Source organism: Citrus sinensis, chromosome 6 (genome assembly GCF_022201045.2).
Source record: "Citrus sinensis cultivar Valencia sweet orange chromosome 6, DVS_A1.0, whole genome shotgun sequence".
In the NCBI taxonomy this organism is placed as follows: Eukaryota; Viridiplantae; Streptophyta; class Magnoliopsida; order Sapindales; family Rutaceae; genus Citrus; species Citrus sinensis.
This window is the reverse complement of record NC_068561.1, coordinates 14,599,034-14,739,012: the sequence shown is the minus strand read 5'-3', so window position 1 is coordinate 14,739,012 and position 139,979 is coordinate 14,599,034. Positions and strand designations below refer to the sequence as shown.

The 139,979-nt window shown below is 33.1% G+C and overlaps 21 protein-coding genes across 29 annotated transcripts in view; 15 read left to right on the top strand and 6 right to left on the bottom strand.

The window, feature by feature from the left end:
* Positions 1–204, bottom strand: part of LOC127903110 (uncharacterized) — a 2,316-nt gene extending 2,112 nt beyond the window's left edge. Inside the window, exon 1 of the mRNA XM_052443776.1 lies at positions 41–204. The gene's annotated coding sequence lies outside the window, so the exon portion shown is untranslated. The remainder of the gene's footprint in view (positions 1–40) is intronic.
* Positions 205–1,496: 1,292 nt separating this feature from the next.
* On the bottom strand, positions 1,497–2,384 carry LOC102613969 (tropinone reductase homolog At2g29330-like). Its single transcript, XM_025100080.2, has 3 exons — positions 2,008–2,384; positions 1,798–1,910; positions 1,497–1,696 (listed from the first exon to the last, which is right to left on the bottom strand). Exons 1-3 carry the CDS (start codon positions 2,165–2,167, stop codon positions 1,502–1,504), a joined length of 468 nt encoding a protein of 155 aa, XP_024955848.2. The 5' UTR covers positions 2,168–2,384; the 3' UTR covers positions 1,497–1,501.
* Positions 2,385–3,526: 1,142 nt separating this feature from the next.
* LOC102629304 (tropinone reductase homolog) lies at positions 3,527–5,267 on the bottom strand. 2 transcript variants are annotated; one of them, XM_006480792.4, is made up of 6 exons: positions 5,101–5,267; positions 4,855–4,939; positions 4,547–4,754; positions 4,140–4,356; positions 3,946–4,052; positions 3,527–3,845 (listed from the first exon to the last, which is right to left on the bottom strand). In XM_006480792.4, the coding sequence occupies exons 2-6, from the start codon at positions 4,890–4,892 to the stop codon at positions 3,669–3,671; spliced, it is 747 nt and encodes a 248-aa protein (XP_006480855.1). In that variant the 5' UTR covers positions 4,893–4,939; positions 5,101–5,267; the 3' UTR covers positions 3,527–3,668. The 2 variants fall into 2 exon arrangements, with proteins under 2 accessions (XP_006480855.1, XP_006480854.1); XM_006480791.4 differs by lacking the exon at positions 5,101–5,267 and having other exon boundaries at positions 4,855–5,091.
* A 13,520-nt stretch (positions 5,268–18,787) lies between these two features.
* LOC102614265 (zinc finger protein 10) lies at positions 18,788–20,204 on the top strand. The gene has a single exon (XM_006480823.4). It carries the CDS (start codon positions 19,112–19,114, stop codon positions 20,030–20,032), a length of 921 nt encoding a protein of 306 aa, XP_006480886.1. The 5' UTR covers positions 18,788–19,111; the 3' UTR covers positions 20,033–20,204.
* Positions 20,205–27,869: 7,665 nt separating this feature from the next.
* On the top strand, positions 27,870–28,667 carry LOC102614556 (transcriptional regulator TAC1). Its single transcript, XM_006480824.3, has one exon. It carries the CDS (start codon positions 27,947–27,949, stop codon positions 28,436–28,438), a length of 492 nt encoding a protein of 163 aa, XP_006480887.1. The 5' UTR covers positions 27,870–27,946; the 3' UTR covers positions 28,439–28,667.
* An 11,137-nt stretch (positions 28,668–39,804) lies between these two features.
* On the top strand, positions 39,805–42,340 carry LOC102629768 (uncharacterized). The gene is made up of 3 exons (XM_006480793.4): positions 39,805–40,979; positions 41,071–41,622; positions 41,990–42,340. Exons 1-3 carry the CDS (start codon positions 40,098–40,100, stop codon positions 42,098–42,100), a joined length of 1,545 nt encoding a protein of 514 aa, XP_006480856.1. The 5' UTR covers positions 39,805–40,097; the 3' UTR covers positions 42,101–42,340.
* Positions 42,341–49,348: 7,008 nt separating this feature from the next.
* LOC107177408 (uncharacterized) lies at positions 49,349–55,185 on the top strand. Its single transcript, XM_025100081.2, has 3 exons — positions 49,349–50,725; positions 54,852–54,968; positions 55,087–55,185. Exons 1-3 carry the CDS (start codon positions 49,349–49,351, stop codon positions 55,183–55,185), a joined length of 1,593 nt encoding a protein of 530 aa, XP_024955849.2.
* A 4,028-nt stretch (positions 55,186–59,213) lies between these two features.
* On the top strand, positions 59,214–62,298 carry LOC102630057 (ribulose bisphosphate carboxylase/oxygenase activase 2, chloroplastic). The gene is made up of 7 exons (XM_006480794.4): positions 59,214–59,399; positions 59,858–60,174; positions 60,294–60,399; positions 60,500–60,585; positions 60,841–61,313; positions 61,630–61,911; positions 62,028–62,298. Exons 1-7 carry the CDS (start codon positions 59,352–59,354, stop codon positions 62,141–62,143), a joined length of 1,428 nt encoding a protein of 475 aa, XP_006480857.1. The 5' UTR covers positions 59,214–59,351; the 3' UTR covers positions 62,144–62,298.
* A 2,030-nt stretch (positions 62,299–64,328) lies between these two features.
* On the top strand, positions 64,329–67,096 carry LOC102630356 (L-type lectin-domain containing receptor kinase S.4-like). Its single transcript, XM_006480795.4, has one exon. The coding sequence runs from the start codon at positions 64,884–64,886 to the stop codon at positions 66,921–66,923; it is 2,040 nt and encodes a 679-aa protein (XP_006480858.1). The 5' UTR covers positions 64,329–64,883; the 3' UTR covers positions 66,924–67,096.
* Positions 67,097–69,095: 1,999 nt separating this feature from the next.
* LOC102630666 (subtilisin inhibitor CLSI-I-like) lies at positions 69,096–70,354 on the bottom strand. 2 transcript variants are annotated; one of them, XM_015531159.3, is made up of 3 exons: positions 70,190–70,354; positions 69,971–70,109; positions 69,096–69,548 (listed from the first exon to the last, which is right to left on the bottom strand). In XM_015531159.3, the coding sequence occupies exons 1-3, from the start codon at positions 70,315–70,317 to the stop codon at positions 69,528–69,530; spliced, it is 288 nt and encodes a 95-aa protein (XP_015386645.1). In that variant the 5' UTR covers positions 70,318–70,354; the 3' UTR covers positions 69,096–69,527. The 2 variants fall into 2 exon arrangements, with proteins under 2 accessions (XP_015386645.1, XP_006480859.1); XM_006480796.4 differs by lacking the exon at positions 70,190–70,354 and having other exon boundaries at positions 69,971–70,183.
* Positions 70,355–75,210: 4,856 nt separating this feature from the next.
* LOC102631167 (L-type lectin-domain containing receptor kinase IV.1) lies at positions 75,211–77,693 on the top strand. The gene has a single exon (XM_006480797.4). The coding sequence runs from the start codon at positions 75,491–75,493 to the stop codon at positions 77,540–77,542; it is 2,052 nt and encodes a 683-aa protein (XP_006480860.1). The 5' UTR covers positions 75,211–75,490; the 3' UTR covers positions 77,543–77,693.
* A 1,289-nt stretch (positions 77,694–78,982) lies between these two features.
* On the top strand, positions 78,983–82,383 carry LOC102631477 (uncharacterized). Its single transcript, XM_006480798.4, has 8 exons — positions 78,983–79,142; positions 79,320–79,375; positions 79,827–79,970; positions 80,641–80,714; positions 80,913–80,967; positions 81,075–81,137; positions 81,458–81,585; positions 81,950–82,383. The coding sequence occupies exons 1-8, from the start codon at positions 79,097–79,099 to the stop codon at positions 82,026–82,028; spliced, it is 645 nt and encodes a 214-aa protein (XP_006480861.1). The 5' UTR covers positions 78,983–79,096; the 3' UTR covers positions 82,029–82,383.
* A 190-nt stretch (positions 82,384–82,573) lies between these two features.
* Positions 82,574–85,153, top strand: LOC102614843 (putative cyclin-D7-1). The gene is given in 6 exon segments (XM_006480825.3): positions 82,574–83,563; positions 83,665–83,751; positions 83,842–83,940; positions 84,034–84,238; positions 84,484–84,614; positions 84,899–85,153. Coding segments are annotated over 6 exon segments (1,065 nt in total). The 5' UTR covers positions 82,574–83,275.
* A 2,783-nt stretch (positions 85,154–87,936) lies between these two features.
* LOC102606882 (light-harvesting complex-like protein OHP1, chloroplastic) lies at positions 87,937–88,801 on the top strand. Its single transcript, XM_006480799.4, has 3 exons — positions 87,937–88,212; positions 88,310–88,432; positions 88,522–88,801. The coding sequence occupies exons 1-3, from the start codon at positions 87,991–87,993 to the stop codon at positions 88,588–88,590; spliced, it is 414 nt and encodes a 137-aa protein (XP_006480862.1). The 5' UTR covers positions 87,937–87,990; the 3' UTR covers positions 88,591–88,801.
* A 184-nt stretch (positions 88,802–88,985) lies between these two features.
* Positions 88,986–92,672, bottom strand: LOC102607159 (uncharacterized). Of its 3 annotated transcripts, none has more exons than XM_006480800.4 (12): positions 92,308–92,672; positions 92,089–92,215; positions 91,918–91,991; positions 91,763–91,809; positions 91,521–91,668; positions 91,361–91,405; positions 91,082–91,286; positions 90,929–90,990; positions 90,702–90,802; positions 90,015–90,069; positions 89,875–89,922; positions 88,986–89,494 (listed from the first exon to the last, which is right to left on the bottom strand). In XM_006480800.4, the coding sequence occupies exons 1-12, from the start codon at positions 92,540–92,542 to the stop codon at positions 89,316–89,318; spliced, it is 1,326 nt and encodes a 441-aa protein (XP_006480863.1). In that variant the 5' UTR covers positions 92,543–92,672; the 3' UTR covers positions 88,986–89,315. The 3 variants fall into 3 exon arrangements, with proteins under 3 accessions (XP_006480863.1, XP_052299541.1, XP_006480864.1); XM_052443581.1 differs by having other exon boundaries at positions 92,089–92,198; positions 92,308–92,486; XM_006480801.4 differs by having other exon boundaries at positions 92,313–92,486.
* A 6,164-nt stretch (positions 92,673–98,836) lies between these two features.
* Positions 98,837–102,386, top strand: LOC107177407 (zinc finger BED domain-containing protein RICESLEEPER 2-like). Its single transcript, XM_052443587.1, has 3 exons — positions 98,837–99,433; positions 100,024–102,090; positions 102,181–102,386. Exon 2 carries the CDS (start codon positions 100,586–100,588, stop codon positions 101,975–101,977), a length of 1,392 nt encoding a protein of 463 aa, XP_052299547.1. The 5' UTR covers positions 98,837–99,433; positions 100,024–100,585; the 3' UTR covers positions 101,978–102,090; positions 102,181–102,386.
* An 8,990-nt stretch (positions 102,387–111,376) lies between these two features.
* On the top strand, positions 111,377–112,547 carry LOC102608336 (thaumatin-like protein). Its single transcript, XM_006480803.4, has 2 exons — positions 111,377–111,570; positions 111,670–112,547. The coding sequence occupies exons 1-2, from the start codon at positions 111,507–111,509 to the stop codon at positions 112,341–112,343; spliced, it is 738 nt and encodes a 245-aa protein (XP_006480866.1). The 5' UTR covers positions 111,377–111,506; the 3' UTR covers positions 112,344–112,547.
* Positions 112,548–113,189: 642 nt separating this feature from the next.
* On the top strand, positions 113,190–113,802 carry LOC107177410 (protein SRG1-like). The gene is made up of 2 exons (XM_025100082.1): positions 113,190–113,465; positions 113,551–113,802. Exons 1-2 carry the CDS (start codon positions 113,190–113,192, stop codon positions 113,800–113,802), a joined length of 528 nt encoding a protein of 175 aa, XP_024955850.1.
* Positions 113,803–113,827: 25 nt separating this feature from the next.
* LOC102615148 (protein SRG1-like) lies at positions 113,828–118,245 on the top strand. Of its 2 annotated transcripts, none has more exons than XM_052443085.1 (2): positions 113,828–114,190; positions 117,885–118,245. In XM_052443085.1, the coding sequence occupies exons 1-2, from the start codon at positions 113,942–113,944 to the stop codon at positions 118,059–118,061; spliced, it is 426 nt and encodes a 141-aa protein (XP_052299045.1). In that variant the 5' UTR covers positions 113,828–113,941; the 3' UTR covers positions 118,062–118,245. The 2 variants fall into 2 exon arrangements, with proteins under 2 accessions (XP_052299045.1, XP_015386641.1); XM_015531155.3 differs by lacking the exon at positions 117,885–118,245 and adding an exon at positions 114,275–114,766.
* Positions 118,246–119,140: 895 nt separating this feature from the next.
* On the bottom strand, positions 119,141–121,725 carry LOC102608627 (hsp70 nucleotide exchange factor fes1). The gene is made up of 6 exons (XM_006480804.4): positions 121,423–121,725; positions 121,195–121,337; positions 121,047–121,097; positions 120,170–120,391; positions 119,981–120,083; positions 119,141–119,861 (listed from the first exon to the last, which is right to left on the bottom strand). The coding sequence occupies exons 1-6, from the start codon at positions 121,506–121,508 to the stop codon at positions 119,282–119,284; spliced, it is 1,185 nt and encodes a 394-aa protein (XP_006480867.1). The 5' UTR covers positions 121,509–121,725; the 3' UTR covers positions 119,141–119,281.
* A 3,391-nt stretch (positions 121,726–125,116) lies between these two features.
* Positions 125,117–136,921, top strand: LOC102608919 (probable disease resistance protein At4g27220). 4 transcript variants are annotated; one of them, XM_006480805.4, is made up of 6 exons: positions 125,120–128,018; positions 128,960–129,049; positions 129,650–130,093; positions 130,429–132,706; positions 132,804–132,850; positions 134,330–134,731. In XM_006480805.4, exons 1-5 carry the CDS (start codon positions 125,622–125,624, stop codon positions 132,806–132,808), a joined length of 5,214 nt encoding a protein of 1,737 aa, XP_006480868.2. In that variant the 5' UTR covers positions 125,120–125,621; the 3' UTR covers positions 132,809–132,850; positions 134,330–134,731. The 4 variants fall into 4 exon arrangements, with proteins under 4 accessions (XP_052299188.1, XP_052299189.1, XP_006480868.2 ...); XM_052443227.1 differs by lacking the exon at positions 134,330–134,731 and having other exon boundaries at positions 125,121–125,425; positions 125,582–128,018; positions 132,804–133,134; XM_052443228.1 differs by lacking the exons at positions 132,804–132,850; positions 134,330–134,731 and adding an exon at positions 136,905–136,921 and having other exon boundaries at positions 125,117–128,018.
* Positions 136,922–139,979: the final 3,058 nt, after the last annotated feature.

Sequence of the window (139,979 nt, the reverse complement as noted above, 5' to 3'; positions counted from 1 at the left end):
TATCTACAACTATCCGAGACCAAGGAGATAGAAGAAATACCTGAAGTAATGGTTCAGTCGGTGAAAGTCAGAGATGGAGGCCTTTTATGCCGGAACTTCTTTGCCGGAGAGACAGAGACGGAGACGGAGTGAATGATGAATATGCCGTTCGAGAGGATTTGGTTTTCCTAAAGAGGACGGACTCTTGGGTTGCCAGCATTTAACGGCGCCAAATCCCGAGGGTCTCATAACCGTCGGTTTGAAATTCAAATTGAGGGGGGGATTTCTGCCACGTCACCTCGTCCGCAATTAAATGCGACATAACTCTTGGCAGCCTTTTCCAATCCCACGCGAGCGAGTACTAACGAGTTTCTACTGCTGGTCCACTACATTACCCAACACCAGAAACTGGGGGACCGGTGTTTGGGAGAAATACGTCGACAAGACCAGGCATGGTGAGCAGATATCTGATGGCAGAGTTCTGCGAACCGGTATGTCCCGTAAAAGCCTGGTGCGCGGGGGAACAGGAGCAGAAATATCCTGCTCATCCACGAGCACGTCATCCGCGAGGCCAATTTCCTGTAAGAGGCATAAGGCCATTCCGGCTAGAGGTCGAGAGGCGAGAAGACCCGGTCGACGGCAGTTGGCAAGACAGGCTCCCCAGTCCGAGAATCTAGGCACGACAGCCACGCTTTCCCCAGAACCGTGGCGTAACACGCAAGATCTCACAGAACCACGACAGCCACGCTTTCCCCAGAACCGTGGCGTAACACGCAAGATCTCACAGAACCACGACAGCCACGCTTTCCCCAGAACCGTGGCGTAACACGCAAGATCCCGCGTTTGCCCATAACGCAGCAGTCAGAGTCTCATACCGTCTCGAAAAAAGCGGAAGACTGGGATTCAGGGGAAGCCTATAAAAAGGTAGCCAACGAAGGTAAAAGGGTTAGCATTTTTGAGATTAAAAAAGAAAATTCAAAAGAAGAGAAAACGACGAAAAAGCCATAAGATCTGTGGCGAGCGTTCCCCGAACCTTCATATCTGACTTGAGCGTCGGAGGGTTTGCGCCGGGAAAACAACCGGCGTACTCTGACTTGTCTGTGTGCGCAGGAACCTCTGGAGAAGAAGCCTCACGAGAAGACCTTCTGGTCGTGAAGAAGTTGATCGGGCAGAAATCCTGGTCGTAGAACGAGGAGAACCGGAATCCCGCATCAACACTCTATTCTCTATTATAAGTTAACTTAAGGAAAATATATTTTATTTCCATTATAATTGTTATTTAATTTTTTTTTAAGTTAACTTAAGGAAGTGGGTTTTATTTATTATAAATAAAGAGACCTTGTCATTATTTTAAGAATTTTTCAAACTCAATTATTCAATAAACTTTTTATTGAGAAACTTATTTTCTCTATCTTTACAATTCTGCTTCGTCACCAACAGTTAAAAAAAAATGAGGTTTCTTTATTACTTATAACATTTAAGGAAAGATAGAAGTGCCTACCAGAATACAAAGAGATTGTTGCTAGTTCTGAGTTGGGTTAAATCCATTCACAGTCATTCCTCCATCCACCACACAAATAACTTGCCCTGTGATATATGAAGCAGCTGGGAAACAAAGGAATGCTACCAACGAGGAAACCTCGTCAGGCTCTCCAGGACGGCAGATTGGTGTGTGAGATACTAAGCCTTCCACAATTTTGTTTTTAGCAGGATCATGCTGAGAAAATAGAGAGTTAATCAGTATAGTCAGCCGATATTGAAGTGGAAATATGAAAGAGATAACATCATTAAAGTTTCACAGAACATAGAGATTTATACCCGTATAGCATCGCTCAAAGAGGTTCTGATAACCCCTGGGGCAATCGAATTAGCACGAATATTGTCCTTTGCCCGCTCACATTCCAAGTTCTTCGTAAGTTGATTCATGGCTCCTGTAAAGACAAATGTACGTAGAAAGTGTTTATATGCATATGTACAATTTCATATTTGTTCGAGTAATAGAAAACTTCCAGGTAGAATGATTCGTACCATTGTATGGACCATACAGAGGAGTAAGAGGAGCAGCTGTAACTCCTGCAACTAAGGAGATAAATACAATAATTCCATTTCCCGATGCTTTTAACAGAGGATGTGCAAGTTTAGATAGATGAAAAACGGACTCAAAATTTGTGCTTCTTAGAGTTGACATGTCCTCGGCTGTAGTGTTTAGTGCTTCTTTTGGCACAGCTACCGCAGCGTTGTTAACCTGAACAAAATTTTCACGTTATATACCAAAACCTGATCTGTTAAAAATTCAAAGCACTGGCATCTGAGGCCCGCTTTCGCGTGCAAAAACATGCAACCTCTTTATCGAAACTGAATCAGATTGCATATTAAGAGTTACATTATTAAGCTCTTAAAGAGGCTACACATCAAGTAAGTTAAGCTTCCCCTGGAAGATGGAGGAGACAGTCTCCATTAGCTTCTCACGCTGCTCGCGGGATGACAGGTCACATACTGAACCTGTCACTTTGAAACCTTTGAGTTGCCATTCCTGTAAACATTCGTTAAGCTCAGTTTGGTTACGTGAATATGTGTGGATAATTGCTCCAAATCCTGCTAATTCTTCGACAATGGCATGCCTAATTGCAATCAATCAATTTCCAGCAAATAAGCTCAAACTAAATATGCTGATAATAACCAAATAGAAAGAAAGAAATAAAAACATCATCAGAGTTACCCTATGACTCGTGTCCTCCGGTGACTAAAGCAGCCATTCCATCGAGAGACCATCTTTTAATTCTGCTAATGAACTTGTGCTCCCCCATGATTTTCTTCACGGTTTACTGAAAGCTTCAACTAAAGAAGTTTAAATGCAAAAAGCTTTTGACAGCAGCTAGCTAGGCTTCTTTAACTCTTGATCGATTTGATTCTTCAATTACTTTCTGGAAAAGGATAAAAGATTTTTAATTTTCTGCAATAGCGGTAAGAGCTGGAATTTTTTGAGAACCACAGATCCCAAGTAATCAAACTTACTGAAATAATTTTGTTCACTCGACCACCACACATAACTGGTACACCACACGAATGATGGAACATGGCATTAGTTTTGAAGAGATTATCTTTTACCTATACATTCTCTTTGGCAGTTGGTACTGATTATAGTTGACTAACACTTCTGGAAATGCTTGAGGTTACCTTAATTACTGGTTAGATGATCAACAGTAGGTGCCATTTTTTGTCTCTGCGGCTCAACTCTTCTTCTCCCATGTGTTGTGTCCATTATTTATTCAAGTCCTTAACCCAACTAATTCTGTCCTCAATGCACTCTTCATTAACATCCAATGATAGAAATTTAGATATCCACTTCATTATAATGAGAATCATGAAGCTTAATAGCTTATCTTATCCAAAAGCATAGAAACACAACGGTTCAATATTTCATAGCCACACGAATAAATTGGGAGTCATTTAAAAAATGTCTTTGTTTTTGTCTTTGCATGTACAGAAGCGGCGCCCCTTATGAATTTTACATTATGATTTTAATTATCAGCTGACAAAACGAAAATAAACTCAGAAAGTTCAAGATTTCTTATTAAACAATCATATTGTGACAATTTAGCTTAAAATGTTACAGCACCTGAAACAACATATTGCATAGAATATGTGTTCCCTCCCCTTAACATATGACAAATAAGTTAATTCTTAGCTCAATTGCCAGCTGTATACCCCCCATCAATCGAAATAACCTGCCCGGTGATGTATGAAGCGGCAGGCAAGCAGAGAAATGCCACCAGAGGCGAAATCTCGTTAGGTTCTGCACTGCGTGCGATAGGAGTTTTTGCTATTAGCTTTACATATTCCTGAACAAGAAGATCATTCAAATCCTGAAACAAAGAGTAGCTCAAAATGTAACCGTGCAACTTCCAAAATTTTCAGTATATGTACAGAATTATTTAACATATTGAAATTATGGGAGAATAGTACAGGTGGTGAAATCTGAGTATTGACAGCCCAAGGGGAAACAGCATTTACACGAATGCTGTCAGTTGCCCATTCGCATGCCAAGTTCTTTGTAAGTTGGTTGATTGCTCCTGAAACAGAATCGCACAGCAATAAAATTATTGATTTGTGAGTGAGCATTGGCATTCAAAGCTCAAAATTCATGACACGTTACGTACCTTTGGATGCAGCGTAGGCGGATAATCTTGGTATACTTATCGCGCCAGCAACTGAAGACATGAAAACAATACTTGCATTTCCTGATGCTTTCAAAAGGGGATGTGCAAGTTGACAGAGATGATAAGAAGACTCGACATTCGTGCTCATTACACTTGAGTACTCTTCCAGAGTATACTCTGTAGCCCCTTTCATCACAACTAGTGCAGCATTGTTCACCTGAAGAAACATAACCAGCCGCAGAAATCCCATCAAAGGTTTCGAAAAGAAAGAACCAATATAATTCATAGCTTGTAATCCAAGTCGGACTAATTTTTACTCCAATCTTGCAATTTCTTTAATTATGTAGGAACCGTACATATCGGTCTAAAACAGAAATACTAGTAAGGTCCTGAAGCTAGACGCTTACAAGGATGTTAAGCTTGCCATCAAAAACAGAAGAGACAGTCTCAATAAGCTTCTCCCTCTGGTCACCAAATGAAAGGTCACATACAGAGCCAGTTACTTTAAACCCTTTGCTTTCCCACTCTTGTATCCTCTTATTGATCATGTTCTGATCGCGGCCACATGTATGCACCAATGCTCCAAATCGTGCCAGTTCTTCAACAATTGCATATCTGATACAAAGTTAACATAATCAATCAATCCAAATAACGCAGAAAATAACTAAAGATTGAAACAGAACTTGTGAGTTTGGAGAAAGTTACTATTACTAACCCAATGCCTCTGGTACCGCCGGTGACCAGTGCGGTCATGCCCCTCAGTGACCATTTTTTGTCTCCGAAAACGGGCTCTGCAGTTTCTGCCATGATTGTTTCAATGTTGTTAAATTACCAGTAGTCTAATTACTTCAGCTCGAAGTTTGGCTAAAAGGCTTTAAACACATTCAATTTACTTGATAAAAATATTTTGATATAATTGTCAAGGTCGTATAAGAGAATGCAAATAAAACAAATCAGAAACCTCGAAAAGAATCAAAAGACCGGCCTTCCAGAGAAATCCTAGCGTAAGAATTTGTCTTTTCCAGTTCCTTCAATTTTTTTCCTTTTTATTTTACTCCCCGACTGTAGCAAGACTTGAAACTTTTTTCTACCAACCAGCTCGACTGAAAAATTATTAACTAGTTTCCATGATCACATTTTAAACTTTGGAAGCGGGACAACGCATTAATAAAACTTTTACATAAAATCTTAAGTGGGACAATCATGTTTCGTGTCATTAACGTGATTGAGAATTTGATGCCGCCCAAAAGCCAGGCCTTCATGTCATTACCACCATCGCCATCAATTGATGGTAACAGAAAATGATATTTTGAGGAGTCAATTTCTAAGATGGCGTGCAGCCTGGCTGGTGGATATGGACTTTGGATTTATACAAATCTCGGTGTCATTTATGGATGAAAAGATGAGTTTTATTTTATTAATTTATCTAGTAATTACATTGAAAGTACACTGACTACTTATAAATTATAATTGAGGGATAATGACACCCTATATTTGCTTCATTGTACACTTAAATTTTTATTTTTATTTTTATAATAATAATAATAATAACAACAACAATAATACTCTTCAATTATAGGAATCCCATAAATGTGACTTTAAAGGATAAATAATAGCATACAAATATAATAATATAATAAAATAAAATAATTTACATTCTCTAAAATATGTTGAATATTAAAGGAAATAATTTAAAAAATTTAATATACTAGACATATTTTATTTGTATTAGATTTGTTTACCCAAAGATTGATTTTAAATTTTTTTATTAATAAAAATAAAATTTTAAAATAAATACAATAAATAAAAGAATTTAGTTCTGCAAATTAATTATTTTATATTATGTAAAATCTTAAAATTAATCTTTTAGTTAGTATAATCAAAGGGTATAATAGTCAATGTAGGGGTCTGCATGATGATTTATGGATCTACATATACATTGAGCAAAATCTCGAACGTCTAGATATCCTTTTCTCCATGAATAACTAGAGTCACAAGCACTTGTGCATAGCAAGATATGATTGATTGATAGGAATATCAAAATTTAAAAACAAACCATGCGAGTCCCGTCACATTTTTAAGTCAAGCTATTTACCAAGATGTAGCGATGTAGCGAAATCAGAAAATGAGAGACATAGTTCCTGTTTGTTTGTTTGTTTTATTTTATTTTTAAACCATGCACCTTACCCCATCTCACCTTAGATTAAATGTAAATCCTTGGACCTGTTTGTTTTTTGACTGAAGACGAAATATGGTTCAATTTCGATTAATAAATTGTATTAGATGTTCTTTTAAATTTAAGACTAAAAAGTCGTTACTAAATGAAATTATTTTTTTTTATTCATCACTAAGATCAAAATGCATTTCAAATTGCTTCCATTACCTTTCCTTACCAATACTATTTCAAGTATGTATAAATTTGTTTTAGATATTCCATTCAAATGCCATAAAAATAAAACAAACATATGATTTCAATTTTTACTTGTAATCCTATCTAAATTTTAATCAAATCCAATTATATTTACATTTCAGATGAAAAACAAATGCTATCACATTTTTTTTCACTCATCATCACACGTTTAAATATAGAGAAAGAGTATTCTCTCACAACGCAAAAAGAATCAGAGAAAGTCCTTAACTTCAACAACTGATTAATCTTTGTTAATAATAAATTTCGTTTAAAAGAAAAAAAAATGATATGCAAAATTGGACTACATGTACTTGGGACCGTTAATTTGAATTGCATTTTTTTTTTTGGGATGGATTATTGGCACCGTTTGAAAATCTCTTATAATCTCTTTGAGTATTTTACAATTTTGTACTTTATCGAAATTATATTGAAGGACAAAAAAAATCAAATTAAACCCACGTAAAAACACAAACTATTCCCCATTTCTCTTGTTTGAGATAAAGTCAAAGTCAAAAACCAACACCTGGTAATTTATGTAAGTCGTTAGCCTATAACGAAAGATGCTTACAACTAAGTTAGAATTTTTATTGATTTTAGGGAGATAGTCAGTTCGCTAGTTCTTCAATAATTTTATTAGAGAGCAATAGCTCATTTCTTGTTCCCCACTTTAGTATCTTTGAGATTCCAATCATTGCACATTATTATTTATGGGGTGCATTACATAGTCGTGTGATGTCAATATGTTAAGCAATGTTTGATAATTGAAAAATAAGAAAAAACGATAAAGAATTCCGTTTCATTTGGAATAATTTTGATGGAGGTTACTTTTGCCATTCATGGTGGTGTTATTTGATATTTATAATATTTTAGAAATTATATTATGATAAAATCAGAAAAGAAGTTTTGAAAGTTTATTGGAAGTAAGGGTGTTAATTAGAGGTGATAAAATGGGTCGATACAATTTTTTATATGCTTGTTAACAAATATTGATATGAGTATTAAATGGATTAACACAATAAAATACAATAAATAATCATGTCATATTTATGTTAAAGCACTTCAAATTATATGTTTATGGCACAAATATTAATTAGTATGTATTAATATTATTGAAAAAATAACTAATATAAATGTGTGTGCACACGCACACACGCACACACAACATTAAATTAATTATTACTGTCATATCCATATCATATTTATGTCATGTTAATTTATTTATATCCTATTTTTAAGAATAATATTGACATAGTTGTTATTTTTTAAATTAAATTTTTTGTTGCATTAATACATGATTAATAAACGAGTCATATCCACATTTGATGTTTCGACACGGTTAATAAATGGGTCATATCCGTACTTATTTAAATTTAACATAACACATATTAGACATGACATAACTACACAAATTGACACCCATATATTTATTAGTTTAAATCCAACGGATTTTATCAAATTCAAGTCCAATTCATTATATATTTGATTTTACATTTTGATTCCAATTTGATCCAATCACTTATTGGAATTCAATATAATCCAAACCAATAAAAAGTCGAGTCTAATTCATCCAATCTTGTTAGCCTGACTAATTAAAATAAAATTTACAAATAAAAATCATCAAACGTTGTCCAGAATTTTAATTAGTAATAATTTAAAAATAAAATATAACTCCTCTAATATTTCATGATTCATTTGCTTTATTATTTTATGGTTGAAAAAAAATTGAAATTTGAATATTGAAAGAAAGTTTTGGTTGTAGTTTGTACTTTGTACTCTATATTATTATTGTATATTTATAGTTATACAGAATTAAGTTTATTAATTCTAGAAAAATTAATTTTTTTAACAAGTTAAATATAAAAGCGCCACGTAACCTTTTTAAAAAATAGAGAAAGAAAATGAGAATCAGTTGGTTAGAATAGTTTATATTAGATTTTAACACATAGATCCATTTACCAATATAATAACATTAGATTTTCTATTTTGTAATCTAATCTATTCTAATCTAATCTAATCTAATTAAAAAGTCAGTCCGATAAAATCAGATTAATTTAAATTGGATTAATTGATTTGATTGAGTTGAATTCAATTGTATATATCTTGTATACCCCAAATTGGAAGGGTGTCAGTAGTCTAACCCTCTGCTTTTTTTCAAAGGATTTGGAATATTGGATGGCATATGATTTGCCCGAACTTCTACAGAGTTGGACCTAACAAATATCTTCGACCATTTGAGGCTCATTGAGGAACCCAATTGGCCCATTAGGGAGCCCAATTATTTGAATCTACGTTGATTATGCAAATAATTCAATGCGAGATTTCTCTTTAATAAAGTTTGGCAAGTTCCCAGTGCTTAAACATTGCTACCGTTGTATCGAGTGGAGGGAGAAACAAAGAAATCTACTCATAACTTTTTTAGTTAATAAGTTAATGTTTATATAATAAGTGTGAAATAGCACTTACAAATAATGGTTTTATTGACTTGGCAATCACCCGCCATTAGTAAGGTAATACATTCTCTTTTGTGTATATGTTATTAAAACTTCCTTCGAAGTATTAGAGACAAAATCTTATTGCGTTAAAAAAACAATTATCAAGACAAAACCACAACAAATTTCAGACTATAAATATTAGTAATTTTTTAGTGAAATCTTAACTCTACAAGGGAAGTTTATTAAAGTAAAGTGGAAAAAAAACATTTAAATAAGAGGAGTATGTAATGATCCTAATTACCTTGTAGAGAGAGAGAGAGAGAGAGATAAAAGTAGCATATAAAAATGCAAACAATACAAACAGAAAAAACTAAGAGGTAAAACAACGCAAAACGAAGAATTTTACAAAAGTTATTGTTGGGGTGAAAATGCACCGTCTAACTTTAGCAATATCAAAATAAAATAAAATAAAATAAACTTTCTTATTCTTTATGGTTGTGAATGACAACCACAAAGCAGAAAGTATACTCCCCAGAGTCACATAGCACAAGCACTCTCCCAAAATCACCCAAACCACCACACCACAGCCATTGTCACTGCCACTGCCTACAGCCATCACGCGACAAACACGGCCACTTACAAAGCGGCACCCCAAAATCAACCATTGCCACTGCTACTTTTTCTTTCACATCCCAACCTGAGGCTTAGAAACTTTTTCTTTCACATCTTCATTGTTATCAAATTCGGTCTCCTCGAATTACTCAATATTTTCTTATAAATCAGACTCGTCTAATGCCTCCAATTCCTCCAATTCTTTGACTTGATCCACTTGTTCCAAATTCTCCATTACTACATCAATTTTTTTTCAAATCATATTTAAAATAACTACTGCAAAATAACAACATAAAAGTATGCAATTTCTTGGTTTTATTAATTAATTATCCCAATTATTTTATGAGCACAAGAAACTTCTCTTGAACTCCCATGAGATTTCTTATGCTAATAACACTCTGAATTAGTCTATAATAAATTCAATCATAAAATTCCAGAAAATATTTAAAATCCCAAGTTCAACTTACACGAGTAGCAGTGGCTAGAACAGCTAGGCACAGACATTTTAAACGTCGTGGCTTGAATATGACTGCTCGCAGTGGTACAGTGGGATTCGTGGCTTGGCCACGGTTGGTTACTCGCAGCAGTATATTGAGTTTTGTTGCTTTTGAATGGTGTTGAGGAAAATGAGTTTTTGTTTTTTTTAATTTCTATAAAGATCCAAACTAAAATTGTGTTGTAATTTTTATAAAAAAATGTGTCATTCGCTAATGTTCGGGGTTTGACTTAGGGTATGTGTCAGCACCCTTGTTGGGAAGGCTGCAAAAGGGTGTTACTTAAGTTAAAGAAGCGCAAATAAGACTGACATTAGCCATCTAATACATAATACATTTATTTTCCAAAAATAATTTTGTTAAAAATATTGGTGGAATTTTTTTTTTTTTTTTTTTTGCTCCGAAATCTCAATAGGAGGAGGGAAAATTGTAAAACTTGTCAAGAGGTCATAGTAAGTCTCTTACTCATCAAAAGAAACATATGATCAGACTATCAAAGTATAAACTAGAATATTATTAGATTGTAATTTAATATGTTAAAAAATAAAAATACAAATGGTCTGCAACAAAAAGTAGCTGTAACTTAGAAGTAACCTAAGTGTGTGAGCAGGAGCGGAGCTGCCGCAAAACTACTAGGTGCCATGGCACCTGCTGCTGGTCTTAGAAAAAAAAAAAAAAACTTAGTTTACATATATGATAAATTTAGAAATTTAACTTTTAAAAGAGAGATTTTTTTATAATTTAACCGATGCAAGTTTAATATTTCAACAGTTTAACCCAATAATTAAGTCCATTTTTTTAACTCTTTAAAATTTTGTGATATAGAATTGTGTCCCTAAAATTTTAATGTGGGCTCCGCTCCCGTGTGAACGTCTCCCATTTGCATGAAGACTATTCCGTGATTAACACATGCCATATATAGTTTGTATCTAGAAACCGACCAGCCCAAAATTAAGTCATCAGGGATGAAGAGTTTGAATGTTAAATAATAATATTTAAAGAAAATAAAATAAAATTTCTGTGCCGTATTAGTTACCCTCGGACGGAAAGAATTAATACCTGCTTTTCAAATTATCAAATATCAGACACAGCTTTTCTCCATGACTCAAGACTCTGATAATGTTGCCCCTCCAGTAAATTATATTTATAATAACTTGATTGTGATATCTAACCAAATTCCTGAAACATATTTTGTTTCTTTCTTTTGGGTTAATGGTCTTCTGTTTTAGGCTTAAAATTTGAGTTGAAAATTCTTTGCCAGTCAAAGTATGAACCGAAGTCTTGCTAAAAATACTAGGGTAATGAACTTAATTGGTCCAAAAATAATAATAATAAAAAAGAAAAAATAAAATAAAAGTGTCATCGTTCGTGTATAATTGCATGGACGCTGAGCAAAGTGTTTGATGGGAAAGATTTATCATTTAACAATCAACGACCAACAACGAATGTAACTTCAAAAAATTATTGTTAATACATCGCACGCGTCCTTAATTTATATACCTTCAAACAAAAATTATACAATTATATAACTCTCAATCAATATACCTAAACCAAATCTGGACCACCACAAAACAGAAGAAGGCAAAATAAACTTCGCATCTTTAGTTAGCTTGAAAAAGGAAAGCTAAAGAAAGGGGAGGGGGGGGGGGGGGATTCTAAGTTTAAATTAAGAACTAACTGACCATAATCCCCCACTTGGCTTAACAGGAAAAAATTAACTAAATAAGAAAAATTTTAGTTGAAATTTCGAATATTCAACTTAAAAAATTAATCTACATATCTGTTTATTAATCAGTAGTGAAGAATTGATCTTGCTTTTATCATTTATACTCTGCTAGTTCACTCTTTTACAATAATATGAAGATTTATTACTCTTATCAATTAGGATCTTAGAATAGAAACTAAAAATTTAATAAATAAAAAAATTTAATAAATATATCAAGTAGTGTATCCATCTTTAGACCTCTGTTTTAGAGTCATTTGAGTCAACAACTCTTTGGATAGTATTAACAAGCAGTGTGAAATATCTTGCGATTATTATAACAATGAAAGATACATGTATATGAAAGTTGTAATAAATTATCAGTACCACTGGCAACAAATATTTGTCCTTATTTTGCTTAAAAACTCATTTAAGTTACTAAGACAATGACCTTACCGACAACTTCTTCCCCAACATATAATAATTAATAATTATATTATTATACAAATCCGAAAAGTACTTGACAATTATCAATAACTCAATGCCACAGGTGGGAAAAAAAAAATAAATAAACAAATGAAAACCGAATTCAATTATGGAGGAGTGATAGTTATCCCAATGAACTCTCACTTCAAAAATGATAGAAGGATATATTTAAATTCTTATAATGTTGAATTTAAAATAAATTTTAAAAGGTATAAATGGAAATGAAAAACTTCACTCACTAAAATTAAATACCAATATTTATTATTATTATTATTGTTACTAGAACTCAACTGATCGTAAGTGCAAAGCGCCTGCACAACTAATTAAGATTTGTTCAAGGGCACAAAATAAAGGAAAAAAAAATTATATAAGACAGTCCCACCATTTTAACATGCTGTGATAATAAGATGGTCTAATAAAACTCTGGTAAGTAATAAAGCCGGTATAATCTATTGTTGGTCCTATTTTAAGACCTGTTATTCAGTCACACCACAAAACAAATACTGGACCATCTCATCGCCTTAACATGGCCCCCCGCAAGTTTCTCTCCAAAATAAAAGGAAGGTTGCAAATGGTATAGAACTTCTTTGCTTGTAATGAAAAGTGGGAGTTATCAATTTGCTACTATTTCCAGGTCACCCAGTGTCAAGTCAGTAGTCACAACCAATATTATCAACCCGCGGTCCCAATTTTGAATTTTGAACTCCTTGTCGTCTACGTCAATAAGATTATATAAGCTGAGAATAGTGACATTTTATTTGGAATCTTCGAGGATAAAATAATCTTACTGGGTATTTTACTGATACCCAGAGTCCTCATTACATTTTTCTAATATTAAGGACGGTTGTAGGTCCTTTCTCTTTTTGTCTAGTTTTTTAGAATTAATTGATAATTATATTCTTAATTACGAGAGTTTCTTTAATCCATTTTTATACTTATAAATTAAATTTAAGAGTGTGATTAATAACATTTTTAATTACATCACCAAATTAATTTAAATAACTACTAATTTCATCATCTAATATGTGAGTTACACATAATATTAAGATTCAAATTAAAACTTAAATGTTGAGATCCCTTGTAAATATTGATAAACCCTTATGTTTGCTTATTTTATTTCACATATTTAATTATAATAAATAAGAAGTTCCAAATAAGTTATTGTTTAATTGATCATACTCAAAATTAATTCCAGCCTCAATAATTGGGCCATATGGCAATCATAAAATACACTAATTTATTCCAAAACTTTATTCTTGGAAGAAACAACTCTTAAAATTGAATAATTGACGCCCTAAATCAAGCAGAAAGGGGAAGAGGGCAAGCAATAGCAGGGCCCTCTGCGGAGTACACGACAGTCAGATGGACAAAACGTACGTAATGGTTTAAGCGAAAAGACTTGGACCCAATCTTGGGCAAATTGTTGGCAATAATTTATATAGAAAATAGTAAATTTTGGTTAAGTGTTCATTCTCTTTAAATTATTTGTTAAAATTTTAAATTAATTTATTTTTATTTAAAAGGTAAGAGAAAATAGATTAATGAAAATTTTTAACAATAATAAGAATAAAAATAATTTAAAATCATTAATTTACGAGGAGTTAAATCTAAAAAAAAAAATACAATCTCTGATTTTTTCCAGAAGTGAAATTCGTTACCATTGGCTACTAATTCTATCGAGATGCATGGATCCCAAATTGAAGACCTTTTCACAAACTCCAAGGACATTAAGTAGAGAGAAATTTTATATTAATTGAAAGGTTCAGTGGATAAGCAACCTTTATTTATTTATTTATTTATTTATTTATTTATTACACTCCCCAAATCCTTCGTGGGTATTAGGAGAATGATTGAAAGCTTCACATGAAAACTTGCAATCCCGGTCAAATTTGTGGGGTACATATTGCAATTGTCTCTTTACGACTAAAATGTAATTAGTTCTCTCTTCAAGCAGGATTCATGTGAATATGTGACAATCAGTGGAGCCAAATCTTTCAATGTACTATATTTTGTCGTGCCAAATGTTCTAGAGCATATAATTAAAATTATTGCATTTTTTTTAATATAATAAAATTCAATTGATCTATTTATAATTAGAATTTAATCGAGATTTACTTACATTAATATTATTATAAAATAACAACATAGAATTTAACTCCCATAAATTTAGAGAGATTAATAGTCCTTCTAATAAAGGGAGAGAAATCAACTCCCATCCAAATATATATAATTTAAAAGAGAAGGAAAATCCTGACTTAAGGGTGTGACTCGAACCCAAATTCCCAAATTAAATTTTGGGAGCTTGGAACCAATGAGGTCTAGTGTCAATTAAAAGTTGTACATGTTGAATACGTTAATTTGCATATTTCACAAGAGATACTAAGATGTATGCAATACGTGATTTATGTAAAGCTTTATAATATGCAATACAGCTAATGAGTTCTCTTTTTTGATTAAGTCAATTAAAGATCTCATTAGTTGCAATTGGCGCATTACCATTAATCATGTTTACAGGAAGGCTAATTTTGCAGTGGACTTCTTAGCAAACCATGCCCTATCTTTTCCTTTGTTCCCAAACCCTCCTCCTGGCATCATTGCTTATCTTTAACATGACATGTGTGGGGTAGCTCACCCACGTTTTGTTTTCCCTTAGCTCTTTTTAGAGCCCTTTTGTATATAAAAAAAAAAAAAGTTTATAAAAATGAGGCTATTTACACTCTCTAATATTTAAGAACACTCTATTTTAGTAAAATTGTATATTATTAAAATAACATAATATAATTTACCAATTATGGAAAAGTTGATAAAACTAAATAAAATATTATTATTTTGGGGACTCAACGAACATTTGCACAATACACCCTCCTCATATTTTAATTTTTTTTTTATGTCAACTGATCTGAAAAAAAGACATCAAAACACAATCTCTTAGACTTAGGTAGAATAAGGTGGTTGTTAAGTTACATAATCATGTAACTTACATCAACCTAACACTTGCTACCACTAACACACATTTAGTTTTTGTTGTTTATGTTTTTATTTTAGTGGTAGCAAGTGTTGGGTTAATGTAAATTACATGATATGTAACTTAACAAGCACTGTAGAATAAATATTGAAAGGAAAACAGTGAATTGCACCAGTAAATTAAGAAAAAAATTGATTTGGCCCTCTTAACTTTCTTTGAATCCTGCGATCCCCACTCATCCAAAATCCATGGATAATTATTGATTGGGAAAATAGGCACATGCGCACATTCTGTAAAGCTTTATAATATTCACGTTTTTTAAATTAAATACAAAAAGAATAAAAAAACGATGAGGAGAAAAACGCAGGAGAAAATTTAGGGAAAATGAGAAAAGAATGTAAGTTTCTAAATGAGTTCGACTGATTTTTTTTTTTATGTAAGTTTCTAAATGAGTTCGACTGATTTTTTTTTTTTAAGGTTTGATTAATATTATATGGTTGTAAAGAAAGAAATATACAATTTTGGTATTTGAAAGAAAGTGTAGAGTAAAAAATAATTATTAATATTTGTCATATGAGTGTACAAAATAAAAGAGTCTTTTGAATAAATTTTATAGTACAAATAACCCCATCCTTTTTATAATACTCTGCTAGCCATGATGTCAAAGTTGCATATAAAACTCATTCCATGCCAAAATAAAGTATTTTTTTCCTTTTATTAAAATTTTGATTTTAATAATGGGTTAATAGGATATTATGAAAATTAAAAAGGATAAGTGGTAAAGATATAAAACTACAAGGAAAAAATGTCATCCTTCTTAAAACTAATTAATTTGTTTGTAGAAGGATCACATTTATCTTTTAACCGTATATATATTTTTTCTGTTATTTTTTTTACTACCAAGGATTGAATGAGATATAAAAATTGATCAGTGGCCCAAGTGACAGAATAATTTCTAAGGGGGATCAAAGTACAATTTTGCAACAAAAGAAAAAAAAAACTTAGTTGTAATTTACATTAGATTTTAATTAATGAGTAGTAAAATAAAAAGAAAATCAGATTAAAAAAGTCAAGAAAATACAGTATGATGTGGTATACATATGACATGATACAAATAATTAAATTAATGTATCATATCAAGTTGATCCCTAAAGAATCACTCAGAACACAGCCAGAGAACACATAGGACATGGGTGAACCTAACTCTTTTAGGACAGATTTAAGCAGCACAACATGCTTTCTTTCTCTACGTAAATGTATTTAACAACATTAATTATTGATGATAAATATATATAAGATGAATTTAAAAAGTGGTAATTGTACATTTAAAAAATTTTCAAGAGTTGTCTCTTTGTCGTGTCCTTAATGATCATGAAAATGATGAACACTCCCTCCATTATTTCTCTTTCCACTTAATTGTTTTAATACGTCTCTTGGAAGGTACAAGAGCTACACTCCACCGAGATTCTTTGGAGTCTTTACTTCCATATATCATTAGTAGACTTCATCATCAACTTCTAGTCGTACGTTAAGACACAAATTAAGCAACATAATCAATTAAGTAATACAATGGGCATTGAACACGGTGTATATTTCAAGGTTAAAGGTCTTATTAATTCGTCAGAGAAAAAGATTTTAAAAAATAAAAAATTTAATTTGAATTTTCCTAACAAAGCAAATATTCCTTAAGAACGGACCTACGCATTTAATTAAACTTTAGCTCATGCGTTCCCATTTTTCCTCCATAAGTTGGAGGCTCATTTTGTTGTCGTCTTGTAAGAAAATGTACACCACTTGCTTCATATTCCTTTATTTTGCTAAATTATAGCCTTCATTGGAATTGGTCATAGTGACATATAAAGTACATTAATCGGGTACAATTAATCTGTAGGGATGGCAATTTAATTTTTCTTTTTCGTTTGCTTTTGCAGATATCGTAAGATTAATTGACAACTTTGAGACCATTCTGCGGCCAATAGCACTTCTAAAATATGGCCTTTGGATTCTCAGATCCGATCATCCGAATGTTAATTTCTTTGATCATCGCTGCATCAAAAAGGAAAAATACAAACCTTTCAAAATTTACAATTAGCAGGAAAATTGGAGAATATATGTACTAATGCATGCCCATTTGCACGTGTCTCATATATATTAAGCTAATTATTTAACAAAAATGTACAAGTATGTGACTTCTGGGCCATGTGCTATGCTAAATGGCGTGCTTTTGTTTACAAGTGAGCAAGTGTCTTTGCTGTCAGTTCACAAGCTACTTAACACTATTAGCACATTTACAGAAAAATCTCTCTTCAAAAGATTCGAAATCAAAATCGAAAAAGAAAAAAAAAAAAATCAGTTCGCGTTATCTAACTGAATCGGCTTATTGGCCATGACGAGTAACGCCAGTATTTGGTAACGTATTATTTATATACATCATTCCATATTTATATTCTCCGTGGTTTATAATTTGAAATGATGAATATAATCATCCTTACTATGTTATTCTAAGTTAATGTAGTAAGCATATTAACGTGCTAATTTTCAAAGAAAATTCTGTATACCAATCTTCTTGTTCATTTATATAACTGATTTTGATTGTCAAGGTCTAAAAATATGGCAGTCTTTTTTCTTTTTTTTTCAATATTCGGATGAAGATGACAAACAGCACCCACTAAACACCAATCTTTTCTTACATTCACACCAGTTGAGCTAGTCCAAAGATTAAATATGACATAATAAGATATTATATTACTAATTTGTGTAATAATAGCTTGTTATTAATTACATACGTACGTAACGACAGTAAAGTAATAATTTAATTTAAAATGTTAATTTAGTTTAATGCAGGGCAGATTATGAGCAATGTAAATGAATAGAAGAATTTATAACAAAACATGATGCAACAAAATAATCCGGAGTTCCATTTTATTGAAGAAAATTGCTGGAGAGCCCACTAATAAGTTCCATTTTGCACTTTTCACGAATAAGTAGTATCCCAACTCGACGTTACAATTTCAAGTGACAATGTAGTGTATATTTATGTTGAATGGTAGATGGAGTATTAAATAAATTTTCAAGTAATGAAATTGGTTATTCAACAGATGAGTGGTATGTACGTAGCATGTGCTTAGAAATATTAGGATATAACTTAGAAAAACTAGTAGTTAATTATTCGAAGTAAATTCTTCGAAGTGTAGGGACTATGGAGGGAGTTCACAATTGCCATAGAGTCAGGGTTTAAGAATGAACTTACCATTTTGAAATAGTGAAGGCAAATGGGTCATATATAAGACAAAACAAAATGAAAACTAATTAAAGTCTACAGATTGACATATTGTAGAAATGGAGAAGGTATAAATCCTAATGTCACATATTAAGGATGAAATGTGTAAATTTAAATCATTATGTCACATGAACTGAAAAATCTTTCTTAGGAGATTTCAGTCAGATTATCACAGTTTGTCTGTAAGCCGCTACACTACAGCGATGCACTCTCCTATGGACCCACAGTTGTAATTTTCTATACCATATGCTAGCTAGCTAGCTTTCTCCTCTCAATCTCAAAGAAAATGAGAAAAATTAAAGAACTATTGATTAAAAGCATTAATCACAGTTGCTAATTTTAAGCTGAAAACCAGATATATACAACAGTACTTTGGTAGACAAGGTAGAGTACCCACCAACACAGCTTCCTTAACCAAGCAATCAATATTTCCTAACCCTTTTTATTATTCTTTACAATTTCCACATCAAGTCTCCGACTTATAGACTCTCGCTATGATTAATTTCCATCTCAATTCTTGTTATCTTCCCACTTCGAGCCTTTGTTAAATGCCCTTTTTCATATAGAAGAAGAACTCATCAGCTTAGTGTAATGGAGCAAGCAGGGTATTGCTGGATGTGGAATAAGCGAAAACATGATTTGAATTCTCATTTTCCATCGACAAATTCATACGATGATTCATGGGAAGAACAAGCTTTTGCTGAAGATGCAGCAGGGCCTCTAGGTGGGTGCATATGGCCTCCAAGATCTTATTCTTGCAGCTTTTGTAGGAGGGAATTCAGGTCAGCTCAAGCTCTTGGTGGTCATATGAACGTCCATAGGAGGGATAGAGCAAGACTAAAGCAGTCTTCCTCTTCAAATCCCCAAAATGAAATTCATCATCATGATCATCAGTTTCAAAATAACAACGATCATCACCTTCAAAATAATAATCATCCTTTTGCATCTTTGGGGTTTCATCAATACCCATCTCAGCAGCTTTGTAACTTTGTTTATAACCCTAGCCCTAATTCCGATCCTGTTGTTATTGCATCATCATCTTCACCTTCTAGGGTGGTTTCAGCTCATCCATCTACTCAAAAGACTCGTCCAGACAAGACCTTTGTTATTCCTTCTTTATCTTCTCCAATTGCGCAAGAGCAACAACACAAGAGATCCCCTATTTCTTCCCCTAAATCTTGTTCAAATTCGGTGGCTGACAAGAATAATTCCACAATTGTAAAATCAGCGTGTAGGGTTAAGGCAGATTATGTTAAAACAGATTTGTCTGTGAGCTTGAATTTGGTTGTTCGACGAACACGCCCAACTTTATCTACTGGCAAGGAGGCAGCTGTTGGATGCAAGAGAAGGAGAACTGAAGCATCATCACTACCTTTCTTCCTCAAGCCATGTTCATTTGATCATGATAAAGATCATCTTCAATCAGAAGAACACAAAATACTTAACCCTAGCTCAATTGAGGACTTGGATCTTGAGCTCAGGCTTGGTGACCCGCCGCCTAAGGTAAAGTAATATATAGAAATAAGAGTGCCTCATAATAGTTTCCGTTCATTTGTGCTTTCCTTTTCGTATTTCTTCTTTGATCCTGAGGTTACAGAGCCTCATGCTTTCACATATATCAATTTGGTCTCTCCAGTCATGAATTTCAAGCGTGCAAAAATAACACAAAGTTCCTTTTTCAGCCTTTCTTCAAAGAAACACATCACAGTCAACACATCTGAGCATTGTTCTTTAAATTCTCTATATGTAGATAACATAGTAGTTTCCGGTTTCGTCGATATACATTAAAATATTTGAACCATAAGAAATTGTGATTGATAAATCCTATGCATCCTTCTTTTCGTTATGTTAATTTTTGATATTAAGAAATTGTGATTGAAACTGTGTGTTGATTTCATAGAAGCAAAATAGCATGTACGCTCACGATACAGAAAGTCGCTATGTCCAATTTTATCTCTTTGTCAAGCATGCTCTTATTGTCAAGGGCATGATCCCACACCGGCTGACAATAGATTTGGACAACCTAAACTCATGAGCAGGATTTTGAGTATGAGTTAGCTGCACAATCTTTTATACAGAATTGATTTTTATGCTTGTGTAGTCAGAGAGATTTAAGAGTTTTTGGGTGATTATGTAATTAGGATATTTGTGTAGAATTAGTTGTTTGTGCATGTGTAGCAGAGAGCGATTTAAGAGTTTTTGGTTGATTATGTAATTAGGGTATTTGAGTTGTGGGAAGTGAAGGGCGAAGAAACTGACTAAAAACTGCATGGAATAGCGTGAGCTAGCCGTCTTCCCCATTCAGTACTTCACTGACACTAATTCTATATCAGACACAAGTAAACTAAACCCACAACACACAGATATGGATTTTTTCAAGACATATAAGCCAGATACATCAAAACATTGATTCCCTTTTTTTTCTTGTGTATATTATTATTATCATATTTAGATCTGTTGCAGTTAACACTATCATGTCCTACGTAACTCCATTTGCTCGTGCTCTCTTCTCTCAATTTTGCTGCAAAATCCATCCAAAATAGCACCAACTCCGGAGAACAAGTCCGTTTTAGTATTCCACTGGATACAATAATGCCCAATTTTTTATTCCGAAAGAGAATATTATCACACATCACCATAACAAGCGCTATCTACGCATCTTTTGTTTCTTTCTGTACGTATAATTAGTTATACACACCCTCTCATTAACAAATTCTAAATCCCCAAAAATATGAATAAAGTATAAATCATAAATCTCTCTAAACAAACCCTAATCCTAACCCAAGATCACACACACACACACACGTAGTTAAGTCCGAGACTTTAAGTCATACCCATTACCAAACACAACAACTAATAGCATGTGATAGAGAAATGGAAGTATAAAAGCCTAAAGGGGAAAGTGAGGTTATTTGCATTGGAATTTACGAATGTACTATATATGTGTAAGAGATATTTATTTTGATTGGTTAGGGTTTGTCTGCATTAGGGTTTGTGAGTTGGATAGGTTTGCGTAATAACAGCTAGCGAGGTGTGATTCTGATTTATACTCAGAGGGTTTTGCAGTGAAGTTTTTCGGAGGCAGTGGGCAGAAATGCACATGGGATGATATGTCGCTTTTCTGTTCTTTTATTTTTAATGGAATTGAGTGAGGGGTGATGGCATGTTAGTCTCGGCTCTCGTGCATTTCTAAGTTTAGGGCATTTTGTAATTCCAAATTATTGTTTAAAGAATGAGAATTTTCAGGAATCAATTCCAGAGTAACTGGGTTGGTTGTTTGGACGTAGCTTTGTTTACAATTTTTGTGACAACTAAGAGTATATTTGCATGGGAGCTAGTTCCTCTGTAATTCACGAGCACCCTCTAAGCTCTCTCTTCCATTAAAATATTTGGAGCACAATCAATTAACTCTTACCCCAGAAGCATGCCATTAATATACTAGAAGGTGTTTTCTCAAGCAAATTAATTATGCTCTGGTGCAGTGTACCAAAATCCATATGGATCATTGATATTGTACCATATTAATAGAGACCCGTTTCATAAACAAAGAAGATAATATTTATCCGACTTTTTTATATGAGAATCCAAGCAAAGAATCTCGTGAGCATGATAGTATAATGAATATAAAAGTTTAATGTTATAAGAAGAATAAATAAATTTATGATAACTACAAAAAATAGAATATCTATTCATGCCTCATGTACATTTGACAATTTCAATCTTTTACTCCTCCCAATAAGAAAGATAAATATATTTTACATTATAATTAGTTGCTTGTAGTTTTACTTTAAATGTTAAACCATGTATATGATCTATAAGAAAGTGATTTCGAATTGTGCAAACTTAACCAAATGCATGTACTATATCACATTAATCAGTATCCATTCTTAATCAAAGTTCTCCTACTTTTAAAGATTTTGAATTTGTCTATTAATATTATAGTATGGTCGAGATTTAGCTATTTTTGTATTCTAATCATGATATATCTTATTAACATTGAATTGTATAACCATCATTTGATTCTTATCATATACAAAATATTTTACGTATTTATCTATACATATATAGAGATAGGATGTGGAGTCCTCTTTTTATGACATAATAATGTACACAAAATCTTAACCTTTCAACGCTAATAAAACAACCGATCAAATTAAATGCTGATTCCTATTCATATTAAGAACGAAACTAAAAATTAATTGGGCCTCACGACATATTTTTTATTATTTGTTTCTTTTCTTTCCTCCTATTGTCTCTCCTATATCTTTCATCAACTTTAAATAGCTCTCTTCTAAACAATCTCTTCCTTTTCATCCTTAACATTTAATACATTTTCTGTTTCTCTCTCACTTTACGTATTTTTCTTCATTTTGTAAGTGTTAATTAGCTGGTGAGTATTGAAAAAGGACTTGAGCAATTTTTCTTTGTAACTGCTCGCAAAAAAAAAAAAAAAGGGGGACAAGAAAAAGATTGGTTGTGTATAGTGGATTGAGCAATCCCATTTTTTGCTAGGCAATTGAAAAAAAAGAAATTTAAAACAACATGAACATATCGAAGAAAACGCAACCCACAACATAAGCTTGGCTAAAAAGCGTGAAAATGTTAGTGTTGAATATTTTGAGATTTTATTTTACTTTATGAGAGAAGGGGGATTGTGTTTTACTTATGTACCATTATAGTTGATTAATGAATTTTTCAGTTGTATTTTTTTTTCTAAGTAACCTTTTCTGTTTATAAATTTTTAACGGCTTTGAACGTAAACCAATTTGATAGGGAGGAATGCTATAGAATACGGAATGTTATAGAATACAAATAACTTCGGCTATAGAAAAGTTTACCAAGGAAAGAAACCAATGTTGTTCATTTAACCTTCTCATTTTAGTGATATAGTTCACAAATCATCCTTGAGATTTGGCTTTAATAGCCACAAGATTTGTGTGATAGTACTGCTGTTTTATACCATGGTCATCCATTTATATAGTGCGAATGCCTGGATACATGTGGCCCAATTTTGTATATTAAGGGTTGTCTGTCTTTTGTTTAAAGTCCGAATTTTACTTATTTTAAGACATTTCTTAAGGATGGCAATGGGATGGGATGGGGTGGGCGTGGGGAGGCCTACCTCATTCCCCACCTGATTAAAAATTCCACCAGCATTCCCCACCCCGTCCCCAAATAAATTTAGTAGGGTGGGAATGAAGAATCATGTGTGGGGGATGATTTCTCCATCCCCAACTTATTCCTCATTTACTTATTTTATAACATGTATGGAAATGATTTCAATAAATTAATAATTAGAGACATAAATACAATCATTACTTATTATAAAGTATAATTATTTAAAAAACTCTAAAAGATTGAAACAATATTAAAACTAAAAAATGTTTGAAAAGCACTACCTTGAGAGAGAAGAAAAGAAAACAATGTTTTAGAATTGAATAAGAATTATAATATAGGATTTTCTTTTAATTATAACCTATTTATATTAGGTAAAATAAAATGAAAATTTATTAATCAACATTATTGAACAAAAGTTAAAAATTTATATATAATGGGGATTGGGTGGGAGTGGAGTGGGGAGTACAAAACTAAATCCACCCCATTAAGAATTTAGAATTTATGTTTCCCCCATTTCTCACCTCATTTCCCAAAAATTATTCAAAATTCACTCCATTTTTGATTGGCCCTATGGGGTTTCAAACTCGTGGAGGATTTTAACATCCCTAACATTTTCAGTTTCTAATTCGTTTGTTTTCTATCATTTATAATTTATTATAAGATTATTTAATATTCTTTCTGAATGAAAAAAGTTAAATATTCTGACTTCTATATGAATGGCAAAATATCTGAATGGAACTTTAATATTATTTCTCATTAATCCCCCTATTAAATAAATTTATTTCCTATTATATAAATTATCCTTTTATTATTTTTTACTTATCCCCCTTTTTTTATGTGTGTATTCAATTTTTTTTTTTTTTGGTGAATGAGAATCTTAAACATAATAGAAATTTAGGTGAGTGTGTTTTATAATAGGTCCATCTCTTTTATTTATATTTACAAATTTTTAGTAGATTTTAAATTTTATTTAATACATTAAATTTAATTCAAATGATTAAAGAATTCTTGATTGGCTTATGTAATTAACAAGAAAAAAAATCAACATAATATACTAAAAATAACATTATAAATATCACATATTAATGTAAAAAAAATGTGTTAGATATTTATCTTATTTTTCATGCTTTGTTAAGGGAAACATTATCATTTTTTTTACTAATCAAATAATTTATTTATATTTTATTATGTGTTTAATGAATAAAATTTAAGTATTATTAATATTTTTGAGGTTATATATGTCAAAATATTATCTTTCAAATGTTTTATTGAGGATTTTTTAGTAATTTGTAACAATCTAATTCATTTAGATTTTGATTATAAGGCAAAGTAAACATATTAATGGTAATCCAACTTGTTTTGATTCTGATTACTACAGTTTAATTAAACAATTTATTCTAATTCAAATTCTCTATTTTCATTCTAACTCTTTCTCATTCCTACCAATTTCGATTCCAGGCTATTTTAATTCCAATTTAGTAAACACGCCATGAAGTTATCCATATCTACATGAATTATAAATTTAGATACCCTTTTTTTACATGATTTGATTATAACCTGCTATATTTTAGGATTTCCCAATATGTCCCCCTCTAGTGGCTCCTTAATATTAATGATATAATGTTGTAGCCTACTTTAGTTTTGGTTTTCTTCTTTACGGCCCCTACTGAACCGAAATCTTGCGTACATGCCATATCATTTAGTATTAATATTAGTTTAATAATACTAGTCTACAATAAAAATTGTTTTTGTGTCAATAAAGGTTGTCGGGGCCAAAATTATTTTTGTCGCCTAAAATAATATGTCTTTGTGTCTTAAATATTTTATCTCAAATTTAAGTTAGATGCCTAAGAAATGATATTGAAAATCATTAATTTAGAATTTTAAAATGCAATCAGTGACACTGAATCATATGGCCTTAAATTACATCTAAGGAGACTTATTAAAATTAAAATTTAATTTTCAATACTAATGTTATGTTGCGTACCAAACATCGAAAGCTTTTTGATCTAGTTCTTTAACAAATATGATTATACTTGAAAAAATATCTTTAATTAAGGACAGATGCTAGAGTGTGGTTGGCTAGTTGAAAAAAACCATCAAATTTGTATTTCATATATGTCATCTTAAAGAATCAAGATAAGTACAAGCACTAGATCACTACAGTCTCTACATATTTTTTTTCCCTCAAGTCCTTGTGAGACTTTTGCGGTACATGACAAACTAAAACGTGACTGTACGTACATCTTGATGTCAACTTACAACAGCAATTAGCTTAATGATCTGAAAATTAAGTTGAGCTATAAATTATAGAAATTAAAATATCTTAGCACACTTTTATAAATAAATTAACGTGACTGCCGGTCGGTCCGGCACAACTTTATCCACGTGTCAAAACTCTTTCAAAGATGATGAAACTGTCGGTTACAATATCAATGTAATGGACGTCCTGCAGTCACCGGCGGCCGCATGATCCTTCTAATATATTGTTAAGTCATCAGTTTGGACGGTGATGGAGGCGCTGCATGGATAACAACAGACATCTACCCAGCCACCCTTTTTGAAGTGTCATTATCGAGTGTGGCGTTATGGCATCATGCCCAATGCTTAGTGGGATTAAATGTTGCCACGTCATGGAGCTGTTAGGCCCCACGTAAGCTCCTAACAGAAAGTGATGTCGGACGCAGGTCTTAGAAATCAAAATAAGTAAATGTCAATTCATTCATTGCTCATCTTAAGGTTCATTAATTATAATTTAATTTTGATTTTAAGCTAAAAAAAATTATTTACTTGGCCACCCATCCTTTCTTGAATGAGCTTAATTCGATGCATGTTTCTATTGTTTATAATCAAGCTTTGGACTTGCTTAAATTTAAATAAAATCCATTAAAGAATAAAAGAAATTATAATTATTTTGCATAGTCAAAATGTCCTTGAAGCATGTCAAGATGTATATATAGCATTTGGGTTGAATGAAATGACAATTACACCCTTTGAATTGCACAAAAGGCTAGGAGTTTAGAAGTCAATTGAGTGAGTTGCTATTGAGCCGTCGCAGTTCCTGTTTCGGGAACGCTTCAATTTGCCTGAAGGACAATTCAGTATCAGAAAAGATTAAAAAACGGTTCATTAAAACAAACACGAAACACAATTTGACCTTTTAGCCTTCTCTCTTTGATCCAATAACAATAATTCTTCAACTATGCTACTTGCAAAATAATAATTATGCAACCTTGGTCTGTCACTGAAGTCTGCTAGAATGTCTTAAATAAATTATATGATGGTGTAGTCTAGATATCTGCGCCTAGATTTAGATTAATATTCTTATATATTGAGAATAAATTTAAACTTGTAATGTAAAGTGGAGGATTCAAACACTTGACCTAAAGAATGAGGCGAAGAGATTTTTACAATCATCAAGAACTTTAACTTTTCCCATAGGGTTAAATTTGTGATAAAAGTTTCATAAGGATTCCTACTCTTTTTTTTTTTCCCTCTTAAGTCATAAAGGTAACTCAATTTTCTTCAAATCTATATAAACTTATTCCAAACATGAGACATATTGTACCCATTAATTAAGACCCTGTTTGCATTTGCGGTTGGATAACTGTAACTTTAAAGGTTTAATACTAAAGTTTTTTATAAACACTATCTATTATATCTTGAAAGTTAAGTTGATTTAATTTTACACTTATTTTATGAAAAATATATTATATCTTTAATAATAAAATTATCATTTAAAAATTATATTTATTACATACTTAACTTTAATTTTATAATTATATTTTTTTCGTAACAACTGTAATTTCTCAATACCAAACAAGACCTAAAAAGTACCTTGCCTTTTTACTACACATATAGCTGTTAAAATTCTAGAGTTGCTAGCTATGAGCATAATTAACTTTCCTCCACGGTATAACCAGTTAGCATCACTGCACGCTCTAATATGCCATTGCTTTGCCTATCATTACTGACTGGTTAAAACAAATGTATTATAAACGATTTTTCTTTTTTCTTTTTTTCCTTTTTGAGAAGTATTGTTACTGAGTTTAATAATCAGAACGCGCGCTACAAGCATGAATAATGCGTACATGTACTACTTCAAAATTTTAAATGTTTGACCTTTATAAGGCTATTTCAGTCATTTTACAAACAGGTGACATATAAATTATTTATTCATGCGCATATATAAATGTGGTACTAGAAACCAAAGCAGGCCTGATATATTACAACCGACAAGTTGACTATCTCTACTTTCCCATTTCTCAATCTCTTTCTCCTCTTCAAAAGCAAAAAGGAAACTTGAAAATGGAAACAAACTCCCAAGCATCAAGCATCGAAAAGTCTAGCCAAATATTATGGAGCTCTGATGATTTGGATAGTTCAGATTCAGGCCATGTCAAGTCTTATACTTGTGCCTTCTGCAAGAGAGGCTTCTCAAACGCACAAGCACTTGGAGGTCATATGAACATTCACAGGAAAGATAGGGCCAAACTTAGACAATTTTCTGAGGAAAATCTGCTTTCTTTGGACATTGCAAAGGCAGCAAATCCAAGTATTGAAGCTCCTAATATTGTTTCTGAAGATAGAGGTGCAGTCATATTAGAATCTAGTGTTCAAGAGAAAATTTGCACTCCAAAAAGCAAAGAAGAGAAGATGACGAGGCAGTTGGGTGAGAGTTCATCTTCATCATCTCATATTGACCAGTACTTAGACCTAGAGCTTCGCTTAGGGCCGGAGCCTCGGGAGGCATCAGCCAGCAGGATCACCAAAGATCTTTATCGATCTTCTAGCCACTGAATTTCATGCTAGTTAAGATCCAATAATTAGAGAGGTTTTTCCCCGCTTATCCGACCTCTTCAACTTTCTCCCATTAAGGGTACTATTAATGATCTTGTTAAGGATATATATATCATGCTTTATTAGCTCTCGGCACCTGATTGTTTGCAGAACTAAGGTTGATTTTGTATTTAGTTCATTTTAATTTCTTATAAAAATGTTTTCCATTAAGCTCCCATCATTCCTTTTACATTTTTGGATAGCCTGCAATGATTTAATTATCATTTTTTCAGTAATCCTAGTTGTATTCTTTACTTGAATATTTTAGACATGGATAGCTAAATCAGCAAAAGCGAAGGCACATAAAAAATTCCTTTTTCATCTCCCATGATTGTGCTTCTACAATCTCCAAATTAAATTCTATTACACTATGTAAACCCTATATATCTAACGCATAGTTCTTTTCGGTACAGGTCGTGGATCCTTACTTGGTTTGTGACTGATGCAGATTGATATTAGATATCATTAGATTATTTGACATATCTGACACAATATCTTCTACTAATTTATGAGATAATAGGTTATTATTATTAATGCAGTTACTTTTTGACTCTTGGATTTTGCCATGTTGCTAGCTCTCATTTGCTAAGTTAGTTGTAACTTTTTGTTCTTTTCTCTTTTATGACGTGCTTTTGTTGCTGCTGCAGAAGATTTGAAGGGTAAGGCTCTATTCCCTCACTATGTAGTTGTTGTTTTTTCTTTGTTCTTATTATAAAAATCCCTCGAATACACAGCATATCCTTCTGTCCTTTTTATTCGGTATCCTAGCTATATAATTAGCTATATAAATTGGGCTTTGTAATTTTGCCGGAATGTGTATATATATATAAAAATATATATAGACACTAGGGTTTCTTCTCAACGTGAAGCATGTGTGAATCAGATCATTCTAATAAGCTATGTTTCCATGAAACGTATAAATTTCTTATGCATTTTACTTAGACATCAGTGATGAAGTATTCCTGGAAAAGTAAAATACTTAGACTCAGTCGGCTTGCATTGTTGAATTAATGGTTCTTTTGGTTCAGGTGCATGAGGGCCAGTAGGGCTCTTGAGGAGCCCTACTGGATAACTAGAAGATACTAGTTGGCTCAATTGGTTGAACCTCTTGCAATGGTATAAATGTTTGGAGCTTAAATCGAGCTCCCATAGTTCAGGTTTCATTTCCATGCATTCAAACAGATAGAGGGAGTGAAAACACTGCCATTGTTATAATTCAGTTGAAGGTCATGAAATTTCCAAATTCAAAAGGCTTTTTTCCTGAGAAAGCATTCAATTATTAGCAATTAATGGCCAAGAATCAAGAGAGTTATTGCACACGAGCAAACATGAGGTTTTAAAAACTCAAATTCTGGTAGGGGATCTGCCTTTATGCACAAAGTGCGAATAATAAATTCCTGCAAATTTATGCATGCAGTATGTCCTTGCAACTGCATTATATGCAGAGCAATAAAGAAAGCTCATTAATTTATGACGTCATCATTTATGTTCTCTCTTCTCTCATGGAACCTTCATGAGTAAATTAAATATGCATACTCATTGGCATGAGACTTGTCGACATGGATATAACTTCTCGCTGATAGTACAAGATCTCATAAATTACCATGCGGTTTAAAATATGCCCAACGAATTCCAGTAGATTAGTCAAGTGCATGGATGCAAATTATGTTTTAGATTGAGTGGCGGACACCCCGTCGTCTTACTCTTGAGATTAAGTTTTTGAGTCATTGTATTGTATTTATTAATTTTCTTTTAAGTATTTGAGAGTTGAACTAATCAAACCCCTTTATTACGAAACACCAGTACAATGTAATTTAGAAGAAAAAGAAAAAAAAAAAAAAGAAAGAAAAGAATGGAGCTAAGTGCACCCCGTTTTTATCTTATCAAACCCCTTTGTTACTTTTACATTTCTTATGAAATTAATAAAGTGGATAAGTAATCTTCTCTCATGCACACATCTCTAGCTTATCATGTAAACAACCCAATAGTTTGCTTTAATTTGATAAAATTTTATTTTGAGTTTTTTTTTTTTTTGTTACAGATTTTTTTTGACGATATATGAAATCATAAAATCGAACGAATTACTATAGGAAAAATAAATGAATTTCATCACTTTTCCGGTCTTTGATTAGACCGTTCTTTGACAAGAAAGAACCGAAAAAGTTGAACTTTTTTTTTTGTCTCAATTCACAAAATAAATGACTTAATGCCTACATTAATTCCTCACCCAATTTTTTTAAAAAAATCAACAAATACAAGTATCATTTTGATCTCTCAATAAACTTGTTAGCTTATTTTTTTTTTCTTTACAAACAAAGGCAAAAAATTTATTACAACTCAAATGCATAACAGTATAACATTCACAGTATATTTCGTGCATCATATTGGATTGCAATAAGGTGTATTGCATTGCATTGCATTAAATTGTAATGCAGTATAATGTCTGGTCTATTATAGACTGTATTATATATTCAAATATTTTATGTTATTATTCATACTAATATTTAATATTTTAAATTATTCTTAATTTAAATTTTAACAACAAATATGTTATTATTTTTTAAATAATAAAAGTAATTTTTATATAACAAAAATAAAATACTATAATATTATTTTTATTAATACTTTAACATTTAATTTAAATTAATTGATTGATTTTTATTTTAGTAAATAATAAAATACTAAATTACAAAGCAAAATGATTAAAATAATTTTGTATAATAAAATAAAAGAATTTAATATTATTATTATCAAATAATATTATTTGAGTTTTATTAATACTTAATGTGTAATAATACTATTTGATATAATTTATTATTCTAGTAAATAATAAATTATTAACATATAAGCATTAAAATGATTAAAATAATTTTTATATCATAAACTTATAATCATTAAAAAAATTATTTGACAAAAGTAAAAGAAATAATATTATTTATATGAAATTAATATTATTTAGAGTTACATAAATGTAAATAATTATTACTAAATTTAAAATTTCATATTTCCAAAAATCTAAGGAATGACTTTACCGTCGAAACTTTACCATCAAAGTGTTTACGCTAGTAAAGCTGGCCCTCTGACTTTTTTCTTGTTTTTGTAGGGTATCATCTAATAAAGTCATCCAAGTAAGCTAAGAAAATGGACACCTCCTAAGAGAAAATTGAGAGGACTATTTAGATTAGCACAAAAGGAGAAATTCATCATTGTCTGATCTAATAAATCAAAAGTCCAGTTCTAAGAGGGTCATCATTAGTTAGAATTATTAAGTAAAACCTCTACAGAATAATACTACTAAAGCTAAGAAGAAATATTGTTTTAGTGAAGTTATTTATTTATCGGTAAATAAATAATTTATTAATTTATTGATAAATGAATATTTATTAATTTAAAAGAGATTTCTTATTTTGAGAAGAGTTTTTTTAGTATATGTTCATATTTACATATAAATTGTACTTTCTCAAGTCAATAGTATTTTCTCCAACGGCTATTATACATAATAGTACAGCTTAATTAGGAAACTTGTAATTATATAGTATTTTTTGTTTAATCAGTTTGTGTAATCAAGTACTATATATCACTATTGTGTAAGCCTTTGATATTAAGAAATATAAATACAAAAATATTCTCAAGTTTCATTCAATTATTTTTTTAGTATTTTTGTCTTAAATAATTAGAATTTTCACATCTTTCTCTTTTGAAATGAGTGAGAAAAATCTATATTGACTGATGAGATAAGGAAAACGTTGTGTGAGTATAAAGATGAGTAAAGAATAAATAAACAACTCTAATGCATATTTTACAAAGAATTTAATTTAGATAATTAAAGTTATAAGAAAAAAAGCTCCGTAATGTTATGAATTTTAAATGTTATTTATTATTAATTTTAATATTCTGTTAATTATTAATTTATATCTATATTGGACCCTAAAGGATTCAAAAAAAAAAAAATTATCTTATGCATTTAGTAAATTTATTAATTTATTACACTAGTCAAGTTGGGATCGAATGATTTTATTACTTAATCAAGTTTTTTCATTTATCAAACATTTATTCATTGAGGTTTTATTACACCTAATAAGTTAGGACAAAATTAGCACAAAAAAAATATAAAATAATATTTCAACATAATGTGTTTGATGCAGGCTGTCAAACGTACCCTTGATCCATAAGAGACTATACAGTAATCTATTGCAACAAAAAATAACCATTATAGTTTATTGTCATATGGGGAATAAAAATCATGCACCCTAAGTAACAATAAAAGATACCTCCACTCAACAAATTCAAGCTCCAATCAAATCTAAAAGTAAAAGATCTTTTAGCCTAGAAAAAAGAAAAACAAATCACCTTACATAGGTGGAGAAAACAACTCATAAGTCAATAATCATAGAAACGTTTTGATCTCAGTCTAGAAAGGATAGAAAACTCAATCAACAAATAAATAAATAAATAAATGTAAATTCTATTGAGAGCGCCCTCTCCGCTGAATAGAGAAAGAAAAGAGAGTTGGATTTGCAGAAAGTTGTTTGAAAGAACATCAGAATATTCCAGAGCTAAGCTCGTTATTCATGTGAGTCAGCATGTTTTAATAGTAATTGTTAAATGGAAAAAATGGCTATTACAATTTGTAAACATAAGTTGGTGTAGACATGTTATTATTTGAAATGATTTGTGGCTCTATGTGCTTTCAACATACAACACGTGCCAATGGGATAGCTAGATCGATTGAGCAAAATACTACACTATGCTGCGATCATAAGGTTTACGGCCCAAAGCAACTCCCACTCAACATCGAATTTGGCCCGTAATGGTATGTAGGCCATGCGCCTATACTGTCAATATATATACTCATTACAAAAATTTTAAAATATAGAAAAGTAAAGATGAGTATGCTATCCAAACCTCACTTTTTGTCATCTCAAAATTATTTTTTAAAAAAATATAAACTTAATTTTTGTTGCGGTAAACCCTTGTTAGAAATTTTTTTCTTTTTTTTTTTCGTTTCACACTTTTGTCTGTAAACATACTACTACATGAGGGCAAACAACATAGGATGACTATCCGAACTTAATTTGTTAATATTTAAGTCAATAAAAACTCTACTTATCAGTGGAATATTAATGAAAATCTCCCATCTAAGGGTTTGTAGGTCCCCACCCCTTAGGCCCCAAATTTTTTGCTTGTAGATATACTGAATATTGGTGAGTTTAATCTTTCGTTATGAGTTATGCATATTCACCCCTTGATTAAAAAGAAAAAGTGTTTCATACTAATAACTTTAGAAAGTGAATTGCTAAACAACCGCATGATTTGTGATGTGCGCATCACACTTCTTTAAATATATTGTGAGTTGTGCATCGCACTAATTAATTCATGAGGTGTTTTGCACTAACACCTTAAGATTCAAAAAGTGTGTTGCTAAATACGCAAAGATTAATATGCTTCACTGATTATAAATAGTCATCACTATTTGTAATCAAATAAAATCAAAGATCGGGAAATGAAATAAAGAACGTAAGAAGATCTTCTGGTAATTATTCTCTTATTGGCTTTGCTTGTTATCATTTTGCTTCTTTTAGCTTCATATCATTTATATTATTCCTATGAATAATCCCAATTTGATCCACAACACTTTAATTAATTAAATAGAATATTTTATTAATTGGCCTCTATAGCTTTAACAATTGAAGATAGACTTTATCATGTATTATTTGTAATTTTAGACTTTAACCCCTAGAAATTTATATAGTTAGACCCTTAGTATTTATACTTGTATGAGGAGAAATTTGGTTGATGATATGGGCCAATAACTCAATGATACGTAACAAGAAAAGTCAACTAAGGAAAGTCAATTTATTTGATTGGATGGTAGTATAGCTCATAAAGAAGTAAGGGATAAATTCCTTGATGAAAAGGGCAGTTTCAGTAATATATTCAATATCAATGGGTATTATCGAAATCTAAATAGTTAAGGTCAGCACATGAACATTGCACAACATCATGAGAGAAAACAAAATTTCTTCCTTTTTGTTAAGGATAAGGAGCCAATAAGAGTGAAGATTCTCTAGGCAAGCAATAAGAGAATGTCATATCAATTGTCCTTTACTACCCTTTGAAAAACATAAAGACCATAAGGCTAAAAGTTTGCAATGTGTCTAGTTGTGGAGGCAAAAAGGTGGCTAAAGGTTTTCTTTGCCTCCTAAGCTCATGAGTATCATCATTAGGGGACCACAAGACCTAATTACTAAAATAGCCTCACTTTAGGTAGGTCAGTAATTAAATGACAACACATATCCAAAATGACCAAAGTATCTTGAATAACACTCCTATAAAGCTTAAGGGTTTTTCTGCAAATGAAACTTCTTTATTATTCAAACAAGAGTCTCATGTTCTTCTTCCTAAGAGCAAAAACACCATTGTTAAAGCTTTAAAGTTCCTTGAACCTTGAGGCTGTTAGCCTAAATGGCTACTTATAATGTAATTTTGATGATAACAAACATATTTATTAAGTGATTTAATAGATATTGTATTTCACATTTTCACTAGTTTTTGAAGGGTAATATTTATGCAAGTGAATCAAGTGAAATCATGCTCAAGACACTCAACGGACAAACGGCAAAATCAAGAATAAAGTTTAGAGCTCAACGAATAAATTAGTGCGATAAATTCTTGTAAAGCCGGTATGATTGAATTGATGCATGATTTAGCATTTGAGAAGCTCAAGAGATTAATTTAATTAAATACTTTCATAAACTAAAAGGTTTATTTTTAAAAAGTAAAGTATTTTGTGGATTTGAGTAATTTGGACTTAAATGCTGAGTTTTGAAATCTTTGATTTTAATAAGTATTATTATTAAATTTCGGAGTTGGAGGTTTTTACAAACATTTGAAATGTTTTGGGCTATATTATAATTTATGAATATTTTGGACTAAGGTGAAAGATTTTGAGAACTTTGAAAAATATGAGTATTATGTTGAAAAGGATCTTTTTAAGAAATAATAATATTTTTGAGGTCATATCATAATTTCATAAAGTTTTGGAAAGTCAACTATTCTTAGGAAATTCTGAAATTAGACCTATTTACAAAGTTTTATGACATTTTGGGCCATAGTATAATTATATAAAGTTTTAGGCCAAAGTATAATTTTAGTGAACAATGTTACTGTAGCAAAATTCAAAAATAACGGTAATATTACTATTCCTGAGCGGCTAGCCGGATAAATCAAGCGGCTAACCGCTTGGGCGCGAGAATTTGCCTATAACAGTTAGTTTTCGGGCTTTAACTATAAAAACTCAACTCAAACTATTCTAAGAACTAATGCAAGCAAATATAAGATCATACAACATATATTGAGCTTCCAAAACGCAAATTATCATAGATTGAATCATTGTGAGCTATTATTTGCATATCCACTCTTAAAGAGAGTTTTTGTTGTAATTTTCATTTCTTATCAAATTGTGAGTGTATAAGTGTGAGAAACACTTGGGGTAAAGAGATTGGGGAGATAATCTCTTGATTGTAAAGGTTTATTGACACATTATAAGTCAATTGTAAAAACTTGAAGCCTTGAGAGGCTTGGATATTGAAATCATCGAGCTTGGTTGGCTTGGAGGCGTGGACGTAGGTAGGGATTGCTGAACCACGTAAAAATCCATGTGTTTGTTTTTCTCTTCCCTTGCTCTTTTATTTTTAAGCTTGTTTGAATTTATTGTTTTCTATTTCATTAAGGCGTTAGATTGATTTGTTGAGTGAATTGTATTGCATAATTTTTAAAATCCCAATTCACCCCCCTCTTGGGTTGCGTTACTTGTATTTCAGAGGCCACTGTTTTATTATCCAAAATCTTACTTGAGAGAATGATATATCTCTCTTTTTGTTCTATCCAACTACAAGAGCAAGATTTGATTTCTTAAAAAACTGGTTCATCTTCTTTTGCCTTCATTTTTATACCTCCATGGAAGATCTTAGCCATCTCATCTCTCAAATAAGCTTTTCTAATATTCTTCTATTAGAAAACTCTCTAGTCTCTATAAGACCCACATCTCCCTCATGTTATTATCCACCATAATCAGCCTTTAATAAGGTTTTATTAATATTGTAATGAGAATCATGTAACATTTCACATACATAGTGAATTGGAGATAATTACTCCTCTGGATATAAGCTAAAAGGCTAAACCACTTAAAATATTTTGTGTTCTTTATTTTTTTATTCTTATTCTCTTCTTATTATGATGGTTTTGATGCCTAGTTCACATTTCATATATGACCTCATCGAAGTTCTCCTAGGACCTCTATTGAGGTCCTTAAATTAGCTCCCTGAAGTTATCCTTTAGTTCACCGAAGCTATTCCTTGAGCTCTCTTAAGCTCCCTACATCAACTTTCTAAATTAACTCCTACGAGTTCTATTGAGTTCTCCATAATGTTCAAAACACATATCACCTTAACTCACCTTCCAAATGAATGCAGCTCATTTCCCAAATCACATCAGTTATACCTTCTGCCCTAAATGTCTAAAAAACATATCTCAACCCAAACTTAGCCCATTCTCCCCCTAATTTATAAATTTTATTTGTTTTAATTGGATTTGACTTAGATCTGGTAAGAACAACTACTTAATGGTTCAGATTAGATCCTAGCAAAAATCCGAGTAAAACAATACTCTTGGGCATAGATCAATCAGATATCAAGTACGTTAAATTATTATGTCTCTTTATGTTATGTGAATGATCTTTTTTTTTCTCGATATATATCTTCTTAATGCTAGTTTGATATTATATGTTTACAAGATAATAGGGGAGAGTGAAAATCCCGACTAAGAATTGTGCTAAATTTCTAGTAGAGACCTTATTTTTCTTTATTTTTTACCTATTCTCCTGGCCCTCTTAGTTATAACATAAGTTCACACCTAATCACACACCAATTGGAATACAAATTTTTTATTCTAACTTTGTAAATATCGCAATACTCCAAAAAGTAGCACAAACTATTTTAATTATTGTGAAGAATCATTTTTTACTATCTACGAGTGTCAAATCACATTTAAGATGAATCTTTTAGGATAAGTTATGGATATGCAATTTTATTCTAAAAATAATAATTTTAGACTACTCAGTGTATCTATCCAAACTTGTACATCCTAAATAAATTGACAAAATATTTTAAAGGGGTGTATATTTCTTTAATTGATGTAATTTAAGATTATATGGATATTGATTAGTTCTAACTGGTAAGATTTTGTGGATAGTAAAAAATTTAGAGTTGCCACACTCTCACATAGGTGGAAATAGAACTTAATTTCTAGTCATTTTGGTTGTGATGGTTTACATATCAAGGGGCAAACTTAACATCTTTGTTGCTACAAGTGCGTTTCATGATAGTTCGAATAGCTTTTATGGTAGCTTTGCCAATCCTTTGGGCATTCGTTTTAGTCATTTTACTATGGAGTTTATTTTAAACAAGGGCTAGTTTTCCTTTGGGTTGAGAGTGACTCTTGCAATTTCTTGCATTCGCAATAACTCATAACAACTGCCATGGTAACTTCATTAATTCAAGTTGGATCTCTAGTCATATTAAGATGGCTTCAACAAACATTATCTTTTTTGCATGTTTTTCGTGAGAGAAATATAATGATTGATAAGTTAGCCAATTTTAGTGTAAAGAATACCTACCTATTTTTTTCATGATAAAGATTGAGTGTCTTTCCCTAAGCTTTCTTAGCGTATCCAAATTAAGTTAAGAATATTAGACTCTAATCTCACAAGTCTTCCTTTTTCATGAAGTGCAAAGGAGGGGCAGAATGTTGACATCAGTTGGGAATATACCCCTAACTAAATGTTTAGGTAATAATTCGACTACTAAGGGCCCATTTGGAAATTTTTGGGAGGTTCAAAAGTGATTTTTAAAAAGTTAAAAGTTAATTTTAGTGTTTGGTAAATTTTTTTTAGAAATCATTTTTCGCAAAATCACCTTGTCCTATAGCAGATTTTGAAAGGAGTAACTTCTCAAAATCTGATTTTGAGAATCAATTTTTATACTTAATGCAATTCCATAAATATCCTCTTTTATATTATAAAACTCTAAAATGATCTTATTAATTAGGTAATAAAATTATTGACTTTAAAAATATTATTATTACCATTACCAATTATATTGAGATATCAAAATAAAAAATATTTATATACTTCTTTATAAATATTTAAATAAATTTTATTCAACATTATATTTAATTTAAGTATTTACATTATTACAACAATTTAATAGTAAGATTTACCAAACATAGACTATTACTTTTAAAACTCACAGCACGTTTAGAACTAAATTTTACGAAATATTTAATTGATATTATTCACAGTTGATTATTTTAACAGCACGGCTAATAACAATTAGTTTAAAAGTTACAAGTATTACCAAATTGACTTTAAATCGTATAGGGGCTTGTGAATTTTCTCATTGATTCCATGTTAAAAAAATATGATTTATAGGTATTTTCATGGTAAAAAGTAAATTACAAAATTTTAATTTCTTTCCGAATTTTTCTTGTTTAAACATGTGCTCTAACCTCTAAGTGCATGTGAACCTAAGATAAACGGTAAGTAATAAATGCGATCTTACCACTTATAAATGTGACCATATATATTGAAATTTTGATACTTTCACATATTTATTTTTTCGCAGTAAATTTACATTTATTACTTATGATTTTCTTAATACCAATACAACCCTTTTTCAAATTAAATAATTTCTAGATGATTGGATCATAATAATAGATAAATAATTGGTACAAAAAATAATTTTAAATCAATTAAAGCAACCAGTTCCTTTTAAATTTTTTTCCAAAATTCTTAAATTTTGTTGCATATTACAAAAGTATGGGTATTGGCATGAATAGTAACCTAACTTAAATTTTGATTATAAATTTTTATTTTTATTCGTATACTATGATAATATCTACGCCACAAGAACAAAATCCCACAATAACTATTCCTTCAAGTATCCTTAATAATATCCTCCTAGCTAGCAAAAAATAGATTAAAAAATCTATAAATTCTTTAAATGTCAATATATTTTATTCATTATATACCATATTGGAACCCAAAACGGCCGGAAAGTGGGAACAATGTTATTCTCATTCTTAATAAGGAAACAAATTCAAAAGCAAAGCGAGGTGTAATATTTTATTTTGAATGAAAACATAATGACACGCCATGATGAGTTTGACTTTTCCAGGAAACAAATTGACAACATAATCCCCCACAAATTCAATTTGCCGCATTGTAAGGGAACTTTCCTTCTCCTTTGGTATAAATCATGATAATGAAAGAGAAATTTCATTGAAGGGAAAAAAAAAAAAAATTGTCAGACATTATTTCACGTCTCTCTCCCATGCTTTTAAGAATAAGAAGAAGAAGAAGAAGAAGAAGAAGCGACGTTCAAAGGAGGAACTGGAGAAAATTATGCTGATCGTCAAGTGATCATCAATCTACAACTCTCTAGGGATCAAAATTTGATTTCTATTCAAAAACCAATTCCTCAAAATCCATTTTTCATTTTTCAGAAACGCATTTCTTTCTGGTGGGGTTATTGCGTTATCGTCCTCCTTAAACCTGGCCCACATGTCTCCTTCTTCACGAGAAAATCACGTTCAGAATCCATTCAAAACGTGGAAGCTCCTTGTTTCTCCATTAATAAAACCAATGGACATAGTTTCTCTCTTCATGAAATCTGCCCTTTTCATCTTCACTGTGATTTCAATTTACCTATTGTTCTTCTACGCCTTATCCAACAAATTACATTACAGTACCTCTAATTGCCCTCAATCTCAATGTGACACCAACAGATTATTAAGCAGCCAGAAGAAATTACTCACCCGACAGAACACAACCCTTTACAATGAACCTAAAACAAACGTATCCCACATCGTATTCGGCATTGGTGGGTCCGCCAACACATGGGACGATCGCCGACATTACTGCGAGCTCTGGTGGAAGCCGGGCCTCACGCGTGGCTTCGTTTGGCTGGACGAGAAGCCTAACAAAACATGGCCGGCCACGTCACCGCCGTATAAGGTCTCCCAGGACACGTCTAGGTTTCAGTACACGAGCTGGTACGGTACGAGATCAGCGATACGTATTGCACGCATCATTAAGGAAACGTTTCGGCTAGGGTTAGGTGACGTCCGGTGGTTCGTCCTGGGAGATGATGACACCGTTTTTTTCTTAGAGAATTTGGTTACAGTTTTAGGGAGATACGATCATAACCAGATGTATTACATCGGTGGCAATAGCGAGAGCGTTGAACAAGATGTCATTCATTCTTACACCATGGCTTACGGCGGCGGCGGCTTCGCCATTAGTTACCCTTTAGCCGCCGAGCTCGTTAGGGTTTTAGACGGTTGCATTGACCGATACGCTTCATTTTACGGATCCGATCAGAAAGTCCAAGGTTGCATGGCTGAAATCGGTGTCCCCGTCACCAAAGAACTTGGTTTCCATCAGGTATTGTGATGTTCGAGAAAGAAAACTTTGACAGCATTCGATTAAACTAATTACATTTCATTTGATTAATTCTGGTTAATTATTGATATAGATTGATATACGAGGGGATCCGTATGGGTTACTAGCGGCGCACCCATTGGCACCAATTGTGTCGTTGCATCATCTGGACTACGTGCTGCCGATATTTCCAAATATGTCACAAATCGAATCGCTGAAAAAGCTCATGGGTGCGTATAAAACGGATCCTAATCGGGCCGTGCAGCAGAGTTTCTGTTATGATTTGAGTCGAAACTGGACCGTTTCCGTCTCTTGGGGTTACACCGTACAGTTGTATCCCTCTTTGGAGACGGCTAAGAGGTTGGAAACGGCGTATTTGACGTTCAAGTCTTGGAGGAGTTGGTCGGATGAGCCGTTTACTTTTAACACCCAGTACTTCAGCCCGAACCCGTGTGAAAGACCCATTATTTATTTCTTGGATCGGGTTCAGAAAGTGGGTAAGGGTAAGGACCAAACGTTGACCACGTATGAAAGAGTTAAAAGCGAACATGACAAAGACTGTGACAACAAAGCCTATGCTCCGGCTTTGGCCGTCAAACGTTTCCAAGTCTCAGCTTCCACTTTGGATCCAGACCATTGGAAATTGGTAAGATTAATCTTTCTCTTTTGTCTTCATACGTTTGTTTTCTTTGAAGCGTATCATACGTTATTTGACTCACAGCGCATCATTGCATCCATCGATTTTATGATTCCAAAGTTAGTTAATTTACTAAGAATATGGTCACTTGACCTTAAATTAAAGGGGCCCATTTAGGTAAAATAATGAAAATAGTGTAGCAACGTTAACTGTGAGAGCTAATTGTCACAACTTTATTGGTTAGGGATAGGCCAACTTGCAAAAGGGGTTTCGATTAGTATAAGCAACAATTTACGCGCAATTCGTGCAGGACACGATGAGCTTGAATATCTATGTACATAGAGTCTAACATGTTTGGCGATGATTGAATGTGTAGGCGCCACGTAGGCAGTGTTGTGAGGTGATCAACGGTGGAGGAAGTAGAAACAGTGCGGTCCGGATCAAGATCAGAGAATGCAAGCCCTTTGAGAGTGTGACGCCACCGTAGAGGAAAACAAACGGCAATCTCATAGACTATACTCGTAGAGGTTTCATTGAGAAACAGCGTCAATGATTGTAAAGTTTAACTAATACGAAACCCGTTAATCAGCCGTGCGGCCTTGTTAGGTTGATGAAAGCACCAAGCTGCTTCTTCCTTGTACTTTCGATGCTGCCGTTGCTGGCCATGCGATTTTTTAATTAATTCTATCTTGCCCATGACCGTGAGAGAAGAACATTCAAAATACAATTTTTTTTCTTCTATTGTTATTTAATGGAACTCAACATGCAGACAGTTGGCACTCCTCCAAAATTTTCTTTAAAATCTTTTTTAATTATATTTTATTTAGTACCAAAAATACCCTTCTTTGTAAACCCCCCGAACATACTCCATTTAAAAGTTAATAAAATTACAAACTCTCTTTTCTTTTCTTTTTTTAGAGTTGAACTGTTGGCACTCCTTCATTGATCTTATAAAATCCTTGTTTTATTAAAATTACATTTAAAGACCAATACAAATAAAATTAACCCCACTTATATCTCTTTAATTTTATTTTCTTCTTTTTTAAAATTTCTTTAATTTATTTTGCTAGAACATGAATGATTTTTATTTTTTTTTTTGGGCTCTATCTCTCTTCTCTTTTTCATTATACATGAACAATTTTTCATGGCAATGCAACCCCCACTCCCACAGCCGGATTCATAGATTCATTGGAGAAGAACATCTACTTGTAATTGCTTTTGGACTTCTGGGAAATGTTTCGATTGTTAATGCCCGCAAGCGATTTATATAATAATTTATTCTCATTTCATAGGTACATATCTGTTTCCTTGATTTTTTTTTACAAATGTTATCATCGACACACATATTCATTATTTAGATGACAGATAAATAGAAACAAAATTACAAACGAAAAAGATGATTATTTAGGGAAAAAAGAGGTATTTTCGACATTATGTGGAGTATAATTTGAAAAGGTGTTTCAATAGAATTTTGGAGGGGTACCAGTAGTTGGACTCGTTTTTTAATTGTTCTGAGTTATGATTTGTTTAATGGTTTTATATTTATTTATTTTCATATTTAATCTATTTTTTATTATTAATTTGTGATTCAAAAGCCTATTTAAAAGGCTTCCAGTCTATAAAAAAAAAAAAAAAAAGGAAGAAGAAGAGAACTTCCTCATTTTTGGGAGTTGACCTACTTGTACTCTAAAAATTATTTACACAATTCAATTAACAAATGAAATTTCCTCATCCATGGTGCAGTGTCATGGCTTTTCATTCAATTTCTCACAGATGACGCCAAAGACATTCAATAATCCGAGTACACAAAAGATGAAATTATACCTGCTTGTACTGTTAAAATGAATTTTCTTTCTTGTTTTTGAGTATCTTCACAAACTAGACTTGAAAGTGTACATGTAAATATACTCTAATGCTTTTGTCAGCATATGTTTCATAATTCTATAAATCTAAAATCTGGATTTCTCTTAGTTAGGTGAGAAATTAGTCAAAAAGTCCGTTCTCAATCCTTTTAGCATGTATTTATAGATCAAAAAGAGCGGAATTGATAGGATATTTGATTTCAAAACTAAATCTCTACCATTCATCTTTTTATTTTATTTGACGCTGTTAGATTTGTTAAATATTTTGTCTATATTTGAATTTTCAACTCTTGATCCTATTAATAATTATTTGCTACTTATTGTTGATGTTTCAGATTGCATAAGTGATTTTTTTTTCTTTTAGGCTTAGTATAAGTTCCCATATGGTTCCTATTATTGTCAAGTGTCGTCGTTCCTTAACCCAAACCTGGAGTAACATGAGAATATTTCATCATCTGTTTTTATTTTATTTTCTAGACACTGGCACAGTACAAATGATTATAATTTTAGGCACTAACACTAATATTATTTTCTTCGAGCTTAAAATTGTAGATGCAAAAATGAGGGATTACTTAAATTTTTTAATTTTTTATACTTTTATTTATATTTATCTTAAATGTAATTGTGATAGATGAAATTTTATAAGATTAATGAAGAGGTGCTAATAGTGAAACAATGTTATCTTGATACAACCATCTCAAGTGGTCAATACAAAGAGAATTTTTCTCTATGACAAAGTATCATTAATTAGTCAACACAGATTGTTGAAAGATAATAATTTATGGATTAAACAAATCATTTTGGATACATCCATGAAGTTTGTTAGGAAAGAGGATGTTATGCTAAAGGACATATACGTAAGTTTTGACGTGATAGTGGGAAACGAGGTAACGAACATAATAATAAAGGATATTACTGGTAAAATACACGCAATCTATCTTAAGACTCTCTTCACTTGGAATACATAAATTGAAATGGAAAATGGTGGGTTATTTGTACTTTAAAAATTATTTTGAATACTCTGATTTAATAAAAAAATTATTATAAAAATATCTATCATGTGAATTACTGTTAAGGACAATTTAATATAAGTTACTATTACATCATTACTTTGATGTGTGTTTACTAATTACTAATCGAAATGGGTTTGAATCGGAATATAATAGAATTGGAATGGACTAAAATTGGAATGGAGGATAAGAATCAGAATGAATTGTTTACTTTAGCTATGGAAATTAGAATCAAAATGAGTTGTATTGTCATTGATATGTTTACTTTATCTTGTAATCAGAATGGATTGTTACAACTTACAAGTTATTAAACCGACCTTAGTTGATTATTGTCATTATTATTATTATTGTTATTATTATTATTATTATTATTGTTATTGTTATTATTATTATTATTATTTTAATAACAACAACATTATTATTATTAACAATAATTATGGTTAATAATTATTATTATTATTATCATTATTGTTATTATTAGTATAATTAATACTTATTATTATTTCTACTACTACTACTATTAATAATAATTATTATTATAGTAATTTTATTATTAATATTAATTATAATGATTAATAATTATAATAATATTATGATAAATAATTACAACTATAATAATAATAATAATAATAATAATAAGGAAGGATAAAATGAGAATTTTAAATTTTAAGTGAGAATAATATGGTCATTTTATGGAATGAGATTCTCATTTCCACCTCCCCATAAGAATGAGAACTTTAATAATTATTCCCAAGTTCAGGTGGGGCCCACTACTTTGGCTCTCATTCCACCTTTTATTTAAGTAAACACATCATTCATTTTCATTCCCTCATTCTTATTCTCATTCTCAATTAGTAAACACATTGTGAGTTGATCATATAACACACCCATTATTTAATGTATAAGTCTTATACCTTATGCCTTATACCCTAAAACTTTTATTTTTAAAATCTTAATAAATACCTAGATGGACAACGAAGAAATCATATTTCAAAAAGAATTTGACTACTATGTATGTGGAATACTTACTTTTTTTAAAAGAATGAAATTTTAAAAAAGTACTATGAAACTACCATATATTTTTTGTCTTTTGACCATTCTTTTTCTTCTTGGTCTTCTTCTTCTTCTCCGTCTTTTTCTTCTTCTTTTTCGTAGTATTTACAGAATACTTTCATTATGAGTAATTTCGGATGCAAAATTTAATATTAAACAAAAATTAAATAAAAATTATTAACTAAAATTGTCTTAAATAATTTATTCACAACTTGTTTGATTACATTATTATAAATACATACTAAATTTCTTAAAATTGAGAGTGTTGAATAGTTTTATTAATGTTTTAAATAAATAAAATTAATTAATTTAAATAGTCTGAGTGATGATTAATTTTTTTTAAATTTTAAAGAGTGTACAAAACACAAGTTAATTTTAAAAAAAATTTTAGAGTATAAATAACTCCACCAAAAGAAAAATACAAGGAAACTACAAATATTTTTTAATTTAATTTTTATGTTTTGAAAGGACCATAAGGGAAAGATCAAATTAACTTTTTAGCTACTAAAAATATATTTGAAAATCATTGATCAAAATAATAAAGATGTTTATTTTGTGATTTGCTTGTTTGCAAATAATGCTAGGCATCCCAATATGTTAATCCTACTAGGAGTCATTCATCTATTTGGTGGTTAAGTAATTTTATAAGTTATAAAATCCATCATGTAATAGATAAGTGATGCATAACATTAGAACTCACTCAAATTGCGACTCAAATAATCGATTGTTATTTGCAATAAATGCACATTCTATTGTTATTAATTTTTTTTTTGCTCATAAATTATTAGAATTATTTGTAGAACTAGGTTAGTGTATAATACCAAGAAGTTCTAATCCACTGTCTAATTTATTATGCTCTATATTTCTTTTGATGTTTTCTATTGAATATTAATATTTAAATAAGAAAACTAAACAAAAGAAAGGTGGAATTAACTGTAATACCATATGTTGTTGAAAGAATATATACATAATAATTAAGTAATACTGCAGTTTATTCAATCATCGCTCTGTCGTCGTTTAGTTCTTTTATGTTGTGTTTACTTTTTGGAGTGGGAGTGTGGAGTGTGGATTCCTTCAACTCTAGTATTTACTTACCATTTTTAAGGGGGAGTGGGATTCCCACTCCGTGGGTCCCACCTAATTTTGGAGTGGGGGAGTGGGATTCCCACTCCCATGGGGAGAGGTGGAAGTGGGAATCCACTCCCCCCTCTTCCTTTTTTATCCTCATAATTAAAATAAATAAATAATATTTAATAAAATAAATAATATCATATTTATTAAAAATAATAATTATAAACATATTTATTTTATTAAATTTAATAAAATAAAAATAAATAAATATTATATTTATTTAAATAATAATATTATTTTATTTTATAAATTAAATTCATTAAAAATAATAATATTAAACATTAATTTTAATAAATATTAATTATTTATTTAATTAATAATAATAAATATTTTATTCTAAGAAAATATTAATTTTGTACTATATTATCAATAATAATGTTTCATTTGTGTTGCTATTATTAATAATTTTTATTCACATAATTTAAATTAAAATTAAATAAAAAATTATGATTTACATAATTAAGAAAATTAATAATTATTATTAATTTACAAATATAATAAAATATTTATTTTATTTTTTAAATATATTTTTTATTAATTTTTTAATTACAAATTATAATTATTTAAATAAGGGTAAAATTATAATTTAAAACTATTTACTCTCAATCCAAGACAATGTAAACAAATAAATTGGATTCTAGTTTCAATTCCATTCTCCAATTCCAATGTAAATAAATAACCTACTCACACTCCCACTCCACACTCCCAATCTTAGGATTCCCACTCCTCAAGATTCACACTCCAATCCAAAATGTAAACCCTACCTTAGTATTTTCTCTCCATTGATTGGACTAAGTCTTAAAAGGAAAGAAAATTACGCGAGAACCTTGAAAGATGAGCTTACTGGGCTTTGGCAACCGAGTATTATACGGCATTGCAATGTATCGCAGAAAATATAGCATTCATAAAGCATTTTCTTCAACAAATTTATTTTCTTCCAACTTTTGGGCTGGTCAAAGTCTTCTGGTTGACCCCTATATATCATTATTATTAATCACAACTAGAATTCAGAAACCAATATGCAAATTCAGTCAAATAAACAAATGACAGATTTTACCTGAAAGCGTCACCGATTGAAATTAGATTTCTACGATCTCAATGGGAAAAGATAGAAAATTAAAGAATCAAGAAACACGGATTCATGGCTTAAGAGACTTGACTTATTTTTTTCTTTTTCTTTGTTTTGATAATTGAAAGACTTGACTTAATAGAACCAAACAAGTAACTTCACTATGTTAGGACTTTTATTGGACCAAGTAGAAACCACTGTGAGAAATCAGGACACTTTTTAGTGCTATAGAGACGTGGGTCATAGAGATATGTCTTTTTTTTTTTTTTGTTATACACAGATTGTTACTGATATTACATCAGACATTACAATTATAATATTTACAATCGTACTAAATAACTGGGATCACTGTCATACATTAATCTACCAAAGCACTTGCCCAAACACTTTAAACCCTCTCTAATATTCGAGAGGTGCTTACTCCACTCACATTTCGTAAGGGAGAGATTGTCTCCGCTCAATTAGTTGTAATTGAGGAAGAACTGAAACTAACCTCCATAATGCTCTTATGGAGACTCGAACCCTTGTACTTAACATTGTAAGTACAAGGCTTCTCCCATTGGACCAAATACCCATTGGTCATAGAGATATGTCTTAATCTTGAATCTCGAGGCAATGCACGCTAAACCAATATTTGCACGTTAAAAAAAAAATGAGTCTTCTCGATGAATAATCTTTTAAATGTTTGGTTTATGTCACATACAAGTAAAAAATGAAGTACCTTTGGAACGAGAATTCAACGAAAAATCAAATCAAGATTCCTTCGCTTCGAAAGAAAAAGGTCACATCCAATTATTTCTTATATATGTTCACACAAGACATACTCGATAATTCAAATAATTACAAATGGCCAAAATAATATTTGATCTTGAATGGATGTTCAAGTACAATAATTAAAGAAGTGGTTCTAATTTTTAATCAATGAATCTAACTAGCTAGCCGTTTTAATAATTCCATATTGATAGGATATATACAAATTAAATTTAATAAAAAAATTTACGTACAAACCGATGTCTCTCACACAATTGGCTGTATAAAATTATAGAATTCAATGTAATTACTAAGGAAATGAGCATATGCAAAATCATCTAACCATTAACCATTTGTGTGAAAAATATTGAATGGATGTTCAAGTAGAATAATAATACATCTTGTTTATTTTTAATTATGATTTAATTATTAAGTGATTTTCAAGTATTTAGGGGGACCCCCCTTCTCATTAAATCTTCGACGTGACAATGATTTGAACGGGACGCCCTGTCCTAAAATTCCAAGGGACTGATGTGTGTGCAACAGACACAACACACAAAGCATTCACACCCTAAATTTCCAACTGTCATAACTAGAATAATAATAAAAACTTACGTGGCTGGATTCTAAGTCCGGTTCTATCTCTAATCCAGCCCTCTTCCTACTAATAAAACGCGTCAATTATGAAGAAGAAGAAGCTTGGAAATGTCTGTCCCTCTTTATCTCCACACACCATTTATATACGATCCTATTATTAGAATCAGACCATCTTCTTCATCCAAACCAAATTCTGGATCAGGATACGTCATCGGAGCCCTAACCCCGGCCCGTCACCGCCGCCGATGGTCATGCAAACCACCATGGCTTGGCTCTCCGGTGCAAGCACCAAAACAACCCACATTAACACCCGCAATCTCTTCTGCCTTGACAAGTCCTCCTCCCCCTCTTCTGTAACCCTTGGCATCCTCTCTTTTGAAACGGCCAGAACCATGTCCCGTCTCGTCCATCTTTACAGGTCACTTTCCAGCGAGGAGTTCTCGGAGCTTTGCGAAGGCGCCTTGAAATCTCAAGGCGTCGCGTTCTTGAACTCCAGCGACGAGCGGTTCCTTCTCAGCCTCGCATGCGCCGAGAAGCTCGAAGAACTCAACAGAGCCGTTAACGCCGTCACCCGCTTGGGACGAAAGTGCACGGATGCCAGCTTGAACCGATTCGATCAAACCTACGCCGAAATGTGTCTCGGAGTCCGAGATTTCGGCAAGTTGGAGTACGCGTCGAAGAGCGTCGAGAAACTCGTCGAGAAAATGGATAAATACGTGAAGGCGACGTCCAACTTGCACGCTGCCTTGGAATCTCTCACCGAGTTGGAAATATCGGAGGGGAAAATCAAGAAATGGAAGCAAAATCTCGGCCCGAAGCAAGCCAACAAAGCCAACACCGATTACTTCGACGAGAAGATCGCTTATCAAAGAAAACAAGTGAAGCATTACAGAGACGTTTCGCTGTGGAACCAAACGTTCGATCAGAGCGTCGGTCTTATGACACGTGTAATCACGATCATATACGCAAGAATCTGTCTACTCTTCGGGCAGTACGTCTCAGACCTCCCTCGCCCTTCAAAAATTACAAAACCTACGTCCCAACGCATGCGTGTCCACCCAGATACAAATTTCATGCACTTCACGTCAAAATCGGGTCCGATTGCTAAATCATCACAGAAATTCGGAACAATCCGGATTGCCAAATCGGGCCCTTTACCGAAATCTGAAGACAAAGTGATTGGAAAAAGAATCCCTCTTGATGTTGTCAAGAACAAAAAGGTTATGCAATTAGCAACGGAGTCCACGGTGGGTGGCGCGGGACTCGCACTACGATACGCAAACATAATCATATATGCGGAGAGATACTTATACGCGCCTACGTGCATTAACGACGAGGCGCGTGGGTATCTCTACGAGTTGTTGCCGGAGAATTTGAAGACGACGGTGAGGGGGAAGCTGTGGGGACACTGGTGTACGAGGGCACACGAGGGGAGTGGCGGTTCACACTCGCTGGCCGAAGGTTGGAGGGAAGCGTTGGAGGAGATGATGTCGTGGTTGGCCCCCGTGGCGCATGACACGGTGAAGTGGCAGCAGGAGAGGTACTTAGAGAAGCAAAGGTTTGATGCTAAGCCGACGGTGATGTTGTTTCAGACATTGCATTTTGCGGATTTGGAGAAGACAGAAGTTGCCATTGTAGAGGTTCTGGTCGGGTTGAGTTGTATATATAGGTACGAAAATAAAAGGCTTGGCGGGCGGCCATCTGGGGATGGGTGTCGATGACAAGTATATAATAATTTTCCAGAAATCTTTTAAGTATTATATTACTAAGTAAGTATATATCAATGAAATTAATTAGCATCTTTAAATCAAAGCTTCTATGTTGCAGTACTTCTAGTTTGGTCTTTTCCTAAATGCTTTTGTGGTTTCGGTTGTTTGAATATGGAATTGCATGTTTGAGTTAATGGGTATCTTAAGATTGCAGAGTAAATTTACAAATGATTAAGCTAGGGTTTCATTTGGGTAAACTGGTGAAGCCAGAGAACAATTTTTATAGACTTTTAGTTTGTGATTTTCATGGGAAGAGAGATAGTTAACTTAGGATGAGGCAGGGTGTAGGGTATATACCTATTGGTTTGAGTGAGAAAATGGGTGTAAAGTTACTATAAACAAAAGAAATATATCTGTTATTATCTATGTTTGGTGGATGTTGAAAACCAAGTTATTTTATTGATAGTTTGATTGACAAATTAAATAATTTATAATTCATGTCGATAGAGTTAAATTTATCATTTTCTTGCGAAAGCTAAGCTATGTGAGTGTTCACAAAACACTTTGACACCTAATTTGGGCAACACAATTGTAAAATAATTAAAACAATGAGCTATCGGATTACTAAAATAAATGAAGCCCTCGCTTGTTGGATAAAATTTTCCCCATCTTTAAAAAGAAGATAAGAATTCTGAAAATCATTGAATCAAGTTCGGGCACCTAACTTGTTGAATATTTGACTATTTAGATCTTTATTTTATTATTTTTTTGCGTGTCTCTATTAAAATAATAAATGATTCAAAGTACAAATCACTTTTTAGTCGATATGGACTGTCTCATCATATTATTTTTAAGTTGAGGGTTTAAACCGCACAAATGTACTGTGAGGTTTCTTTTAAATATTAAGAAGTATATTATGTCTGTTCAAAGCCTATATGTCTAGATTGTGCCATCACAAGGTCGATTTAAGAAGTTCTAGTAAATTTCTAATTGCAAGAATCATCAAGCTTGATATAAATAAATTAATTAATTAATTAGAAATTTATTATTGAAATTTGTTATTTATTTCATATTGAGTAATGCTACACATCCCAAATTTTTTATCTTAAAAAATTGTCCCAAATGACGTAGCATTCTTCAATTGGTTAGTGAGAATAATACGATTAATTCATTTGGATCTTGTAATGACTTACCAACCAATAAATGAATGATATATCATTTAAGATGAAATTTGGGATAAAAAATTTGAGGTGTCTATTATTACTCTTTCATATTATCTCCAAAGGATAGCAATATTTCTCTCCCCTTTTTTTTGTATAACCACCCCACTTTTTAATTTTTTTTACATTATAATGCTATCCTTTAGTGAATTAATTAATATAAATAAATAAATAAATAAATTATTATCTTGTTTATTAGATCCTTTCTTAAATTAAGAAAAATTATTTGATATGCATAACATTTGAATTGATGAAGGGAATGAGATATTATTTAATGGAAAGAATTTAAGAAGACAAATAAAGCTAGTTTTATTTAAATTTTATAATTTTTTACAAAAAATAATTTACTCACATTTTTATGTAACGAAAATATGATTAATTGCTCATTCGACAATTGTCAAATATTATACTTATGTACAGAATCCATATATATGAAATGAAAAACTTGATTTTTTCTAATAAATAACTAAATCTGAAAAAAAAAAAAAGAATATTATAAATATTAAATTAATATGATTATTTTTAGGGGTAGGCACCAACCCGCTCAACCCATGAAACCAATCCCACATGATTTTTTACAGTTTGGGTTGGGTCGGTGAAATATACGGATTGGGCTAGGTTGTGAAATTCCCAACCGAATTTTCAACCCAACCCGCCATATGTAAATGTGTGTGTGTGTGTAATTTTGATATTTTATATAAAAATTAGAAAAACAAAATATAAATATAAAAGGATTAGAAAGCCTCTCACAACAGCCACAACTTTCCCAATTGTAGTAACTCTAAAGCAAATTCCTTTGGTTCAAAAAATAGCCACTCACACATAGAACACAACAAAACGTCACAACTTGGAAGCCTTTTTTAATAGCAACCCAACCGCAAAAGGGTTCTTAGTTCTTTGTAATTTACTTATTGAGTTATGTTTTGAAACAAATTGGTCAACTTTTTATTGTTAAGAATCGATTTGGATTATATTATTAGGTGATTTATATTTTTTTTTATGAAACAAATTGATCAATTTGTTGTTCTTAAGTGTCAAGAACGAGCTCAATTGGATTGGCGTAAATATACTAATTATTATTATTATCATCTTTGGGGAAAAAAATAAAAGCTTTTTGACAAACATCAAGTGGGCAATATTCTACATCAAAACTTCTTACTCTAAAAAGTAAAAATGGGCCTTTTTCAAAAGCCCAACCCAATCAATCTAACCCGACCCGACCCAACCCACAGCTTTATAGGTTGGGTTGATCGTGTTGAGATATATTATGCATTAGGTTAGACTGGGTTGATTTCTTTCAATTTGTGCAGGTTGGGTTGGGTTGTATACTATTTGAAGGGTAGATCTACAGAACATATATTGTTTTTAATAATACGACTATTTGAACTTATTAAACTACTTACTCTTTACGAATTGAAGTCGATCGAGCCTTCAGCAGCTTATGGAATTTTTTATATCATTATGAGGTAATTTCGAGATAGTTGACTAGTCAGGCCAATAATAGTTTCTACATTGAGGGCTTGCTTTTACACTTATTTATTGCCTATTATGTCACTAGTTTTCAGTTGTATCAGCTTCCATTCACTTATCTTAGGTGCCCAGTATTTACAAGGTGTCTCAAGATTTTGCATTCTAATGATACGATCTGAAAAGTTCGGGATAAGATCTTAGGTTGGGCCAACCGATTACTTTCTTTCTATGAGAAGCGAATGCTTATTCGATATGTACTATCTTTTATGTCACTGCATCTATTTCATGTTCGTTGCCCACCTACGATTATAGTCTAGCACTTAGAGAGACTCTTTATTTGGTTCTTATGAGTGATTCTGGGACGAGGTAACAAATTCACTGGTGTAAATGCTCAATGGTTTGTTATCTAGTTGACAAATGTGGCTTGGGTATCCGATCTTTTGATAATATGGTTGAGGCTTTTGAGATTAAGTTTGGTGGCGTTTATGGGAGTAGAATTCATTATAGGCTTTCTATATGAAGTATAAGTATGATAGAGCTACACATCCCAGTCTGGATCAATTGAGCTACACATCCCAGTCTGGATCAATTTCGATATCCTGTCTCTTCTCTCTGGGGATTTATTTGCTCAACTCGCTGTGTTGTTAAGCCTCATATGCGTTGGTTGGTTGGTCAATCATGAAGAGTGTAGTTTTTAGAATTATTGTTGGCTGGGCTCTTGTCCCTTGGCCATTTATAATCCTCTAATGACTTCTATGATGCCGGTTTCTTTTTATTGACAGTGTACAGTCTGCGATAAAGGTAAGCTCCAGGATATATTGCCTTTTTTTATTGGTACATAGATCATTTTGGTTCTTCTTTCTAGCGAGGAGTCGTATTTAATTCGGTAGGATCTTGTCCTTGGTGGCGCTTTTTACTTGTGGATAGCTTGGGAGTTTGTGCGATGTGCTAGACCGAGGGATAAAGCTTTTTTGGTTATTTAGTAGCGATATCACTTCTCAGGTTTTGTTTTTCTCTGGCGATTATTGTATGGATTTTTGGCTACTGATGATGCCTTATGTTCGAGAAGATTTTGAATGGTCTTTGGATGTATTTATGGTCCGGCTATTAAGACTTCTCGGTATTTATTTATTAATTGCCCACCGGTTAACCAAGTTTGGGTTCACTTTTGGCAAATTGTAGGTATGCAAGATGTCATTTTTTTTACTCATATGCTTTGTTTCGTTATTGGCGCCGATGTGTCCTTCTCATTGTCATCTTTGAGTCCTTCTTCTTAGCATTATTCTATGATAAGTTTGGAAGGCTCATAATGCTTTCAGGTTTGATTTGTAGTTTTTCTCTATTATATTGATGTAATTATCTATCAGATGGTAGATCTTAGGCTTGCCAGCTTCCCCTTTAGTTTTAAGCCTTCTCAGTTGAGAGAAGTCTTGAGTTCTTGGATTGCAGAGGATTTAGGAGTCATAGCTTCACTCAGGAGGCTGGTTCGATTAATTTTTTAGACGAGGTTACCTCCCTGGGGTTGCGAAGCTGATAGTGGGTGGTTGCTCTAGAGGCAATCCTGAGACAATTGCTTTGAGTGGCATTCTTCGTAATCATCAGGATGCGATTTTGGCTATTTTTGGATCATTTCTTGACCGCCAATTGATACTTTATGCTGAGCTTATGGTTGGTTATGAGGGGTTAGAGCTTGCTATTTAGTTCAGTTACTCAATGCTTGAGGTAGAGTTAGACTTAGCCACTATAGTTTCTTAAATTCATTCATGGGGTCCTATTCGATAGGAATATGCTTATTTGTTGCATCGGGTGTGTGCTTTGACATTTTCCATTTCTATTTTGGTTAGGCATATTTATATTCAAGTAGGGGTTCAGCCTAACCCTCCACCTTCTTGGTGGTTTCTCGAAAAAAAAAATTATTAAAGTACTCGAAAAAAAAAAAATAAATCCACTTTCAAATTTTGAAATTTTAACTTTTACTCAACAAACCCCTTAAATACCCAATATACCCTTACTAACCTAATTTGTATAATAATAGTGTTTTTACTCATTAAATCCATTAAATTCATTTACAACCCTTAATAAATGTTCAGATTTATTAAACAGACAACTAGCATATTTCAAATATTTTTACACCTAAAATAAACAATATTCTCCATTGCCTCTCGAGGCTATCCAGTAACTCAGCCAACTTATTGCTATCTAGAATATCTTCAATGATTGCATTGAATTTCTCATGTAGTTATTCAAATTCTAGAATATAGATCTAAATTTTTCATGTTGATGGAGCAATACCATAATGGAAGAGAAAGCAAAAATGAAAATGTAGAAATATAGAAATATAAAAATATTTTAAAAGTTTCTAATAGTGATTTATGAGTTTAAAATATTTTAGGTTTCATCAGAATGGCATGCCAAAATCAAGGGAATTAAATAAATGTTAGAAAAATAAAAATGCATAAATGTAAAAAATATTTCAAATTTTCTACTATAAATATAAAAATATTTCAAAAGTTTCCACGTTCATTTTAGCTTTCTTCCGAATGGTATGCCAAAGTTACGGCAATAAAATAACAAATAAATATCAGAACAATATTACAGAGTTAATTGTCTAGAATTATTCTATTTGTAGTAGCCACCTTAGGACATAATTTTTCTAAAATGTTGTATTCGAGATGTTTGTAAATAGTGTGATGATATGCACCCCAATTAGGTGTTACAGGTAGAACATAATAACCTAACGGTAAAAGTAGTTGTAAAAGCTTATAATTAATAAACATAAATTAAAATAGAACATAAACTAAATTAATAAAATAATAAGTTATACATCAACAAAATGATTGCTAAATACATAGCCGAGAGCAATAATTCTACGGAGATAGTATATGCACTAGCTTTTATCTAAAAGGTAAAAATGTAAGGAATTGGACAAGTGGGATAAGATAAGGTTATAGCACGATGCTATAAGATGACTCATTTCAGGCATATTCATCTATTGGTAATATGCTAACTAATTCTCATAATGTGAAAGGATGTGAATAAGCTCACTTATAATTTCAGGTCCATATAATTTTCCCTAATCATTTAAGTAAGAGTACAACTCATTCAATAAATCTATCCTCACTTGTACCCGTCCATCCTCACTCAAGCTTATTAAGTCAGCTCTCACTCTAAAACCATGGTTACCATCAGCTGCAACATCTTAATATGACGAATATATGGTTGAAATCCAATTGAAAGTTCATCAATATATGTAAAAAAACCAAAAATAAAATGTAAATGAAAGAAATTAATACCTCTTTGGGATTAAAATTATCGTCAACATTGTTTTGGTCCTCCATAAAATCAATATGAATCACTTTATACATGTTCTAAGATTAATAAAAAAAATATAGAATATCAATTTAGAATTTAAAAAGTACGTTGAATGTTAGGATGGGTTTAAAGATTAAAAGTTCTCCCTTTTTTTTCTTGTTTATCATATTTTAATGTCAATAATTATAATTTAATTTAGGAGAATTTTAATCATTAAAAATTATTTTCCAATGTGGGTTTAATGACCCAAATTTTAATTATTTAAAGGGTGGATTTACCAAATATATTTCCTTCATGATCTATATCTTCATCTTCACATAAATGGAAGAAAGATTATAGGGAAAGGTTCTGACATTAAAGATTTTTATTTTTATTCTACAGGGTAATTTATTAAAAGCTGCGCAAAAAATTCAGTCCAGCGCCGGACCTAATCAGTGTCAATAAGTGGGGTTGCTTTTGGAGGGGGGGAGGGGGGAGGAAATTGGCCGGAAATATTACCACCAATTCCCAAGTTGTTCAGTTATCAGTTTCTGTGGAAACTGATAACCTCTGCAGGCAGAATTGTTTACAGTCAAGCTGTTTAGGCCCTGATGCCTAAAATCACAGTTACATCACAAAGGCCCATAAAGATTTGTTTGTGAATGAGCAAGACAAAATAGAATCCTACAGAGCAGTGTAGACTCCGGAATTACAACTTCACAATTCACAAGCAAACGTTAACTGAAAGCAACGTTTTGCTTGTTCCGGAATTGGCTTTTCATTTTCCTGCAAATGGACCACTCAAAAGGTCAAGGCCAGTAACGGATCACTCCACCAATTGCTCCCAAGACAAGAGGCTGCCAAAATGAGATTTCTTGAACGTCCGACACTCTTTCAAAACATGATATGTAGAAATGCGTCTCCATGGGTTTGCATTTTTAACTCATGCATGGCTATTGGCGATTTAACTTCGAGATTTATAGTCATCAGAAAACGATAGGCCTTCAATGGCGACAATTATTATGACTACACCAGAAGTTTCTGGGTTAGTGTTTTTTCCGCTAGAATGATTCAAATCTTCGACGACCAAATTATCATAGAAAATTTGGTTAAAATCCTTTAATTTATAGTTTGTCGATATTGTTATTCTAATCTTACTTATAAATTTACGTTTTAATATATATTTATATAATTGCTTTATGTATCTGTTTAGTTATACAAGGAATATCAACACATGTTTTTTTGTTTGAATACATGTTCCAAAGATAAGCTTAAAATGGCTTTTGGTAAAGGCAAATATTGTGAATCATGTAGAGAAAGAAGAAGATTGACGCACATATCGAAAAGATATAAAAGATAATAAAGGTTTAGTACTTCGGAGATTTTATGCACAAACCAAGCATTTTAATTATTATTGGAGATTTCTCCGGTGGCCAAGTTGGAATTTTAATTATTTTGATGAGGGTGACTGGAGTTACTGTTCCGTTGATTTTGGTGTTGGAAGAAGTAAAATTTGAATAATATTTCGACAGTCACAAATGAAAGAAACAACAAATTCCACAATAGAGAAATAATAAATTTGAGGGAAGAATAACGTAAAAGCAAAATTAAATTTCAATTGAAACCTTTTCGTTTTTTCTTCAAGACTTATCATAGTTTTATTTAGAGGGAGTAATATAGATCATTGATATGAAATGATTTTTTTTTTTTATTCAGGTTAACATAAATTGACACGATTGTTAAAGTATTGACACAATATGATACGAGTGATAATAATATCGTATTTGTGCTTGATTACCTCAATACATTTACTTGTTTTTGACACAAATATCAAATTATTAACATAAGGTAATTTTATTGAAAAGAACCACTAATATATTTATACTTAACCTAAATATTTATTTTGTACACAAACGTATTCGTGTAGTGTTAGGCTGTCAGCTCATTCATGTCCTATTTAATAATAATATTTACATATTTATCATATTCTAAATTAATGTTTAACTTGTATGATATTTAGTACGTTAAATGAGTTTAACATGACCGAATAAAATGGGTCATATTTATATTTTGATGTAATAATAAATGAGTCATGTTATACATATTAATAGAAAGGAAAAAATTAAAAAAAGAAAAAGAAAAAGAACGGAATTATTCAAATTTTAGTGGTGAAGAAAGAAGCCAAAACCCAAACCTCATGATAGGCAAGTTTCGGGAAGCCTCTAGTTTTTGTTTGCAAGCAATGCGTATGCACGCGCAATGAGCCCATTGAAAGCTTTAAACGTCCACCTCACCAACTAATGCCACGTAATAAATAAGAATAAAAGAGAAAAAAAAAATCTCTCAAATCGTGTGGCCGTTAGCCATTCGTAAGCCAATCCATCGTATTTTCATTTTCCCATACAATTTTTTATAAATCGCTCACTCCATCTGTATAAATAAGTCCACCCGAACTCCTCACTCCCTGTCCAATTGTATTGTCCGTTGTAAAACAGCAACGTTTTACAGAACCGAATTCAGTTCCATTTCGTCTTCTTGTCTTAAAATAGCCCGCTTCATCTCAACCGTTTGTGCAAATGGCTACTGTTGTCTCCACCGTCGGAGCTGTTAACAACGCATTACCGGTATCATGTTTTTCCCGCCCTTTTTTGTATTTCACTAAGATTTCATCTCTTTTTTTTTTCTTCTTCTTCTTTTGGGTCGTAGTTATTGCCAAACTTGCTCTTTTAAGCTTGTTTCTTCATTGTTCTAATCGTCTCACTTAACTTCCTCATTTGTAGGAACACAAGATTGATCTCCCAATCTACTTTTGTAGTTCCCTTTTGTTGTTAGTAAAAAATTGTTACTTGTGTTGTGATGTTTGATATTAAAATTTTTGTGTGCGGATTGGCTTAACTAGAAAACCCCGCTCACATGGGTGGTGAGAGAATTGGGTTGAAAAGAATATTGCATATCGAAGTTGATTTATAGACGTTTCTCAATGTGGGGGTTTGCTTAGGAATTCAGTTGAGATATTGGATCTTTGGTTTCTTTACAATCTTGTAGTTCATTGAGTGTTGAGCAGAAGGTATCTTTGGTGCAGTTGAAAATAAATGGATCTAGTAGGTTTTCTTTGGTGCCGAGCTCAGTATTTTTGGGGAAGAGCTTGAAGAAGGTGAGCTCGAAGGTCAGCCAGCAGAGGATTTTGTCGAAGAGTTTCAAGGTTGTGAGCGAATATGATGAGGAGAAGCAGACTTCTCAAGACAGATGGGCAGGCCTTGCATACGACATATCAGATGACCAACAGGACATTACTAGAGGAAAGGGAATGGTGGACACACTCTTCCAAGCTCCCATGGAGAGCGGAACTCACTATGCGGTCATGAGCTCCTATGATTACATCAGCCAAGGTCTTCGCCAGTAAGTACCTAACTGTAGAAATTGAAAATAATGAAATGGCATTGAGTTTCTACTTTATAGATTGGACTTGAATTTTGAACTTGAATTTTGATCATAGGTTGCTTTTGAATTGCTTTTAGGTACAGCTTGGACAACACTCTGGATGGTTTATATATTGCCCCTGCATTTATGGATAAGGTCGTTGTTCACATCACCAAGAATTTCTTGAATCTCCCAAACGTTAAGGTGGGTTAGCTGAGCTTTTCTTAGAATTTTTTTTTCCAAAAAAATTGGTGCTTATTTAGAGATGAAGAAAATTTTAATGATTCATAAATGATCACGACAGGTTCCTCTCATATTGGGTATTTGGGGAGGCAAAGGTCAAGGAAAGTCATTCCAGTGTGAGCTCGTCTTTGCCAAGATGGGAATCAAGTGAGTTAATTCCATTCCCATAACTTTCTATATATCGCTTCTTTCTTTTGGATAAATGAAATTTTATTAATTAATCAAAAATGGATCACAAGACTGCTCATAGATTAAGTATATGAATGCCAAGTGATGCAATAAAGCTAAATCCCCCAACTATAAACAAATATCTTGATTCAAGAGATTAGCAAGTCAAGAATTCTTTGAAAGCCTGTAGCTCTGTTTTATTCTTGCTCAATCTTTGTGAATCTGAACATGCAGCCCCATTATGATGAGCGCTGGTGAATTGGAAAGTGGAAATGCTGGAGAGCCCGCAAAATTAATTAGGCAAAGGTATCGTGAAGCAGCAGACATCATCAAAAAGGGAAAGATGTGCTGCCTTTTCATCAATGATCTTGATGCAGGAGCCGGTAGGATGGGTGGGACTACCCAATACACAGTCAACAATCAAATGGTGAATGCCACCCTCATGAACATTGCTGACAACCCAACCAACGTCCAGCTCCCTGGTATGTACAACCAGGAAGAGAATCCCCGTGTTCCCATTATAGTCACTGGTAATGACTTCTCCACGTTGTATGCTCCTCTCATCCGTGATGGTCGTATGGAAAAGTTTTACTGGGCCCCTACTCGGGAAGACAGGATTGGTGTCTGCTCTGGTATCTTCCGTACTGACAATGTTCCCAAGGAGGATATTGTCAAGCTTGTTGACACTTTCCCTGGACAATCTATTGGTAAGTTTTATGTTATAAATCTCCAATAGGAATTCTAAAATTATGTTCAACTGCAGTTTGGTAACAAGTCTGCAACATACGTATGAAATTGATAACTGAAAGCAGTTGTTGGCTCACCGAGAAACAAACTGAACAAGAAACTGAATGAATTACATCACATGGATATGTAGATAAGAGAATACAAGCAACTTGGATTTTGAAACCTACTTTTTGGTGTGCAAAACAGTGCATAACCAGTATAATGTGGAATAAGGGACATGAAGTGATACAAAATCAATTATAAAGAACATACTAATTGTCAATATTTCTGTTGCAGACTTCTTTGGTGCCCTCAGGGCAAGAGTGTACGATGATGAGGTGAGGAAGTGGATATCAGAAGTTGGAATAGAAAGAATTGGCAAGAGGCTTGTGAACTCAAAAGAGGGACCCCCAACTTTTGAGCAACCAAAAATGACTCTTGACAAGCTCCTTGAGTACGGAAGAATGCTTGTCCAAGAGCAGGAGAATGTGAAGAGAGTCCAACTGGCTGACAAGTACTTGAGCGAGGCAGCCCTTGGTGATGCTAATGATGATGCTATCAAGAATGGAAGTTTTTATGGTTAGGCCTCAGCCCTAAAGGCCTTGATGGAGTTTTGCATCTGGATTTAGGATTCTGATGGAACAATAAATGGTGCCAATTTACTCAAAAAATTTTTATCATTTGTTTTGATACAGGTAAAGCAGCACAACAGGTTAAAGTTCCTGTCCCTGAAGGCTGTACCGATCCAGCTGCAGCAAACTATGATCCAACTGCTAGGAGCGACGATGGCAGCTGCAATTACCAATTTTAGTTTGTATTAGCCATTTAGGTATATTACAAAGGAAAACCCTGCCTAATCTTGCAATTGTGTAAATAATGTATACTTTTTCATCTTTGTTTCTTGGTCCTGGAAGATGCTTTGTTTCAATCATTCTTTGCAGTTGCAAAACTTCATTTTGTTGTGTTTATAGTTTTGTAATTATACAATGGCAACATCAGTCCACCTAAACAGACTCAAAGTCTGTTTGAGAGCTTAGATAAGCTGTGGGATTGGATTGGATTTAGGGACTAAAATAATAATTTAATCTAAAATATGTTTAGTTATGCCAACTAATGAAGAAAACTAAAATTTAGTTAAAAATTAATAGGATTATTAATCCGTAGTTTTATATGGGTTTAAGTTGGATAAATTTAAAAAAAAAATTAATGTTCTTTTTTATCCTTTTTTTTTCATTTAACCTAATATTTTAATAAAATTTAAACATAGAAGTTCATTTCATAATTTTTTAACCTATAATTTTATATTATATAGAATTTCAAAATTTTATTCAATAATTTATTTTAAATTATATTTCATTTAAGATTAAATATCAAAATTTTATTCTTTGATTTATCTAAACTAGCATTGAATATTAAAGAGAAAAATAATCAATTATTTTTTAAAAAATAATATTGAATATTAGATATTAAAATCAGTAGTTATCAATATAATTTAAACAATATAATATTATTTAAATAGTTATTTAGCTCTATTAAATTGACTTAACATACTCATATTTGACATCTTACCAACCAAAAGAGAATACTATATATAATTTAATATAATTTAATTTAATCCAATCCTGCATTCTAAACGAAACCAAAATGTTGTCAAATCAAGAGTTTAGTATTTCGTCCACTCACTCCTAACTCAGGACTCAGCCCACAGATTTCTATATTTTTAATGTTTTGCTCCAACAACTTTAAACAAAGTTCTAATGATAATGCGTCATTGGTTTATTCTATAGTTAACATTATTATCACCAAAGCTTTAACTAATCTCCACCGGTTCTGAAGAAAATCACATGGCGATTTCCAATAGGGTCAGAATGGTCCAACGAGTATTCGTACTCAAGTGCGTCAGCCTGATCACCACTTTCAATACTTTAGAATTTTTTAAGAAACCCTAACAGCAGCATTCTGTGGCCCTATGCAACAAGCCAACAGCATGTCCAGCCAAGCTACAATATATTTTGGTGACTGTTTTTGACTACTTGGTTTTAGCAAGCAATTAAAATGCTTCGAGATTCTCAAAGTCCAAGATTGTTTTAGGTTTGAAAGCTGGAACCTCTGATACCAATCATTCCAGTCCCCAGGGATTTTAGTTTTCAAATAAAAGGAATCACAAAGTAGTTAGGCATTTTCATACAAGTTAATCATGGTGGCGTGTGCGTGACTTAATGGCCGCTGCAAATGCATCATTACTAGTGACATTAGTTTAATCCCTAAAGATAAGCACTGCCTGGAGTGTAATATTATTGCATAGCCTGGAGTTTAGGCCCCAAGTCAAGTTGCATGCTGCGCACGTTTCGATTTTGAATGGAAGTGGTGGGTATCGACTTTGAACTTTGACAGTGAGCCCCTTATCTAAAATCAATTTTCAAAGAGTCAGTTAACAGAGGTGGAAAGTGATGCAATAGATTGCAACTGAAGACCATTTCATATTAAAATTTTCTCTTAACTTGTTCCTGATGACAAGTCGAGGAACAGTTTGGGATATCTCAATCTTGGACAAACCAGCATTCCATTCCCATTAGCAATTAGCTAAAAGCTAATAGGAAAAGAACAACTTGGCTTTATTATGACAGCCATTTCATCAACTAGTATCCTTTAATTATTTTTTGTTTTTAGGCACATTCTGCTTTCCATAATCATTGCATCACAAAGGAGAAAAGAGAACAAATGAGTCCTTTCCTTTTGAATTTTGGTTGCTGGTAAGATTTTGTAACAAGATTATTCACAAGTCAATTTGGTGAGACCTAGAGTCTTGAAGATAACTCTACTTAGCCAACGAGCCACATTATTTAAAATTATGGATCTTTTTACTCATTTCTTTTTTTTTTCGAAAGATTACTCATTTGAATTTCGTAGGCCACATTTTCAATTAAAAAAAAAAAGGAGCCTGCATGCACCAAAAGGTAGGTTAGATTCATACCAGGAAAAAAACCTTTTAAGCCTTGTGATTAGCCTTTGATGGAGGCAGGTGAGCTTCAGCACTGAGATATTGATAAATTTTTTAAACCGAAAAGCAAGCCAATAGTGTAACTTGGGCGGCTCCACTATTGTTTCACAAGCCAGTCTCTGTTGAATTGTTTGACAAGTTAGTGCCCCCGAAAGTGGATTAAAAGAAGAGCAAGTGTCATTTTCAGATTCACGTATACATCAGATATTCTTCTTCTTCACCATGTAATTAAACAGAGCTGTTTATAGACTTTCAATGGTGGTGGCTTTGCTAGTTGGAAAGTTCATATAAGGATTCATTATACTGCATTGATTTTTTTTTTGTTTTAACTCTTTGGTCTGTCTTTCACTGTATGCTTACCTTTTAGCCCCATGTGAAAAATAGATGCTTTCTGTCCTTGCTTAGAAACCCACTAGCCACCTGCTTTAACAGATCTGCTTACAATTTCTCTCATGTACAAATTCCAACCTCACCAACCTACCAACCCATTCAAAATCTAAGCCAATTTTGATTCAAACCCCTTCGTTTTATTTTCCCTTTTGCGTCTAGCATGGCCAGTTTCCTCAGAATTTTCTCTGCTCTAATCTTTCTCTCCATCCCAGTTTCATCTCAGCTTGATGAACTCTTCTTCCCAGGCTTCAAAGATTTGAGCAACAATCTAACCTTGCAAGGGATTGCAAAGATTGAAAACAACGGCATTCTTCAGCTAACAAATGATACAAGTAGAAAGATGGGTCAAGCATTTTATTCATCAACACTTCGGTTCAAGAACTCATCAAACAGCAACGTTTTTTCTTTTTCCACCTCATTTGCTATTGTAATTGTCCCTGAGTATCCAAGACTTGGTGGCCATGGCCTTGCTTTCACGATCTCGCCGTCGAATGATCTCAACGGCCTTCCAAGTCAATATCTAGGCCTGCTAAATTCTACTGATATTGGAAACTTCTCAAATCATTTGTTTGCTGTTGAGTTTGATACGGTTCAAGATTTTGAGTTCCAGGACATCAATGATAATCATATTGGCATTGACATCAACAGCATGAAGTCTAATGCCTCTGTTGAAGCTGCTGTCTACACCGACAATTCAACAAAACAAGATTTGAGCCTCAAGGGTGGAAAGGCAATCCTAGTTTGGGTTGATTATGATTCAGCTGAAAATATTCTCAATGTCACAGTCTCTCCAAATTCTTCCAAACCAAAAATTCCCATCTTGTCGTTTCGTGTAGATCTTTCACCGATCTTTAATGAATTCATGTATGTTGGCTTCTCTGCCTCAACAGGTTTACTCGCAAGTTCACATAACGTTTTAGGCTGGAGCTTTAAAATCAATGGACCAGCTCGAGCTCTTGATCTGTCTTCTCTTCCTTCACTTCCAGGCCCCAAGAAGAAGCATCATACAGGTGCCATTGTAGGTGTTTCAATAGCATCAGTAGTTCTTGCAATATGTATATTATCTTTAGCAATTATTTACATCATTAAGAAAATAAAAAACGCGGAAGTTATTGAAGATTGGGAGCTGGAGGTTGGACCACAAAGATACTCATATCAAGAACTTAAGCAGGCAACTAATAATTTCAGTGCCAAGCAGCTACTTGGACATGGTGGATTTGGTCAAGTTTACAAAGGAACACTGCACAATTCAAAGACAGAAGTTGCCGTTAAGCGAATTTCGAATGAATCAAAACAAGGTGTCCGTGAATTTGTATCTGAGATTGCTACTATTGGCAGACTTCGCCACCGGAACTTGGTTCAGTTAGTAGGTTGGTGCAGGAGAAAAGGTGATCTTCTTCTTGTTTATGACTTCATGGCTAATGGCAGCTTAGATAGTTTCTTATTTGATGAGCCAAAAGCAGTTCTCAATTGGGAGCAAAGGTTTAAAATCATAAAGGGTGTTGCCTCTGGGCTGCTTTACTTACACGAAGGGTATGAACAAGTTGTGATTCATAGAGATGTTAAGGCTAGTAATGTGTTACTAGACAGTGAATTAAATGGAAAATTGGGTGATTTTGGTCTTGCAAAATTGTACGAACACGGTACGAATCCTGCCACAACACGTGTTGTTGGCACGTTAGGCTACCTAGCACCAGAGACGCCCAGAACAGGGAAGTCCTCAGCAAGTTCAGATGTGTTTGCATTTGGTGCACTTTTGTTGGAAGTTGCATGTGGCCGCAGGCCTATTGAGACAAGGGCATTGCCTGAAGAACTAGTGTTGGTTGATTGGGTGTGGGGTAAGTATGGAGAAGGCAGAGTCCTTGAAGTTATTGATCCTAAGCTAAATGCTGAATATGATCAAAGTCAAGTGTTGATGGTGCTCAAATTAGGGCTATTGTGTTCAAACAATTCACCTGCGGCACGGCCTACTATGCGTCAGGTTGTGAGGTGCTTAGAGGGAGAGCTTGAGTTGCCTGACACTTTGAGAGGACCAAGATCATCTGATGGTGATAAAGCTGCTGAAGGGTTTGATGATTTGTTGAATTCTTTGGCGTCTTCATCTTTTGATAAAACGACATCTTGTTCATACTTTGAAAATGGTGTAAGCTATCCTTCTCTATCTACTTCTCCAATTACTCTTGTTTATGGAAGGGATTAGAGGTTGGATCTTGAAACAAAAATTTTGAATTTTTTTTTTCCTTTTGAGTGTCATGATTTCTCGGTTGTATTATGTCCAAACTTGTAAGAAAGGATTTCCAAAAGAGAATACAAATGAAAAACCATGTGCTATAGAACATAATTGATCTTGAATATCAAGCTTTGGTCATGTTACATTGTTAATCTTCATTTTTATGAGTTTGTCTCTTTTCATCAACCTTATTCCCTCAATAGGATAGTAACTACATCATGTGCTTGCAAGCCTAAAATACGGGGCATTGTCATTTGGCTTTCCCTTTGAGCAAATGAGTCATCAATAACTATTTAAAACAGTTTGTTGTAGAGAGATAAGGTGATTGCTTCAAGAAAAACAGATAACAAAGGATAAGGTCAAGGTGAGGTTTGGTTTATTAAATTCATATGATAGTAACTGATGCTAATGTTTGACACAAAGAAGGAGATTCAGAGACATCTCTTCATCAAGCATGTTTTTTAAGACTAATAATCAATTGATATTTAACATTTATCCCACAAATTGGCAATTAAAGATTTGGTTTCTGGGTCAGAATTCAAATGTTAGAGAAGGCAGTAGATAGAATGCATTGTCTAAAACGCAATGAACTCGAGCTGGGAATGACTTGTAGCAAAAAGCCAAGCGGTATTGTTATTTCAAAATTCAAATGATGAAAAGATGGACCAAAACGAATATAATAATGCGTTTGCATTAAAATATGTTTTCTCATTGGCTGCCTTTGTGTATAAAGGAAAAAGCTATTTTCCCCGATTTTAAACCCCGAATTGCACCCCGAATTGAAACGCACCGTTTTGGCAAATAGAAAACGCACCGTTTAACCTTTGCTTTTGACTATCTCTCTCTGCAAAATCTATCTCTCAGTCTCTCACACACCTGCAAAATCTCTCTCATTTAACCTCGTTTAACCTTTGCTTTTGACAATCTCTGGTCCCGGAAGAGACGAATAGAATGCGCATGGCCATGGACTCGGATTGGCTGGCTTACTCGCCTTTGCTTAGCTTTTCATGTAGTTCCGTCAGGGTCTTTCAGAGATGATGACGGAGAGAGATCGGTTGAGTTGATTCCCCTCCAAGGCCAGTGACTCGAGAGAAACTTTCAGATGCTTGCTTCCCCGCAGCAAAAGAATCGACAATACTTGCCAGCCAAAATATTTGATTACGTGATCATTTCTTATTGGTGGTCCCTCAAAGTTGTTTCCTCGACCTGGATCATTAATTCGTTATTATAATTCGAAGTTGAATTTTTTTTTTTAAAAAGAAGAATCGTTAAGAATTTAAGAAATTAAAAAAAAAAAGATGTTAAATTGGTAACTCGGGAGCATTCCGGGGACAAGTTCTGTGACAAACTGGTACGTTCTTAACGAACTTATATGTTGTAGAAATTGGCAATTATTATATATTATTAATCATGAGTTAATTTCGTTAACGAAATTCGGAAGTTTGAATTTATGTAAAATTATTTGTGGAAAAAAAATGGTTGGAGTCGGCGGCGGCGGCAGTGGAGCAGGGGATGGAAGCAGGCGGCGTTTACCGTCATGGATGGCGGGCGAAAACGTAAATAAATCTGACGGCGAAGGACTGGATCGTAATTCCAATTCCAAGGAGCCTGCAGATATTCTTGAGTGTTGGGTTGAAACGGAGAGTAACACGTGCTTCGGTCTTCTCAAACATGTGCAATTAAAAAGGAAGAGAAACACGTGAATAAAAAAGTAAAAGTGACCGTATTAAAACGCACCGTTTTGATAAATTCGGGGTACAAATTCGGGGTTAACTTTCGGGACATATAGCAGCACTCGTGTATAAAACACTAAAGCAAATGTCAACCAAGGCGTTCTTGTGGTCATATTTCATGTAGCTGGCTTCGGAGGGAATCTCTCCACTTTCATTAACAAAAACATGGAATGATATTTTAATGGGTCCTGATCTGATGCGCAAGGTCGCGCACTATGTTCGTTTTTAACTTCCCAAAATTTATACTAATTTTTTAAAAGTTTCAGTCAAAATTGTTTTTGAAAATCAACCCAACAACAAGACAAGATAGTACCAGAACAAGAATGGGTTGTCTGACATCCCTAGGCAAGAGATTTAACAGGGCACTGAAACTGCAAGATCTACTCACGCACACTAATATACTGAATGGTTATTCAAATACCATATGGTCCATTCACTTATAAGAAAGCACTGCGTCTCAATTTTCAGATATAACATATACAATGAAGAGAGCAAATGATAATGGAAGAAGCAACACAATTAACAAGCAGAAAAAACTTAAATTTGAAATTTCAAGGGGCTGAGAACATGCATAAATGCATGCATCCGTACATACATACAAACATACATACATACATACATATATGTATGTATTAGCCAACGCTTGGGGGCCTCTCAACTTTTCCAGAGGAATCAACATATAATCGAACTCGATTGTGTCTGAAATCCATGGTGACAAAGCTGTTTGGTGGAACCACCTGCACTTGAGCCCCTGGCCTCTCTTCCTTTATCTTCTTTTCTGCCTCTTCCGCAGTCAAGCCCACTAATCCAGGCCATGTCTTTATAGCGGCAGCGTTTGGTCCTAGTAATTGCCCATAAGTTCCTGTATCAAGCTCAAGTATCATCACCATGTTCATTAACAAAAGGACGAGTTAAGCCTCCAATCGGGAAATCTTCAACTTTATTAAAATTTAAAACAAATTTATCACGTTGCAAACTCGTGTTTTTCATCATTTACAATGTTATAAATATGTTCCAAATCTTAATACAATACTAAGATTTCTGAATTAAAAAATTTTCGAGCAAAGGACCTACCATATATGATCCAACAACACTGATAAAAAATAATAATAATAAATTTACCCACAAAAGTTATTGACTCTGCAAATTGGTCCTTTTTTTTATTTATCAATTTTGTACTATTTAAATTCCGAATCGATGATCAACTAAATAAATTTATTTTAAAAAAAAAACCACCAGAACATACCCCAATCATCACAAATTAAGAAAAGAAAATTAAGTTACTTGGTAAAGTCGGTGTTGATTCACTAGGTTGCGCCTGCTGGGGCTGGGGCTGAGGCTGGGGCTCGGTGGGTTTCTTCTCCTCAGACATAACGAATATCGAGATGATTCACTGGTCCTTGCTGAAAGACAATAATCTTCCCTGTATTTGATATTAAGCTAAAACACAGAGTATAATAATATCATCAACTTTAATTTAATTAAAGAATTAAAGAGTGTTACTTCGAAATCTCCAATTCCAGCTTTGGTTTTGCCATGTGCAGAAGGTTCCAGGCAAGCCAAGACGTGGATTTCGGAAACTCCCATGCACTACAATAATATCTTTCTAGTCTTGCTTGGGCGGCCCGCATAGCGCGCCAGACAGGCCATCCGGCTTTCGAGGATCGGCCCGGTAATATTAGAGCCAGGCCCCGGTTTAAAAACCCTTTTTTAAATACGCTCAATGAAATATATTAAAAATTATAGAGTGAGGATATTCAAACTCAGAACTACTTGCACCCATATTTAAAAAAATATTTTTGTTACTGATATACCCCAAATTTAGATTACGATTTTAGACATTATACAAGACAATAAAACTAAAGAAAAAAATTGAATTCATATGCTCTTCTTTCAAGTTTCAAAAGCCGCTTATACTATGCCTTCAATCTCGACTCATGAAGCCAAACAAAAGAATAATGTTTATTGTTATACACTTGGAGACAAGTTTCAATGCAGAAGAATTAAGCATCAAGTAGATTACAAATTGAAGCTTGTCTGCAAAATAAACTTTCCACGAAGACAAGATGATGTCTATTTACAAAGTATATGAAACCAACAAAAAATCATTTCCAGCAAAGATTTTTTTAAGAACTATGATATTTACTTTTTACAGGTTTTTTATTTTGATTTTGGTTCTGATTTTTTATAACGCAAACAAATTGACAACGACTAGAGGCATGTATATAGGCAATTTTTTTAAAAAATCGTTTGGATGTATTGCAAACAAAAAATTCAAGCAAAATTTTAGATCGAATTTGTTAATTTATGTGATTAATTCCAATCTATACGTACCATAACTTAGAGGCACGAAATTACGCCAAGTGTCCTATATGTGCCATAACTTAGAGATACAAAATTACACCAAGTGTCCAAATAAAAAAAAAAAAGAAAGAAACTATCCCGGAAAATCAAATAAGTAAATAAATGATATCTAATCTATTTGAGAGAAAGTAACACTGGAACAAAATTCCCTTGGGACTTACGATAATAACTAAGAGTAAAAAATCATTCTAATTTCGAGATTCTAAGGTCTGAGGGAACCACGACTAATTCTGGAATTTCGGAGTCTGCAGGAACCATGCCCAAGATCATAGGAGTATGGAAGCACATGGGCACGGAATAAATGACGTAGGCCCGGGATAAATATATTTATTTCCCTACGAATAAGGTCACGTCCACGTGTGCAATAATAGTTGGTGGCACATGTCATCAAGAAGAGAGACCAAGGCAAAACTCTAGACCCATGTCATTCATCAACTATAAACAGGGACCATCTCACCAAGAAAATGGGGATCCCTCCTAAGTTGAAAACCCCTAATCTTGTTTATTGTTCTTGTTTTCATTAGACCTTAAAATCAAACACTGACTTGGGCGTCGGAAGGCCCTTTTCAGGCACTCACCACGCCGGATTCGAGTTCAACGCGTGTCACAAGTTTTCCACAAATCAAAAGTACGTGTGAAGGTAAATTCTTGTTGCCTTCATAATCAAATACTTGTTTAAATGATTGATACTAATCCACAATATTTTTATATTAATAAATTGGTTTGTATTTGAAGGAAATCAATGGGAGTATTATATGGTATATTTATTTGTTTAAAATAATCTGAGTGCGTGTTTGGTTTAAGGTGGGTGAATAGAGTAAAATTTTAATTTTTATATTTTAGTAGTGAGCTTTTTTAGTAAATGTGTTTATAAAATATTTTAGGGGTTCAAATAGCGTTATCTAAAATTATATTGTTTCTAAAAACATCCATTTTTATTTCACAATTACCCTTCAATATTATTTCTCAGAAAATAATAAAATAAAATAAAAAACTCTGTGTAGTTACTATTGCAATAATCATAAGAAATCTTCATAGATTTGATTAACAAGAAGGATGATGGTATGCAACTTTGGATTTCTAAATTTTAAATTATCTTTCTATTTTGCATCAAACATACTTTTTATTTGAATATAAAGTACCTATTAATATAAATGTTCTAATTAAGGATCTTAATGATATCAAAATTAGGGATGAACTAAAAATTAAAAAGTTATAGACTCTAATGTATTGAATTTTATCATATATTATATTGAATCATTTTTTTCTTTTTACCTTATCGCTGACTTTGATATGATTAGAAATCCCTAATTGGAAGCTCACCTATTAATTCATCAAATATGAAAACTCCAAAATAAAAAAAGAATTGAGACAATTCATTAAGAATGAGTTATTTAATAACAAACTTGAATCTGATTATAACATTTTAAAGTTCATTTTACCAACTCTTCAAATGGCTTTGTTAGTAATTTCATTTTCACTTATGGAGTTTCTCTCTATTCTTTTATTTATTTATTTTATCTAACTTGATGTTGATCATGAAATTTTTACTTGCCAATTTATTGCAACATCTACAGCAGGCAACAGCTGTATTTTTATTATACATGAAAATTAAAAACCAATAAAACCCCAATAGAGAGAGAAGGGGTGTGTAATCAAACATCAGGATTAAAACTGCAAACACAAATAAAAAGAGGTCTCATGAGGTGTTTGGAGGGGGTGCTAGTAGCATCAATCTAAATATTATAATTAACTATAATATTATAAGAATTTTGATTAAGTTTGTGACTATGAGAGCCTTATAGTATGTGATTGCATACGTGGTGATTTATTATTGGTGGAACTGTATTGTGTGGGACCTACTTTGCACACTAGATCGGAACTCATATTATAAAATCTATAAGACGAAAGCATTAAGCACATTGAGCTTGATTTGGCACAGACAATCATACCCGTACTGGCGGGGAAGAAGGATGCTTTGCCTGTTGTCTCTAACTAAGTGATCTATATAGCAAGATAAAGTGGGCGCAAGTGCAGTAGCTCAAGGCAGGTAGTAAAAGTAAAGGCAGGCGCATGGGCATCTAAATCGCTATCTGAAAATAGCATGTATAAGAGAAAGATGATGCGCGAGCCGCCCTTTCTGAAAGTTAAGTAAAGGCCAAAATATGTTAGGTAGTGAGATGGTAATTTGATCACAAGTCAAATGGATTCATCATGAGACAAACCCAGTGGTGGAACTATGCACAAACAATTGTCTCATATGGGCTTTATTGATAGAATTGTTTCCTGAAAAATACATCACTATCTAATATCTAATGATAGTTTAAGGAAAAGGCCATGCATACTCCCCAGTTTAAAACGATGACATAGATCCCTTCAGTTTCAAAAATAGCCATATGGACCCCCTTTTTTTTACTGTTTCGCCCTTTGATTACAATAAAACATTTTATAATGTTAAAAATAATAAATAAAATAACTTATAATTACAAATAAAATATTAAAATAAATATAACTAATTCAATAACATATATATGTCAACTGTCAAGCTAGTTATTTCAATATTAATCTTTTATCAGTATGTCTTGACATATTTTATTAATACTTAAATTCATCAATCAGACAATTAACTTTAATATTTAAGCTAATAAAGACATGACAAAAAAAATAATATAATATAGATTTTTCAAGTTACTTTGAATGTTAAATACAATTATTTTTATATTATTAATCTATGAAACTATTTTATTAACAATAAAATACATATGATAGTTAATAATATTAAAATATTTTTTTATTATTCAAATTGATTTTATAAATTTACATTGTTTATATATTAGATTATTTAATATTATTATGTATTTATTGTAGAATTTTATTTAAAGTCAATTTTTAGATTATTATTATCAAAGGGTATAATAATTAATAATAGGTCTATATGACCATTTATAAAACTAAAAAGGTTTACGTAATTATTTAAATAAACTCTGGAGGTGGATTAGCTTTTTTTTTCTATTATTTAAATTGAATTTTTGATTCAACCAAACAAGACACAACACGGAAGTTTCTTTCTTTGGAAGGAAGGTGACTTTACTTCTTGGCTTATTGTCAATTTATTATTTAATCTGTTGAATATATTTAATTAATTATATCTATTAACTTGATTTAACCAACTCTAGTGCAACAAATCACGCTGTTGCTTAAGACTTTTAGGAATTTTGAAAATTTTTGCTTCCACATCAAGGCTTCTATTATGAAAAAAAAACAAAAACCAAAGTTTCAATGTATATTGCGTGGAATTATGCACAAAGATTGCATCGTTCGGATTTTATCGAGAGAAGTGTTTCCCAGAAAATACAACCAAATCCAATTATATTTAAAAATTAATTTTCCACCCAACCAAAGAACACAGTTTTCTTTCTCTAGAAGCAAGGTGGCTATAATTTTCTTTGGTCTTATTGTCAATTTATTATTTAGTATGTTGAATCCATCCAATTGTAATTAGCTAATTGTGCCGATTAATTTAATTTATAATTAAGTTTTTATTTGGTATTGAGATACTGTAACTTTTAAGTTACAACTGTTTCAGAAAAAAAAATTATAACTATAAAGTAAATATTAATAGTATGTAATAAATACAAATTTTAAATAATAATTTTGACAAAATTAATAAAGGTATAATAGATTTTTTTTATTATACGAGTGTAAAATCAAATTAAATTAACTTTTAAAATACGGAAATTAATGTTTATCAAATGTTTTAATACTATCACTCTTAAATCGCAGTAGTTCGACCTCAATTTCAAGCAGCCCACCTCTGGTGCAACAAATCACACCATTGCTCAAGACTTTGGAGAATTGTGAAGATTTTTGCTTCCACACCGAGGCGTCTCATTCAAAGAAAGAAGCAAAATTTCAATTTCTCAGCCCTCATGGACGTGGACCACTGGCGTATTCATGGTGCACACGCGGGCTGACTCTAGTATCAACCCACATTCATGAATTTCAACTTCCGATGGCCCAGAGGCTGCCATTTTTTATGTGAGCGCCTTGCGCCTCCCATAGCCATTTACTTAAAACGATCGAAGCCACCGGAACCTAAAATATCTCCCTATGTATCTACTATTTAATATTTATCGCCTGTCCGCGCATACGACAAAGATTTTCCCACCAAAACGGTCCAAGCATGGCAACGAGAAGCAAGCAATAACGCACGCCAGTACACAAACAGTAGTCTCATGTAACACACATCAAATGTGGGGCAAATATTTACTTTTCAAAGGGAGACTTCTGAGTAGTAGAGAGTTTGACGTTTGCAGCCTGGCGGCCTGTATGTATTAGTTGTATTGGTCCAGTCATCATTTGGACTCATTTTTCCAATTTTATTTTCTATTTACATAGATGCTGCACACGCATGATTAGGCATCGAGCAAGAGATAAGCCATGGCCTTCAAGCTTCCAATACCACTGGTGTCTCTCCTGACCATCATAATCATCATCACCACTAGCTCAGCAGCAACGGCAGCAGCAGCCCAAGATAAAAATCCAAGTTTCATCTACAACGGATTCCGTTCAGCCAACCTAAGCCTGGACGGGATAGCACAATTCACCTCCAATGGACTCCTGAAGCTAAACAACGAGACCAAACAACAAATTGGCCATGCCTTTTACCCTGAACCAATACCCTTCAAAAACAACAACAGCAACTCATCAACAGCAAACGGCACCGTTTTCTCCTTCTCCACCACCTTCGTTTTCAGCATCCGCTCCGAGTTCCAGAGCATTCTCAGCGGCCACGGCATCGCCTTCGTTATAGCTCCAACAAGAGGCCTCCCCGGTGCCCGTCCCAGTCAGTACCTTGGCCTTTTCAACGAGAGCAATCTTGGCAACGAAACCAATCATGTTTTCGCCGTTGAACTCGACACAATCGAGAGCCACGAGTTCTTTGACATCAATGACAATCACGTAGGCATCGATATCAACAGTCTAAAGTCTGAGATATCATATCCAGCTGGTTACTATGGTGATCATTTTGTCAACTTGACTCTTATTAGCGGTCGCCCAATGCAAGTATGGGTTGAATACGATGGCTTGGAGAAGCGAACCGATGTTACTTTAGCTCCAATCAATATTCCCAAGCCAAGGTTACCGCTTTTGTCGCTGTCCCGTGATCTTTCCTCTGTTCTTAATGACGCCATGTACGTTGGATTCTCATCCTCCACCGGCTCAGTCTTAGTGTCTCATTATATTTTGGGTTGGAGTTTTAAGATCAACGGCCAAGCGCAGGAGCTCAATCTCTCTCAACTTCCCAAGCTTCCCCGTGTAGGGCCTAAGAAAAGATCAAAGTTTTTGACAATTGGGTTGCCCGTAATTTGTGTGAGCTTAATTTTAGCCGCTGTTTCGGGTGTGGTTTATGTGATAAGAAGGAAAAGGAAGTTCGCCGAAGAGCTTGAAGATTGGGAGCTTGATTATGGCCCTCACAGGTTCAGGTACAAAGATCTTTACATTGCCACTAAAGGGTTCAGAGAGAAAGAACTGCTAGGCAGCGGCGGATTTGGGAGAGTGTATAGGGGTACACTGCCCAAATCCAAAATTGAGATTGCAGTGAAGAAGATTTCTCACGAATCCAGACAGGGGATGAAGGAATTCGTTGCGGAGATTGTGAGCATCGGTCGCCTCAGGCACCGGAATTTAGTGCAACTCTTGGGATATTGCCGGCGTAAAGGGGAGCTGCTTTTGGTCTATGATTACATGCCTAATGGAAGCTTAGACAAATACCTCTATAACCAACCAAAAGTCACACTAAACTGGAGACAAAGATATGGAGTCATCAAAGGTGTCGCATTAGGCCTGTTATATTTGCACGAAGAATGGGAACAAGTTGTGATTCACAGAGATGTTAAGGCAAGTAACGTGTTGCTTGATGGTGAATTAAACGGAAGATTGGGAGATTTCGGCCTGGCAAGATTATACGACCACGGAACAGATCCACAAACAACGCACGTTGTGGGAACACTTGGGTACCTTGCCCCTGAGCACAGTCGGACAGGCAAGGCCACCACAAGCGCTGATGTGTTTTCATTTGGGGCATTTTTGCTTGAAGTTGCTTGCGGGAGAAGGCCAATTGAGAGACAAGAGCCAGAAGAGAATTTAATTTTGGTTGATTGCGTGTTTGACTTTTGGAACAGAGGTGAACTTCTTGAAGCTAGGGATCCAAATTTGGGAACGGAGTATGTGGCTGAGGAATTGGAGTTGGTTTTGAAACTTGGGTTGCTGTGCTCTCATTCGGACCCAACGGCAAGGCCGAGCATGCGCCAAGTTGTGCAAATTTTGGAAAGGGATGTAGCTCTGCCTGTGATTTCAGCTCTTGGGCTTTCAGCAAGTGGGATTACGTACCAGGAGGGTTTTGATGATTTTGCTGTGTCGTATTCGTCTTCTATGGGCTTCACTCGCCCATCGTCCGTTGCAGAGTCACTGCTTTCAGGTGGCCGATGAGATGATGCTTCAAAACTTTTAATCTGTGAAAATTTTGATGGATGATCTATTTGTATAGATGGTAATTATAACTAAATATTGAGTGCTTTGTATTAAACCACGTATCACGGTGATAAGTGCTTGAAATATTATAATATTTGATATTGATGAACGTTATAACCTCTTAAATCTTTGAAATATTCGAAATATTCTCGAAGTCTTAAAATATTTTTCTTTCGATTTAATTGAGTTGGTTCGTTGGGTTTGGTGTAAGCTCCATTTATAATTTGATTGAAAAATTCAACATAATTATATGGATTCTTTGTATATTGCAATTATTATAGTTTAGATTTAAGATCTACTTAATTTGATCAGTATAATTTATTTAAGTTTCGTGAAAGTTTGAATTCATACACATATGGTAAGTTAAAAATTTAGTAAGTTTAGTTCGAAAATTTGTGCCAACTAAAGATAATATCTTTAGTTGAACAAAATTGAAGGCACTATCTCACCATAAATTTCACCCTTAATGGCACCCACATGAGTTCGAAGATATACTTTTATATTATTTTTTGATAAGATCAATAATAAACGTACATACAAAATTATTTTGAGCTCGTTTTTGTCATTATTTTGTAACTTTATGATTTTATGAAATTTGAATAAAAAAAAATCAAGTGGACGTTGGTACAAACATAAAATACTTTTTTTATTTAGGGATATTATCATTTTGCTACTAATGTTTTACTGACATATCATGTCAGTACTAAGGTTTACCGAAAAGTATATTTTACTACTAAAATTTTGCGCAGTTATCAATTCACTACCATTCCGTTAACAACGTTAAAAGTTTGTTGATGTCATAAGAGTATCAAAGATATTTCCAGCTGTAAGAGTAAAATTATTTGTTAATTTAATAGATAAATTATCATTTTACTATCAAGTTTTTAGGGGAATTATTATTTTACTACCAAACTCTTAGGGGTAAAATCGACTTTTAACTTAATTTTCGTTAAATATTAACTTTTTCTTAACGGAATGGTAGTGAATTGATAACGGTGTAAAATTTTAGTAGTAAAATATATTTTTCGGCAAATATTGGTATTGACATGATATGTCAGTAAAACTTTAATAGTAAAATGATAATTTCCCTTTTATTTATATAATTGTGCTTATTAGCACGAGCACAAATATGCTTCGTCCACACATGTGATGTAAGGATGGGCTGTGAAATTGTTATTATCAAGGCCGGAAATGTATTATTATTACAATCCCAATGAAAATTATAGGAACACCATTTTGGCATCATATAATTTGGCTGTAGAATCATGTATAGAAATGGGGATACAAATGAAATTATTTCTTCAATTAAAATTAAGGATTTGAGTCACTTGACATCTTTATTTTTGGGCCACTTTGTGGGCTTAACTTCCGACCCTAAAAGGGTCGGATCCGAACCAGGTTCTTAATTCGGACATTTTCACTTCATTCAAAACCACAAGGATAAAAGATTCTCCAACAAAGTGGTGAAAGACGGATTTTTTTTTTTTTTTTTTTAATCAAATCAATCAAGAAATGCCAGTGAGAGTTGCAGAGAGCTCAGCACCTTCTCAAGTTTCAGGTATCATTTTCCCGGGTTATCGTCCGTTTCACTGAAATGCGCTTAATCTAGAAACGTGATCAGTCCGTAACGATAATATTAGGGCATAAAAAATGCTTTATTTTATATTTCAATTGCTACATACTTGTCAAAGTCTTTGCTTTGTAAGCTTAATAACACATTTCCTGAACTTTTTAGGTGCTCATTCTGAAGAATCATCGCCCCCTATTTGCTCACTTTTGACTGTTGGACAGGTAAATTATTAGTCTATACTAATTGTGCATAATTTTCTTTTTACAAATAATTGAGATTAATCATTTTGAATTCTTTAGGTTTGGTTGTTTGGAATTTCAATTTTTGCGAGGGTGATTGGTTACCTAGCAACTTAAGTAAGATTTCAGTACTTGGACAGTCGATGCAAAATGGTCCAGTTATTTGAATGGAGAAAAATATATGACAATATGCGTGTCACTATGTTTCTTACGTACCGAACTTGATGCTGGAGAGTTGCTTGCAACCATGATTGCGTTTTGAGTGATCCGCACTTCTGCTTTCTGAATTTTATGCTCCGTCTCGTTTAGATGATTCGCTGCCTTACTTTTGTTTTTACTTGTAATATCTATGATCTACATCATTGGAGGTGGTATGTCGTGTTATGCATTACTTTAAAAAGTTCCGAATAATAGTGGCATGTTTTTGTTGTAGGCCTTCTCGGGTACTCAAAATGTTTCTAATCTGCAAAAGGAGGAAGCATGGAGAGTTAACGTCCGGATACAAGGATGTGACCTGGAACATGGATATCTTTGTGGCACCATGGAAGCTCTAAATGTCCCTATGGCAGACACTCCGGTAACTGGTTTTTCCTCTGATTCTTTTCTATATACAAAGCTTTGCTATTGAAAGATATGAAACCATCTTTAATTGAATACTGTCAACCTTATTTATTAATTCTGGATGCGACATGCATATCTTTCTAGTTTTCCCCTTCTCTATATATGGAGCTTTGCTATTGAAAAATTTGAAACTATCTTTATTTGAATACCGTTAACCTTATTTATTGATTATTCATGCGATATCCACGTCTTTATTTTTTTACCATAGGCTTAACCAGCCAATTATTCAATGTTCTGTTTCTTACCTCTACTTAACTTTTCATAGATAACTGTTATATATCCAACTTTTTATATGATTACCTATGTTACCAGGCATGGCAGACCATTGTAGCGCAGAGATAGAAAATTTCTTTTGCATGCTTATCTATGAACTGTTGTTAGATTCAAATAAAACAAAAGTTGGGACTGTTTTTGTCCCATTTTAAACAAATTTATTAAGTTACAGGATCCGTATTCTATATATATATATATATTGCTGTGTATGCACATTTACATGAATAAGCATTTACATGCATGCATATTAAAAGGCTGGCAATTTTGGTCTTGTATTTATTTGGAAATTTGGTCAACCTAATTTCTTGTAAACTCATTGAATGTTTACATTGTCCTTTTGTGATGTATTTCAGGTGGTAACCTTCTGGGAGGGAGAGATTGTTGATGCAAAAAATTATACCTTTTACACTGGCAAATGGGAAGCAACGTATTCTTCTATCTGTTTTTCCCCTCTCTTTCTTTTAGTTGAGCATTAATCATTTAATCTGTTAGCCTGCCGGTGATGGTGAACAATGATTCACTACTTTCTGGTCAATAAGAAGTGATATGAACTCCTGTAAGAAAATAAGATGCAATTAACATGAAGCTCCTTCCCATCTTAATTTGTTTATAAAACCTTTTACAGGCCAGAGGATGATATAAGGCACTGGACAAAGTTTCCATCTTTTGCGCCCCTTCTGGTAAGGAGTTAAAATATTAAACCTTTTAACATTATTTTTGAAGAGTTAGAACTTCTTCCGCATATGCAGAATCTGTTCTCATTTGATCAGGTCTAAATTCTTTTCAGAGTCGAGTGGAGGCTGATGGTGGCAAATCTTTGGACCTGAGTAACTACCCATACATATTTATGGTAATTGTGTTTGAGTCTTTTCATTAAGAGAAACAATGTAGTTTGAATTTTGTAAGGTAGTTTATGTCAATGCCATATTGTAGAAAGCTTTGCACAATCTAATTGACAGGTGGATCACATTTAATTTTTGAGATGTTAAAACTAATCAGTTTGCGACTGGCTGACCTGGCAAATGCCATGTGCACTGTTGCACCACATATATATTTTTTTCAATAATTCAATATAAATTTCTTTAAGATCTAGCATTATTCTATAAATTCATGCAAAAAGTCATATATGTCAAGTAATATAACTTTCCATTTTTTAATTTTCCATTGCAGAGATGGAAAGAGCAATACTTTGTGAATGTTGGAACAGACTGTGGGCTAACTATAGCAGGATTTTACTATGTTTGCTTCTCTTGTAGTGATGGCTCTATTAATGGCTTCTATTATGATCCCAATAGCAGGTACTTCTTTGCTTGCAATTCATTTTTGACTTATTATTGGTCAGTGTTGCATAATTTACCTTTTTTCAAAAGGACTTCTTTGTTTTAGTTTTCGCTAGTGTGCTTAAGATTGAATTGCTGTGGTTTTCATTCGAAAGCTGCTATGAAATAGAATCGCTAGTTGTCAAATAAAAGTGAGTTTATTGTTGGTAAACATCAACGGCAAAAATTAAACTGGGTTTATGCTAGTCCTGCTTGCGGTTGCGGGAACTCCCTTTTCTGTAAATAGCAAGTCGATGGTTGTTTCGTACTTCAGTCTTTGTTATTACTCTCCAGCCTTTCCATTTTAAAGTTATTGATGACATGCTCTTGAATCAACTTGCAGCCCGTTTCAGAAGCTTGAGCTGAAATGTGCGAATGAGGGGAGATCAGGATTCAGTTTTTCATCATACGAGTTACAGTGAGACAAAAACAAGAAGCTGATGAGGCCACCAGCAACACGGATTTGACGACTCTGGTCCTGCAGATTCTGTCATCAGTTATTGCAGACAGGAGAATTTTCAATAGTACATCCGTACAAGGACTCCCAAGTCTCCAATGCATGTATATGTTTTGATGAGTCCATTGTTGACATTGATGAGATACACTTTAACATATATTTCGTATATTTGTCTGAAATCAACTTTTTAAGCAATATTTAGTCATTGTTAAAAAAGGGAAAATGAACACTCAATCAGGGTCAGCAAGTTTTGACATGCATGCATCTTTGCAACAAGTTAATTATAGTGTTGGGCAATACAATCTCATTATTTTCATCTCTTTCACTATTACCCTTTAATTAATTAGTAATTATCATTTGGAACATGTATTCTAACTAATCACATCCTCATTACAATGCATATGTATGCTTATAAGCAATAGATGGATATTTTTTCATTTTCCCGCATAAGAAAACAATCCCAAGTGGCCAAGGGAAGACTGAAGTTGAATGGCTTGGTGTTTGGGGGAATTGAAGTATCTCGTGGACAGTAAAAGCATAATGATACAGGCACTCTGATTAGTTGAAACAGCAGTTACTGCCCTCATGGTCGTCAATCAATTCATTGATGCAGATGCTCAAAACGTGGTGGGGGCCCATGATCGCAACTGTCGCAGAGCAACCTTACGTGACAAAATGAAAACCAACCCAGCACGGCATCACCCCCCACATATTATCTCCTACTCATTCGGTGCTTAACCATCAACACTTAAAAACAGTACTCTTTCCCACTACTGAAGGGCAAGCAATGCACATTTATGCAACGCGCAATAGCTATACGCTTTATATCCCATGCATCCTCGTGTGCTCACGCAATTGGTCAAAATAACATCCACGCAGCTGTAGCATTTACCCCATTTCATGAGGGACGTGTCCTTCTTTTTATGAGAATTTTTGCACTCACAAGTCATTAACCAACCACCCCCCTCATTTATCTCTTATAACTAACGAACTATACGTGCCATATCCCCCACTCTCTCTTACTACACGCCTCTTTCATTTTTTACCGTAGCAGTCTTCTATTATTGTTGAGCACAAGAGATTCTCCGTGTCAGAGAACATTTTCTGTGTCTTTATCTTGACTCTCTCTAGTTTGTGATTTTTTTTTTTTTAGTATTATTTTGTAGCTCTATTTGTTTTAGGGTTTTGCCTGGCTGCACGTAGAACTGCAGTATGAATACGGAGAGTTTGCTTTGTGATGAGTTGTGGCTTTCAGACCCTGCCAGTACTGCTGATTGCTATTCTGATCGAAAACCCAAGCAATGCAATATTTTGGAGAGCTGTGAATGTGAATGTGATGGCACTTCTTTTTACAAGACTAAGGAAGAATGTGAAGAGGCTGCTATTATCTGCCTTGATAAGGAGCTGAGTTATATGCCTGAACCAGGATATGTGGAGTATCTTGATAAGTCGAATAATTTGCCACACTTTAGATTCAGAGCTATTCAATGGCTTATCAAGGTTCCTATTCCTTATGTTTTAATATCCTACTCTTTACATTTGCTTTTCCCCACCAACAGAGCTGACATTAAAAAATCCGTATGTGTCACTTGTGTTCTCAGTCCCGCAGTAGGTTAAATCTCTCTTTCGGAACTTTTTTCAATGCTGCAAATTACCTTGATCGATTCATATCCATGCATCAATTCCATGTAAGAAATGAATCTTTCAATCTCTCTCTCTATATATATATATATGCTTTTGTTTGTTACACTCACTTTTAATTTCTAACTTAATTTCAGGAATGGAAATATTGGATGGTGGAACTAGTATCAGTGGCATGTTTATCCATTGCGTCCAAGTTTAACGACACCTCCTCCCCCTCATTGCATGAAATTCAGGTGATTATTGTTTTTACAATTAATGTTAGTTAATTGTTTATTTTATATGAAATTAATAACCCCAGCTGGCGATTGTATATGTGTTCACTGAAGATGGAGGAACTTGATTATTCATTTCAATCAAGCACAATTCGGAGGATGGAGTTGACACTATTACAGTCATTGGGGTGGCGCCTTGGTTGCATTACAACTTACTCTTATGTAGAGCTCCTGCTTACGAATTTTGACTCTTTTGAATTTCACCTTCACAATGAGTTAACTACTTTGGTGACAAAGTTGCTTCTTGGAGCTGTATTAGGTACTTTTTTTTTTTAATTTTCTATTCAGATTTGCCCATCTGAAAACGATTTTTTTTTACCAAAAGCACGACAAAACTGTGATAAAGAATTTTGACCTTCTGTGAATTCTGAGAATTGTTTTTTTTTTAAAGTGCAATCATTAAATAAATTCTCAGAATTCACAACATAATCGGTTTCATCACGCCTTTGTTCAACTATCATTGTCCATTCTTCTTGCGAAAGCATATTAACCAAACTAATGCAGATGCCAGATTGTTGAAATATCAACCAAGTGTTGTTGCAGTATCTGCTTTATGGTGCAGTTTAGATGAGTTGACAGCATCATCTTGTGCCCACGTTGCCTTTATCACAAGGCTCTTTAATCAAGAGCAAAAGGTATATACATATGCACAATTACCACTAAAACCCTAATCCCTCATCTTGAATTTATTAAATATTATAATTAAAAATTAGGATTCTCTCCTAATTTATAGTCTTCTAAAAGAGTACTAATTAGTCATAGTATAAAATTAGAATTTATTATTTTTATATGATAAACACGAATTACCATTTTGTATTCTACTAATAGAGAAATTTAAATAAGGAGAAAATCTTACTCCTCATGTTATATACTGATTAATTATAGATTTATTTTGGATTTTTCTTTCTTCTTTCTGTAGGATGATGTTGTTAAGTGCAATATGATCATGAAATCAAGATTAGTGGACCCATTGTCAAACTTGATTGGCTGTGGGCAACCTTATTCCAATTGGCCATCAAGTCCAGTGACAGTCTTGTTGAGGGAGCGGATTGATATCTATGATTGCCAAGTTGATCTCTCTATTTTCAACCAGATGCAGATGCAGATGCCTGGTTCCAATGTCACCAATAATCTTGAATCTTTTAAGAAGAGAAGGAAGGAATAAAGCTCATGATATATTTGTAATTTGTTCTAAAACCATCATTAATTATAATTTCACTTCTTGTTTTTGTTGTACCAAACATTGATCAAGGCTTATATACTTTTAAAAAAAACCACACAAATAAAATATATATATATATATATATCAAGTAACTTAGAAAGAAAGATTAGTCGATCCAACCAGTTTACTTAATTAATAGGAGATTGCAACATTTTTTTTGTCAATATCATCTATCCATAAATCTTTGGGAATTGGGAGAAAGTGAATGTATTACTGTATTCACTTGCATGCATAATTATCAATTTATCATGCACTTCTCTTTCAAGCAATACACAATTAATTGGTAACTAATTAAATTAATTCTCTTTTGGGGAATTTGAACCTAGACCTTTTGTAATCAACTCAATAGGTAAAAGAGCACTCAAAAGAAGTTATGACCAAATTTGTCTCATGAGAAATTATTGTAAGAAATAAAGTGATGTATCTAATCATTAAACTTCAAAATTTGAAAACAAATATTGGATTTTTACTGCATATAAATATTAAGGATAATGTCACACTTAAATCATTTTACATATGTATTTACTTTACTGGGTTCCTCTATGATGCTGTAAATTTTTTTACAGCATCAATAATGTATTAATTATGAACCATTAGATCTAATCAATGGTATACAATATTTGTACTAAAAAAATAATTTAAAAATAATGGTAACCGTTCAAGTGGATAGATAATTTTTGTAAAATAATAGTGACCACCTTTAGAGTTTGAAACAATTTCACTTAAATAGTATATTTTATTTAAAATTACTTTTCAGCCCTCCTTTAAATTTGTAATATGATAATTTCTTTTAAATAAATCTTCCAAAATCAGTTACCATTAAGTATAAAATATAATATCAAGTAGGCTATTTAACACAAAGTCTTGTAATAATTTTTATTGTATGAATTTAATTACAAACCACTAATACCTAAACAATAATGATAATAGAAAGCATTGCAATAAACGATTTTATATGTGTTTTATTAATAATACTATATGAGTCACAACAAATGAGAAATATTTTATTCACCAATTGAGAAATATTTTATTCACCAATTATTATTGAAAAATATATATGTCTATATAACTATAGAGTGAGAAATATTTTGATTTAATTTTTTATCAAAAAATTAAACTATTTATTTCATGCAATTCAATGGTGGATGATATAACATTATGAAATGGTGCTTTGACTTTCAATATCAACCATTAGACTATGAGATATTAGTGGCTCAAATATTGTACCAAAATTTTAAGTTAAAGTATCACAAACCATATCTTTATAATGGAAATATAAAAACATACAATGATTTTTTTCCTCATTTTGTCCATTAAATATTATTTGATGTAATATTTTATTTATTGTCACTATTAATTATCATAATAAAAGTAATGACTCTTCGTAGCATATAAATTTTATAATTAATATCAAAGAATAACAATAAAATAATCTTTCATGATTCATAAACTAAAGTTAATTAAAAATATGTGTTAGATTTAACTTTTATGAAATTAACAAAGTGACATTTAAAAATAAAATGAAAACAAACTTGTGAAAGTTAAATTTTATAAGGCTGAGATAATTTCCTACCATGTCAATAAAAATCTAAAAATATAAATGATTTTCTTTCACTTTTTTTTCCACGTAAATATTATTGAAGGTAATATTTTATTTATTATCACTATTAACTATCATAACAAAAGTAATGACTCGTAATAACATAAAATTTTATAATTACAATCAAAGTATATCAATAAAATAATCTTTCACGATTCATAAACTAAAGCTCATTATGAATGTATATTCGATTTAACTTTTATGAAATTAACAAAGTGATATTTGAAAATAAAATAAAAATATATGAGCTTATAAAACTTAAAACTCCTACCATGTAAGGATATTAACTATAAGATAAATATAAAATTAAGAAAATAATTATGTTAAATGGGTATTAAAAATAATACATACTTCATGATTAATTATATAATGACTCTTAATATTCTATAAAATAATGAGTATTTTAATATACGATATTAAATTTTATTAAAACATGTGTGATCAAGTAATATTTATGTTACAAGCAATCTCAACAATGAGTTTATTGATGTAACTATGACATTTACTTAAGTATATGTACTTAGTTGTGTTATTTATTAGTGTTATATCATATATAAATTTTGCAATTGCAACTTATTTATTTGATTTGTGTTAAATAACCTACCATTATATTTTATACTTAATGGAAATAGATTTTGGAAGATTTATTTAAAAAAGATTATCACATTTCAAATTTAAAGGGGGATTGAAAAATAATTTTAAATAAAATATGTTATTTAAGTGAAATTATTTCAAACTCTAAGGGTGGTCATAATTATTTTACAAACTTCTCCACCCCTTACACGTTTCTTAACCGTTTACCATTATTTTTTATTTTTATTTTTGCCTACAAATATTGTGTACCATTGATTAAATCTAATGGTGCACAATTAAAAACATTATTGATGCTGTAAAAAAATTACAGCATCATAGAGGAATCCTTACTTTATAATGTCTGAAATATATCATAATGTAATGCCAATAAAAATGTCAATTTTAATATGAAAATTTATTTTAGAACAGTAGGTTTACCTTTGAGGCAATCCTCTTATCGTTTTTTTAACTAACGTGGCCACATATTATTGGATGCCGATCTGAAACGCAAGCCAGACAATCTTTTGGGGAGTGGCAATAATACAAGACATCCACAAGCTCTTCCGACTGGTGGCCCAGCACGCGAATTGATTTCGTTCGCATGATGAAGTAGATAATGTGGAAACCAATGAACGAAGCTCAACTTTTGAAAGCAAAAACAAAAGCAGCCATGGCCTCTTCATCACTCATCTCATCATCTCTCCTGCCCACAAAATTTCTAACAATCCATCGCCAAAGCCAGCAACTCTCGCTCTTCAACAACCATAGCAGCAAGATTGATACAGCCTCCAAGAGGCTACCCACTTTCAGAGTCCAAGCTGCAAAGATTCCTTCTGGGGTATCTCTTCTATTGCTTGCTTGCTTTGCGCTCTCTATTGCTTCCATTTGATTTGCCATAATCTTGCAAATTTATTTGGAAAGTTTTAATATCTTAGGTGGATTTGCCAAGAGTGCAACCAAAGTTCCAAGCCCCATTTCTTGGATTTACCAAGACTGCTGAGATATGGAATTCTAGAGCTTGTATGATTGGCATTGTTTTTACTTTCATTGTTGAATTGGTAAGGATCCTTTTTATAAAGGGAAATTGCTTCTTAAAATATTTGTAAACATTGCTTAATAGTTGGCATTTTGTTTTGTTTTCTTCCAGATTTTGAACAAAGGAATTCTTCAGGTTATTGGGGTGGAAGTTGGGAAAGGTCTTGATCTTCCTCTATGAAGATTTTATTGGGTATATTTCAATATACATGCATGCAACTTACTCTGATTTGATGGAGAACAAGTCTTGTAACTGCATTTGTAATTCTGAATTTTGACTCTTTCATTATACCATTAAACCACTGCATGAGTATACATGAAACAATCTTACATAACATTGTTGTTCGGCAGCAATTTACAGTTTCAATTTAGTTTGTAACTGTTTGCTTAAATCTCCTCAATTGATTTCAGAAGCATCAAATAGCTCAAGTTTAAGGTGGAATTATTAAAATTCACATCTTATAAGCATTATAAGTACGGCACAGAGCTGTGCATCAATGGTTATAGCAAAATATTAACAGTATTATTATTATCCAACATGAACCCATCAACTCAGGCAAGAATTTCTCCGGTGACTTCACAAAAACTGGATCTAAATCTACTCATTGTGAACATTACAAATTCTGAGGTCTCTAGCTAACACAATTATCCAACAGCCTACAGATGCAATTTATGTGTATCCATTCTCATATTTCAAAAAAAAAAAAAAAATACATGAATAAACAATACATAGATTCATGACACAAACAGGAAAGATGATGCGCCATGGTTCAGGAGCAAATTCTCACGTTGCATTGTGATGTACTGGCAAGTTTTGAAATGCTTCTGTAGAATCTGGTAGAGTGTTGAACTCTGAGCTTGGGCAGCCAAGGCACAAGTTAACCATTTCTGCATAACCTGGAACGATTACATGGTCCGGCTGGTTCGAGCATCAATAACCAGCGGTTTGTTAGATGGCTCCGAGAAGTTCAGCGCCTCAGCTAGTGACACACGGCGGTTTCTCCATGCAGCCTCTGCCCATCTTTTCATTCTCTCACCTTCATCCTTTCTGTTCTGTTGAACAGAAAGTGCTTCTGCGTATCCCCCTACACAATCAACAAGCAGGATAAATGACACACATTCATCAATCAGTACAGCATCCAAAAAGATTTAGACTCAATAATAGTATCAATTGTGAAAGCAGAATGTTGTCAAAACTAATAGAAACTGAATAATGCCATTAAGACACCGAGACTTCATAGCTGGAAATATGTTCTTTTAGATGATGTAACAAGCAAGAGATGCAAGAAGTGAATGGCCAGGTCTAGTGCCAGGGTATGATGTGTGTATCATGATAGCAATAATGAAACCAGAATCACAACCAGTTTAAATCAAGATCACTGTCATCACAGAGTTGAAATCACTTCATATGGATATGAGGCTATCCGAAGAATCAAGAAGAAAACACTACAGTATTTAAGTATACCTCTGGCAAGGGCAACTATATCAGTTCTATCTACTTTTGTCTCCACACCTGTGCCATAAAAAAATAAAAAAATAAAAAAATAAAAAGTTATTCAAATTTTGCATATGGGGATAGGTAAAAGGTTAAGACTTTCCCTGTACCTTCAGATTCCAATGGTGGAGCTTTCAGAAATTCTAATGCCCTTCTATAGAGACCCTGAAAGAAATATATTGTTAAAACCATTGCAACGGAAAAATCCTAATCTCACTACAACAGGACACACCATAAACCAACTAGATTAAAACCTATAAACTTGTATGAGTAATAATTTTATCAGGACATTGTAAGTCATAATATAACTTCATAAATAGACAAAGGTTTAAGCAGCAACTTGAAAGCAAAATTAATGGGTCTGTGTTTCAACTGTCAATGTTTGTAAGAATCTAGAATATATTTAAACTTCACCTTTTAGACCACTTCCTTTTAAACCAAAAAATCCCTCTGACCTATACCAGACCCTACAACCTTGGTAGTCAATAAACCCATGGGATATACAAATATCCCAGGTAGGTGCACGAAGGGGATCTGAACCATTGAACTCTTGGTTGAATCCAAGATCTTTACCCTTCACTCCCCTTGGGATTTATGTTTTGACCAATTTAGCTAAAGGACAAGAATGAACTCATTACGAGACTGAAGAGTGTACTCTGACCGAGCTAATTTACGCTTGCGGTAACCAGGTGCTGCGATCTCGGGTCACTGAAGTTAAGCATCAATATTTGCAGAAGATGCCTATGAAAATTGTTTTTCTAGATGCTAAAATTTTAGGGAGATTTGGAAGTTCTAACCTCTTGAATTAGAAGAGCACTTGAATGCTCCTGCATTGCTTTATTCCGAAACATAAGAGCTAAGCAGGTTAAGACAACTCCAACCTTGGGATGGTGAGAACCTACAAAACAATAAAACATCTGCTCAAAACCCACATATTGTCCACAGTTAGACTACGAGAATTGCTACCAAGTATGTACCGGAATGATAAAACAAAACAAATCAATGGCGATAAAACAAAACTAACCAAAGACTTCCTCTGTTTTAGTTAGTGTCCTGGTAAGTATCTCCTCAGCATCACCAAAATTCCTGAATTCAAGGATATGGAGATGTGGCATCAGAAGATGATACCAGAATAAGCAATGATTAAAGGGCATTTTCCAAGAATTTTAAGCCTTACCCCATGTGAGCCTCAAGCTGTCCTAAAGCAAAGGTAGCTGCCAAAGCAACTTCCTCTAAAGCCATATTACATGATCCTAAGGTATTCATGTCACTAAAATCTTTTTGTTCTGCCAGCACTTCAATCACCTTCTGGTAAAACTTCTTCGCCAACAAAAAGTTCCGTGTTGCATGCAAGTATTCTCCATATGATAAAGCAGCACTGCCTATATACATAACAACTTTAATGCATTGAACAACAATGTGTTCCAAAACTACAAGTAAAAAAAATTGACCTCACCAGTACAACCCTCCTCCTCTTGTAACCCTTTAAAGAAAGATTCAGCTGCATTAATACAAATCAAGTTTTATTACCAAAAATCAATACAACCCATATATATATATATGTATATCTTTTCAGAATAACAAAACATAAATTGGCAAAATTGGGTTAGCAGTACCTGATTCAAGATTACCATGGGCGAGCTCGACCAACCCTTTTACTGCATTAGCACGAGAATTGACAGCCCCGTATGTCTTATAATTTTCAGGTTTGTGCTTTTCACAAAGTTGTAAGCATTTATCTGCGACCACTGATGAAGTATCATCCTATATAAGGGGAATCATCTCCAGATAAATTCTAAATTTGATACACACATTGAATAAAATCAAAACACCAATTTAATTATTGGTCACAACTAACCTGCCCAAGCTGTAAATAGAGACCAGCAAGAGCTTCCATGGCAGCAACTACGACAAAATCCAAAAGAGAACCACGAGTGAATAGCCTTTTCATCACAAAACCAAACAGAATAAACTGAAACAAAAATGCAAAACTTTTTAATAGGCAAAACTGACCTCTAACTCCCAAAATAGAGTTCTTAAAATTTTCAACTTTCTGAAGCTTCTCTATTGCCTCCACATAATTTCCACTAATTGGAACATCAAAATTCAAAAATAAAAATTTTTTGGATTTTTCAAGCAGCATAAAATAAATTAGTAAAAATAAAAAAATAAAAAAGATAAAACCTTTCATATAATAAAGTGGACATAGCAAGTAACGAAATTCCCCTCCAACTTTCAGCGAGCTGCCCATCACTTGGCTGAGTAGAGAGACACTGCTCCAGCACTAACATACCCTGCGAGTAAGATTCATCTACATACGCATGACGCGTGTCACAATTAATTGAAATTTACTTTTCTTCTTCATTAAAATTGATTAAAATGGGAAATGAAATTGGAAGTAACCTGACTTTTGAGACCTGGCATGAGAGAGAGCATAATTGATCATCTGAAGGACAACTGGGTTTGAATTTAGGCCGTTGATTCTGTTTCCATTTCCATTTGCATCATGGACTAATCTTCTCGGCAGTGGTAATGTTGATGCAGAGAGAAGGCAGGGCTCGTGGGAGGTGGGTCCCGGTAACCGATTGATTCCGGAGACAGTAGTCGCTAATCTAGATAACTTAAATACGGTGCGCATCGTCCCTAGTTTTGATTTTCAATTCTTCCTTCTTCTGCGTTTGTTTCCTTTTGCAGGAAAATCGGCAAAACGCAAAACCCTTGGGCTCTAGAAGTCACAGTTAAAAAAAAAAAAAAAAATCACAGTAACAGGTTAAGAGAAGAGAAGCGTTTTGTATTATCTCTACTAAACGATATGTCGTTTAACGATATCCTAAATATTTCAAATAATAGTAGAAATATTATGAAATATTTACTTGGGAATGATAATGGAAATCAAGTAGTGAAAATGATTGATGAAGTTTACTTACTTAAATGCAAGAAGTAATGAGAATCATGTGGTGGGTTTCGTCTAAAATGAAAAACAATAATGCTACATGTCCCAAATATTAATTCCAAAATTCATCCCAAGTGATGTGGCAGCTGATATTACATCTCATTTATAAGTTTATTTTAAATTAAAATAGACCCCTCTAAAAGAATTTATTTTACAAGAAATCCTTTTATTTCTTTTACAACTAAAGTTGTGTTTATTTTCTAGAGTGAGAGTGAGGAGTGTGGATTCCTTCTACTCCAATATTTACTTCAACAAATTGGAGAAGAATTGAGAATCTCACTCCATGGGCCCCATCCACTTTTAGAGTGGGAGCACGGAGTGGGGAGAGGAGGTGGCTCCCACCTCTCCATTTTCTACCCTTGTTTAATTGAATTGAATTGAATTTGATTTAATAAAATAAAATAAATATTATTATATTTATTTAAATATTATTATTATATTTAACTAAATAATAATTTACATTGATTATAAGTTAAAATTACTTAAAAAATAATATTATTATATTAATAGAGAATTAATAAATATTACTATATGCTATCTTTATTTAATAATATAATAATATTATATTTATTTTAAAAATAATAGTACTTTATTTATTTAATATTAATAATTAATAATAATAAATAGTTTATTCTAAGAAAATATTAATTTTGTACTAAATAATATTATATTAATAAATAATAAATTTAGTATAATTATATTAAATAATATAATGTTTCATTTTATATTTACCCTTCTTTTTATTAAATTTACTATAATTATATTTAATAAATATTTAAATATTATTATTATATTTAACTAAATAATAATTGGGTTTGATTCTAAGTTTAATTTACTTAAAAATAATATTATTATATTAATAGAGAATTAATAATATTATTATATACCATTTTTATTTGAAAATATAATATTATTATATTTATTTAAAAATAATAGTATTATATTTATTTAATATTAATAATTAATAATAATAAATAGTTTATTCTAAGAAAATATTAATTTCATACTATGTTAGTAGTAAAAATATTTTATTTATATTGCCCTCATCAACAATTTTTAATTTATATAATTAAAATTAAAATTAATAAAAACTGTGATGTTCATAATTAAGAATATTAATAATTATTATAAATTTACAAATATAATAAAATAAATGTTTATTCATTAAATATATTTTTATTAACTTTTTAATTAAAAACTATAATTCTTTAAATAAAGATAAAATTGTCATTTGAAACTATTTACTCTCAATCAAAGACAAAGTAAATATATAAATTGAATTTTGATCTTCATTTTATGCTTCAATTCCAGTGCAAATAAACAACTTACTCCCACTCCCAATCTTAGGATTCCCACTTCTGAGGATTTCTACTCCAATCTAAAAAGTAAACGGTATCTAAAAGTCTTTTGCCCTATTGTTTTTGGCCTAGCTGCAAATTGAACAGGTTTGTCCTATCGTTTTTTTTGGCTTGGTTGCAAATTAGAGAGAAAGTTCAGGGAGAGCAAAGCTTTGGTTTCTTCTCACTCATGACAGGTTTGTTATCCCTACCAAACTATTTTACTAGCACTCAACAATATGTACTTCTTGAAAAAAAAAACGAATTGATGGAATTTAAATTGCTTGGCTGCAAACTACATGAACAGAGAGAGGAACTTTAGGAAGAATAAAACTTTCAGCTGAGATGATGGATTTGGAGTCAAAAGAAATAGAAGACTCCCCAAAAATCATTACTGCTGAGGTGAATTTTTTAATTTTTATTCTTATTTTTTTGTACCTTATATTAATATGTTTCGAATTTGTATTAATTGATGATGATTTTAATTAGTTGGATATTTTTGCTTTATTTGAATCAGGTTGATGACGAGAACGATATAAGTAATGAACCAAATGCAGAAGAAATTATTGAGCCAAAAATTGGCATGGTTTTTTATACGACTCAAGATTTGTTTGAGTTCTATAAGATGTATGGGAAGACAATGGGATTCGAAATTATTAAAAGAACCTTTAGCACAGGAGACGATAGATAGTTGAAATATGTGACATTTTCATGTTCATGCAGCGGCAAGGCAAAATCTTTATCGAACCATCCTTTTTTATTACAACCAACATTCAAAACAAATTGTAAGGCTAAAGTAAGGGCAAAAACATGCTTGGATAGAAAGTGGGAAGTCAGATCCATTACATATGAGCATAATCATGAGTTAAACACACCAAGTAAAGCTCGTTTTCTGAAAATCAACAGGGTGATGAAGTTGTTTGTTCAAAGAAAGTTGGAATTGAATGATCAAGCTAGAATAAAACTGAATAAAGGCTTTAATTCTTTGGTGGTTGAAGCAGGAGGACATGAAAATTTAGCTTTCGTAGAAAAAGATTATAGGAAACATTTAGATAAAGTAAGGCGCTTACGGCTTGGGGATGGTAATGCTTCTGTAGTTCTTGATTATTTCTTAAAAATGTAAGATGACAACTCCAATTTTTTTTATATGGTGGATTTAGATGAAGATGTTCGGTTGAAAATTTTCTTTTGGGCTGATCCAAGAAGTAGAGCAGCGAATAAAAAAATTGGTGATGTTATTACATTTGATTCAACATCTCACAAATAAATATTATATGCCATTTTCTGCTTTTGTTGGGGTCAATTATCATGGACAATCAACATTATTGGGATGTGGTTTGATTTCTAACGAGGACACTGACACATATATATTGCTTTTTCAATCTTGGCTTACATGCATGTTTGGTTGTGCTCCAAATGCCATAATCACTGATCAAGATAAGGCCATGCAAAAGGCGATTAAAGTTGTCTTTCCGCATGCGCGACATAGGTGGTGTTTATGGCATATAATGAAAAAGCTTCCAAAAAAAATTGAAAGGTTACAAGAAATATAAAGTGATCAAGTTGACTATGCAGAATATTGTTTTATGATTCTTTAATACCTTCTGATTTTGATAAACGTTGGATGGTGTTCATTGAAAAATATAATCTTTATAACAACGAATGGTTGCAAAGCTTGTATGATGAGAGGCAATGTTAGGTGCCAGTATATGTGAAGGATATATTTTAGGCAGGAATGTCTACAACACAACGCAGTGAGAGTATGCATACATTCTTTGATGGGTATATAAATTCAAAAACTACTCAAACAATTTGTTGAACAATGTGGAAATGCACTACGGGACAAGGTGGAAAAAGAAAATCATGCTGATTTTAATGATTTGAATTCTAATATCCCTTGTGTTACTCATTATGCCATGGAGTAGCAATTCCGAAATGCTTATGCAATGGAAAAATTCAGAGAATTTCTGCAAGAGTTAAAAGAAAAAATATTTTGTGAGATATTTTCATGTCAAACAAATATTTTAACTTCAAAGTTTGTAGTAGTTGAAGATGTTAAATTTGGAGAGAATCACCGTCGTGACCCTTTTGGAGTTTCTTTTAATGATGTTGATTGTGAGATTAATTGTAAGTGTCGACTATTTGAGTTTAAGGGAATATTATGTCGACATATCATTGCAGTGCTTACTCATAAAGAAACATTTTTTGTTCCAGAACATTATATTTTGAGGTGATGGAGAAAGTATATAAAAAGATGCCACATCAAGGTGAAAGTAAGTAATGACAATTGGAGCACAAAACTTGAAAGACTCAGATTGATAAGATGTGCAACTTTTTTTATGATGTAGCTGAACTAGCAACTAATAATGAGAATAATTGCAATGTAGTGTTGGAGGTATTAAATGATTTGAAAGAAAAAACTAATGTTAAATGGAGGTGGTGGTGAAATTAGTCAACATGGAAGTAATATAGCTCATGGCACAACAAAATGTGGGGAGCTTCGTGGTAGTCATAATGGTAAAATTCTTTCTCCACTAGCAGTTAGAAGTAAAGATCGTTCGCCTTACAAATGAAGGCAGTCTAAGATTGAGCAAATTATTTAGAGAAAAAAGCAAAAGAAAACGACGAAGGTATAAAATTAATAAATTTTATCTAAAATGCTTATCAAATATTTTACTATACAATACTTATAATTCCTACATATTATTTTATTCAAGGGATCTCAAATGATAAGTAGTGAAACACAAAGATATAGATTGGAGAACAATGCAACTCATGCAATGGTTACTTCTGATAATCCAATGCAAGTAATGTGTTTTTATTATTTTTGCTTGGTATATAATTGTGAGGAGTATGTTATTCTTATTGTCATTAGGTTGATGTCATTTTCTTTTATATTTAGGGTAATACATAGATAAATAAATAATATCTTTTCTCTAGTTACAAATCTTTAGCTTTTCCTTTTTAACTAATCAATTTTAACGTATACAAGTCACTCGAGAGTTGTAAAGAGATTGAAGTATCTAGCAAGAAGCCAAACATAAAAAGATGAAGTACAAGAATTATTTGAAAACATTATGTTATCAAACAATAAAGTTAGATTATTGTTAAATTACTTTCAGAGTTCAGTTTTTGCTCTGAAATTTATGATGAATTATGAATTTTTAATTGCATGGATGATTATAGGTTGAGCTATTGCAATTTTATAGTAACAATACAATCCAGATGTTATGTATTTGTGATTTTATGTTCTTACAGTTAATGAATTTTCCTTTAAAAGAAAAAAAAAGAGTGAACATTTTAGTTAGGACTGAAGCACATCTTCAGTTTTTTATAATAATGCAAATGACTATTGCTGGAAATTTTCTCTTTGAATGGCAAAGCTAATTAAGTGTAGATTAATTTTCAGTACATATTGAGTTTACAAAAGAAGCCCTTCTCTTGGGTTTTGATTGAAATAAATTACAATGTTAATTTATTTTCTTCCCTATGTTAACTGCTACTACTATTGAATATGAATAATCACTGGACGAAATCTATTAACTTTCTGTCATATAACTCTGCTTTCTTGCCAATTCTAGCATAGAGAGCACTTCAGCTTGTGCAACCTCCTCACCGTCTGCTCTATGAACTGCAATTTGGCATAAAAACCTAATGTCGATAACTGGACAATTTGTTCTCCAAAACACACAAGCTGAACCAATGGAGCAATCATTCTTATTTCAATTGCTTTAGAAGTCATGGCCAAATTCCCAATAACATTGATGCAAAAAATGAGGCTCATCATTGTGCACAACTTCAGTGTCATTAGATATTATAACAATCAATTCACCTTTCTTCTTAACTAATATCACAAAATCTTTTGCAGTATTTCAAGTCTTTTGCAGTACTTCATATGCAACCTAGGAATTAAAACAAATAAAACCAAATTAAGTTATTTCTTTTGAGATTAAAGTAAAAAAGGGAAAACTTTGAAAATAAATTATTTTGGTTAAATGCAAAGTTCCCAAGCTCTTGATAATGTATTTTTTTTCAGCAAAATCAGGGTGAATCAAAAAAAAAAAAGTGATCTTCAACATGGCCCATATTAAATTATAGGCTTATAGCGTTAAATCAAAAAAGTGGAGAAATTATACAATACATATGATTATTTAACACAAAATAAATGAGCAAGAACATAATACAATAAAAGTAAAGACTTTTTAAGTGTTAATCTGTGTAAAACACAAAAATTAAAAACTTTTTAGTAACTTAATAAAAAGGAAGAAAAATTTTTCAATACAAAATCTAGCAACCGAAAAATTGTCAAAATAATGGCTGACAAAGCCGGTGGCTTTAACAAGCCTAATTCAAATTGACTTTGACAGCACCAATCTAGAAGAATGAAGAAACTTTGATGCAGCAAATATTGAAGGGGTAAAATGCTGCCCAAAGAAAACAAGGAAGACGAAAAAAAAGAGTTGAAGCGGCTAAACTTGAACAAAGACAAAAAGAAAGAAGAAGAAAAAAAATGGAATTTGGCAGCAGCGTTTTTGGAAGAAGGAAAAAGAAGAATGAAGAAGATAATCGCGGTGAGAAAAAAATATTTTAATAGCCAATTTTGGCTATAAAAAGGGTTCTGGAAAGTGGACCAAAATATTACAATTAGGGGTGGGCAAAAAAAGCTGATTAATTTAAAACCAAACCGAACCGATCGGTTCGGTTCGGTTTTTATGCGGTTTTTTTCCTCTAAAAAACCGAAATAGTAATATAAAAAAATAGTAAAACTAATCGGTTCGGTTTTAAAAAAAAAACCGCAAAACCGAACTGAAACCTCAAAAAAACCGATTGTTTTGAAAGCTAAAACTAAAACCTAAAAGCCTAAAATCTAAATCGTGACCTTCAGCCAAGCTCCTTGCCTCCTTCCCTGCATCTGTGCATCAGGCGTAAGACAAAATCACCCAACTCAGTCAACCAATTGAAACCAAGAATCGACTGATTCAGGAGTTAACCACATAGAAAAATTCCACCGGTTTCAACTTTCAAGTTTCAACTTTCAACCCCAAACACTTGCAGCGACGTGTAGAGCTCCGCCAGTTTTAGGATTGGGACGGAAAGGAAGAGGGGTTCTGCTGCTGCTGGTGGCCATATTATCGACGAGATCTATGCCGAATCTGAATCGTTGATTCGCTTGTTGGACTTGATTAGGACCCACAATCATCATCTATCATCCTTGTTCGAGCGTCGGCTTAAAAACCAGGTACAGGTAGTTCATCAATTGGAATTGGTCATGAGGGTCCAATAATTTGGGACCACCGTGTTTGTGCTCCCATGTCAATTTTTTCTGCAGTTCTTTTTCACTTTTCAGAGGTCAAAATTATTATACATAACTTTTCATTTTTTTATAATATATAATCTTGATTTTTGTAGATAGTTTATGTAATAATTTAATATATATATTCTTGGTTGGCCAAAATGAATACAAATGCAATTAATGAATGAAAAAGTTATTCATAAAGCATCATTTATTTATTTGTTCATTGTGGTTAAGTTGTATGCGATCCATTTGGTTGTTGGTTACAACTAGTTAAATATTTATTTAAAAATAAAATATAACCTGTTAATTAAGATGAATGTTGTAATATGAAGTCTCTTTAATTTTGTAAAATGTGCATGGTTATTCAATAATTATAATCTTTTTATTAGATATTCAATATTTATAATTTGTTCCCCACTTTTCTAGATGGCCACTTACCTTGTGATATAGTAGAAAAATATAAATATTTTTCTGAACTTGTGAGTCATTCATGGCTGTCATTTATGTCTATGTTATTGCATGTGTTTGTGTAGAATGGAAAATTATGATGAGGAGGAAGTGCAAGACGTGGAGGTTGATGATGGAAAAAAAAGAAAAATACCTTTGAGATCAAATGTTTGGGCTCATTTTACCAAACTACCTTGTGGAAACAAAGGAAAATGTCATCATTGCCGTAAAACCTTCGCCGCTAATAGAGGAAATACCACTAATTTAAAGAATCATTTGGATAGATGTAGGTCATATGAAGGTGTGAAGGTTGAAGGGGATCCGAAGCAACAAGTATTTTTCCGTCAAAAGGGAAAAGATAAAGATGATGGAGTTGTTAAACTTAGTGGCGGGTTTAGTCAAGAGGCTTGTAGAATGGCACTTGTGAAGATGATTGTCAAGGATGAATTACCTTTTAGCTTTGTGGAGGCTGAAGGGTTTTTAGAGTTCATACAAACTTGTTGCCCAAGATTTGATGTGCCATCCCGAAGAACAATTACAAGGGATATTCTTGAATTGTATCAGCATGAAAAAGGGTTATTAAAAAGTGTTTTTGGTGCAAGCAAGCAGAGAGTGTGTATTACCACAGATACGTGGACATCAATTTAAATGTCTAACTACATGGTCATTACTGCTCATTTTATTGATGCGGAGTGGGTGTTGCACAAAAGGATTCTTAGTTTCACACCTATAGCTAATCATAAAGGAGATGGTATTGGGAAGCTAATTGAGGCATGTTTGATTGATTGGGGGATTGAGAGGTTGTTCACAATTACAGTAGACAATGCAAGTGCCAATAAAGTTGCAATAACTTATGTGAAGAAAAAGTTAGCAAATTGGAGTGTGAATTCGATGGTTTTAAATGGTTTATATATGCATGTGAGGTGTTCGGCACACATAATAAATTTGATTGTGCAAGATGGGTTGGCGGAGGTGAATCATTCAATAGCTAGTATTCACAATGCAGTAAAGTATGTTAGATCCTCTCCAGCAAGATTGCAAAAGTTTAAAACATGTGTTGATAGGGAGAAAATCTCATATGGAGGGCTTATGGTGTTGGATGTGCCTACTAAATGGAATTCAACATATTTGATGTTGCACAAAGCGGTTGTGTTTGAAAAAACATTTGATAGGATGAAGGAAGATGATGGACATTATGTTAATTGGTTTGTTGAGGATGAGGGTGAAAAGAAGAAGGAGAGGCCACCGAGTGATGACGATTGGGCAAATGCAAGGAGGTTAGTCAACGTTTTATCGATTTTTTATTATGTGACCTTGAAATTTAGTAACTCTCTTGATGTCACTTCCAATGATTACTTAAATGAAATCGCAAAAGTTCTAATTAATTTGAAGTCACTTGCTACTTCTAGTGATGATTTGTTGAGGAAAATGGCCGAAAAAATGGAGCAAAAGTTTGCTAAATATTGGGGTGATTCTTTTGATCAGGTTAACATGTTATTATTTGTAGCAAATGTGCTTGATCCTAGATGTAAATTGGAGTTTGTTACATTTTTTTTTAGTAGCATGTATGAACCTCAGAAGGTTGAAGAATTGAAATCTAACATTAATGAGTTGTTGATGAAGTTATATAATAGCTATATTGGTGGGAGTGATGTGAGGAATAGTGGTGGTGTTTGTTTTAGTGATATCCATGATGGTAGTAGTAGTGGTGGTGGTGGTGGTGGTAGTGGTGGTGGTCCTAGTAGTAGTATAATGTCAATTGATCTTTTTTCATCTTTCAAAATGATGAAGCAAAGTTCAAATGATGACATTAGTTCGAAAAATGATGTTGAAAAGTACTTGACGGATGCTAATGAGAGTACTAGTAATGCCCATTTTGATATTTTGACTTGGTGGAAGTTGAATGGGCATAGGTATCCGATTTTGTCTCAGATTGCCAAAGATGTTTTGGCAATTCCAGTGTCTACTGTAGCTTCAGAATCGACATTTAGCACAGGAGGACGTGTTCTTGATCCTTTTAGAAGTTCTTTAACTCAATAAAACTGTTGAGTCATTGATTTGCACTCAAAATTGGCTTCGCTCAACTCTATTAGGAGAACGTATAATACAACCTACTCAGGAGGAAACTGAATTCTATGAAGTTATTGAAGCAGGTAATATGTTACTACTATATTTTGATATTGTTTTGGTTATTTCACTCTTAACTAATCATTCTAATATTTTTGTTTAATTTGTTAATGTAGAATTTGGTAGGCCAATAGTAGCTCAACAAGAACAAGCAGCTGAGGAGTAATTGAGATTTGGGAGTTGATTGATGTTTATTGCTTTTGTAGTTTTGTTAAAGTTTAAAAGACTTTTTGCTTATTTATTTTGATTTGAACTTGTTATTTGAATATGTTATGTGTTCTTGAACATATTTTGAGACATATTTTGATTTTTTGTTCGTTAACTTTTTTATGTTTGTAGTAGATTTATTAATTTAAGGTTTTAAATTTAAAAAGCCCAAAATAGGCCCAATAGGCCCACAATCGAAATAATCGAACCGAACCGAATCGAATTATTTCAATTAATCGAGCATTTGATTATTTTGGTAATTTGATTAATCGCGATTATGATTTTAAAATAATCGTAATCGAACGATTATGAAAAATTTAGTAAAAAACCGAACCGAACCGAACCGCGCCCACCCCTAATTACAATACTTGTAATCCTCATATCACTAGTAAAATATTTTCTTTCTATCTTCGCCCGTGGACATAGGTTAAAAGTCGAACAACATAATTTTCTAGTGTCCTCTTTCTGCTTGTGCTTTATTTTTTCTTTAAATTTCATTTTAGTTGTGGTCCTGCTCCACCCACTAAATTTCTAACAGTGGTATCAGAGCTATTTGTTGTATTTTTTGGAGTCGATAGTATTGTTCATGTAAAATTATTATTCACGTATACGGTTACTGTTCACGTGAAACGGTGGGAGTTGATCCTAGTAAAGTTAGTTTGTGGTGAAAAACGATAGTGGCAAAATACGAAATTGAGAAGTTAAATGGAAATAATTTTTCGTTGTGGAAAATGAAGATAAAAGTTATATTGAGAAAAAATAATTGCTTGGTAACAATTGGAGAAAGACCCATGGAGATAACTGATGACAAGTGAAACGCGATAAACGGCAACGCCATTTCTGATCTATACTTGGCACTTGCAGATGGAGCATTATCTAGTGTGGCAGAGAAAAAGACAACAAATGAAATATGAGATAATTTCACAAAATTGTACGAGACGAAATCACTGCACAACAAGATCTTATTAAAAAAAAGACTCTATACTCTTTGAATAGGGGAATCTATATCGGTGACCGACCATATCAACACTTTGAAAACTCTATTTTCACAACTCACAACGTTGGGTCATAATATAGAGGAAAATGAACGTGCGGAGCTTTTACTTTAAAGTCTACCAAATTGTATGATCAACTTATCATAAACCTAACGAATAACAATCCAGTGGACAGTTTAGTTTTCGACGATGTTGCAGCCTCCGTATTAAATGAGGAGAGTATGTAGAAAAGTAAGGAAGATAGACAAGTAAGTTTGCAATAAGCAAAAGCGCTATTGGTAACGAGAGGAAAATTAACGGAACGTGGCCCCAGTGGGAGTCACAATTATAGTAGATCAAAATTCGAAAGTAAGAAGAATATTAAATAGGGAAATTTACAACCGTCCACCTGTTTGTTTTGTCTTTTTCAAAAATACACAAACACTTTTTTTTTTTCAGCGCGCCACCTGAAGTTCACTTTTTGTTGCATTCTTCCACTTCCGTCTAATTTCCGTTAGCAAATTTAACGGAATGACCTTTTTACCCCTCAAAATTACAATTTAACCCAAAATAAATAGAAATTGGAGATAAATTGGATGGATTTAATTTTTTTTCAAAGGTGGATGCTAGAAATTGGAGGAAAATAATGTTTGTTGCTTGCTAAATTTAGAAAATTTGTATTTATTTTTTTGGAGGAAAATAATGTTTATTACTTGCTAGATTTAGAAAATTTGTATTTATTTTTTCTCTTTCAAAAAAATAAATACAAATTTTCTAAATTTAGCAAGTAACAAACACTATTTTCCTCCAATTTCTAGCATCCACCTTTGAAAAAATTTAAATACATCCAATTTATCTCCAATTTCCATTTATTTTGGATTAAATTGTAATTTTGAGGGGTAAAAAGGTCATTTCGTTAACATTCCGTTAAATCTACTAACGGAAATTAGACGGAAGTGGAAAAATGCAACAAAAAGCAAACTTCAGGTGGCGCACTGAAAAAAAAAAAGTGTTTGTGTATTTTTGAAAAAGGCAAAACAAACAGGTGGACGAGTGTAAATTTCCCTATTAAATACTACAACTGTGGCAAGAAAGGGCATGTCAAGAAAGACTGTTAAAACAACCAGAAAAAAAGAGAGGGTAAGGAACATGAGTCATCTAATGCTCAGGGGTGTGTAGCAAATGCTCAAAGATGTGTAGTAAGTACCTCGGATGATGATGAAATTCTCCACAGCGAGGCAACAACTGTTTCAAAAGGTAGAAAACCGCTATCTGATGTATGACTCATAGACTCAGAAGCTAATCGGCACATGACCTCTCAGAGAGAATGATTCCACACATATAAACCTATCTCAGGAGGATCTGTATATATGTGTGATGATCATGCCTTGGAGATTACTGGTATTGGTACAATCAAAATAAAAATGTTTGATGGTACAATTCGCACAATTGAGGAAGTACGACATGTCAATGGCGTAAAGAAAAATTTATTGTCTTTAGGACAAATGGATAGTCATGGGTATAAAACTCATGTAGAGAATGAAATTATGAAGATTGTTAAAGGCACGCTTGTATTGATGAAGGCAGAAAAGATTGGTGCTAATCTATTCATGCTTAAAGGAGAAACACTACAAGAAGCTGATGCGTGTATTGCATCAAACAGAAAAGAGTCAACGATGATGTTGCATCTCAAATTTAGCCACATATCAGAACAAGGTTTGAAGATTCTCTCTGAGCGAAAATTGCTTCCAAGTCTCAAATCGGTAAGCTTACCATTTTGTGAGCATTGTGTTACAAGAAAGCAACATAGATTAAACTTTAGTAGATTTATTGCTAGAAGTAAATGCATTTTAGACTTAGTTCACTCTGATGTTTAGGAATCACCAAACATATTTATGGGAAGTGTAAAGTACATTGTGACTTTCATTAATGATTATTCCAGGATATGTTAGGCGCACCCAATTAAGAAAAAATCAGATGTGTTCCCAGTGTTCAACAGTACAAAGCGCGGGTTGAACTTGAATCCAAGAAAATGATCAAGTGCTTGAGGACAGATAACGGTGGAGAGTATACAGATGACGAGTTTCTTGCTTTCTATAAGTAAGAATGTATTCAAATGTAGTTCACAGTGGCATATACTCCTCAACAAAATTGAGTGGCAGAGCGGATGAACAGAACTCTTACAGAAACGATAAAAGCTATGTTGAGAACTGCTGGTCTACCTAATTCATTCTGGGCAGAAACAACCAAAACTACTTGTTATATAGTAAATCGGTCATAATCCACGACAATTAAATTGAAGACACCGATGGAGATGTGGACTGGAAAGCCAATTGATTACTCCTACCTACATGCATTTGGATGTCATGTGTACGTGATGTACAATACCCAAGAAAGAACAAAGTTAGATCCAAAATCTAGGAGGTGTACCTTCTTGGGGTATGCTGATAGAGTAAAGGGGTATTGTATGTGGGACCCCACTGTCCACAAGATTGTCATCAGCAGAGATGTTATTTTTGTAGAAGATCAACTGTAAATGAGAGATGAGGATGATAACATTATAAAAGAAAAGTTAGAAACTGTACCAGTATATGTGAAAAATAATTCAGAAGATTCAGATTCTTCTGAACCAACACCAGAGCACAAGGAACAAGAACCAGTCGAGTCCGAGGCTCTAAAAGCTCGTCGGTTAACTCGGGAGAGATGACCACCAGCGTGGCACTCGAAGTATGTTACAGAGATTAATGTTGCATACCGTCTTCTAACAGAGGATGAAGAACCTCAATTTTTCATGAAACTTTAAATAGCTTAAATGTTACTTTGTGGAGGACAGCAATGCATGAAGAAATTGAAACTCTACACAAGAACAAGACATAGGAACTTGTACCACTACCACATAGAAGAAAAGTCATTAGTAATAAATGGGCCTACAAGATCAAACGTAATAGCAATAACTAAGTAGAGCAATATCGTGCAAGATTGGTGGTGAAATGATATGTTCAAAAAGAATGTATTAACTTCAATGGGATATTTTCTCCAGTAGTTTGACTTACAGTAGTCATAGTAGTCTTGACGATGTGTGCTGCATTTGACTAACATCTTGAGTAATTAGATGTGAAAATTGCATTTCTTCATAGAGAACTTGAAGAATAAATATATATGCTCCAACCAGAAGGTTTTACTGAAATAGAAAATGAGAACTTGGATTGCAAGTTGAACAAATCTCTATACGATCTCAAACAAGCGCCGATGTGTTGGTATAAGAGATTTGATTCCTTCATCATGAGATTTGGATACAACAGATTCAGTTCAGACCATTATCTATATTACAAGATGTTTGAAGATAATGATTTCATTATTTTACTATTGTACGTAGATGACATGTTGGTAGTAGACCCCAACAAAGATTGAGTCCAAGAATTGAAGGCACAATTGGCTAAAGAGTTTGAAATGAAGGACTTGAGACCAGCAAAGAAGATTCTAGAGATCCAAATTCACCGAGACAAAAGTTACAGGAAGATTTAGCTTTCTCAAAAGAACTACTTGAAGAAAATCTTGCGGCGCTTCAACATGCACAATTGTAAGCCAATTTTTACCATACTTCCTGTTAATTTCAAATTATCAACAAATATGTGTCATAACAATTAAGCAGAGAGGAAGGAGATGTCTCGAGTACCGTATGCAACAGCAGTGAGAAGTTTGATATTCGCTATGAAATGTACTAGACCAGACATTGCACTAGCAGTAGAAGCAATCAGTCGATACACGACGAATCCTAGTGGAGAGCATTGAAAAACTGTGAAGAGGATTCTGAGATACATTAGAGGAACCTCCAATGTTGCATTATGTTATGGAGGATCAAAATTTACTGTCTGGGCCTACGTGGATTCAGATTTTGCAGGAGACCTTGATAAAAGGAAATCAACTACTGGCTATGTGTTTATACTTGCGAGAGGAGCTGTAAGCTGGGTTTTGAAACTGTAAATTATTGTGCATTTATCTACAACAAAAGCAGAATACATGGTTGCTACACAAGCGTGCAACGAAACTATTTGGATACAAAGGTTATTGGAGGAACTTGGGCACAAACAAAAGAAATTTTTATGTATTGTGACAATCAGAGTGTCTTGCACATTGCAAGAAATCCAGCATTTCAATCCAGGACAAAGCACGTAGGGGTACAATTAGGGGTGGGCAAATTACCCAACCCGATCTAACCCGAAAAATTTCGGGTTCGGATCGGATCGGGTTGTAAAAGCAACCCGATCGGGTTTCTTGAAAAAAAAACCTAAACACATACACGCACGCCAAACACAGTCACACAAACACACAACACAAATCACATATTTATTTACAGCACACACACACAAACACAAGGTTGCTGTTGTGCACAAAACACATTCACGGACCAAGGTCAATCACACCCAATGGTCAACAGCAAGTCGCCAACGAAGTCCACACCTCAAGAAGTGTCCGATCTGTTGCGAATCTGCCTGTGTGCTCACTACGGCTCAGTGTTGCTGCGAGTTTGCTGGTTTACGATTGCTGATGCCTGCTGCGCACTCGGTCGATTCCCAATTTGCTATTGCGCGATTGCGCGTCATCCGTCTGCTGCTGCGCGTCCGTGGCCACTGATTTACAGCCAAATGCCAAGTGCCATTGATTTGCATTTTACTGCTCCAAGACCCAAACTCAATCTGAATTTTGCTGCCCCAAGGCCAAGCTAATGACTAGCCTATGCCTATAGATAGATCAATGGAAGACTTTCTTTATCTTATAAAATTTGACTTTGAAAGTAAAGTGTAAAACATCCTCTACCTTAGGCATAAATAAGTCAATCGTTTAGCTTTCTTTTTCCGTCTGTCTTTTTCTTCTTCGTATTGTTGGTAGTTTTGAAGGGCTTTGTCTTTCGATGTAGTTCATTTGCTTGGACTTCTTCACGTGACGGAAGAAAGTAGGTTCATAATGAGAAAGGGATTTGCTCAAGCATTCTGGTGCTCCAAGACCCAAACTCAACCCGTCTTTTTGACCTGATCCCAACATATATCGGATCGGGTCGGATTGAGTTGGGTTGTAAGTTAAGGTTGTATTCAGATCAATTTTTGTCCAACTCGAAATCCGATCGGGTTGACCTGAACCCGATTTTGCCCACTCCTAGGTACAATATCACTTTGTTCGAGAAGTAATGGAAGACGGAAGTGTGGATTTACAAAAAAATCCATACGAAGGAGAACCTAGCAGATGTTATGACCAAGTCAATCAAAATTGACAAGTTTGTATGGAGTAGATACTCTTGTGTCCTAGCAGAGACGTAAGCAACAGGACAATGGCGAAACAGAAATGATGGTGTGGAGATTGATTAATCTTCAATCAAATCTCCAAGTGGGAGAATATCAAAATAATGGCTGACAAAGCCAGTGGCTTTAACAAGCCAAGTTCAAATTGGCTTTGACAACCACCAATCTAGAAGAATGAAGAAACTTTGAAGCAGCAAATATTGAAGGGGAAAGGTGTCGCCCAAAGAAAACAAGGAAGAAGAAAAGGAAATAATTGAAACTGCCAAACTTGAACAAAGACAAAGAAAAAAAATGAAATTTGGCAGCAACGTTTTTTGAAGAAGGAAAAAGAAGAATGAAGAAGATAATGGCGGTGAGAAAAAAAATAATATTTTAATAGCCAATTTTGGCTATAAAAATGGAGAGCTCCCCATTTGGTTTTTGCATTCAATTTTTATGAGAGAAAGCAGAGAGCTTGAGTGATTTTAAGAGCTTAAAATTATAAAGCTCTTGTGAGTCTAGTGAGTGAGAGATTGGGTGTATTGGGGTTCTGGAAAATGTGCCAAAATATTACAATACTTGTAATCCTCATATCACTAGTAAAATATTTTCCTTTTGTTTTAGCCCGTGGATGTAGGACAAAAGCCGAACCACGTAATTCTAGTGTCCTCTTTCTGCTTGTTTTTTATTTTTTCTTCCAATTTCATGTTAACTGTGGTCTTGCTTCACCCACTAATTTCCTAACAAAAATGAAATCTTTATTCTTATTATTTTTATTTAGGAAGGAAAATCAAAATCATTTAGAAAACAAAAGCAATAATACAAGAGGCAACAGACTAACCAAGCAAATTGGAAAGCGATGAGATGATACCACCGAATACAAACCATCTTTTACCAGATTTATACACCGCCATCAGTCCTCTTATTCTTTTGACCCAAATCTACTATCTCAATCACACAAAAAAATAATGTAAATACGTGATAAATAATAAAAATAAACAAAAAGGAATCAATAAATACATGATATTGTTGAGTGCTAGTAAAATAGTTTGGTAGGAATTACAAACTTATCATGAGTGAGAAGAAACCGAAAACTTTGCTCTCCCTGAACTTTCTCTCTCTATTCGTCTCTGTTCAGTTTCCAACCAGGCTAAAAACGATAGAGCAAAAGACTTTTAGTTGTAAAAGGAATAAAGGGATTTGCTTTAAAATAAATTATTTTAGAGGGGTCTATTTAATTTAGAATAAACTTATAAGTGGGATGCCATATCAGCTGCCGCATCACTTGGGATAAGTTTTGTAATTAATATTTGGTACATGTAGCGTTATCGAATTGAAAATAATTACTAAAGATTTCATTTTTATGGGAAGATGTGAGAATATGAATCTCATTCACAGTGATTATACTACCCCCACTTAATTCTTGAAATTTTGATTTTATCCTTCCTTTATTATTATTATTATTATTATTATTATTATTATTATTATTATTATGAAAAATTTATTGTTGTTGTTGATGATGATATAATAATATTATTATTATTATAAATAATGACAATAATCCACTAAGGTGAATTTTAGTAATTTGCAATAATCAATACTGATTCTAAGATAAGGTAAACACATCAATGGTAATATAGTTCATACCGGTTTCGATTTTCACAGTTAAAGTAAATAATTTATTCTGATTCTCATTTCTCATTATAATTCTAACCCATTATGATTCCATTCTATTCTCATTCCAGCATTACTGGTTAGTAAACACACTATTAATGGAAATAGATTTTCAAATTAATGTGATTTTTTTTAGTATCTTATAATTCTACTGATATATTTATAATCATAATTTTATTGAGATTCACCTTAATCAGGCTCAACTTGATCAATTTTACTATAACACAGTCCATCACTAGCATAGAAGATATAATTAGGAGTAGAGAAAGAGGAGTCACAGCAATGGTACCACTCGAACCCGTTTTGATGCACAAGTATTGCATCAATATCCGACCCCTATTTGTAGGCTCTACTAAAATGATTCACATTCCTATTTCTATTTTGTTAAATAAATACTATCAATGATTTTGGATTTTGATTATCCAATCCATAAAATAAAAGTACCATTAAGCTTAGAGTCACTAAAATAAATTATAAAATAATTAAAAAAGTTTGACACTTAATTGAAGTTGTTTGAATGGGTTGAATTAAGTAAAGCCCAAATTTACTTTTAACCCCTTAACCTTCTTAATAGTCGAATTCAGGTGGCTAGTCAAGTAAAACTGCTTAAAAATCACTCACTTACACTTAAAGAAAATTTAAGTATTATTATAAATATCTAGATTACTAAAATATATGTAATGCATAAAGTTACAATATATATTTTCCTTTTTTCCCCTTTTTTTCAAATATGGTAAGCTTTTGTAGCTTTAAAATAGAATAGATCATATATTTATTTGGCTTTTACCAAACATAGAATTATGCTTCTTAGACACAAAAGATAAGAGCTTACGCGGCCTCGTACAGCAAAGTGAGAAGCATAATCATGCCACCTCAACTCACTTAACCTTTATCTTTTCAAATGATTCTGTTTAATCATATTTTTTCTTCGCATCACATGATATTAGATTACCCACATAAGTTTCTTAATAACAAAAGAAGAACCCATTGTTAATTTAATGAACATGATCTAATTGATAAAAAGAAAAGAAACCCCCAATTGGAAGAAATGCATATACGCCCTACATTAGGAAAGTTAAAGTTGAAAGAATAACAATATTGGATAAAAATAGGAACAATAAATACATAAAGAAATCAAAAGTGATCAAGTGGCAACAACCGTTACTGCAAGTTTAAAAAGCTAGCGGTTATCTCAACCTAAACTTGTGCCTCCATATTTGGTAACTCAAGTTCCCACTGAGCACTACTCTCTTCACTACTCATTTTATAGGCAGCATTTTCCAAAAACAATTCAGAAACTCAACTGCAACAATGGCAACTTATTCAATCTTCTCCCCCCTTCTCTTTCATCTCTTGATCTCCTTCTCCATTACAGGTACTAGTTGGTTCAACTGGTAAAACGTTTTTGATGGGTTTAATCCCCGCTAGTGAATTACTGATTGTGTTTATACATGCTGATGTTTTTGTCTTGCAGATGGGGCTCAACTCATAGTCGTGAACAACTGTCAGGAAAATTTGTGGCCTGGAATACTTGGCGGTGCAGGTCATCCGACCCCGAACAATGGTGGTTTCAAGCTTAGCAGTGGGGAGGAAGTAGTCCTTGATGTGCCTGAAAAGTGGTCGGGGAGGATATGGGGAAGGCAAGGTTGTCGTTTTGACAGTAATGGGAAAGGCTCGTGTGATACCGGAGACTGTTCTGCGCAACTTCATTGCCAAGGCACTGGTGGTGCTCCCCCGGCTACTGTGGTTGAAATGACACTTGGTTCATCTGCTTCACCTTTGCATTTCTACGATGTGAGTTTAGTTGATGGCTTTAACTTGCCTGTGTCGATGAAGCCTGTTGGTGGTGGAATTGGCTGTGGTGTTGCGTCGTGTGATGCTGATCTGAACATTTGCTGCCCGTCGGCATTGGAAGTCAAGGTAGGAGGCAAGGTGGTTGGTTGCAAAAGTGCCTGCTTGGCTATGCAATCGGCTAAGTATTGCTGCACAGGGCAGTACGCAAATCCGAAGACTTGCAAGCCTACACTTTTTGCAAATCTATTCAAGGCTATATGCCCAAAGGCTTATAGTTATGCATTTGATGACTCTTCCAGTCTCAACAAATGCAGAGCTTCAAGATATGTCGTCACTTTCTGCCCTCCCAAATAACACAAGGGAAGGTAAGAAACTTGTCATGACTTGCACCTGCAAGGAAGTACAAAAGCATAAGGCAGTTCTCCGGGAATCTTAGTTGAAATTTGGATTGTTTCCAGTTTAAATTTCTCTTTAATAGATGACAGGTTTATCATGGCCTTGTAGGGTAATGTACTCTGCTCTATTGATAGATGGAGTGTGATCTAATTTCTTATTACCTTTTGGTGCATAGAATTATTCTATATCGTGTGATTTCAAAAAGATGGTGACCCAAAATTACAACTTACATTTGGTATTATCATCAAACAACCCGCATCACTGGGTTTCCTGTTTAAGACATTCAGTCATGGTTTTATCCAGCATTGATAATATTCTAAAAGAGGGACCCATTATTTTAGGGTAATAGAGTACAAAATGAGAATGATTGCAAGAAATTATCGTCTCAGACTTGACCCAAACGCCAAGAACAGAACACACACCTACTAAGACCAGAGCTGAGATTAGATGAGCTCCAAAATATTAAAACAAAGGCAACAGAGAAAAGCTTGAAAGCAACAAAACACTAACTTAAGGTTGAAAACGAAGGCTGTTCTCCCTGGAGTTTCCGGCCAAGTGCCAATCAAAGTTAGAGGACACTTAAATTAGACAAATTTTACATATTAAACTAATATATTATGCATCTGAAAATCTAGTTTAAACAAGGAAAACGGTTCCAAAAGTTGTACTTGGAGGGAATCTTGAATTGAGGAAATAACAAGATCCCTTTAGCTAACAATTAATGTCTCTGATCACAGGCTTGTAGTATAAGTATGAGTACCGCCTGGTTCAATACGAGGTAATAGAAGCAACAATCTTTAAGACATGAGTTCAATCACAGATGACAGCATAATAGAAAATGTGGATGCACCTACTTATGCACCATCTCTGCCTGTGCCGAATGTTCAAGAAATGGTAAAGAACGACCCTTTGCATGTTCCTGAAAGATATGTCAGAAACCAAGAAGATGGACCCCTAATGAATGACATGTCACATCTGTCTTCCGAGATTCCTGTTATAGATTTAGCACTGCTCTCAGCTGGTGACATTGAGGAACTGAAAAAACTGGATCTTGCTTGCAAAGAGTGGGGCTTCTTTCAGGTACAAAAGAAAGAAGCTTATCGTAGGACCATTAAATACCGATACCATCTTTGCATAAATTTTAATAACGCAAGTTCCTTTTCAGGTTGTGAATCATGGAGTGGCCAAAGAAGTTTTCCAGAATATGAAGAATGCTGCCTCTGAATTTTTTGAGCTTCCATTGCAAGAGAAGAACAAGTATGCAATGCCTGCCGATGACATTCAAGGATATGGGCATGCATATGTGGTCTCCGAAGAGCAGATACTCGACTGGTCAGATGCTCTGATTCTTGTTGTTTACCCTACTCAATATCGGAAGTTCAAGCTTTGGCCAATCACCCCGGAGGGATTCAAGTAAGTCAACTTTAGCAGAGTTATATAAAACTACTACCCATCTGTTAATCAAATAATTGGTTTACTGCAGAAAGACCATTGATGCATATTCAAAGGGAGTTAAAAGTGTTGGCGAAAAGATCTTACGTTCAGTTTCTACAATCATGGGGATGGATGAGGATGCCTTCCTGGGACTGTACAATGATCTGCAGGCTCTGCGCGTGAACTATTACCCTGCATGCTGCAGGCCAGATGACGTACTGGGAATTAGTCCACACTCGGACACAAGCACGATAACCATTCTTATGCAAGAAGAAGATATAAAGGGGTTACAGATCAAGCACAATGGATTTTGGGTGCCAGTCAAGCCAGTTACAGATGCTCTAGTTGTGAATGTTGGGGATGTAATTGAGGTATTTTTTTTCCTAAGGCCAAACTTGAATGAAATTGTTATGCAAAAGCCATTTCAAAAAACTTATCTCATACTGAACTGACAGATTTTGAGCAACGGGAAGTACAAGAGCATTGAGCACAGGGCCGTGGCAAATGAAAACAAGGCAAGAATTTCTTATGTATCATTTATTTGTCCTCTTGATGACGTAGGGGTTGAGCCATTAGAACATCTTCTAGATTCTAAGAAGCCTCAAAAAATGTACAAGAAAGTGAGGTTTGGAGATTATCTAAGGAGCGCCATGAAGAGAAAAATGGACGGAAAGGCTCATACAGAGATGGTAGAGTTTGAAGCTTAGCACATATTTCTAAATTCCAGTTTTAGAAATGGTTTCTTTTCCATATGTGGGTCTCTTACACTCTTTCTGAACGTATATTATTTAATGTAGAAGATAAATGATTTCACTTCCTTAAGTTCAGTCTGTTTCAACCCAAATCTAACCCAACTACTCTTTCTCCTCACTATATTCTACTCGATTTTTTTTTTTTTTGGGTTTTTTATTGACCAAGTAACAGTGCTGTTAATCAAGTCCACATGGACTCTCATTAGTACTGTATAAATTCAAAACCAAATAGATAGAAGATGTTACAGGCAAGAACCAGTATTGAAAGCCATGCGGTAAAACTGACGCCAGGTTCTGGGGCTAAGGCTCTTCTGATATTGAGATGCTATTATGGTCCGCATTTAATCCACAGCTTCACATGATATAGAGTTACTAGCTGTCAATCCGCACACATCCTCAAAGAGTATTTAAAAACAAAGCTTAAAGTAGTTGGAAAATGTCTTAGTTGCTAGAGAGACAATGCAGTAATTCAATTAATCATGAGGTCCAAAAAGTAAAATTTAGATTTTTAACATCATGCGGCATGCATCAGTACCCACTTGTAAAGTCTTTTTCAGATGAACATTTTCTATGCTTAAGATCCTCAGCCAAAACATACTTAATTAGCTGTTATTTTTACCAATAAGAAACTTCTTTTAAGGGTGTCCCGTGTTAGATTTGTGTGAAATGCCAACGGCTGTCGTTTGCAGGTCAGTTTGTTAGTACACAATATTGAAAATGACGGGAAAAATACCGTGAAGATGCAGGATATTCTCCTTTCAGACTTTACACAAATGACAAGAACACACAGCAACAATGACCAAGATTAATGAGGTTTCAAGAGAAGCTCAAAACACTCAATTAAGCCAAAACACGAAAGCTTGAAAGCTCCACAAACACTAAATTGATACAAGTAGTGAAAGCTTCATACCTCCAACTTAGTAAATAACCAAGTCAACACAGCAAAAGCTCCAAAGTTACTGAATACTAAAATAAGGCAACACATAAAGCATATTCAGCAAATTGATCTGGTAAACTAATGTATTATATAGAAGAGGAAGCACGGTCCACATTTTCCACAGTTTTTCTTTTTATTTAATTGAGAAAATATCAGGGTTTCTTTTTAGGCGATCAAAGGTCTGTAGAGCACCATATTATAAAAAAGACTACCTAGTGCTGGGTTCAATATTAAGAAACAGAACCAACAACATTAATCAGGAACAGATGGCTTCAAACTCCGATGAGACCATCAACAAAAATGTCGATGCACCAACTTATGTGCCATCTCTGCCTGTGAGGGTGGACCCTTTGCAGGTTCCTGAAAGATACGTAAGAAACCAAGAAGACAGATCCCAGTTGAATGACATGTCTGATCTTTCTTCTGAGGTTCCTGTCATGGGTTTGTCACGGCTCACAATGGGAGACCTGGAGGAGCTGGACAAACTGGATCTTGCTTGCAAAGAGTGGGGCTTCTTTCAGGTATATAAGAAAGAAGTCGATCTTATGAACATTGCATACAATCTTTGTACAGAGTTTAATAACTGAAATTCCTTCGCAGGTTGTGAATCATGGAGTTGTGGAGGAAGTGTGGCAGAATACAAATAAAGCTACCACTGAGTTTTTGGAGCTAGTAGTGAGCTACCATTAGAACGGAAGAATAAGTACGCAATGCCATCTGATGACATTCAAGGATATGGGCATGCATATGTCGTCTCTGAACAACAGATCCTGGACTCGTCAGACGCACTGATTCTTTTTGTCTGCCCAACTGAATACCGGAAACTCAATTTCTGGCCAAATACACCGAAGGGCTTGAGGTAATTCTTTATTAATGATAGCATATACTAAGTAGGGACAGCAAAAATCCTCATGGGGACGGGTTTTTTCGGGGATATTTTTCATTCGAAGAGGGTATGAGAATAATTTCATACCCAATTTTTTATTTGGAGAAGGGATGGAGAAACTTTTTTACCCAATTTCTTATTTGGGGAGAGGACGGGGATGAGGTGGAATCCTCATCCCCTACCCATTTTTTCATTTTAATTTTTAATTTTTTAAAATTACTAGTAAATAAATAATAAAGTTTAAATTATAAAATTATAAATATTGGTAAAAATAAAAAATATCAAAATATTTATATTATGAAACTTTTGGGCCTCATTAACTAATTAAAGTCCTAAATTTTTATTTAGGAAATTAAAAAGATCGAGTAGATTCTATTAGCCCAAAATTTTTTTAATTTTTTTATTCTTTAAATATTTTAAACTTAAATCTATTTTTTATTTATTTTTAGATGTTATAATTGCCCACAGCGAATCACAATTTTAATATATAATCTAATCTAATCTAATATTTGCTCTTGATTTGCTCTGATTTAACTGTTGTGTTGTAAAGGGAATAGTCCACATTTATAAAGTGCCCACGCCACCATTGAAAAAGTTAATTTTGAATCTAAATTCGATTTTATTTGTAACAATTTTGTATTAGACTATTAATTTATCATGATAGTTTGTATCCCTTGCATGCTGCGTTATTTACTAATTTAATGTATGTGACTTTTGTAATGGATATTAATGTAAGATATATTTCGAATTTTACTTTTATTTGAATTTTTTATTTTAATATGATTAACTCAAAATCGAAAAAAAAAAATGTATTAGTTCTTTGGGAATCCCCTGTTATTATTCGGGGAGGGGATGAGAATTCTCTCAAATAATTTTGACGGAGACGGGAACATACGCAAAATATCGAGAATGGGTACGGAGAGATTACTACCCCCAAAAAAAAAGCTTTGTTGCGGACGGGATTGGAATCCGAAACTTTTATATAAACCCAAGAGATCTTAGCAATTAAACTGATAATCCCTCCAACATATCTGACGACTACTTTCCATCTTAGAATTAAAATGTTGCATTGATACGGAGAGATTATTGATGCATATTCAAAGGAAACGAAAAATGTTGGAAAAGGAGCTCTTACGTTCAATTTCTACAATCATGGGGACGGACAATCCACTGCAGCATACAAGCTCTGCGTGTGAACTATTAAACTCCATGCTGCTGGCCAGACGGTGTGTTGGGGATAAGTCCACGCTCAGACACAAGCACCATAACCATTCTTACACAAGAAGATGATGCAAGCGGATTACAGATCAAGCGCAACAGAGGTTGGGTGCCAGTTAACCCAGTTACAGATGCTCTAGTTGTGTAACATTGGAGATGTTATCGAGGTACTTGACTATCATATCAGCAATTTTTCACATATCAATACTGAATAAGATGTAAAAACAACGAGAATCTAATAAATTTGCTCTAACTCAATACCATCGTAACAGATTTTGAGCAACGGGAAGTTCAAGAGCATTGAGCACAGAGCTGTAACGGACAAGAATAGGACAAGAGTTTCGTATGAAATGAGTCAAAAGACCTCTAAGTATGTACAAGTAAATCAAGTATGGAGATTATTTGAGGAACTCCTCGAAGAGAAGAATGGAAGGAAAAGCACACACTGAGATGGCCAAAGCTCAAGCCTAGCCCCTCGCAAATATTCTCTAAATCTCAATGTAAAAATGTTCATATTCCAATTGCGTATATACATTCTACTTTTTATATTTTTCTTAGATATACATTTATGAAAACTGAACTTTTTAATCTTGATGTAGATTCGTAATTCCAACTTTTATAACTATAGCATTATTATTAGGGAAAATAACACAGAGACCTCCAACGTTTGAATAAGGGATACAAAATCCCCTAATATTTCAAAAAAGACACTCAGACCCCCATTTGTTAACAGAAATTATAATTTTAAAGTGCAATTACCATTATACCCTTATAGCACATTAAAAAATAATTGTTCATTGTCCAATTTATTCCTATATTATTAATAAAATTACGAATATAACTTCATTACCCAATTTTTCCATTTAATTTTTGTTAAATTTTCTCTTCAAACTAAATAAATTTAATCCATTGCTCAATAATAAAAATAAATTAAATTGATTATTAATATAATAAAAATAACAATTCTCCATAACAATTCTCCATTTAAACTTATATAATCAACAAAATAAAAAAAAATTGGTTACAACAATAATTACAAAATCTTAATTGTACTAAATAACATATCCAATAGATTGACATATGGAGAATTGTTATTTTTATTATATTAGTAATCAATTTAATTTATTTTTATTCTTGAGCAATGGATTAAATTTATTTAGTTTGAAGAGAAAATTTGACAAAAATTAAATGAAAAAATTGGATAATGAAGTTATATTCGTAATTTTATTAATAATATAAGAATAAATTTGACAATAAACAATTATTTTTTAATATGCTATAAGGGTATAATGATAATTGCACTTTAAAATTATAATTTCTATTAACAAATGGAGGTTTGAGTGTCTTTTTTGAAACATTAAAGAATTTTGTGTCCCTTATTCAAACGTTGGGAGTTTCTGTGTCCTTTTCCCTTATTATTATATGTTAAATTTTAGAATCCAGGCAAAAGCAAAAACAGACAGTACCCCTAGGGTTTAGGGGATTGTGCTAAAAACCAAGAGTAAGCTCAGAGAAGACACTGCCAAGATAACAAAAAGAATCAAAATCTATTATACGGTAAAGGCAAATATATTTTTTTCTTTTTTTTTTCCACTTGTTTCTTAATAAGAACAAACAAATCCACGAACTAATTTAATAAGCATAAAATAGTTTAAGCTGCACCACAGCTTCATTGGGAGGCATTTGTCTGACCATTAGCATCTGTTTCACTCATTGAGGTGTCCTGATTACTTGTGGCCTCAGATGAAGGCCCTGGACCTAAGAGCAGGGGAGTTTCCTTCTGTTCAACACTTGACTTCTTGGAGGCAGGATTTGCTGCCCAAGCTCTAAGAGGAGGTTCAAAATGCTTACTGGCAACATCAGGGGGAGGTGCATCTTCCCCTGGAAGGACAAGGAGACCCTTGTCTCGAAGGGAAGATGGTTCGTTGTAGTAGGCATTCCAGAGGGAATCTACAAGATGCCTTTCCTCCCTTGCTGCCCCCAGATCTTCAGGTGACATCAAGCTGATGCCTTTGATTCTTTCACCAAGTAGTTGCTTCAATTTTTCGTTATCTTCACCCAATTTAATAGCGCTACCATCCGCCTTTTCACGAGCAAGCTCTAGAAGGCCCCTTAGAGCAGCTTCACGTACATCTGGATCTTCACTGGAGGCAAGGTGCAACATTAGGCGCGGAAATCCTAGCTTATCCACTACACTGCAGTCTGAAGCATTCTCATTGAGTAGATATTGAATCAGGTTAAGAGCTTTCCTGAAAGATGATTAGATTCGATGAGAAAATTATGAAGTCCAAAAACTAAATAAAGAACAAAAATCCAGTAACCATATGAGCACATCATAAAAGAGAGAAGACTAAGCTTCTAGGATAACCTTTGAAACTTCACACTCTCAGATCCCAATGCATCTCTTAAGGCTGCATAACCATTTGCTAGGCGAAAGGCTTCAATACCAGGTTTGTTGTGCCGGATTAAAGCTGAAAGTCAACCAAAAGAACATTACATTAAAATCATTCCAAACCCAGCCAAGCTAGGGCATAAACAACAAAATAACAGTACTCACAGGATATTGCACCAAGTGCTTTAGTTCGAACAGTTACATCAGGGTCTGAGGCAAAATTAGAAAGAAGAGGTTCTAAACCATTTGCTTCCATGACCAGTTGTTGACTCCGGGGATTGTTCTGGACAATAGTGGTCACAACCTCTCCAGCTTTAGCGCGAATATTGGCATGTGAATTCTTCAGATAGCCAAGAAGAGGAGCTAGACCACCAATTGAGTGAAGATCTGTCCACATATGATCATAGAGTCAACAAGATAACTCATCCCTCTTACTGAATGGCATAAAATGAGCTGATATACTGACAAATTGATGAGGAAAGAAGGCTATACACGTGTGATAGGCGCATTTTCAGACTGTCGCACACAATAAATGATTGCAGTAGAAACCAAAATGGCCAACAACTATCAATTGACAGCAGCTATGCAGTGCACACAAGCATAAATGAGTGTTATTCCTATTATAGCTAATTGCTCCTTGCCTCTGAAAATATTCCTACTCCCAAATATTTTACTAATAACTCAAGATAAACCATCAACCCTATTCAACAGGAGTAACATTAGAAACTAAAGAAGTTGCACCCATATTACAATTACATAATTGCTTTGTGCTTAACATGCTCAATATCGTGCACGTGAATCCGTTTCTACTTGTACTGACCAATAATCCTAAATCATACCGTAAAGGAGACACAAAAATACACCTATTACAAAAGCAAGCTACTAACCACGAACGTAAAAGAAAAATCACCCAGCCAAAGAATAATAAGACATCCGTACTGAATCTGAATTAAAAAGCATACTAATAAAGTCTCATTTAGTGATACAGATTTCTAGCATGCCTATTCAGGAACGCGAGGTTCATAAAACATAAAGAACTAACCATTAGCCATGTCAATCGACTCCACATGCTCTTGCAATTCATCCAACATATCTGCCAGCACATACAAAAATCACCAACCCAATAATTACTTGATAATTCAGGTTACAAAAATAATATTTTTTTTTTTAAATATTAGTGAAACAGTTACCTTCAATATCCTGAGGAGTAACACCTTGAGACTCCAAAACTTGCTCAGGTGTTTGCATAACAAGTGTTATCTCTTTCATACGCTTGATTACATCAACAGTCTGCGATTGCATCGCTTCCATAAACCATCTTCGATCCTCCTCACTTAACACAATCAACTTAAAATCCATTAACTAATCGCTCTTGATCACAAAATTAATAATAAATAAATAATAATCAGTGTTGGTACCTTAAATTGCGAGTTGAACGAGTGCCATCAGAATGGGCGAGGCTCCACTTGAGCAATCCGTCCCAATTCGGTCCGTCTTTCGCCATTATTTTGCTCGTCTAGACTTGTGCAAAAATTGAACCAAAACCCTAGTTTTTCAAACGAGATAGTTATGACTTACGACAAAGAGTTTAGTTAGAAGAAGCTTTAGAATGATAAATTTAGGCTCGACAGACGATATATAGCAAGTTAAGCAAAAGACTAGTAAAATCTCAATAATTCCAGAAACAATGGAGAGGGAGACAGAAGAGATAGAGATCGGTGAGTGTGAAGCTGGAAAGTCCTGCGGCCATTGTCTGTTTGTTGGTCTGGGCTAAATCAGACTTCTAAGGCCCAATATCTTTTTCTGAGCCCACAATTTGGCCCAAGAAATAATTTCAATTTTTTATTTTTCAATCAAAGCCAAACTCTAAAACCAGCTTGTTTTGATTGTTAATTTCACAAAATTAACAAAAGTGGGCTTTTATGTTAAATCCTCCGCACAAATGAAATTTGGACAATAAAATTCTATTACAACAAAATCTTCTTTACATATCACAAATGGAACTATCTTTTTTCGGGGGACAAAAAAAGCATGAGGGTGGATAAAATCTAAATAATTTTTTTTTTGTTGAAAAAAAAAAATAGAAGGGAGGACAAAACCTAAAATAATTTTTCTTAACCCATATCTCTCTCAAAAATTGAATTTGAATGCTTAGTCAAATGAAGATGTTTGAAAATTACTCAGCCAATTTCTGTTACGATCAACACACAAGAAACTTGAATGCTTTTGATGCCATGTTTATATGTATGGAAGACTAATGAGTGAGTTTTGTAAATAATGAAGTACTTGCGCATGATTTTGTTATTGTGCGAATTTTGTAAAGTTTCATGTTTTGTTTTTATTTGATTATATTTAAATATACAAATGTCTCAAGTTTTTGTTTACCTAAAAAAGAATTTGTAATTTTTTTAGGGCGGGCCTATTTGTACTCTAAATATTACTTTACACACTCTATTACTTTACATGCTCACTAATTATAAAAAAGAAATTAAATTTTACTTTATATACTCTTTAAAATTTCAAAAATAAATTAATATTTTAATCTTTTAGCTTCGGTGTCACACCACCGTAAAAACTAACATAATAGCTTCCTATTGTATGAGCATTATGTTTCGTAATATTATTCTTCTTCCCTTTACTTTCAATAAAATTCGCAATATTCATATAAAAAATGTGAAATTAATCGTCCTATATTTTCAGCACTCTTATAATGATCATATTTAGAGAATATTCACTATTTATTTAATGAGCAAGTTTAATTTTTCATATTTTGTTCAAATTAACTCAATTAATAAAATTTTTATTAAAAGAATTCTTGATTATCAAATCTAACATTTTAGATTTGGATCTAGTGCTAAACTAAATTGTAATAATTTTTTAATATCTCATGTCAATATTCATTAAGATTGTTTATAATTAAGTTTATAAGCTAAATTCAAGATGGCTTCAATGTCAATAGAGACAGGAGAAGTCATCATATGATATTCGGTCAAACGAAATCATTTTGGAGGACAAATATCAATATTGCTAATACACTTTTCATTGAGAAGGTCGGTTATTATTAACCCAGTAGTCTTATTAATTCTCTATGATTTTTGTATTTTTGTTCTTTGTTATTCTCGTTTGTTAAAAAATATGCAAGAGTAATTAATAATTATATATTATTCTAAATTTTTCATCCCACAAGTGTTGTAGTGTGTAGCAAATACATTCTCAGAGGAAAGAAAAGGTATTGTAGACACACAAATTGAATTAGCGATAATAATAAAACATCTGCTAGGAAATACTAAGTATGTTGTAATTACTAAATAAAAAAATAATTTGACAAATAATTATTGATTCACATCTACAGCTTGTTATTTTCTTTAATATGTGTCCTTAGAATATATATATATATATATATATATATATATAATTAGCAACGAATAATTTGAAAACTTGATTAGTGCTTGTTTGTATGAATGACTCAATAGAACTATGACATGAGAAAGAGATTAATAAGTTTATTGATTTGTCCTATTACTTGTAGTTAACAAGAAGTTATTATTTTGATCGAGTAGGTTGCATTACCAAAGTTTATGGATGGCAATGGGGTGGGGTGGGGGTGGGGTGGTCTACCTCATTCCCCACCCCGTTAGAAATTTTTGCCTCCATTCCCCACCTCATTCCCCAATAAATTTAGTGGGGTGGGGATAGGGAATCCCCATGTGAGGAATGCTTTCTCCATCCTCACCCCATTCCCCATTTATCTATTTTATATTAGGTATAAATATATGATTTCAGTAAGTTAAAAATTAGAGACTTAAAATAAAATAATCACTATATTATAAAGTATTTAAATTCTTTTAAAAAAATATCTAAAAGTTTGAAACAATATCTTAAAATGATATTAAAAGTAAAAAATATTTAAAGAGCGTCGCACTTTAAAAGAGAAAAAAAATATAACAATGTTTCATAGTTGAAAAATATTGTATGGTTTTCTTTCATTCATATCTTGTTTATATTGCATAAAAATTAATTGACATTATAATTCATAAAATAAAAATTATTAAATAAGAATTAAAAATATATTTATATATAAATGGGGATTGGGGTGGGGAGTGCAAAACCAAACCCCACCCCATTAAAAATTTGGGGATTATTTTCCCCCCACTGCCCACCCCATTCCCCAAAAATTATTTAAAATTTTCTTCATTTGAAGTGGAGCTCCATGGGGTCCCAAACCCGTGGAGGATTTTGTCATCCCTACCAAAGTTGGAGAAATTGGAGTTGCGTCCAATTTTGTTAAATTTACTCCAAAAAAAGAAGAAAAAAAAAGTACTTTATGAAATTGTTTGAAAAAAACATTCAACTCCATCTTTAAATTCTTTTTGTTCGTCTGATTGATCACCCAAGGCCAAGTACTAATGAAAAGGTTGAAAATGGGATGAAGGCAAATCATATGAGAAGTAAATAAGTGTCATGATCTGACGTACATTTTGAAACAACCAGCAGAGTCCTCCAAAATGCCATTATAGACAAGCCACAAAAATTCTATTGTTTGTTTACTGTCATCTTCAAGCCAAATTTAAGTTCGTTCAGTGTACACTGTACAGTACTTGTATTTCTTTGAATTTGTTTTCCTCATCTACGCCAATAGCAGTGTAAATCTTCATTCGCTCAAAATTTTTATTGCTGGTAAAGCTTCTTTATTTGATTCCACTGGCAATTTTTTTCTTTTCAAACTTCTTTAAATTCGATAATAAATTTTATCGTTGGTTAATCATTGTATATCCATCAACAAAAGAGCTCATATGAGACATGTTTAACTACTTTCGAATTTGGTTAGTATCCTAATTATGAATGTAATTTTATTATTAGTTGTTCTTTCTTCAACATTTCATGCGTTTGGAATAATTCGTTACAATATATTTTGAATTTAAGGGCAAAAACCTACTGAAAAAATTTTTTAAAAAAGGATGAACCTAGGGTTTAGGTTCACAATCGTGACTAATTAAAGGTTAGAAAAGGCGGTGATGGAAAAAAGGATCGGAGAAATTATGATAATTAGCTTAGTATTTCGGGTATTAATGTGTAATTATGGTACCGTATTATAATTACATTTGATCGTTGGATGTATTTAAACGAATTGAATCTATTGATAATTAACGGGTGGATGTAAGTGTAGCACACGGTACTACAGTTGCACCTAAGGTTACCTCAATTTTAATATCAGTCTTTCTTTTCATTCATTCGCAGTCAACAAAACAAACCCTTCCTTAGTATTTTCATCCTTCGATCAGAAGCACGCTTTGCTTCTGTTTATTGTGTTCGTTGTCGTTTTTGTATCCAGCTTTTGCCATCAACTCTTTCGAATTTTCAATCTTCCGATCTCAACAATATTTGGCCTCTGTCTGTTGTAATCTTCAGTGTTGTTATCTGGTTTTGCTCTGTTCTCTATCTAGTCTCTGTTTTATTCTGTATCTACTCTTTGTATTTTCTTCTTACTCTGCCCCATCTTGTTGTGGTCACCTGTGTTTAATTGATTAATCACTTAGTTTGCTTCATAACTGGGTCAATTGCTTTTCAAAAATACAGAAAGAGGGAGAGAGAGAGAGAGAGAGGAAAAGGGCTAAAGATGGCTGAAATCATTCTTACTATTGTTGTAGAGGTTGTAAAGTGCTTGGCTCCTCCCGCATATCGCCAAATTAGCTATTTGCGTGAGAGTAAGTGCACTGGCAACGTACAGAATCTCAAGGCTGAAGTTGAGAATCTCAAGTCTGAGAGGGTGAGTACACAGCATAAGGTTGATGAGGCTAAAAGAAAAGGAGAAGAGATTGAAGAGAACGTTGAGAATTGGCTTGCAAGGGCAAATAATGTCATTGTCGAGGCAGATAAATTTACAGACGATGAAGCCACTGCAAATAAGCGCTGTTTCAAGGGGTTATGTCCTAATTTGAAGACCCGCCGTCGACTTAGCAAGGAAGCAGAGAGGCAGAAGGAGGCTGCTGTCAAAGTCCGAGAAGCTCGAAGATTTGATAGAATTTCCTACTGTACTGCTCCAGAGGATATACGGCTTATCTTTAACAAAGACTACTTGCCCTTTGAATCAAGAATGTTCACTTTGAGGAATATACTCAGTGCACTAGAAGATCCCGATGTCAATATGCTTGGGATTTATGGGATGGGTGGCATCGGAAAGACGATGCTGGCGGAAGAAGTTGCTAGGAAAGTCAAGAGTGATAAACTCTTTGATCAGGTGGTTTTTGTTGAGGTGTCCCAGAATCAAGACATACGAAAGCTTCAAGGAGAAATCGCAGATAAATTAGGCCTGAAGTTTCATGAGGAGAGTGAATCAGGAAGGGCGAACAGCTTATTTAAACGTATAAAAGCAGAAAAGAAGATCCTGATAATTTTAGACAACATTTGGGAAAATCTTGATTTGCGGGTTGTCGGAATTCCTCATGGAGACGGTCATAAAGATTGTAAAGTATTGTTGACGGCCAGAAGTCTAGATGTATTGTCTGGGAAGATGGATTCTCGACCAAATTTCTCAATTGGTGTTTTAAACGAAGAAGAAGCTTGGAATCTATTCAAGAAGATGGCAGGTGATTATATTGAAGGTAGTGAATTCCAATCGGTGGCAAGGGATGTGGCAAAGGAATGTGCAGGTTTGCCTGTTTCCGTTGTGACGATAGCGAGGGCATTAAGGAACAAGAGATTATTTGAATGGAAGGATGCGTTGGAACAACTAAGAAGGCCATCCTCAACGAACTTCAAAGACATACAGCAAACTGCATATAAAGCTATAGAGTTGAGCTACAATAAATTAGAAGGGGAGGAGCTCAAGAACATATTTTTACTAATAGGATATACAGCTATAGCATCCATTGATGCCTTGTTAATGTGTGGTATGGGATTGGGTTTATTTCAAGGTGTCAATAAGATGGAAGTAGCACGAGCTCGAGTGCGGACATTGGTGCACAAACTCAAAGCTTCTTGTATGTTGCTTGACCATATAAGCAAGAATGAAGAGTTCTTTTCCATGCATGATGTGGTTCGCGATATTGCCATATCAATTGCATCTAGAGAGCAAAATGCGTTGACAGCGACAAATGAGCAGGTTGGTGGTTTCAGGGAATGGTCAGACAAAAGTGCAGTAAAGCATTACACTTCGATCGTCTTGCACGATATCAAGGCTAATGTGCTCCCTGAAGTAGTGGAATGTCCTCAACTCAAACTTCTTTTTATACATGCGGATAAGGAATCTTCATCATTAACCATTCCAAACAATTTTTTCAAGAGGATGATACAGGTCAGAGTTATAAACTTGACTTACATGAATCTACTGTCACTGCCTTCAACACTTGGTTTTCTTTCAAACCTTCGAGCATTGAGTTTGTGTTATTGCAAATTGCTAGATATAAGTGTTATAGGAGACTTGAAGAAACTAGAAATCCTTTGCTTAAGAGGCTCTGATATTAAGCAGCTGCCAATAGAAGTAGGTCAATTGACTTGGCTAACCTTGCTTGATTTGAGAGAATGTAGGAAACTAGAAGTTATCCCACCAAATGTTTTATCAAATTTATCCCATTTAGAAGAACTGTGTATAAGTCGTAGAAGCTTTCAAAAATGGGAGGTGGAAGTGGAAGGTGCTAAGAATGCAAGCCTTGAGGAGTTGAAGCATTTGCCTAACTTGACCTCTTTAGAATTAGACATCCATGATGTCAACACTCTGCCCAGAGGCTTGTTCTTGGAGAAGCTGGGAAAGTACAGAATACGTATTGGAGATTGGTATTGGGAGAGCACCAACATTTGGCGTAGTGAATTCAGACTCAGGCTGAACAACAAGATTTGCTTGAAGGATTGGCTGATCGTGCAACTGCAGGGAATTGAAGACCTTGAATTACGTAAATTGCAAGAGCAAGATGTCATTTATTTTGCTAATGAATTAGTCAAAGTGGGTTCTTCACAACTCAAGTTTCTGAGGATCCATGGTTGCAGCGACGCCCTCAATCCCCCGGCAGAGTCAAAGGTATGATCATTCCTAATTTAAATAATTGGTATGAAGGAATTTTTCACTTTGGGATCTAATATTAAAAATAATGAAATAATAACATCAAGTACTTTTTTACTGTAATCATAAAATTTAATTATAACAGCTTAATAACTTTTTACTATCCCCCAACAACAAAATCTTGTTGACATCAGACTTGGATGACATGACTTAAACCTCTAATGAAGAAGCTCAATAAAATCGTAATCGTACTTTATTCTATGTGTAGAGTTCTCAAATTTAGATCGGCAATTTTATCTAACCCTTCAGTTTAAACCATTTTTCAGAGCTTAAATCATATCCAAATATCATAAGACATGCATGTAGCATCATATTTTTAAAATTATGAAATCATTTTGTCTGATTATAAGTTAGAATAAAAATAGAAGTTTCTTGTGCATCAAAGTTAATTTTTAAAAAATCATCAAATGTTGTGTTTATGCTTATTTCCAAAGTAACCAATTTTGCAGAAATCTTTAATGTTTGCAACTAAATTAATATTTAAATCTTTTTGCTTCAGAATAAAACCACAAAAAAGAATATAATAGCCCTTGTATTGCATGAGCTTTATGCTTTATCATATTCTTCTTCTCTTTTCTTTCAATAAAATTCGCAATATTCATATAAAAATTAATTGTCTTATATTTTCCGCACTCTTGGAATAATCATATTAAGAGAATATTGATTATTTATCTATTCTAAATAAGTAACAAGTTTAAATTTTCATATTATTATTTTTAAATTAACTCTATTAATATTTTTTTAAGGAAATCTCAAACATGGAATCCAAAATATCAAATTTTAATCTAGTACTAAACTAAGTTGTACTAATTTTAAAAGGTCTTGTGTCACTTTGCATTAAAGATTGTGCTCACAATTAAATTTATACTCTAATATCAAAACGCCTTTAATGTTGACAGAGACAGGAGGAATCATCAAATGATATGCAGTCAAATGAAATCATTTTGGAAGATAATGTTAATATTTCAAATACACTTTTCATTGACAAGGTTGGTTACTAATAACCCAATAGCCTTTTTAATTCTCTGATTTTTGATTGTTTGTCCTTCAGTATTCTTGTTTGTTGGCGATATGGCAAGAGTAATTAATAGTTATATGATTTTTAATGATTTTTAATACCAAGTGTTGTAGGGTGTAACAAATACATTCTCAGAGAAAATAATAGGTACTCTTGACAAAATAAATGAATTGATGATAATAATAATAAACATATCTATTAGGAAATACCGAATATGTTGTAAGGAAAATGCTATTTTGACCCAAAAAAGAGGGTTTTTAAATTTTGACAAAAGCATGAAAAGACTAAAATGTCTTGACAGAAAGCAAGTTGATTGATAACTAACCTGATATTGAAAATCTTGTTTTGTTTTTGTCAAAATTTTGTAACTCAATTTTTTGCCAATATAGCATTGTTGATCTTGTGATTCCGAATAATGAAAATATATTTTGACTGATAAATTGATTAACATTTATGAAAAACTTGTTTGATGCTTGTTTGTATGAAAGACTGAAGAGAACTATAACATGACAAAGAGATTAATTTTATTGATTTGTCTATCAAGCAAGTAGTTAATTTTTTGATCGACCAGGTTGGGTTACCAAAGCTGGAGAAGTTGGAGTTGCGTTCAATAAATATTGAGAGAATTTGGCAAAACCAAGTTGCAGCCATGACTTGTGGTATTCAGAATTTAACGCACTTGACCCTGTACAATTGTATGAATTTAAGATGTCTATTTTCATCTTGTACAGTTAGTAATAACAGCTTTGTTCGACTCCAATACATTAAGATAGAAAAATGTCATGTCTTGGAAGAGTTAATAGTCATGGACAACCAAGAAGAAGAAAGGAAGAATAATATTGTAATGTTTCCTCAGTTACAATATCTAAAGATGTATGATCTTGAAAAACTCACAAGCTTCTGCACAGGAGATTTAGATGTTCTTGAATTTCCATCCTTGAAAGAATTATGGATATCTCGGTGTCCTAAATTCATGGTGAGATTTAAAAGAACTACTAATGACTTGACAAAAAAGGTACGCACATGTATGTACTTTCTGCATGCTAGGTGTATTATTATTATTTTCTAAAAGGTTGGATAAACATATTGTATTAGCTAGGTACATGAAATTTAAAATTAATTTTTCAATTCTTGTATATACTTTCTGCATGTTAGGTGTATTATTATTATTTTCTAAAAAGGTTAAATTTATTAGATGGACATATTGTATTAGTCAGTGGTAGCTTCTAATTCTTTTCTATTTTGTTAAATTTTCTCCAAAAAGCACAGTACTAATTTTGTGAAATTGTTAGAAAGGACATCAACTTATCAATTTTGCATTTTTTTTGTTTGTTCTGATTGATTTCCCAGGTGTTCCCCAATTTGGAAGAGTTGATAGTAGATGCAGAGTATATAATAACAAATAAATTTCTATTTTCAGAAGACTTGCTATGCAAACTTAAATGCCTTGATGTTGAGTTTGTTGATGAGTTTACTATTTTATCACTTGATGATTTCCTCCAGAGATTTCACACCTTGAAAGTTCTCCAAATAGAAGGAAATAATGGTTTGTTGGCAAAAGAAAAGATTGAAAATGGGATAGAGATAATCATAAGAGAAGCATTCAAGTGTTATGATCTCAAGTACATCTTGAAACAAGAGTCCTCCTCTATTATGAACAATTTGGTTATTCTACGTGTAACGAAGTGTCGCAGTTTGATCAATCTAGTGCCATCCTCGACATCCTTTCAGAATCTTACAACTTTGGAGATATCGTATTGCAACGGATTGAAAAACGTATTAACATTCTCAATTGCAAAGACTCTGGTGCGACTTAGAGAAATGAAGATAGAATCATGTGTTATGATAACAGAAATAGTACTGGCAGATGATGACGATGATCATGATGCAGCGAAAGATGAGGTTATTACTTTCAGCGAATTGAACGAGTTGAAGCTTTTAAATTTAAAAAGTCTGAGAAGCTTCTACTCTGGCAATCGTGCCTTGAATTTGCCATCTTTGGAAAGATTACTGGTGGATGATTGCACCAATATGAAAATTTTCTCTAGAGGAGAATTAAGCACACCTATGTTACACAAAGTGCAGCTGAATATGTGGGATGAAGCATGTTGGGCTTGGAAGGAGGGCTTAAATACAACCATAGAACAGGTTAATCTTAAAAAGGAAAGCTTCCTCAGGAAGCGACGTGAAGCTCCTCCATCCCAGCAATTTCTTTCTTTCGCTCCTGCCCCCAATCTCAATCTTCAAACTAGGTTGGAAATTTTTGCCGCGATGGTTGCTGGCGTTTGGTCAGATGACAACAACTTGCAGCTGGAAGCAACTACTAAGTTCCGAAAACTGCTTTCAATTGAGAGGAGTCCACCAATTGAGGAAGTCATACAATCCGGCGTTGTCCCGCGCTTTGTTGAGTTTCTTATGAGGGAAGACTATCCGCAACTTCAGTATGAGGCTGCTTGGGCTCTTACAAACATTGCTTCTAAAACTTCGGAGGACACGAAGGTGGTGATTGACCACGGTGCTGTTCCAATATTTGTGAAACTGCTTGCTTCTCCAAATGATGATATCCGGGAGCAGGCTGTTTGGGCATTGGGAAATGTTGCTGGTGACTCACCTAGATGCCGTGATCTTGTGCTTAGTGAAGAAGCTTTGATTCCATTGCTGGCACAGTTAAATGAGCACGCTAAGCTTTCAATGCTAAGAACAGCCACATGGACGTTGTCTAATTTCTGCAGGGGCATGCCACGGCCAATATTTGAACAAGTAAGACCAGCTCTTCCGGTGCTTGCGCAGCTTGTTCATTCAAATGATAAAGAGGTCTTGACTGACGCCTGCTGGGCACTCTACTTTCTTTCTAATGGTAAGAATGACAAAATTCAAGCTGTAATCGAGGCAGGTGTCTGTCCACGACTTGTTGAGCTCCTTGGACATCGATCATCCTCAGTGCTCAGTCCTGCCCTGCAGACTATTGGACATATTGTGGCAGGGGATGATTTCCAGACTCAGTGTATAATTAACTGTGGTGCACTGCCGTACCTTTTGGTCCTGTTGATCCATAGTCATAAAAAGAGCATTAAGAATCATGCATGCTGGACTATTTCAAAAATTACCGCTGGAAACAGGGAACAAATTCAGGCGGTAATTGATGCTGGCTTAATTGGTCCCCTTATCAATCTGCTTCAAAATGCTGAAATTAATATAAAGAACTGGGCTGCATGGGCAATTTCAAATGCCACCTCGGGTGGTAGTCATGAGCAAATCAAGTACCTCGTGAGAGAAAAGTGTATAAAACCATTGTGTGATCTCCTTCCATGCGCTAATCCAACAATAGTCACTGTTTGCTTAAAAGGATTAGAGAACATTTTGAAGGTTGGGGAAGCTGAAAAGAATATGGACACAGCCATTGGAGATGTTAATCAATATGCGCAGTTGGTTGAAGAGGCTGAGGGATTAGAAAAGATAGAAAATCTACAAAGTCATGAGAACAACGAAATCCATGAGAAGTCAGTAAAGATTCTCGAGACATACTGGTGTGGCCGTGTGGTTGGTCCTCAGCCTGGTCCTCAGCCTGGTTTACCGCATGCAGGGAACGAGGGGGAAGATGCACTGGGCAGTAATGTGATAACCAATGGTAAGGTCTATTAATTATTATTATTATTATGACTTCGAATCGGCTCAGATTTTAAAACAACGCTCATGATCTTGTTTATTTCACTTGATGGTTTCAGGTTGAATGGTGGAACAGCCCTTTATCCATGTCGTTGCGGGATATACGGTAGCCAGATTCATTTCTTGGCATTAATTGTGTTACCAAATTTCAATTTCTAGGCACCCCCAAGGACTTCTCAAGTACCATATTTTAGTTAATTAATTAGAGATGCATGTGTGAATCAATAGCCATGCTTGTGTGTGCGTGCCTTGAGTTAAAATGCATTGGAATGCTGGAGTGTTTCGGTTGTTATAACGTTGAAACTAGCCATTAAACGAGCTTACAATCATTCTAGTCATGCAATTTTTTCATGGAGATAATTTAATATTTTAGTAGTGAAATTCATTGAAGTACCATTCGGAACATTATTAGCTTCATTCCTCTGGAAATTCAACGTACATGAATGATACCCATTATATATATATTTTTTTAAAAAAAGATTAATTTCTTTCCAGCAATTTTTTTTATATAAATTATGATTTAGAATATAAGAGTTAAAAACTAACACTTAAAAACTAATATATTTCTTTCACCTATTAAATGCGAACATTATTATAAGTATGAACTAAAAATTAAAAAAAAATTAGATGTTATATTATTTTGCATTGATTAAATACAATCCTTATGATATAGACTCGAAATAAAAATATTTGTTGATAGGAATTATTGGAGCATGTATGATGGAGTGCTCATCTAGTCCAAGATTCTGGACTCTCTTAAAGTTTGAGAAATCTATTATGCCACACTCATACACCATATGATGTAACAATTTTTTCAGACTTTAAGAGAGTCCAATATCTTGAAGAGGATAATTTCTCATATATGATTTTACTTGCAAAATAACTATTTTTATTTTTATTTTTTTAAATCCATTAGTCTTTTTTATTTTAAATGAACCAATTTATGACTAAGGTCCAATCTAAAAGGTTACTGAAAAAATTAAAAATTTATTCCTTTATTAACTATTAAAAAATATCTATTTTTTCCCAAAAAATTAAAAAAAAAAAAAAAACTTTGGGCTTGAAGTAGATCAATCATGTTATAGACTTAGATGTCTAAGTTTATGGTTCTAAAGATGATATCAGTCATCAGAGGTTTTGAGTTCCAACGACGTTGATTAATATTACTAGATTTGGTTTTTAAAAAAAAAATTATCATACTCAATAGTTTGTCTTTGCACATTTACAAATACTGAATGTGAAATGCCAAAAGACATGAATGATCCTACGCCATAGTTTTTATCTTATTTAAATTTTTTTTTTTTTTTTTCAGATGCACTTACATGTTTAAAAATGAGGTGAAGACCATTCAAAGTTGGATTGTTCTTCAATGAGTTGCTTGATTGTTTTCTTAGGTTGAATTAGGGTTTATACGTCTTGTGTCCATTCTTGAGAGCAAGTTCTTGGTCTTGGGGATTCCATTTGTGTGTATGATCAATTGAAATTTGAAACCCCAACAGTGTTGTTTATGTTTTTAGAGTTGCTTATATCAATCACTGGATGAAATGGCCAAAATTCCTTATCCCTTTCTCTTTTTATTGACCAGACAGAGCAGGCACTTGGTACTCCCAAAGCAACATTGTGTAGAGCACTTTCATGAGGAGCAATTTATGCACTTTATTTTCTGCTTCTCTCGCCCAACATGGAGCTGTACAAATTAATGTTGAAAAGATTCGGGATAATCAACTTCCAGATATGTTTTCTCGTTTTCAAAGTCTAACACGATTGATTCAAAAATTGGCATCCTTTGATCTCCAGTCTTGTTATTTAGAATTGCTCTGCTCCCTATCTAATTGTCCTGTTGTTGTCTCTGTTTTGTTCTGCTCTGTACCCACTCTTGTAATATATATATATATATATATATATATTTTTTAATACCTTTTTCTACCCCAGATTGTTGTAGTCACTTCACTTGTGTTTAATCTCTCAGTGTCTGTTTGCTCCATAACTCGTCAATTGTTCAGTGCTTCACTTCTTGTCTTTGAGGTTCTGGTTCTGTCTTATTAGTTGATCAATCATGTTCTACATTTCTGCGGAGGATAATTGAGCACACCCGAATTGCACAGAGTAACACTGAACTGAGTTGATAGTGGACACTGGACTTGGGGGTGTGACCTCAATAAAAACCATACAACAGCAGTCTTAAAACAACCGCACATATTCGTTAATTTACTAACTAATCAAGAGATATTCATTGAAATGTATTTTCAGTTTGTTTAATTTGTACAATTTTTTTCATTTTGTGAAACTGTAACAATTTCATTGTTTTTAGTGTTATGTATATATTAGCTTCAGTTTTTATTGATTGTCACTTAAATTTGATATTGTAAATCATTGTACTCTTATAATATAATGAATGGAAAAGATATAGTTTATGGTGTGTGTGTGTGTGTTTTTTTTTTTTTGGAATGATATTTGTTGTTTATGAATCAATTTTCAAAACCCAGAACCAAAACGGTGCGTTTCGGAGTGTCCAAACTTTTGGAATTCCTCATTTGGGTCCTCACGTGCTTGCATTACGTGACTTTGCCAAAGGTATCTATCTGTTTGATACATACATCTCGTGTTTATTCATGGGGCAAAGATCTTCTCTTAGTTTTCTTCTCTCTCTTAATCTCTTCTAGTTACATGAGAGGTCAAGATTAAATTTTTCATTTTGATATTGACAATCAACCTAACTCTTTTCACTTTATTTACAATTAAGCTAATTTTTTTAACTAGATTTAAAAAAAAAAAAATAGTTCCAACTCATTATATTATCATGAAGGGTGGCGTGGCTTTTTGCACTTTATCATATACTCTTTTGCTTTGTACCATCCTTCCAAATACCAAAATAAATCTTAGCTAAATGCATTACTTTTATTAAAATAAAAATTAAAAAAAAAATTTACCTCTGTATAGTCCCTTCATTGTTGTACATTATTTTCTTACGAATATTGATAATTAGTATTAAAGCTAACAAATAATCATAATTAAAGCTATCACCTTCTCATCCTTTATCTTCATTTATTCATTCTTTTTCTTCAATTCTAAATTAAATTAGCCAGGGAACTTTGGCTTTACATCATAGCATGCGCTTAAAACACACTTTCAACTTTTGATCCTTTCTTGATGTGGAGTGTCATTCTTAAAACTTAATGGCAAAGACCATCATCGTCTAATATCAGTCATTCATTGCAACCCACAAAATCCTTTCCTTATTTACGTCCATTATTCTTCTACCCCTCTTCCATTAATGAAATCATTTTTTAATATGGGTCATTCTCTTTTCAATCATTCCCCAAAATCAACAAAACCCTTTCCTTATTTATTTCCATCTTTTGATCAGAGACACACACTTTGCGTCGGTTTTATTGTGTTCATTGTTGATTTGTTATTCTGCTTTTGCTAACAATCCTTTGTTATTTTCAATCCTCTGATGTCAACAATACTTGGCCTCTGTTTGAGATGATTTGACAGAAAAGGTACGTATATGAAATTTGTAATTAATTATTCGATTCTTATATATATATATATATACTTTCTGCATGTTAGGTGTATTGTTATTACTTTCTAAAAGGTGAAAATTTATTGGATAAATATATTGTTTTAGCTAGCAGTAGCTTCTAATTCTTTTCTTTTTTGTTAATTTTCCTCTAAAAGTTACAATACTAAGTTTGTGAAATTATTAGAAAGAAAATCAACTAATCCATTTTGCCTTTTCTTTTTCTTTTTTTTTTTTTTTTGGTTCTGATTGATCAAATAAATGTCTATTTTCAGAGAACTTGCTATGCAAATTTAAAATGTCCTGATGTGGAGTTTGTTGATGAGTGGACTACTATTTTATCACTTGATGATTTCCTCAAGAGATTTCCCCCCATGAAAGTTCTCCAAATAGAAGCATATAATGGAATGGCTGTCAAAATAAAAGGTTGAAAATGGGATGGAGGTAATTATAAGAAAAGCAAATTAAGTTTTGTGATGTGAAGCGCATGTTGGAACAAGAGTCCTCTAATATGAACAAATTGGTTATTCTGCATGTAAGGAGGTGGCTCAATTTGATTAATCTAGTGCCATCTTCGTTATCCCTTTCAGAATCTAACAACACGCATGATCTTGTTTCTTTCACTTGATGATTTCAGGTTGAATGGTGGAACAGTCCAAATATCAATTTGTAGGCACCCGCAAAGACTTTTCAAGTACCATATTTTAGTTAATTAATTAAATATGCATGTGCGAATCAATAATCATGCTTGTGTGTGCGTGCCTTTTGTTAAATGTATTGGATTGCTGGAGTGTTTCGCTTGTTAGGGCATCTCCAATGTAGCACTAAATCTAACACCAAATTACATTTTACATCATTTTTGGTGTAAAATACTTCTCAAATGGTGTAATAAATAGTATTGCACCAAATATGGTGCAATACTATTCATTACACCATATTTGGTGCTAGGAAAAAAAAGTCTCAAATATCCTTATTACTTTATCTTATTTACATATATGTCCTATTTTATATAATATTTTAAGTTATTATTGTTAACATATATGTTTCCATAATGTTGATTTTGATGATAACAAACAAGATTACGAATGATTAATCTTTTAAGACCAAATTATTTTTTATTCTTTTTAAATAAATCATTATTTTCACATTATAAATGTTTCATATTTAATGGAAAAATGATTTTATGAAATTGGTTGTTTTTCAAGTTTATGGTTTAATTGAAAGAATTTTGAAAACTTTGAAATTAACAAGTATTGCTTGAAATTTTGGAAAAGGATTTATTTGAAACGTTTCATATCATTTTGGGCCATATCATAATTTTAGAAAGTTTTGGGAATAGAAAGTATTATTTAGAAATTCTAAAATTAGATCTATTTGAAAACTTTCATAACGTTTTGGGCCATAATATAATTTTATAAAGTTTTAAGGTCAAACTATAAATTTAAAAAATATTTCACTGTAGCAGTTACTGTAGCTAGCGGCTAATCGAATATGGTAAACAGCAAATCGGATTTTGGGCAGTAAGCTTCTGGAGCATGAACGGCCATCCGGATTTCGCAAGCGGCAATCCGGATTTCAAAAGTAGCTTACCAGATATAAAAAGCGGCATGCCGGATATTCTGAAATTCAAATTTTGCCTTAACGGTAACATAAAAGCGGCTTACCGGATTCCTAAATGGCAAGCCGGTTATGACCAAAATGTGCATAATGGTTAGTTTTTGAGCTCAAACTATATAAACTCATAACCAATTCATTTTTGGTAATCTTGGCAAGCAAAAACAAGTGCACACAACATATATTAAACTTTAATTTCGTAAATCATCATTTATTAAATCATCGTTGCTCTTCAATTTATATATCCACTCTTAAAGAGAGTTTCATTGTTGTAATTTTCATTTCTCATCAAATTGTGAGTGTACAAGTGTGAGAAACACTTGGGGTGAAGAGATTGGAGAGATAATCTCTTGTTGTAAAGGTTCATTGACACTTTGAAGTCAATTGTAAATGTTTGAAGCCTTGGAAAAGCTCGGATAGTGAAATCATCAAGCCCGATGTGCTTGGAGGCGTGGACGTAGGCGGGGATTGCCGAACCATGTAAAAATTCTTGAGTTTGCTTTCTCTTCCCTTGCTCATTTATTATTGCGCTTTCATTGAATTTATTGTTTTCGAATTTATTAACGCATTAGATTGGATTGTTGTGTGGTTTGCTTAGCTTAATTTTTAAAATCTCAATTCACCCCCTCTCTCTTGGGTTGCCTAATTAGTATTTCAATTATTATTATTTTTGTTATTTTTTTAATTTCAGTTTTCAATTTTTGAATATTATACTAATATTTTAAATAAAAATTATTCAACACAAAAATTAATAATAAAAATAAAATGCCAATAACATTAACTACTAGATTATGTTAGCCTAAAGGGCTACATATAATGTAATTTTGATGATAACAAATATGTGTATTAAGCGATTTAATAAATATTGTATTTCACAATTTTCACTAGTTTTTGAAGGGTAATATTTATGCAAGTGAATTAAGTGAAATCAAGCTCAAGACACTCAACGGACAACGGTGAAATCAAGAATAAAGTTTAGAGCTCAACGGATAAATTAGTGTGATAAATTCTTGTAAAGCCGGTATGATTTAATTGATGCATGATTTAGCATTTGAGAAACTCAATAGATTAATTTAATTAATTACTTTTTATAAACTTAAAGGTTTTATTTTTATAAGATAAAGTACCTTGTGGTTTTGAGTAATTTGGACTTAAATGCAAAGTTTTGAAATCTTTGATTTTAATAAGTATTATTATTGAATTTCGGAGTTGGATCTTTTTACAAATATTTGAAATGTTTTGGGCCATACTATAATTTATGAATATTTAGGACTAAAGTGAAAGGTTTTGAGAACTTTGAAAAATATGGGTATTATGTCGAAAAGGACCTTTTTGCGAAAGAATAATATCTTTGGGGCCATATCATAATTTCAGAATGTTTTGGAAAGACAACTATTATTAGGAAATTCTGAAATTGGATCTATTTGAAAAGTTTTCTGACGTTTTGGGCCGTAGTATAATTATAGGAAGTTTTGGGTCAAAGTGTAATTTGAGTGAACATTGTTACTGTAGTAAAATTCAAAAATAACGGTAATATCACTGTTCATGAGCGGCTAGCCGGATAAATCAAGCGGCTAACCGCTTGGGCGGGGGAATTTGCCTATAACGGCTAGTTTTCGGGCTTTAACTATAAAAACTCAACTCCAACTTCATTTTAAGGACTAATACAAGAAAAAACAAGATCATATAACATATATTGAGCTTTCATTTTGTAAATCATCATTTATTGAATCATTATAGAGTTATAATTTGTTATCTACTCTTAAAGAGAGTTTCATTGTTGTGATTTTCATTTCTCATCAAATTGTGAGTGTACAAGTGTGAGAAACACTTGGTGTAAAATTTGGTGTAAATGGGTTTGAGATGAAATAGTAATTTAGTGTAAAAAAAGTACATTTTTTATGTTGGTGTTACACCAAAATGGTGTTATGCATTGAAGATGGCCTTATAATGATATGAAACTAGCCATTGAATGAGCTTATAATCATTGTAATCATGCAATTTTTTTTTTCCAAATGATACCTATTACATATATTTTTTTTAAAAAAAATTATTTCTTTCCAGCGATTTTTTTATATAAATTATTATTTAGGATATA

Excerpts from the sequence above, each read along its gene's own strand:
- LOC102613969 (XM_025100080.2), bottom strand. The coding sequence starts at position 2,167 with ATGTCAACTCTAAGAAGCACAAATTTTGAGTCCGTTTTTCATCTATCT. Across the intron at positions 1,911-2,007 it reads TCTGTATGGTCCATACAATG|GAGCCATGAATCAACTTACG; the intron begins GTACGAATCATT and ends TTGTCTTTACAG. Across the intron at positions 1,697-1,797 it reads CTTTGAGCGATGCTATACGG|CATGATCCTGCTAAAAACAA; the intron begins GTATAAATCTCT and ends CTATTTTCTCAG.
- LOC102629304 (XM_006480791.4), bottom strand. The coding sequence starts at position 4,946 with ATGGCAGAAACTGCAGAGCCCGTTTTCGGAGACAAAAAATGGTCACTG. Across the intron at positions 4,755-4,854 it reads GGCGGTACCAGAGGCATTGG|ATATGCAATTGTTGAAGAAC; the intron begins GTTAGTAATAGT and ends ACTTTGTATCAG. Across the intron at positions 4,053-4,139 it reads CGCCTACGCTGCATCCAAAG|GAGCAATCAACCAACTTACA; the intron begins GTACGTAACGTG and ends ATTCTGTTTCAG.
- LOC102614265 (XM_006480823.4), top strand. The coding sequence starts at position 19,112 with ATGGAGCAAGCAGGGTATTGCTGGATGTGGAATAAGCGAAAACATGAT.
- LOC102614556 (XM_006480824.3), top strand. The coding sequence starts at position 27,947 with ATGGAAACAAACTCCCAAGCATCAAGCATCGAAAAGTCTAGCCAAATA.
- LOC102629768 (XM_006480793.4), top strand. The coding sequence starts at position 40,098 with ATGTCTCCTTCTTCACGAGAAAATCACGTTCAGAATCCATTCAAAACG. Across the intron at positions 40,980-41,070 it reads AAGAACTTGGTTTCCATCAG|ATTGATATACGAGGGGATCC; the intron begins GTATTGTGATGT and ends TTATTGATATAG. Across the intron at positions 41,623-41,989 it reads ATCCAGACCATTGGAAATTG|GCGCCACGTAGGCAGTGTTG; the intron begins GTAAGATTAATC and ends TTGAATGTGTAG.
- LOC107177408 (XM_025100081.2), top strand. The coding sequence starts at position 49,349 with ATGGCTTGGCTCTCCGGTGCAAGCACCAAAACAACCCACATTAACACC. Across the intron at positions 50,726-54,851 it reads CAGAAGTTGCCATTGTAGAG|ATGGTAGATCTTAGGCTTGC; the intron begins GTTCTGGTCGGG and ends ATTATCTATCAG. Across the intron at positions 54,969-55,086 it reads TAGCTTCACTCAGGAGGCTG|GATGCGATTTTGGCTATTTT; the intron begins GTTCGATTAATT and ends CGTAATCATCAG.
- LOC102630057 (XM_006480794.4), top strand. The coding sequence starts at position 59,352 with ATGGCTACTGTTGTCTCCACCGTCGGAGCTGTTAACAACGCATTACCG. Across the intron at positions 61,314-61,629 it reads TTTCCCTGGACAATCTATTG|ACTTCTTTGGTGCCCTCAGG; the intron begins GTAAGTTTTATG and ends TTTCTGTTGCAG. Across the intron at positions 61,912-62,027 it reads CAAGAATGGAAGTTTTTATG|GTAAAGCAGCACAACAGGTT; the intron begins GTTAGGCCTCAG and ends GTTTTGATACAG.
- LOC102630356 (XM_006480795.4), top strand. The coding sequence starts at position 64,884 with ATGGCCAGTTTCCTCAGAATTTTCTCTGCTCTAATCTTTCTCTCCATC.
- LOC102630666 (XM_006480796.4), bottom strand. The coding sequence starts at position 70,058 with ATGTCTGAGGAGAAGAAACCCACCGAGCCCCAGCCTCAGCCCCAGCCC. Across the intron at positions 69,549-69,970 it reads ATCAACACCGACTTTACCAA|GAACTTATGGGCAATTACTA; the intron begins GTAACTTAATTT and ends AGCTTGATACAG.
- LOC102631167 (XM_006480797.4), top strand. The coding sequence starts at position 75,491 with ATGGCCTTCAAGCTTCCAATACCACTGGTGTCTCTCCTGACCATCATA.
- LOC102631477 (XM_006480798.4), top strand. The coding sequence starts at position 79,097 with ATGCCAGTGAGAGTTGCAGAGAGCTCAGCACCTTCTCAAGTTTCAG. Across the intron at positions 79,376-79,826 it reads CACTTTTGACTGTTGGACAG|GCCTTCTCGGGTACTCAAAA; the intron begins GTAAATTATTAG and ends TTTTTGTTGTAG. Across the intron at positions 81,586-81,949 it reads TATTATGATCCCAATAGCAG|CCCGTTTCAGAAGCTTGAGC; the intron begins GTACTTCTTTGC and ends ATCAACTTGCAG.
- LOC102606882 (XM_006480799.4), top strand. The coding sequence starts at position 87,991 with ATGTGGAAACCAATGAACGAAGCTCAACTTTTGAAAGCAAAAACAAAA. Across the intron at positions 88,213-88,309 it reads CTGCAAAGATTCCTTCTGGG|GTGGATTTGCCAAGAGTGCA; the intron begins GTATCTCTTCTA and ends TTAATATCTTAG. Across the intron at positions 88,433-88,521 it reads TTACTTTCATTGTTGAATTG|ATTTTGAACAAAGGAATTCT; the intron begins GTAAGGATCCTT and ends GTTTTCTTCCAG.
- LOC102607159 (XM_006480800.4), bottom strand. The coding sequence starts at position 92,542 with ATGCGCACCGTATTTAAGTTATCTAGATTAGCGACTACTGTCTCCGGA. Across the intron at positions 91,287-91,360 it reads AGAGGAGGAGGGTTGTACTG|GCAGTGCTGCTTTATCATAT; the intron begins GTGAGGTCAATT and ends TTATGTATATAG. Across the intron at positions 90,803-90,928 it reads TAAAACAGAGGAAGTCTTTG|GTTCTCACCATCCCAAGGTT; the intron begins GTTAGTTTTGTT and ends ATTGTTTTGTAG.
- LOC107177407 (XM_052443587.1), top strand. The coding sequence starts at position 100,586 with ATGTCTAACTACATGGTCATTACTGCTCATTTTATTGATGCGGAGTGG.
- LOC102608336 (XM_006480803.4), top strand. The coding sequence starts at position 111,507 with ATGGCAACTTATTCAATCTTCTCCCCCCTTCTCTTTCATCTCTTGATC. Across the intron at positions 111,571-111,669 it reads GATCTCCTTCTCCATTACAG|ATGGGGCTCAACTCATAGTC; the intron begins GTACTAGTTGGT and ends TTTGTCTTGCAG.
- LOC107177410 (XM_025100082.1), top strand. The coding sequence starts at position 113,190 with ATGAGTTCAATCACAGATGACAGCATAATAGAAAATGTGGATGCACCT. Across the intron at positions 113,466-113,550 it reads AAGAGTGGGGCTTCTTTCAG|GTTGTGAATCATGGAGTGGC; the intron begins GTACAAAAGAAA and ends GTTCCTTTTCAG.
- LOC102615148 (XM_015531155.3), top strand. The coding sequence starts at position 113,942 with ATGGGGATGGATGAGGATGCCTTCCTGGGACTGTACAATGATCTGCAG. Across the intron at positions 114,191-114,274 it reads ATGTTGGGGATGTAATTGAG|ATTTTGAGCAACGGGAAGTA; the intron begins GTATTTTTTTTC and ends CTGAACTGACAG.
- LOC102608627 (XM_006480804.4), bottom strand. The coding sequence starts at position 121,508 with ATGGCGAAAGACGGACCGAATTGGGACGGATTGCTCAAGTGGAGCCTC. Across the intron at positions 121,338-121,422 it reads CGTTCAACTCGCAATTTAAG|TGAGGAGGATCGAAGATGGT; the intron begins GTACCAACACTG and ends GATTGTGTTAAG. Across the intron at positions 120,084-120,169 it reads AGCACTTGGTGCAATATCCT|CTTTAATCCGGCACAACAAA; the intron begins GTGAGTACTGTT and ends GTTGACTTTCAG.
- LOC102608919 (XM_052443228.1), top strand. The coding sequence starts at position 125,622 with ATGGCTGAAATCATTCTTACTATTGTTGTAGAGGTTGTAAAGTGCTTG. Across the intron at positions 128,019-128,959 it reads ATCCCCCGGCAGAGTCAAAG|AGACAGGAGGAATCATCAAA; the intron begins GTATGATCATTC and ends TAATGTTGACAG. Across the intron at positions 129,050-129,649 it reads ATACACTTTTCATTGACAAG|GTTGGGTTACCAAAGCTGGA; the intron begins GTTGGTTACTAA and ends TTGATCGACCAG.